The sequence below is a fragment of the Oncorhynchus mykiss genome, chromosome 15, assembly GCF_057628025.1.
Source record: "Oncorhynchus mykiss isolate SJ-2025 chromosome 15, ASM5762802v1, whole genome shotgun sequence".
Taxonomy (NCBI): domain Eukaryota; kingdom Metazoa; phylum Chordata; class Actinopteri; order Salmoniformes; family Salmonidae; genus Oncorhynchus; species Oncorhynchus mykiss.
This window is the reverse complement of record NC_143036.1, coordinates 16508879-16645000: the sequence shown is the minus strand read 5'-3', so window position 1 is coordinate 16645000 and position 136122 is coordinate 16508879. Positions and strand designations below refer to the sequence as shown.

Here is a 136122-nt window from a genome sequence, read left to right as displayed (position 1 = left end):
TGCCTGTCTCTGGTGCTGTCTGTCTCTGGTGCTGTCTGTCTCTGGTGCTGTCTGTCTCTGGTGCTGTCTGTCTCTGCTGCTGTCTGTCTCTGGTGCTGTCTGTCTCTGGTGCTGTCTGTCTCTGGTGCTGTCTGTCTCTGCTGCTGTCTGTCTCTGGTGCTGCCTGTCTCTGGTGCTGTCTGTCTCTGGTGCTGTCTGTCTCTGGTGCTGCCTCTCTGGTGCTGCCTGTCTCTGGTGCTGTCTGTCTCTGGTGCTGCCTGTCTCTGGTGCTGTCTGTCTCTGGTGCTGTCTGTCTCTGCTGCTGTCTGTCTCTGGTGCTGTCTGTCTCTGGTGCTGTCTGTCTCTGGTGCTGTCTGTCTCTGGTGCTGTCTGTCTCTGCTGCTGTCTGTTTCTGGTGCTGTCGGTCTCCGCTGCTGTCTGTCTCTGGTGCTGTCTGTCTCTGGTGCTGCCTGTCTCTGCTGCTGTCTGTCTCTGGTGCTGTCTGTCTCTGGTGCTGTCTGTCTCTGGTGCTGCCTGTCTCTGGTGCTGCCTGTCTCTGCTGCTGTCTGTTTCTGGTGCTGTTGGTCTCCGCTGCTGTCGGTCTCTGGTGCTGCCGGTCTCTGGTGCTGTCTGTCTCTGGTGCTGCCTGTCTGGTGCTGCCCCTCTCTGGTGCTGTCTGTCTCTGGTGCTGCCCCTCTCTGGTGCTGCCTCTCTGCTGCTGTCTGTCTCTGGTGCTGTTTGTTTCTGGTGCTGTTGGTCTCTGGTGCTGCCTGTCTCTGCTGCTGCCTGTTTCTGGTGCTGCCTGTCTCTGCCGCTGTCTGTCTCTGGTGCTGCTTGTCTCTGCTGCTGTAGGTCAATTTATCCCCATTCAAAATCCTATTTCCCCTAAGCCTAACCCAACCCTAATTCTAACCTTAAACTTAACTCCATAATAGCATCCACCTGGGTGATGCACAGCAACCATTTCTATGCCAGAACACTCACCACACGGAGAAGTAAGGAGTGATATATGCCAATTCGGGGGATGATTAGGTGGCCATGTTGGTAATTTAGCCAGGACACCAGGGTTAACAACCCTACTCTTACAATAAGTACCATTTTTAATGACCACAGAGAGACAGGACACCCGTTTAACGTCCCATCCGAAAGAAGGCACCTTACACAGGGCAATGTCCCCTTCACTGCCCTGGGTTCTCCTTACACTAGAGAGAAGAGTGCCCCCTACTGACCCTCCAACACCATCTGGTCTCCCATCCAGGACCCACCCTGCTTATCTTCAGAGGCAAGCCAGCATTTGGATGCAAGGTGGCATGCTGCTGGCACACATACACACATCTCTCTACTTTTGCTCTGGACCCTCTCTCAGTTTGGAACCATTACAACCATTTTGACAGAGAGCAGGGAGAGTAATGCGTCACACACAATTAAGTCCCCGCAAATCAACCCAAACCACCCTGAAATGTCAGAGCTTTACTATAACATTGTTAGATCATAGCAAGCCGTGTACATGTCTAGCAGGGGGGTTTATGCAACTCCAGATGAGTGTGTACTAGGACAGTATTGAGAAACTTCAAGAGTTTGTACAAGAACATACTTTTATAATGGAGCAGATCACTGTGCTGTTTAGGTCAATAATAGTAATGTCTCATTTTGGCCAGTGGGGGGCAGAGCTCCATCTCTCTACAAAGTCAGATTAACCTTGGCCTGAGCCTGATTACTGAGCAGGTATTGCCCCACCAACAATCTGCTTTCTCCAATCCTCCACTGGAACCTGCCTGGGGAAAAGGCATTAACACACTCCTGATCAAAACAAATCCAATTGGATTTGTCACATGCGCCAAAAACAACAGTTGTAGACCTTGCCGTGAAATGCTTACTTACAAGCCCTTAACCAACGAAATAGAGTTAAGAAAATATTTGCTAAATATACTTAAGTAAAAAATGTATAAAGGTAACACAATGCAGCAGCATACCACCCTGCATCCCACTGCTGGCTGGCTTCTGAAGCAGGGTTGGTCCTGGATGGGAGACCAGCAGCATACCACCCTGCATCCCACTGCTGGCTGGCTTCTGAAGCAGGGTTGGTCCTGGATGGGAGACCAGCAGCATACCACCCTGCATCCCACTGCTGGCTGGCTTCTGAAGCAGGGTTGGTCCTGGATGGGAGACCAGCAGCATACCACCCTGCATCCCACTGCTGGCTGGCTTCTGAAGCAGGGTTGGTCCTGGATGGGAGACCAGCAGCATACCACCCTGCATCCCACTGCTGGCTGGCTTCTGGAGCAGGGTTGGTCCTGGATGGGGGACCAGCAGCATACCACCTTGCATCCCACTGCTGGCTGGCTTCTGAAGCAGGGTTGGTCCTGGATGGGAGACCAGCAGCATACCACCCTGCATCCCACTACTGGCTGGCTTCTGAAGCAGGGTTGGTCCTGGATGGGAGACCAGCAGCATACCACCCTGCATCCCACTGCTGGCTGGCTTCTGGAGCAGGGTTGGTCCTGGATGGGAGACCAGCAGCATACCACCCTGCATCCCACTGCTGGCTGGCTTCTGAAGCAGGGTTGGTCCTGGATGGGAGACCAGCAGCATACCACCCTGCATCCCACTGCTGGCTGGCTTCTGAAGCAGGGTTGGTCCTGGATGGGAGACCAGCAGCATACCACCCTGCATCCCACTGCTGGCTGGCTTCTGAAGCAGGGTTGGTCCTGGATGGGAGACCAGCAGCATACCACCTGCATCCCACTGCTGGCTGGCTTCTGAAGCAGGGTTGGTCCTGGGTGGGAGACCAGATGCTGCTGGAAAGGGTGTTGGAGGGCCAGTAGGAGGCACCTTTTCCTCTGGTCTAAAAAAAAATATCCCTATACCCCAGGGCAGTGATTTGGGACATTGCCCTGTGTAGAGTGCTGTCTTTCAGATAGGACGTTAAACAGGTGTCCTGACTCTCTGTGGTCAGTAAAGATCCCATGGCCCTTATCGTAAGAGTAGGTGTGTTAACCCTGGTGTCCTGGCTAAATTCCCAAGCTGTTCCTCAAACCATCATGATCACCTAATCATCCCCAGTTTATAATAGGCTCATTCATCCCCCCTCGTCTCCCCTGTAACTATTCCCCAGGTTGTTGCTGTAAATGAGAATGTGTTCTCAGTCAAATTACCTGGTTAAATTATATATATTTTTTAAACAATAGGATTAAGTAACAATAATGAGGCTATATACAGAGGGTACCGGTTGGTCAAGGTAATTTGCATATATAGGAAGGGGTAATGTGACTATGCAAAGATAACAAACAGCGAGTAGCAGCAGTGTAAAAACAAAGGGAGGAGGGGGTCAATGTAAATAGTCCATTTCATGAATTGGTCAGGAGTCTTATGGCTTGGGGGTAGAAGCTATTAAGGAGTCTTTTGGACCTGGACTTGGTGCTCAGGTACAGCTTGCCGTGCGGTAGCAGAGAGAACAATCAATGAATTGGTTGACTGGAGTCTTTGACAATTTTTTGGGCCTTCCTCTGACACAGCCTAGTACATGTACATAGGTCCTGGATGGCAGGAAGCTTGGCCCCGGTGATGTATTGGGTAGTAACGCGCTACCCTCTGTAGCGCCTTACTGTCGGATGCCGAGCAGTTGCCATACCAGGCGGTGATGCAACTGGTCAGGATGCTCTCGATGGTGCAGCTGTAGAACGATGATGAGGATGATGAGGGTTTTCTAGTAGCCCTCTATAGCAGTTGTACTGCTCAGTCGCAGGTGTGTGATATCACTGGTGGATCCTCTGCCACCCTCAGACTTACAGACTTCTTAGGAGTATTAATCATGATTTATTATTCACCAACTAGAAAGTATTGTAACTGGTGAAATAAAACAGGTGCAAGAAGAGATATAGCCTATGGTTCATTGTGAACTTACCTGTCGTGTTCATATAAGCCTGTTGTTGTTGTAGGCTCTGCATTCCTACCAGCATGACTCTGTGATGAGACGACTGATGAACCAACTCAACTTCTACATCATGCCTGTCTTCAACGTGGATGGATACATCTTCAGCTGGACTACAGTAGCTACAACTCTCTCTGTGTCTCTTTCCCTCTCCCCCTCTCTCTCTCTCTTTCCCTCTCCTCCTCTTTCTCCCTCTCCCCCTCTCTCCCTCTCTCTCTCTCCCTCTCTCTCTTTCCCTCTCCCCCTCTCTCTCTCTCTTTCCCTCTCCTCCTCTCTCTCCCTCTCCCCCTCTCTCACTCTCTCTCTCCCCCCCTCTCTCACTCTCTCTCTCTCTCTCCCCCTCTCTCTCTCTCGCGCCCTCTCTGTCTGGCTTGCTCTCTCTCTTTCTCTCTCACCTAGCTAACATTTGACCCAACATGTGTATTTAAGGTGACATGTTATTAGTATATTCATAGCTACTTTGAGTCAGTGACAGTGTTCATTATTTCCCCACCAGGATCGTTTCTGGAGGAAAACCCGGTCCAAAAACGTCAAGTATCACTGCAGAGGTGTTGACGCCAACAGGAACTGGAAAGTCAAGTGGTGTGGTGAGTTTTTAATGTATCCTTGGAGTGTGTCTGTCTGTGTGTGTGTGTGTGTGTGTTTGTCCTCCCTTCCCCCTGCTTTCCTTCCCCTGCTGTTGGGAGATGTCTCCTGGTGCTCTGTCTGCTTAATTAGTGTAAGCTGTGGATTAAATGTTTGTGTGGTGACGGCACCCCCCCCCCTGTTTGATATGATTTTGGTGGTGCTGAGAGGGGGGGGGGGGGTCTTCTGGTGGGTGTCTGCTATTCATCACTCAGGGAGGGAGGCTGGTTTTATGTGTGATACTTGGAATCTTAAATAAGAAAGAATAGATAATTACAGCAAGAAAAGAGCTGGGGGGAGAGGGGGGAGTGAGAGGGGGAAGAGAGGGGAGTGAGAGGGGGGAAGAGAGGGGGAAGAGAGGGGAGTGAGAGAGGGGAAGAGAGGGGAGTGAGAGAGGGGAAAGAGGGGGGAAAGAAAGGGGGGAAGAGAGAGGGGAAAGAGGGGGGAAGAGAGAGGGGAAAGAGGGGGGAAGAGAGGGGAGTGAGAGGGGGAAGAGAGGGGAGTGAGAGGGGGGAAGAGAGGGGAGTGAGAGAGGGGAAGAGAGGGGAGTGAGAGAGGGGGAAGAGAGGGGGGTGAGAGAGGGGAAGAGAGGGGGAAAAGAGAGGGGAAAGAGGGGGGAAAGAAAGGGGGGAAGAGAGAGGGGAAAGAGGGGGGAAGAGAGGGGAGTGAGAGGGGGAAGAGAGGGGAGTGAGAGGGGGGAAGAGAGGGGGAAGAGAGGGGAAAGAGGGGGGAAAGAAAGGGGGGAAGAGAGAGGGGGGAGTGAGAGGGGGAAGAGAGGGGAGTGAGAGAGGGGAAGAGAGGGGGAAGAGAGGGGAGTGAGGGGGGAAGAGAGGGGAGTGAGAGAGGGGGAAGAGAGGGGAGTGAGAGAGGGGGAAGAGAGGGGAGTGAGAGGGGGGAAGAGAGGGGAGTGAGAGAGGGGAGTGAGGGGGGAAGAGAGGGGAGTGAGAGAGGGGAAGAGAGGGGAGTGAGAGAGGGGGAAGAGAGGGGAGTGAGAGGGGGGAAGAGAGGGGGAAGAGAGGGGAGTGAGAGGGGGGAAGAGAGGGGGAAGAGAGGGGAGTGAGAGAGGGGAAGAGAGGGGGAAGAGAGGGGGGAGTGAGAGGGGGAAGAGAGGGGAGTGAGAGGGGGGAAGAGAGGGGGAAGAGAGGGGGGTGAGAGAGGGGAAGAGAGGGGGAAAAGAGAGGGGAAAGAGGGGGGAAGAGAGGGGGAAAAGAGAGGGGAAAGAGGGGGGAAAGAAAGGGGGGAAGAGAGAGGGGGAAGAGAGGGGAGTGAGAGAGGGGAAGAGAGGGGGAAGAGAGGGGAGTGAGAGAGGGGAAGAGAGGGGGAAAAGAGAGGGGAAAGAGGGGGGAAGAGAGGGGGAAAAGAGAGGGGAAAGAGGGGGGAAAGAAAGGGGGGAAGAGAGAGGGGGAAGAGAGGGGAGTGAGAGAGGGGAAGAGAGGGGGAAAAGAGAGGGGAAAGAGGGGGGAAAGAAAGGGGGGAAGAGAGAGGGGGAAGAGAGAGGGGGGAAAGAGAGGGGAGAGAGAGAGGGGAGAGAGAGAGGGGAAGAGAGGGGGAGACAGGGGGGGGATAGACAGAGCATGTGATACTGATAATCTCCAAGGTCTGTATGAGACACTGCCCACTGGAAAAAAAACTGGTTGCATCAACGTTGTTTCCACGTTATTTCAACAAAAAAATAATCATCTGATAACATTGAAACAACGTGGAAAACTGTTTGGAATTTCTAAAAGTAATCAGAAAGTCCCCAACGTAAGGGAATTTTGTCTTTTTTTCTCAACCAAATGCAAATCAAAAATTGAAGTTGAAGTGACATCTGTACCCAGTGAGTGGTTGGTGTTTAAGATATAGGGGGGGGGACACATTGGACTAGTAACCGGAAGGTTTCAAGTTCAAGCCCTCGAGCTGACAAGGTACAAATCTGTCGTTCTGCCCCTGTTATTGAAAATAAGAATTTGTTCTTAACTGACTTGCCTAGTTAAATAAAGGTAAAATAAAAATATATATATTCTCACACGACAATAAGAACACAAGGTCAGATCCAGACACAGGAGTCTTTGATATGTATTATTCAATCCAAAGGGTAGGCAAGAGAATGATCGTGGACAGGCAAAAGGTCAAAACCAGTTCAGAGTCCAGGAGGTACAGAGTGGCAGGCAGGCTCGAGGTCAGGCGGGTACGGAGTCCAGAAAAACAGGCAAGGGTCAAAACCGGGAAGACTAGCAAAAAAGAATAGCAGGATTATGGGGAAACACGCTGATTGACTTGAAAGACATACAAGATGAACTGGCACAGAGAAACAGGAAACACAGGGATAAATACACTGGCACAGAGAAACAGGAAACACAGGGATAAATACACTGGTACAGAGAGACAGGAAACACAGAGAAAAATACATTGGCACAGAGAGACAGGAAACACAGGGATAAATACACTGGCACAGAGAGACAGGAAACACAGGGATAAATACACTGGTACAGAGAGACAGGAAACACAGGGATAAATACATTGGCACAGAGAGACAGGAAACACAGGGATAAATACACTGGCACAGAGAGACAGGAAACACAGGGATAAATACACTGGGGAAAATAAGCGACACCTGGAGGGGGTGGAGACAATCACTAGGACAGGTGAAACAGATCAGGGTGTGACAGCAGCAGATATGGCTATAGGCCTGAGTTTTTCCTGACCACGAGACAGAAACAGGAAAACTCTAGGCCCTTAAGTCAAACCTGCTACATTAGATTATCCAGCTACTGTAAAGGCAGGCTATAATACAGTACAAGATCCACTGCCTTGTCCTTTACCTTGTGCCACTTTCACATTTTCCTGGGTAACAAACCCTTCTTTGCTCTGTGTATAACTAATTGCCAGGCGTATGTAGATGCGTACTGGCTGGGGACCTGTGGGAACAAGTTGTTAAAACACACGCTGTGTAAAACACCTGCCTTGGTCTACACAGAGTATTCATTATGGGGGCCAAGACCTATGAAAACGACATGATAATGATAGGCCTCAGCTTGGTGTTGAGATGGATCATTATACTGTAGCATAGAATGGGAGGGGAATGACAAATAATCCAAACTACAGTATGTATTGTTGATTTAACCCTCAGAGACATCTGTATTTTAAATAAGGCTCTGAGTTTTGAAAGCTGACCAGAAAAGAACTCTGGCTCCTCGCTAAAGCCAGGAACGAGGCCCTAATTATGAGAATAGGCAATAGGCACAAGAAGTTAAGGCTTACTGAAGCCGCTATGTGTTTTGTGCAGACCAATCATAGACTTTCAAGGTTGGATGATACCAGGGGTAATTTACTGTCTAATTTTAATCAGTTAATTAATTTAGGAAATTGTTCATTTACACTGTTTGTATTATACATAGACATGGCTCATTCCCTGTTGGATTTGCATATGCAAATATGAATTTGGCCCAGAGTTTTGAGGTGCTGCTTTTTGCTCATGGGCAAGTCTCTTAGATCATGCTCTTTCTTGTCTGTCTGCAGGTTATGCCAAGTTGTGCTTCTAACGTTTATTTTTGGAGTACTCATTTACATAATTAATGGGCATGCGTACTGTAGTTGGAGGGTTTAGTTCTGCTTAGAATACATGAATATGCAAAAATAATCTGAGAGAGACAGAGAGATATGTAGCCAGCGTAGTCCATCTGAAGAGATCTCCGTCCACATTGAAAACAGGCATCAATGACACAAAGTAGCTATGAATATACAAATAACATGAAAGAGGGAGAGGTGAAAGAAGACTGTTTTTTGAGAAGAGAAATGTCTAAAACATATTGAATTGAGAACAAAATGTCAACAGGCTGTGTGGACTAAAAATATGTCCCCGGTGTGTTTTATACCCCCCATTTACCATGAACAATTTTGTCATCTAGCAGACTTTTCTGTGCATAAAATGTATTCAAAAATGGTCACAGAAACATACACTAACACCATAGTAAAACCCTGTTATAAAGTACTTGGTATAGTTCCAGTATAAACTAGTATAACCTCTCTGTATGTATATACAGCACTTAATACTGTATGACCATAGTAAGTAACAAACAGTACCTGCCCTGTCGTTGTTTCTCCCTGTCAGAGGAGGGTGCATCCTCTCACCCCTGTGATGACACGTACTGCGGACCCTTCCCTGAGTCCGAGCCGGAGGTCAAGGCAGTGGCCAAGTTCCTGCGGAAGCACAAGAAGCGTGTCAAGGCCTACGTCTCCATCCACGCCTACGCCCAAATGTTGCTCTACCCCTACTCCTATAAATACGCCACCATCCCTAACTTCAACTGTGTGGTGAGAGACAGATCTGTGACCACAATCAATCAATGAATCAATGTTGTTGCAACTCACATTGGAATTGAATAAATGATTGTAATGTAATGTATTCCCCCCTTCAGGAGTCAGCTGCACACAATGCAGTGACTGCCCTGTACTCTGCCTACGGAGTGAGGTACAGATATGGACCCGCCTCCACCACGCTGTGTGAGTTATGCACACTGTCTCCTTCCCGACGTTAACTTACTTCAGCAACAGACTGCAAAACACTCAGAAAACATCTAGCTCATGATATTTCAGTTAAAAGATAAGAATTCCTGCCGCACACACAATTGCCTGTGGAAAACCCTCCCAATGAATCCAAACTGTTGTGTTTGTTCTGACGCCAACAGATGTCAGCTCAGGCAGCTCCATGGACTGGGCCTATAGGAACGGGATCCCTTATGCCTTTGCCTTTGAACTGCGGGACACAGGCTACTTTGGCTTCCTGTTACCTGAAGCTCTGATCAACCCCACCTGTACTGAGACCATGAGAGCAGTGAAGACCATCTCATCAGGCCTACTAAAGAAGTGTGAGACAGGGATGTATCAGCTGGACAGGGAGAGATATCCATATCTCTGAGATATATAGACATTTACAGTATCTCTGCATCTGCTAGAGAATAACTACGGGTGGTGGGTTATTGTGCCAAAAAGGAAAATGCAACATATATCATGCAAGCCTTGATGTTTACCCAAGAGTGGTCACCACTCCATTTTATGTCTGTATGTTAGAGGCTATAGTGCTACTTAAAAATGCCCTCAAACTGGTTTCAAATGTAAAATTATTTAGATGTCATATTACATCAAATCTTCACCTTGTACTATCAACAACTCGACTGTTTACAGTGTACGGTGAACGCAAGCACTTGAATGCCATTTTCAAGAGACTGATATTGCATTTCACAGAGTCTTTTTCTTGAACTTGCAGTTTTGACCCATTAAAGCTTCACTATCTGGAGCACCATCAGCTAACTCAGTAGTGTAGTCGTGCCTGGAGAAGTGGGTATATTCTATCTTTTGCCAAAGATGTCCCAAACGGCCCGCCGGGTGAATTCTATGAGAAACAGTGACATACACTCTGAATGACCTAAAATGATAAATCCCATATTGGTCTTTCATAGTCAGGCCAACCCAAGCTGTACTGTGCAAGTAGGCTAATAGTAGACCTACTACTGAAATGGATACATGAGGCTGGCCAACGGCAGTTTTTTTTAATAGAAAAACAACAAAATGGAATGTTATAACTCCATAACAATGTTTAAACCACATCCGGAGACCACTTTTGATGTCAGGGAACAATCTAAGAAATTTAGAGTTTTTTGTGTAGTTACCCTATAATTTGCAGGCACCAAGCACTGTTGTTTGATTAGCTGTGTTTCTGTAGGACATGAGATTGAGTTTGCAAAACAAATGGCCACTAGATTGACGCAAATAATCCTGATATAATTCTGCCAGGTAGGCATAGGCTACTTTGTAGCTAGTTAATGCTTAATTTAGAAGGTTTTTGGGAAAGCATTTCCATCTACCAGAAGACGATTAGGCCTATCATTAGTATTGCTATATTTTTCCTGCTCCTTCATTGTCTGAAACCAGGATGTTTTATCTCATATTATGAGGCATGTTTCAAAGTAGCTTATTGCCAAAATCCCACCATAGAAATGTGGAGGCAATTATTTTATAAAGACTTATACTGGTTTTCTTTCAAATTTCTTTCATTGTCTAGCAGCCAAAGGCATTGTCCAAGTCATATTAGCAACCCATGATAATAATTATAACAATTTTAAAAAATGATAACAATTATTGTTGCATCTTTAGATCTTCCCTCTTTCAAAATATCTAAAGGATATTTACATCTCTGTCCTTGAAACCGCTTGCATGTGCAGTGCACATTTTAGAACAGTGTTTTCCCGCATAGGCCTACCGCCATGTGCACATTGCTGAGCCTAAAATGTGAAATAATCGTTTTTGAACATTTTAAGCTAAACATTCTAATCTGTTCCATCTGTATTATTAATTGATATGACATATACCTCCACTACACTACTTTGATATGCATCATGGCAATTAAGAAGTGAGTAAACGCAATATGTGGGCATAAGCCGTATGTATACCTGCATGTTCCACCCAATAAACCACTGAGCTAACTGCTCTAGATGTCTTCTAAAGACATTTTACATGAATTGTGGTAGAACAAGGTCCTAAAAATGTGTTTATATGGTACAAACAACAAGGATGCCTAAAGTATCAATGAAGGGATAGTTCACACAAACTACACAATTACGTATGGGTTTCCTTGCCCTGTAAGCAGTCTATGGACAACGTATGACAGCAAATCATGCTTTAGTTTGTTTAGCTGGCCACTGTTCCAATGCAAATTCAATGCAAGTCAACAGTACCTGTATTATAATTTTTGCACTTTATGTATCTAAAACTGTATTGTGTAACTCAATGAAGTTACTTATGGATCATTTGGACATTAACGTAAAATGCTTATATAGGTACAATTGGCTTGCATTGGATTTCTTCTTCAAATGCAGAAAAGTTATCATTTGAAACAGTATCCAGGTAAACAAAACCAAAGCATGGATTGCTGTCATATCTTGCCCATAGGCTGCTTACATGGTAAGTAAACCCATGTGTAATTTTGTCTTTTGGTTGAACTATCCCTTTAACAAAGTGCCTTGAAATGGACTTTAAACGCTTTTTATAATTCTGTAAAGGATAAGTTTATATTTTTTTATCAAGGGAAAATGTTTACTTTTGATAGAAAGTGTAAAGGACATTTACTGAAATGTAATACATGTTATTTCTTTTTTATGAGGTTGTCACGTGGATGTTTTCTTTGACATCACTATCATTACAAACATTACAATAGCATCGTTTTACAGTAACAGCCCACTGGACACAAACATCAGTTCAACGTCTAGTTTTGATTGACATTTGGTTGAGTTGTCAACTAACGTGAATGCAACGTGAAATCAACAAAAATTGTCACCATGTCATTTATTGGATTTATGTTAAACGTTGGGTGAAAAAATACAAAATGCCCTTATGTTGATGACTTTTTGCAAATTCAATAAGTTTTCCACGTGGATTCAATGCATCACATCGATTTATGGGGTTGAAATTATGTGGAAACAACGTTAATTTAGGAATAGGCATCCCGCTAGCGGGACAACTTCTGGTGAAACTGGAGGGCGCGCAATTCAAATAAATAATTGTCAAAATTATGGATATTAAACATTTAGGTACAAATGTGTCTTATATTGGCTGCAACCTTAAATTCTTGTTAATCTAACTGTGTTGTCCGATTTACAGTAGATATTACAGCGAAAACCTGCCATGCGATTGTTTGAGGACGGCGCCCACATCAAAATATTTTTCCACCGGCACAGGTTTCATACATTCACAAATAACGATTAAATATTCACTTACTTTTTGAAAATCTTCCTCTGATTTGTCATCCAAAGGGTCCCAGCTATAACATGTAGTGTTGTTTTGTTAGATAAAATCCTTCTTTATGTCCCAAAAAGTCGATTTAGTTGGCACCATCGATTTGAGTAATCCACTCGTTCAACATGCAGAGAAAGAAATCTGAAAATCTACCCCAAAACTTTGTTTCAACAAGTCAAAATAAATTTCTATTCACTCTTTAGATACCCTAAAATGTAATCAAACTAAAATATTTCTTACGGAAAGAAGTATGTTCAATAGGAAACCGATTTTAGCAGATGTGTCCTGTCTTCATGGCGCGTAAACACGAATTTCCAAGACTGTGTCACTGTACCTAAACTGATATTTCTTATTTGTTTTTGAAGTTACAAGCCTGTAACCTTGAACATAGACTGCTGACACCATGTGGAAGCCATGGGAATTGCATCCAGGGAGCTCATTTTCAATATGACCTCTTTCCTACATTTATTTTCACATTTATACAAACATCAAAGTGTTTTTTTCCCCAATGGTAACAATTATATGCATATCTTGGCTTCAGGACCTGAGCAGCAGGCAGTTTGCGTTGGGCACGTCATTCAGGTGGAAATTGAGAAAAAAGGGGCCTAGTTTTTAATTCAACCAGTTTTTGCCCAGTGGGAGGAGTGTAATATCATGTGTGGTAGGTAGTGTAGCAAATGCAGTGAAGCAGTCTGCTATTTCCTATTTCATTCTAACATGGCGTGCCGTGTTTCTGGGCCCTGCGACAACACACTCATACTGTATATCACCCTGTTTAGTCCAATCATTGCGTATTTATGCAAACAGTTATCATGATTGCTGCCCACTCTCCCAATTGACAAAGATCAATGTGGATCAATTACTGTTACAATTTGATGTGGATGACAATGATGACTTGGTACCAGATGGGTCACAGTTAGGTTTTTTCTAATTTCTTCTCCCCCTGCCACCCAAAACTCCCTTGATCACAACACTAAATAACTAATGAAGAAAGATCCTTGTGCTGTCTGTCTCTTAGACATCAATCAATCCTGTGTGGGTGTAAGCGACTGCGTGTGTTTATTTTACCTTTATTTAACTAGGCAAGTCAGTTAAGAACAAATTCTTATTTTCAATGATGGCCTAAGAACAGTGGGTTAACTGCCTTGTTTATGGGCAGAATGACAGATGTTTACCTTGTCAGCTCGGGAATTCAATCTTGCAACCTTCCGGTTACTAGTCCAACGCTCTAACCACTAGGTTACCTGCCGTGTGAGACAGTGTGGGAGACTGGTAAGAATGTATCAGGATTCTCCCTCCAACTTGGGTGTAAAGTACTAATAATGGTTCTGGATAAGCAACCAAGACACAGAGATAGATATTCATCTTCAAAATTGGCAGGGGATGTTCCTGTATTGAGAAAAATGCTTTGCTACCACCATATGCTGTACATTTCATGTTGTTTGAACTAAGACACAGAATGGTATGGTACGAGGATCTTTCAATACTGGCACTTTAGTGGCTTTTAGCCTCAAGTGTTAATCAAGTACTCTCTTTCATAGATCCTCTTCCTTTGCTGACGCTGCAGTTTGGGTTACCTTTCGTTTTTCTACAAGTGAACAACATCATGGCTCACTTTCAAGAGTGCAGTATCACCCTACCTTGGGTGAAAAACAGATTGATTGCAGGTACCAGACAAAGGAACAAACAGGTCTAGTATTTTGTTCAATATCACATCCATTATGCTAGTTATACACAGTATAATGAGTTGTTTAATATCACATCCATTACGCTAGTTATACACAGTATAATGAGTTATTTAATATCACATCCATTACGCTAGTTATACACAGTATAATGAGTTATTTAATATCACATCAATTACACTAGTTATACTCAGTGTAATTAGTTAGAAACACAGTAGAGTTTGTTAGATTCAATATTTTGTTGATCCTGACTCTGATAATTTAAAGCCTTCTTGTGTGGTTCTTTGACCAAGAAGAAGAGTGATGTAGTGCTACATCAAATGACCTGGCCTCCACAATCACCCGACCTCAACACAATTGAGATGGTTTGGGATGAGTTGGACCCCAACAAGTACTGAGTGACCCCAACAAGTAATCATTATATGTGGGAGCTCCTTCAAGACTGTTGAAAAAGCATTACAGGTGAAGTTGGTTGAGAGAATGCCAAGAGTGTGCAAAGCTGTCATCAAGGCAAAGGGTGGCTACTTTGAAGAATCTCAAATATAAAATAGATTTTGATTTGTTTAACACTCTTTTGGTTACTAAATGATTCCATGTGTGCTATTTTATAGTTTTGATGACTTCACTATTATTCTACAATGTAGAAAATAGTCAAAATAAAGAAAACCCCTTGAATGAGTAGGTGTGTCCAAATTTTTGACTGGTACTGTATTTGACAGATGTTATTGCGGGTGTAGCGAAATGCTTGTGTTCCTAGCTCCAACAGTGCCGTAGTATCTAACAATTCACAAAAATACACACACATCTAAAAGTAAAATAAATGAATTAAGAAATATATAAATATTACGACGAGCAATGTCGGACTGGCATTGACTATGTAAACATTATTAAAGTGACCAGTTTTATGCATCATCTCATTATTTTACATGTGCATTAGTTTGAAAAGGCAGGAAGGGGATTGCTTTGCTCCCACAATATTTTTTAAATTAATGTAATATAATCATGATTAGGTAGATTATTTCTATAGTACACGCACACACACACCCTGCTGCCTCACTGCGGCCGTTTTTTAACGTGCGTGACGTCGCTTCCTTCCAACATGGCGCAGCTAGGCAGGTTGCTAATGGCAATCTGAGGGATTTACCCCACCTTCTGTCTTTATTTATGTCTGTATGTTAGGGCCACTGCCGCTGTCCTCTCGAATAGAACACATCGGTCTGGAACGGCTGCTGCCCTTGGGACAGGTACTACTCCTCGCCCCAATTCCGGCGCGCCATGTATGAAGGCAAAAAGACGAAAAACATGTTTTTAACCAGAGCTTTGGAGAAGATCCTGGCCGACAAAGAGGTTAAAAAGGCTCACCATTCGCAATTGCGAAAAGCCTGCGAGGTGGCACTCGGTAAGTTTTATTTCTGACATGATCACAGTCTTAGTTTGTAATTGATTTAACAACGTCATGCATCTCTGGTTAATACTGTCTACTATGTTTTCGGCTGCTACGTTGTCGCCAGCCCCAAGGTTCGCGAAAGTATATGACTCCTTGGGCTACATTGTCGCAACAAAGTCGTTCTAGAATCTATTGGCAACAATGCAGCTACAGTTGATATGTATTTTCGCTCAATATTTTAGGTTTTATTCAGGTGAAGGACGGTAGATAGTTGTTGAATATACAACTATCGAGGTGGCATTATAGGCTCTCGGATAATCATCGCTTAGTTACTGTGTGGATACGGAAATGGTGCAAATGACAGGGGTGTGTGCCTCCTTTGACAGTTGCAAACTGCTACACTAGTTTATTACGCACGCAACTGACAATACCGTGCTGTATAAATAATTAGCTATTAACTGAAAGCAAACTGTCACTGTTATTATTTCCAATTATAAAACATTATGGAATTGCTGCTGCATTTGTCTGCAGGTCATAGGCTGCAGGCTACATCAATTCGTAGCCTATACAATTATTCCTGCAAGAAGAAGACCCGATTTTAAATTGTTAGACTGATATGTGCAAATCATTTTGCCACATTACTTTAACTTTTTTTTCTGATGGGATCGTCTGTGTGGGTTATACGAAACAGTCTGTCTACTCTGCTCTAGAAACCCAGACTGTCCTGCGTGCCTGGAGAGGGGGGTCACGGCTGACGGGATACAGTTTATGTCAAATTGACGTTTAAAGTTGAAATGTTTTTGCATTTTACCAAATCTTGACTCTTTTCCTAACCTTAACCCAATTATCCTAACCTGCTACGTAAATTTTCCTAACCTGCTACGAAGTCAATTATTGTCAATTCTGACATAAACTGTATCCCTTCTAGTCGAAACCGTAGAGGGAGTGGCGTTGAAAGAAAAACAAGTAGCCGAGCTTGGCAGTGAATGTTGGCTACTGTGATGTCTTTGGAGACCCGGATCGGCGTTTATGTCTTGGGTTGTCCCCAAAAATACATGCGCATCGGGAAAGTGGCCGATGTATCATTCGCACCAGGTGCATTTAGCGGCATTTAGCTGAAACGCGTCTTCACACTATAGCCTATTTCCAGTGGTCCTATGCCTTGTTGAATTTAGAAAGAGGAAGGGCCCATCTGAACTTCACATTAATAATTTTCATCTGTCATGAAAAATGTCAGGACAGGTTTTGTTTTTCCCTGTGTAGTCATTTCGGGTCCATTTATGTGTTTTTGGTCAAGTTGGCAAACGGCTTGGAACAAGTTACTCTCTGTTCTGCTACTCCAGTAATCTGACACTGCTGGTGAAACAATGACCCCACAGCCCACCTTTGTTGTTGAGCAGCCAGTGAGTCTAGCTTATCTTCATTTTACTGTACATGTCTCTCCACTGTTTTGGGGGATAACAAATGCACATTACTACATTACATTGACATTTTAGTCATTCAGCAGATGCTCTTATTAAGGGCTTGTAAAGTAAGCATTTCACTGTAAGGTCTACTACACCTGTTGTATTCAGCATTTCACTGTAAGGTCTACTACACCTGTTGTATTCAGCATTTCACTGTAAGGTCTACTACACCTGTTGTATTCATCATTTCACTGTGAGGTCTACTACACCTGTTGTATTCAGCATTTCACTGTAAGGTCTACTACACCTGTTGTATTCAGCATTTCACTGTAAGGTCTACTACACCTGTTGTATTCAGCATTTCACTGTAAGGTCTACTACACCTGTTGTATTCAGCATTTCACTGTAAGGTCTACTACACCTGTTGTATTCAGCATTTCACTGTAAGGTCTACTACACCTGTTGTATTCATCATTTCACTGTAAGGTCTACTACACCTGTTGTATTCATCATTTCACTGTAAGGTCCACTACACCTGTTGTATTCAGCATTTCACTGTAAGGTCTACTACACCTGTTGTATTCAGCATTTCACTGTAAGGTCTACTACACCTGATGTATTCAGCATTTCACTGTAAGGTCTACTACACCTGTTGTATTCATCATTTCACTGTAAGGTCTACTACACCTGTTGTATTCAGCATTTCACTGTAAGGTCTACTACACCTGTTGTATTCAGCATTTCACTGTAAGGTCTACTACACCTGATGTATTCAGCATTTCACTGTAAGGTCCACTACACCTGTTGTATTCAGCATTTCACTGTAAGGTCTACTACACCTGTTGTATTCAGCATTTCACTGTAAGGTCTACTACACCTGTTGTATTCAGCATTTCACTGTAAGGTCTACTACACCTGTTCTATTCAGCATTTCACTGTAAAGTCTACTACACCTGTTGTATTCAGCATTTCACTGTAAGGTCTACTACACCTGATGTATTCAGCATTTCACTGTAAGGTCTACTACACCTGTTGTATTCAGCATTTCACTGTAAGGTCTACTACACCTGATGTATTCAGCATTTCACTGTAAGGTCTACTACACCTGTTGTATTCAGCATTTCACTGTAAGGTCTACTACACCTGATGTATTCAGCATTTCACTGTAAGGTCTACTACACCTGTTGTATTCAGCATTTCACTGTAAGGTCTACTACACCTGTTGTATTCAGCATTTCACTGTAAGGTCTACTACACCTGATGTATTCAGCATTTCACTGTAAGGTCTACTACACCTGTTGTATTCAGCATTTCACTGTAAGGTCTACTACACCTGTTGTATTCAGCATTTCACTGTAAGGTCTACTACACCTGTTGTATTCGGCACATGCAGCAAATAACAAGCTGGTTCCTCCACTGGGGTGCCAGGACAGAGAAGAGCTTTGACTGGGATGAGTGGGAGCTGCCCTCCCTTAGGAGTGGGAGGGCAAAGAGACCAGAGGTGTACTCGGGTTAGGGTGTAGGGTTTGTACAGAGCCTGAAGGTAGGGAGGGGCAGTTCGTCTTGCTGTTCTGTAGGTAAGCACCATGGTCTTGTAGTGGATGCGAGCTCCAACTGGAAGTCAGTGGAGTCTGTGGAAGAGCAGGGTGACATCTGAGAACTTGGGAAGGTTGAAAACCAGGTGGGCTGCAGCATTCTGGATAGGTTGCAGGGGTTTGATGGCACAAGAGGGAAACCCAGCCAACAGAGAGTTGCAGTAGTCCAGACGAGAGATGACAAGTGCCTGGATTAGGACCTGCACTGCTTCCTGTGTGAGGTAGGGTTGTACTCTACAGATGTTGTAGAGCATGAACCTGCAGGAGCGCGTCACTGCTTTGATGTTTGCAGAGATTGAGAGGGTCTTGCCGTGAGCAAGGTTCTTTGTAATCCGGAAGGGGGACACAGTGGAGTTGTCAACCGTGTGGAGAGGCCTTGGAGCGGACAGGCCTTCCCCGGGAGGAAGACAAGCTCCGTCTTGTTGAGGTGGAGCTTGAAGTGGTGGGCCGACATCCAAGCTGAGATATCTGCCAGGCACGCAGAGATGTGTGTCGCCACCTGGGTGGTGGGAAGGAGATAAGTAGTTGAGTGTCATCCGCATAGCAATGATAGGAGAGACCATGTCAGGATATGACGTAGCCGAGTGACTTGAGAGGAGAGGAGAGGGTCTAGAACCGAGCCCTGGGGAACACCAGTAGTGAGAGCATGTGGTGCAGCTACAGATCCTCTCCATGTCACCTGGTAGGAGGGGCCTCAGACGCCCAGCCCTGAGAGGGTGGAGAGGAGGATCTGATGGTTCACGGTGTCAAAGGCAGATCTAGGAGGATGAGAACAGGGGAGAGAGAGTCAGCTTTGGCAGTACTGAGAGCCTCCGTCACACACAGGAGAGCAGTCTCGGTTGAGTGACCTGTCTTGAAGCCTGACTGGTTAGGGTCAAGAAGATCAATGAGAGAGGTAAGGTAGCGAGAGTGTTGGTCAGAGGCAGCACACTCAGTGGACTCAATAGGCTGAGTGAATGAGGAGTGGATGTCATCAACCTTCTTTTCAAAGGATACAGAGGAAGAGAAAGTAGAGAGGAGTGGAAGAATAATAAATAGGTCCTATGGAAGTTTAGAGTAGTTTTCCTCCATTTTTGCTCAGCTGCCCGCAGACCTTTTCTGTTGGCTTGCAATGAGTCACTCAGTCACTGCGCAGGAGGGGTGGGCCGAGCCAATACGCACTGCTATTATGTTATTACACTGTTAGTAACACAATTGAGTGGCTACATGTTAGCATGTTCAGTAAAACGTACTCTTTTGATGTAGAAATATTTGATTACACATTTCTGTAGTTTTTCCCCATTGTGTTACATAGGCTACTGTGTTTATGTTAGCATTAGGCTATGTACTTCCTGGGTTTGTGTTGTGAGATTATCCTAGATCGGCAGAGAGTCTGTAGTAGGAATGAAGCTCCCTCTGCATTCATAAACTGAATAGCCCAGATTAGTCAGAGCATCACAGTGTGGGTGTTTTAAGAGCAGTGAGTTTAACATAATGCTTCCTCATACCTATTATCAATATGAAAAAACACCCATACTATGTCGTGGCAGAAACTACAGGATGCTATCCTTATTAGGCACGATTCTAAAGGTGATTTTCTTTTTTCTTGTACCTGAATTAGTATTTTTCATGATAACCAGCTGTGATTTTATTCAAAAGCTTGGATCTTGTACTTATTGGAGGTGTGGATGTAGAGTGTGATTGCCACTCATCCAAAGACACTGAGAAACTCAGTAACCACTGCCTGTCTAAACAACTGGGTCACCCAGTATACTCAGAGACTTACGCAATCTTCCCTCTTACCTTGAGGCACTACTCACTGACAGTCCCTCTGATTGGGATACATTTAGTCCTCACCGTCCTCCTCTTTGGGACACCTTGTAATCCTTCCAAGACAACCCCTAAGTCCCCTATCCACTACCAGCTACCCCACATGCCTACCCATTACCTCGAGTCCCCTACCAACTACCCCTCGCTCCCTACCTACTACCCCTAGTCCCCTATCCACTGCCCCTAGTCCCCTACCCCCAAGCCTCTACCCACTACCCCTATACCCTACCCATAGTCCCCTACCCACTACCCCTAGTCCCCTACCCACTACCCCTAGTGACCTACCCACTACCCCTAGTCCCCTACCCACTACCCCTAGTCCCCTACCCACTACCCCTAGTCCGCTACCCACTACCCCTAGTCACCTACCCACTACCCCTAGTCACCTACCCACTACCCCATGTCACCTACCCTCTACCCCATGTCACCTACCCACTACCCCTAGTCACCTACCCACTACCCCTAGTCACCTACCCACTACCCCTAGCACCTACCCACTACCCCTAGCACCTTACCCACTACCCCTAGCACCTACCCACTACCCCTAGCACCTACCCACTACCCCTAGCACCTACCCACTACCCCTAGTCACCTACCCACTACCCCTAGTCCCCTACCCACTACCCCTAGTCCCCTACCCACTACCCCTAGTCCCCTACCCCTAGTCCCCTACCCACTACCCACTACCCCTAGTCACCTACCCACTACCCCTAGTCACCTACCCACTACCCCTAGCACCTACCCACTACCCCTAGCACCTTACCCACTACCCCTAGCACCTACCCACTACCCCTAGCACCTACCCACTACCCCTAGTCACCTACCCACTACCCCTAGTCACCTACCCACTACCCCTAGCACCTTACCCACTACCCCTAGCACCTTACCCACTACCCCTAGCACCTACCCACTACCCCTAGGCCCCTACCCACTACCCCTAGTCACCTACCCACTACCCTTAGTCCACTACCCCTAGTCCCTTACCCACTACCCCTAGTCCCCTACCCACTACCCCTAGTCCCCTACCCCTAGTCCCCTACCCACTACTCCTAGTCCCCTACCCCCAAGCCACTACCCCTAAAAGGATCCCAAAAGGGTTCTACCTGGAACCAAAAAGGGTTCTTCAAAGGGTTCTACTATGAGGGACAGCCAAAGAATCATTTCAGGTTCTAGATGGCACCTTTTTTTCTAAGAGTGGAGACACGTCATCAATCTAATAATACTGTAGTTATTTTTGTCACTTTGACCAAGGATGTTGTATCATCTCTAGTAGAGGTCGACTGATTATGATTTTTCAACGCCGATACCGATTATTGGAGGACCAAAAAAGCCAATACCGATTTAATCGGCTGATTATTTTTACATTTATTTGTAATAATGACAATTACAACAATACTGAATGAACACTTATTTTAACTTAATATAATACATCAATAAAATCAATTTAGACTCAAGTAAAAAATGAAACATGTTCAATTTGTTTTAAATAATGCAAAAACTAAGTGTAAGAGAAGAAAGTAAAAGTGCAATATGTGCCTGTCACACCCTGGTCAAAGTATTTTGTGTTTATCTTTATTTATTTGGTCCGGCCAGGGTGTGGCATGGGTTTTTGTATGTGGTGTGTATGTGTGGGGATTGTAGCTAGTGGGGTGTTCTAGCTAAGTCTATGGCTGTCTGAAGTGGTTCTCAATCAGAGGCAGGTGTTTATCGTTGTCTCTGATTGGGAACCATATTTAGGCAGCCATATTCTTTGAGTTTGTGGTGGGTGATTGTCCTTAGTGTCCTGATGTAATTGTTCTGTGTTAGGTTACACAAGTATAGGCTGTTTCGGTTTTCGTTAAGTTTATTGTTTTGGTAGTGTTTGTGTTTAGTGTGTTCCTTCATTAAACATGGATTGCAATAGACACGCCGCATTTTGGTCCGACTCTCCTTCTCATATAGAAAACCGTTACAGAATCACCCACCACAAAGGGACCAAGCAGCGTGTCAACAGGCAAGAACAGCCCAAAGTGGAGTACAGTATGGACTATACTTCTTGGGAGGAGATAGACAGGTGGGCGGTCGACCCAGGGAGAGTGCCGGAGCCCGCCTGGGATTCGATGGAGCAGTGCGCGGAAGGATATAGGAGAATGGAGTTTGCGAAGCAAGCAAGGCGGCGCGGACGGAGGCCCCATAGTCAGCCCCAAGAATTTCTTGGGGGGGGGCTCAGGGAGAGTGTGGCAGAGTCAGGAGCCAGACCTGAGCCAACTCTCCCTGTTTATCGTGAGGAGCCAAGGAGGAGACCAGAGCCGGTGTTGGAGGTGAGCGAAACAGAGACTGTGAAGGAGTTAATGGGGAAATTGGAGGAGAGAGAAATGAGGGAGTTGCTGTGTTGGTGTTTTAAACATGGAATTCGCCCGACGGAGCGTGTCGGGGATTTGATGGCACCTGGGTCAGCGCTCCATACTCGTCCTGAGGTGCGTGTTAGTCGGCTGGTTAAGATGGTGCCAGTCTCACGTACCAGGCCTCCTGTGCACCTCCCTAGCCTTGCACGTCCTGTGCCAGCACCGCTCTCAAGATCTCCAGTACGCCTTCACGGTCTAACCCATCCTGTGCCACCTCCACACCCCAGCCCTCCGGTAGCAGCTCCCCGCACCAGGCTTCCTGTGCGTGTCCTCGGCCCAGTACCACCAGTGCCAGCACCACGCATCAGGCCTATAGTGCGCCTCGCCTGTCCAGCGCTGTCGGAGCCCTCCTCCTCTCCAGCGCTGTCGGAGTCTCCCGCCTGTTCAGAGTTGCCAGTTAGCATAGAGCTGCCAGTTAGCATAGAGCTGCCAGTTAGCATAGAGCTGCCAGTTAGCATAGAGCTGCCAGTTAGCATAGAGCTGCCAGTCTGCAAGGAGCTGCCAGTCTGCAAGGAGCTGCCAGTCTGCATAGAGCTGCCAGTCTGTAAGGAGCTGCCAGTCTGCAAGGAGCCGCCAGAGCTGCCTGTCTGCAGGATGCCGCCAAAGCTGCCAGTCTGCAAGGAGCCGCCAGAGCTGCCAGTCTGCAAGGAGCCGCCAGAGCTGCCAGTTAGCATGGAGCAGCCAGGGCCGCCAGTCAGCATGGAGCAGCCAGGGCCGCCAGTCAGCATGGAGCAGCCAGGGCCGCCAGTCAGCATGGAGCAGCCAGGGCCGCCAGTCAGCATGGAGCAGCCAGTCAGCATGGAGCAGCCAGTCAGCATGGAGCAGCCAGAGCAGCCAGTCAGCATGGAGCAGCCAGAGCTGCCAGTCAGCATGGAGCAGCCAGTCAGCATGGAGCAGCCAGAACTGCCAGTCAGCATGGAGCAGCCAGTCAGCATGGAGCAGCCAGTCAGCATGGAGCAGCCAGAGCTGCCAGTCAGCATGGAGCAGCCAGTCAGCATGGAGCAGCCAGAGCTGCCAGTCATCATGGAGCAGCCAGTCAGCATGGAGCAGCCAGATCTGCCAGTCGACCAGACTCTTCCAGATCTGCCAGTCGACCAGACTCTTCCAGATCTGCCAGTCGACCAGACTCTCCCAGATCTGCCAGTCGACCAGACTCTCCCAGATCTGCCAGTCGACCAGACTCTTCCAGATCTGCCAGTCGACCAGACTCTTCCAGATCTGCCAGTCGACCAGAATCTTCCAGATCCGCCAGTCGACCAGAATCTTCCAGATCCGCCAGTCGACCAGACTCTTCCAGATCTGCCAGTCGACCAGACTCTTCCAGATCTGCCAGTCGACCAGACTCTTCAAGATCTGCCAGTCGACCAGACTCTTCAAGATCTGCCAGTCGACCAGACTCTTCCAGATCTGCCAGTCAGCCAGGATCTGCCAGTCAGCCAGGATCTGCCGAAACCACCAGCCAGCCAGGTAGATTCATCAACCTGCCTGAGCTTCCTCTCACTCCTGAGCTTCCTCTCACTCCTGAGCTTCCCCTCAGTCCCGAGCTGCCTCAGTCCCGAGCTGCCCCTCAGTCCCGATCTGCTCCTCAGTCCAGTGGGGTTCTGGGTGAGGACTACTAGGCCATGGTCGGCGGCGAGGGTGGACTATCCAGGGACGCGAGGAGAAGGGACTAAGACTTTGATTGAGTGGGGTCCACGTCCCGCGCCGGAGCCGCCACCATGGACAGACGCCCACCCGGACCCTCCCTATTGTTTTGAGGTGCGTTCGGGAGTCCGCACCTTAGGGGGGGGGTTCTGTCACACCCTGGTCAAAGTATTTTGTGTTTATCTTTATTTATTTGGTCCGGCCAGGGTGTGGCATGGGTTTTTGTATGTGGTGTGTATGTGTGGGGATTGTAGCTAGTGGGGTGTTCTAGCTAAGTCTATGGCTGTCTGAAGTGGTTCTCAATCAGAGGCAGGTGTTTATCGTTGTCTCTGATTGGGAACCATATTTAGGCAGCCATATTCTTTGAGTTTGTGGTGGGTGATTGTCCTTAGTGTCCTGATGTAATTGTTCTGTGTTAGGTTACACAAGTATAGGCTGTTTCGGTTTTCGTTAAGTTTATTGTTTTGGTAGTGTTTGTGTTTAGTGTGTTCCTTCATTAAACATGGATTGCAATAGACACGCCGCATTTTGGTCCGACTCTCCTTCTCATATAGAAAACCGTTACAGTGCCATGTAAGAAAGCTAACGTTTCAGTTCCTTGCTCAGAACATGAGAACATATGAAAGCTGGTGGTTCCTTTTAACATGAGTCTTCAATATTCCCAGGTAAGAAGTTTTAAGTTGTAGTTATTATAGGACTATTTCCCTCTGTACCATTTGTATTTCATTAACCTTTGACTATTGGATGTTCTTATATGCACTTTAGTATTGCCAGTGTAACAGTATAGCTTCCGTCCCTCTCCTCGCTCCTCCCTGGGCTCGAACCAGGAACACAACGACTCGAACCAGGAACACAACGACAACTGCCACCCTCGAAGCAGCGTTACCCATGCAGAGCAAGGGGAACAACTACTAGAAGGCTCAGAGCTAGTGACATTTGAAACGCTATTAGTGCGCGCTAACTAGCTAGCCATTTCACTTCGGTTACACCAGCCTCATCTCGGGAGTTGATAGGCTTGAAGTCATAAACGGAGCAATGCTTGACGCACAATGAAGAGCTGCTAGCAAAACGCATTAAAGTACAGTTTGAATGAATGTTTACGCGCCTGCTACTGCCTACCACCGCTAATATCTAGTAATATCATCAACCATGTGTAGTTAACTAGTGATTTATGATTGATTTTTTTTTTATAAGATGAGTTTAATGCTAGCTAGCAACTTACCTTGGCTTACTGCATTTGCGTAACAGGCAGTCTCCTTGTGGAGTGCAACGAGAGAGAGGCAGGTTGTTATTGCGTTGGACTAGTTAACTGTAAGGTTGCAAGATTGGAACCCCCGAGCTGACAAGGTGAAATTCTGTCGTTCTGCCCCTGAACGACGCAGTTAACCCACCGTTCCTAGGCCATCATTGAAAATGTTTGTTTTTTAAATCGGCGCCCAAAAATACAGATTTCCAATTGTTATGAGAACTTGAAATCGTCCCTAATTAATCGGCCATTCCGATTAATCGGTCGACCACTAATCTCTAGTGTTGTTCAAGGATGTTGCATGTGTTGTTGATATTCAGCCCTCTTCTTGTAGGTTTGTGATCTTTCTTGTAACACTATCCAATACATGACATTTGTTCTATTGAAAAACTAAGTTGTCAGATCGAGTATGTTCTCACTTTCACTGTGGACTTTTGCTCTTGTTCAGGAAAACATCCTGTAGCAGCTTGGGTTCTCACATTGTCACAAAGAGGCAGAACAGTGACGGAAGCAGGAATACATTCATCTTGGACCACAGAGTAGGGGGCGGGCGCCTGGCGCTGCCCACCTATTCCGAGAATGAGGTTATGATTCATTTCATTCATGATGATTAAATCGTTTACTAACGCTGGACTGACTTCCAAGTGGGCTCCCGAGTGACGCAGCGGTCTAAGGCACTGCATCTCAGTGCTAGAGGCGTCACTACAGACCCTGGTTCGATTCCAGACTGTTTCACAAATGGCCGTGATTGGAAGTCCCTTAGGGCGGCGCAAAATTGGCCCAGCATTGCCCAGTTCTGGCCAGGGTAGGCCGTCATTGTAAATAAGAATTTGTTCTTAACTGACTTCCCTAGTTAAATAAAGGTTAAATACATTTTTTTTAAAGGTAACCAATGTGTATCACAAGTTATCAGGATAGAGGGAGGGAGTGACCAGCTGCAACGATGTCAGGGCTTTTCCAACGGTCACAGAGTCCAGTAGGGTCGAAACACATTTCTCTTATTCCACAGTCCTCTGCTCTCACAGCAGCCTGTGAATACATTCAGTTCACACACACACACACACACACACACACACACACACACACACACACGGGCCTGCTGTGGGAATGTATCAGTCGGTCCACAGTATATATTATACCACGGGGTCTAGATCTAATGTAATTGGTCATATCTAGGATAAGTCACCGCCAGTCACCTGATGTGTCAGGCACTACAATCAAAACGTTTGTTGTTTGCTAGTTCAATTATTGTAGCTTGGTCAGCTTGGGGGACAGTACTGTTTGGTACTACGTTGTTTGCTAGTTTAATTATTGTAGCTTGGGGGACAGTACTGTTTGGTACTACATTGTTTGCTAGTTCAATTATTGTAGCTTGGTCAGCTTGGGGGACAGTACTGTTTGGTACTACGTTGTTTGCTAGTTTAATTATTGTAGCTTGGTCAGCTTGGGGGACAGTACTGTTTGGTACTACGTTGTTTGCTAGTTTAATTATTGTAGCTTGGTCAGCTTGGGGGACAGTACTGTTTGGTACTACGTTGTTTGCTAGTTTAATTATTGTAGCTTGGTCAGCTTGGGGGACAGTACTGTTTGGTACTACGTTGTTTGCTAGTTTAATTATTGTAGCTTGGTCAGCTTGGGGGACAGTACTGTTTGGTACTACGTTGTTTGCTAGTTTAATTATTGTAGCTTGGTCAGCTTGGGGGACAGTACTGTTTGGTACTACGTTGTTTGCTAGTTTAATTATTGTAGCTTGGTGAGCTTGGGGGACAGTACTGTTTGGTACTACGTTGTTTGCTAGTTTAATTATTGTAGCTTGGTCAGCTTGGGGGACAGTACTGCTTGGTACTACGTTGTTTGCCCTTTGAGAGTATGCCATTTATGCACTAGAGACAGAGCTCCCATTGTTTCCCTCATGTACACTGGCTGGATATTCTGTACTGTACAGGTAAAAGCCTAGAATGCTGTTTTAATGTTACTGAATCAAGACTGTATCTACTGTAACTTGCACAGTAACTACAAATGCCGTTTTAAATTAAACAATGTGGACTGACCCATAGTAGACCTCATTAATTTCAGTTGATGCAGAAAAGAGGCTTGAAATTAAATTGTAATATGCTGTAATATGCTGTTTATTAACCTTCCCCAAAAGTAAGGTTGACACGAACAAAGTCATGGAGCACCTACTATGGTAAACTGTTTTCCTCCTGATTGTGGATGGAGATAACTATGTTTCTTCCTCTTGGAGAAAAAACATTTGCTGGGCAAGTATGAGCAGAATATATTGTGTACTTTTCAGGAACAATGCGTGCTCTGATAACCCTGAGGAAGGCACAGTGATGCCGAAGCGTTGGTAAATACCCATTTAATTGGTGGGAGTTTATACATGGAGTGTGTGACTTTCTTTGTGATAGTTTATAGGTTCTGATAACAGAACAGAACTCCTTATTAAGGGGCCTTTTGAGACGTTTTTTTAAACAGCTGTTATGGCCCATTATTGTCCCACTTACTGTAGTCATTAGTTTTGCCAAACACAACCACACATGGTGGGTACAGCTGTATGTGGTCCTCAGTCAGTCAATGGAATCTCACGGATGATATCTGAATCCTGAGTGAGATTCTAAAGCGTTTTATTTTGAAGATAACATGATGCTTAGACTGTGGCAAACTCATTCCTTTTATCAATTTCAGCTTTCCAGGTGGCTCTGACGCATTCTAACAAAATCATCATTCGTCCAATGACTTGGTATTTTTCGAAATGGCAAAATAACAGTGTGTTTCCTTTACTTTTACTCAAAAGGTTGTTCTAAACAAGTGTGGGGTATTGCGATGCATAATTCATGCACTGAGTCTAAGAGCTTACAACGATCTGTGTGTATCGAATGTGGTGAAGCAGGCTTTCAGGACAGAGCTGTTTTAACTGGACCATCTGCCAATGTGGGGATACGTCTTCATCAAAGTGGGATGTTTTTGCCAGACTGTAAGATTTAAGTTTAAACCAAATATAAAGTGGGCTGATTGTCTCAGGTTGCGTTCAAGAAATAACTGGACATGACTCATTATGACACAAGGCACTTTACCAAGGCCACAAGTCTTAGATAGCAAAGAACACCACTGAAAAGACATCTAACCTATTGTACATTGACAGGAAGTATAGGTCTATGGGCCTACGTTTAAACACTCTGTAGTATAGAAGTCGTACGGTGTTGACATAAATATGGGCACTGTGACGGCCACGTCGTCATTAGGGGTACCATCCACTGGGAGCAGTACACTTCTGCTCATTAGGCTCACTGAACACATGCTCTCCCAATAATGGGTCCAATTTGTTAAGCTTTTTAATGTGACTCCCTATTGACCAGTAAACACTGCAGTCTCGCTCTCGCTCAAAACAAAGGGGTAGAGAGTTGCTCCATAGTGCACAAATGATACATAGGCCTACAACTGGTTATACCAACTATACCAGATCCTCATTGGGATACTTTCTGTTAGCTTCATTATGTCATGAAGGAGTAATTAAGTGGATAAAAGCTATGGGGTTTAGAGTAACAAGTATTTAGCCTAAGTGATCAAATTATTCCTATTAGCTTTCAGCAATCTATTATTGTGAATTCTACTTAGTTAGCACCATCAAATACTGCATGGTGGTTCATAGGCTAAGGCTATGTATTCAATTAGTAACTAGGATATTTTTCATCATATTCCCAACATTAAGGAACAGAAATTCAATAACCAAGTGGTTTACGCCTAGCCAGACAGATTTAGAAAACCTAGCTGTGTGAAGCTGAGACACCAGAGAGCCGGTGCTAGAGCTGCCAGAGCATCACTGTGGATGAAAGAGAGCAAATGAGTGAGGAGACAGCAGCCTTCAGCCATCTCTTATGTTCCCATTACGTTGAGACTTCTGGAAATATTCACAGCAATAGATTTGCTCTCCTCAGGCTGTTTCTCAGGAAATGGACAGATCGGTGTGTCTGTGTGTGCGCCGTTGTTTTTTTTGCTGCAATTTAAAATAAGGATAGAGTAAATTGTTCAAAACTTGGAACACACGGACATAAGTGTGGGCCTGTGTGTGTGTGTGTGTTGGGTAATGGAGTCTGGCCAAGCCTGGCTTGCTGCAGGGTATTATTGTTTAGTGTGAATGTGGTGAGTTTAATTTGGTTTGCTCGCTGGCTCTCCATCAGTGAGGAGCATAAGCTGGGTCCTGGGCTAGAGGAGAATGAGTAGAGGAAAGGGGAGAGGAGAGAAGGGGATGGGGGGGAGGGGAGGGGAGACTGAGGAGAAGATCAGGGGAGGAGAGAGGAGAAAAGAGGGGAGAGGAGAGGAGACTGAGGACAGGAGCTCTCTTTTTCTATTGGTTTCTAACTGTTGATATAGGCAGGAAATAGATGAATATTCCTTGAATTGTGCCACAGGCAGACAGACTAGTAGTTTGAGAGCAGACCCCATGGTGCCCTCCTGTCTCGGCTCCACCAGGCTGTGTGCAAACAGGCAGCTTAGCTCAGCTCAGCTCTAAACCAGCAGGTTCACTGCTACACACACCGTCAGCAGGGAGAAATTCACTCTCATACAGCCCAAACCGGACCTGAAAATTACATGAACTAACACTTTTCTCTAGAAAGAACCAAGTTAAGAGCAAAATAAGCTGTACTAATACTGTACCTCAATGTGGGGGTTTTCTCTATCGCACAAGCCAATATATTTTGTTACACTGATACCCCAAACATCCATAATACATCAGTGATCCATGCTAACGGCTCATTCAATCTAAGGACAGGAGATGAATACATTTTATTTGACCAGCTAACAAACAGCTGAGAGGAACGGAGGTAATATTCTCCTCCTCTTCCTCCTCCTTATAGGGTGTAGGAAGAGTTACGACACACATATTTAGCAGGTCCTGCCAACTGTGTGCATCTGAGGCGGGCTAATACAAAGCTAGCGAGTTACCATACATCACCCTGACTGAAGAGATGGACAGAGAGGAGCATCAGGGAGGGAGGGACTGATTGACTGAGACAGGGAGAGAGGGAGATAGAGAAAACAAGGATTGAGAAAGAGAGAGAGGGATGCCATGCCAGCCTGGGCCCCATGGTCAGCAGGTTGAAGGAGTGCAGGGTTGATGAGGGAGGGCACTTTGGCAGAATGAGTCTTCATGGGAGAGTGTGCTGTGTTGCTGTGTACAGGGAGGAGGGAGGGAGGGCCCCACACACCATTGCCTAGCTATTCATCTCCACAGTCCATGCCTCAGAATGTGGGGAGGGTAGGATATTACCGTGGCTGGTGTTATTGAATGGTGGATTTCTTAATAGCATTGCATCTGCATGATGTCAGGGCTATGCTACAAGAGCTACTCTTTCTCTCAGTCAACATGTTTGTTGTTTCTAGCATCAAACTGTTTCCAGCTGATCTACTACTCTGTGTGTTTGTGTTTGTACAGTGGGGAGAACAAGTATTTGATACACTGCCGATTTTGCAGGTTTTCCTACTTACAAAGCATGTAGAGGTCTGTAATTTTTATCATAGGTACACTTCAACTGTGAGAGACGGAATCCAGAAAAAAAAATCCAGAAAATCACATTTGTATGATTTTTAAGTAATTAATTTGCATTTTATTGCAAGACATAAGTATTTGATACATTAGAAAAGCAGAACTTAATATTTGGTACAGAAACCTTTGTTTGCAATTACAGAGATCATATGTTTCCTGTAGTTCTTGACCAGGTTAGCACACACTGCAGCAGGGATTTTGGCCCACTCCTCCATACAGACCTTCTCCAGATCCTTCAGGTTTCGGGGCTGTCGCTGGGCAATATGGACTTTCAGCTCCCTCCAAAGATGTTCTATTGGGTTCAGGTCTGGAGACTGGCTAGGCCACTCCAGGACCTTGAGATGCTTCTTGCGGAGCTACTCCTTAGTTGCCCTGGCTGTGTGTTTCGGGTCATTGTCATGCTGGAAGACCCAGCCACGACCCATCTTCAATGCTCTTACTGAGGGAAGGAGGTTGTTGGCCAAGATCTCGCGATATATGGCCCCATCCATCCTCCCCTCAATACGGGGAGGATGGATGGAGTCCTATCCCCTTTGCAGAAAAGCATCCCCAAAGAATGATGTTTCCACCTCCATGCTTCACGGTTGGGACGGTGTTCTTGGGGTTGTACTCATCCTTCTTTTTCCTCTAAACACGGCGAGTGTAGTTTAGACCAAAAAGCTCTATTTTTGTCACATCAGACCACATGACCTTGTCCCATTCCTCCTCTGGATCATCCAGATGATCATTGGCAAACTTCAGATGGGCCTGGACATGCGTCGGCTTGAGCAGGGGGACCTTGCGTGCGCTGCAGGATTTTAATCCATGACGGCGTAGTGTGTTAGTAATGGTTTTCTTTGAGACTGTGGTCCCAGCTCTCTTCAGGTCATTGACCAGGTCCTGTCGTGTAGTTCTGGGCTGATCCCTCACCTTCCTCATGATCATTGATGCCCCATGAGGTGAGATCTTGCATGGAGCCCCAGACCGAGGGTGATTGACCGTCATCTTGAACTTCTTCCATTTTCTAATAATTGCGCCAACAGTTGTTGCCTTCTCACCAAGCTGCTTGCCTATTGTCCTGTAGCCCATCCCAGCCTTGTGTAGGTCTACAATTTTATCCCTGATGTGCTTACACAGCTCTCTGGTCTTGGCCATTGTGGAGAGGTTGGAGTCTGTTTGATTGAGTGTGTGGACAGGTGTCTTTTATACAGGTAACGAGTTCAAACAGGTGCAGTTAATACAGGTAATGAGTGGAGAACAGGAGGGCTTCTTAAAGAAAAACTAACAGGTCTGTGAGAGCCGGAATTCTTACTGGTTGGTAGGTGATCAAATACTTATGTCTTGCAATTTAAATGCAAATGAATTACTTAAAAATCATACAAATGTGATTTTCTGGATTTTTGTTTTAGATTCCGCCTCTCACAGTTGAAGTGTACCTATGATAAAAATTACAGACCTCTACATGCTTTGTAAGTGGGAAAACCTGCAAAATCGGCAGTGTATCAAATACTTGTTCTCCCCTCTGTATATATTGTGTGTGTCTGTGTGTGTATATATATATATATATATATATATATATATATATATATATATATATATATATATATATATATATACATATACGTACTTGTATATAATATGTGTAGTGTATATATACTTGAATATCATGTGTAGTGTACAGTTGAAGTCGGAAGTTTACATACACCTTAGCCAAATACATTTAAACTCAGTTTTTCAATTCCTAACATTTAATCCCTTAAAAATTAATTGTCTTAGTTCAGTTAGGATCACCACTTTATTTTAAGAATGTGAAATGTCAGAATAATAGTAGAGTGATTCTTTTGAGCTTTTATTTCTTTCATCACGTTCCCAGTGGGTCAGAAGTTGCAGGTGTAACTGAGTCAGGTTTGTAGGCCTCCTTGCTCGCACAAGCTTTTTCAGTTCTGCCCACAAATGTTCTATAGGATTGAGGTCAGGGCTTTGTGATGGCCACTCCAATACCTTGACTTTGTTGTCCTTAAGCTATTTTGCCACAACTTTGGAAGTATGCTTGGGGTCATTGTCCATTTGGAAGACCCATTTGCGACCAAGCTTTAACTTCCTGACTGATGTCTTGAGATGTTGCTTCAACATATCCACGTAATTTCCCTCCTTCGTGATGCCATCTATTTTGTGAAGTGCACCAGTCCCTCATGCAGGAGAAGCACCACCACAACATGATGCTGCCAGCCCCGTGCTTCACGGTTGGGATGGTATTCTTCGGCTTGCAAGCCTCTCCTTTTTCCTCTAAACATAACGGTGGTCATTATGACCAAACAGTTCTATTTTTGTTTCATCAGACCAGAGACCATTTCTCCAAAAAGTACGATCTTTGTCCCCATGTGCAGTTGCAAACCATAGTCTGGCTTTTTTATGGCAGTTTTGGCACAGTGACGTCTTCCTTGCTGAGCAGCCGTTCAAGTTATCTCGATATAGGACTCGTTTTACTTTTGTACCGGTTTCCTCCAGTATCTTCACAAGGTCCTTTGCTGCTGTTCTGGGATTGATTTGCACTTTTCTAACCAAAGTACGTTCATCTCTAGGAGACAGAACGCGTCTCCTTCCTGAGCTGTTGGACGGCTGCGTGGTCCCATGGTGTTTATACTTGCATACTATTGTTTGTACAGATGAACGTGGTACCTTCAGGCATTTGGAAATTGCTCCCAAGGATGAACCAGACTTGTGGAGGTCTACAATTTTTGTTCTGAGGTCTTGGCTAATTTATTTTCATTTCCCATGATGTCAAGCAAAGAGGCACTGAGGTTGAAGGTAGGCCTTGAAATACATCCACAGGTACACCTCCAATTGACTCAAATGATGTCAATTAGCCTATCAGAAGCTTCTAAAGCCATGACATCATTTTCTGGAATTTTCCAAGCTGTTTAAAGGCACAGTCAACTTAGTGTATGTAAACTTCTGACCCACTGGAATTGTGATACAGTGAATTATAAGTGAAATTATCTGTCTGTAAATAATTGTTGGGAAAATGACTTGTGGCGTGCACAAAGTAGATGTCCTAACCAACTTGCCAAAACTATAGTTTGTTAACAAGAAATTTGTGGAGTGGTTGAAAAACAAGTTTTAATGACTCCAACCGAAGTGTATGTAAACCTCCGACTTCAACTGTAAACGTGTATATCATATGTAGTCCAGTACAATAAATCGACACCACTAGAGTAAATTGCAATGCACTGAATTTGGGGGGAATATTGCAGATTCACCAATCTGTATTTACATTGCATAAATATTTCACATGGATTCTTGTAAAAGAAAGACCCCAATAACTGTGTGATTAATAAGCATTCCCTGGTGGAGCAGAAATCAAGCTTCAGTCAGTGTAGTGATTCCCAGCATGATTAGACAGGGGCTTCAGGTCTGGGTGAGTAGGCAGGCTGGAGTCCGCGGTCCAATGGGCCCACACACACACCAGGTTGTCCAGACAACCTCTGGCAGCCAGTGTTTCCTTCTTCCTCTCCACTCCTCTCCTCTCCAAATGTAATTACTGCAGTGCAACCTTTCCTTCCACCCAGCATAGTGGAAATCCCATATGGGCAGATTTTCCCCTGGCTTGCTATGGCAGCAACAGCTGCCCCCTGTTTACCAATGCTCTGGAGAGAGATTGAATTGGAGGTTGCCACCTACACACATACCCTGGATCAGATTAATCAACCCTGGTCCTAATGTTAATCTTCATGGTGTGAGAGCAACTGAGAGAGACTGGTCTGCATGTTGATAACCTCACCACTGCCTTTCTGATTTTTTTAAGAAAGTAGGCCACATAGAAAGAGATGCACACAGGCAGTCCAGGATAATTGAAGGGACTCTCATCTTGAAAATCGGTGGCATTTGAAATGTAATATCTTCCCTTGATAACAAAGCGTGTGGCTGACTGTGTCTCAGCAGCCCAAGGCTGTTGTGCTACATTGTGGCTGAGATGTCGTGTCTAAAAAGAAAGGAACATTTCAAATCTCACACACTTCCCCCGAGACAGAACCACACACACACACACACACACAGGGGTGCCGTGTCTAAGGCGTTTCAATCGGTATTGGATCCATGCTAGATTCAGATTGGTGGAATGCCTTTGATGTGGAAATGCCACTGACGGCAGGAGACGGGATGCTCACCCACACAGCTCAGGTGACCGAACCTGAGAATGAGATTGACCCACACAGCTCAGGTGACCGAACCTGAGAATGAGATTGACCCACACTGTGTGTGTGTGTGTGACACGTAGAGCATGAGAAAACAGTCTGCAGTCTTTCTGTGTCCTGATCTGTCTATGGTGTCTGACCATTGAACAATTTCCTTCCTTCCCCCTCTCCTCCTGCCGTCTTCCCCCTCTCCTCCTGCCATCTTCCCCCTCTCCTCCTGCCATCTTCCCCCTCTCCTCCTGTCGTCTTCCCCTTCTCCTCCTGCAATCTTCCCTCCTGCCGTCTTCCCCCTCTTCTCCTGCCGTCTTCCCCCTCTCCTCCTGCCGTCTTCCCCTTCTCCTCCTGCCGTCTTCCCCTTCTCCTCTTGCCGTCTTCCCCTTCTCCTCCTGCCGTCTTCCCCCTCTCCTCCTGCCGTCTTCCCCTCTCCTCCTGCCGTCTTCCCCCTCTCCTCCTGCTGTCTTCCCTCCTGCCGTCTTCCCCTTCTCCTCCTGCAATCTTCCCTCCTGCCGTCTTCCCCCTCTCCTCCTGCCGTCTTCCCCCTCTCCTCCTGCCGTCTTCCCCCTCTCCTCCTGCCGTCTTCCCCCTCTCCTCCTGCCGTCTTCCCCTTCTCCTCCTGCCGTCTTCCCCCTCTCCTCCTGCCGTCTTCCCCCTCTCCTCCTGCCGTCTTCCCCCTCTCCTCCTGCCGTCTTCCCCCTCTCCTCCTGCCGTCTTCCCCCTCTCTTCCCTCTGATCTTACACAAGGCCTTTCTGCAGAGCAGCTCCTCACAGAGAAGGTAAAACATGTCGCACTGAAAACTCCCCTCACCTTTCAGTCCCACTCCCCTAGTGACTTCTTATCATGTACGCTCACCGTGAGGAAGCTATGAGCACGGCGGTGGCTGCTGAATGAGGCTAGGTTGTTATTGTTATTGTACTCCTAGTCGCTCACCATGAGGAAGCCATAGCACAGCAGTGGCTGCTGAATGAGATTGTTATTGTACTCTTAGTCTTTCCTCTCTTCCTAATGCGACGCTCTGCAGTGTGTGTGCATCTCTGCCAGAGCAGGGGGTGCTTATTGAATTAGTAGTATTGATCAAACCGCTTGAGTCAGCAGGAGTCTTTGTCCAGGTGAAGTAGTCAGCCTTCCAGCCGTGGCATCACTGTTTACCATCCTGTACGCATCATCAAACTGTGCCGCTCATCTGTACAAAAAGTGTGTGTGTGCGTGTTAGTGATGCACCGATATGACATTTTTGTCCGAGACCGATATCCGATATTTTCCTTGCCAAAAAAAATCAATAGTGATACTGATTTTAGCGACCTTTTAAGCATTCTAGTACAGTGAAATAATTAGACCGCTGCATCCATGTGTGTGTGTGTTAAGGCACTGCATCTCAGTGCAAGAGGTGTCACTACAGTCCCTGGTTCGAATCCAGGTTGTATCACCTCCAGCTGTGATTGCGAGTCGCATACGGCGGCGCACAATTGGCCCAGCGTCGGCCGGGTTAGGCCGTCATTGTAAATAAGAATTGCCTAGTTAAATAAAGGTTACACACACCACACTGACCAAAAAGTTATTTTGTTGGCATTTACTTATGTCCCCATTACCAGTAAAACATAATCAAAACCTATTTCTTTCACTTACTTGCTGTGCTGTTTCGTTGTTCATTTGTTCAGTCGTTTCATTCTCAACCAGGATTTCTATGGAATGGCGTTTGGGACTTTGTGTGTCAAAAAAGATACATGTCAAATAACACTATTTGATGTGTGAAATAAGCTTGTTGACCAATCAGGAGCTGAATATGACTGCACGTCACATATTTGAACGCATTCATCCATTTTTTACCTAGTCATTACACATGGAGTACACTATCACTCGTATTTCATGTCACAATGATTCATTGATACGTATGCTATGATGCTGGTGAAGTTGTCTCGCCAACTAGCTCACGGATCCTATTTAATGTTCTTCCCCAAAAACATAGCAAAACGACATCTGTTTCAGTAGCTATAGTTAGCTAGCTAACTATATAGCTAGGTGTCATCATCTTAAATAACCTTATTTGATTAATGGTGGTCGGACCCATCTATGTGAAGCTAGCCATAATAAGGATTAGCCACGATAGTGGACTTTGCGGTTAGCCTTGAAAATAAAATATGTCATTGACAGTGATGCAAATGAATACAAGTAGTAGAATTATGCCCTAATTGAATAGCTCATGCTAAACGAGGTTGGAATGTTGTTTTATAAAATCAACATTTTTTTATTTTTTTATATAGGTACAGTGGGGCAGAAAAATATTTAGTCAGCCACCAATTGTGGATGTTCTCCCACTTAAAAAGATGAGAGAGGCCTGTAATTTTCATCATAGGTACACTTCAACTATGACAGACAAAATTAGGAAAAAAAATCCAGAAAATAGGATTTTTTATACATTTATTTGCAAAATATGGTGGAAAATAAACTTTTGTTATTGACCAAATACTTATCTCAATACTTTGTTATATACCCTTTGTTGGCAATGACAGAGGTCAACTGTTTTTTGTAAGTCTTCACAAGGTTTTCACACAATGGTGCTGGTATTTTGGCCCATTCCTCCATGCAGATCTCCTCTAGAGCAGTGATGTTTTGGGGCTGTTGCTGGGCAACACTGACTTTCAACTCCCTCCAAAGATTTTCTATGGGGTTGAGATCTGGAGACTGGCTAGGCCACTCCAGGACCTTGAAATGCTTCTTACGAAGCCACTCCTTCGTTGCCCGGGCGGTGTGTTTGGGATCATTGTCATGCTGAAAGACCCAGCCCCGTTTCATCTTCAATGCCCTTGCTGATGGAAGGAGGTTTTCACTCAAAATCTCACGATACATGGCCCCATTCATTTTTTCCTTTACACGGATCAGTCGTCCTGGTCCCTTTGCAGAAAAACAGCCCCAAAGCATGATGTTTCCACCCCCCATGCTTCACAGTAGGTATGGTGTTCTTTGGATGCAACTCAGCATTCTTTGTCCTCCAAACACAACGAGTTGAGTTTTTACCAAAAAGTTATATTTTGGTTTCATCTGACCAAATTATGTTCTCCCAAGCTTCTTCTGGATCATCCAAATGCTCTCTAGCAAACTTCAGACTGGCCTGGACATGTACTGGCTTAAGCAGGGGGACACGTCTGGCACTGCAGGATTTGAGTCCCTGGCGGCGTAGTGTGTTACTGATGGTAGGCTTTGTTACTTTGGTCCCAGCTCTCTGCAGGTCATTCACTAGGTCCCCCCGTGTGGTTCTGGGATTTTTGCTCACCGTTCTTGTGATCATTTTGACCCCACGGGGTGAGATCTTAAGTGGAGCCCCAGATCGAGGGAGATTATCAGTGGTCTTGTATATCTTCCATTTCCTAATAATTGCTCCCACAGTTGATTTCTTCAAACCAAGCTGCTTACCTATTGCAGATTCAGTCTTCCCAGCCTGGTGCAGGTCTACAATTTTGTTTCTGGTGTCCTTTGACAGCTCTTTGGTCTTGGCCATAGTGGAGTTTAGAGTGTGACTGTTTGAGGTTCCATTAATACAGGTAACGAGTGGAGGACAGAGGAGCCTCTTAAAGAATAAGTTACAGGTCTGTGAGAGCCAGAAATCTTGCTTGTTTCTAAGTGACCAAATACTTATTTTCCACCATAATATGCAAATAAATTCATTAAAAATCCTACAATGTGATTTTCTGGATTTCTTTTCTCATTTTGTCTGTCATAGTTGAAGTGTACCTATGATGACATTTACAGGCCTCTCTCATCTTTTTAAGTGGGAGAACTTACACAATTGGTGGTTGACTAAATACTTTTTTGCCCCACTGTATGCATGTTAGCTTTGACATCGGTTTTGCACATCGACGTTAAACAAGACATCGGGCCGATGGCGATGTTGGCATTTTTAGCTAATATCTTCCGATTCCAATATGTTCACCGATTTTATATTGTGCATCCCTAGTGTGTGTGTGCTTGCTCCCAGATAAACCTCCCAATACTAAGGGCATTTAATACCCATTGACGAAAGGAGGATTGATGAGGACTTTGTCTTTGTTTTTGCCTGAGTTTCTTGTGAATCAGCAGTCTTTGGTAATCATTAGAAGGGAGCAGCTTTCAGTTTGGAGCAGGTTTTGTTTCTTAGTCTGTCTCAGTGGCCACTGGCCAGCCCCCTATTGTCGGGCAGTTGTTGTATCAAACATCCAATCCAGTATTATCAAGAAGCCATCCCATAGTTCTGAGTCTCAGTGAAGTGACGAGCCTGTCATCTGAGGAAGGCTTGTTGTGATTCTCTGGGCATACATCTCTCACTCTCTCACTCTCTCACTCTCTCACTCTCTCTCTCACTCTCTCTCTCACTCTCTCTCTCACACTCTCACACTCTCACTCTCTCACTCTCTCACTCTCTCACTCTCTCACTCTCACACTCTCTCACTCACTCACTCACTCACTCACTCACTCTCTCCTCTCTTTCTTTCTCTCTCTCTTCTTAATTCAATTTCAATTCAAGGGCTTTATTGGCATGGGAAACATGTTTACATTGCCAAAGCAAGTGAAATAGATAATAAACCAATGTGAAATAAACAATACAAAATTTACAGTAAACATTTCACTCACAGAAGTTCCAAAAGAATAAAGACATTTCAAATGTCATATTATGTTGTAACGATGTGCAAGTAGTTAAAAGTACAAAATGGAAAATTAATAAACATAAATATGGGTTGTATTAACAAAGGTGTTTGTTCTTCATTAGTTGCCCTTTTCTTGTGGCAACAGGTCACGTATCTTGCTGCTGTGATGGCACAGTGTGGTATTTCACCCAGTACATATGGGAGTTTATCAAAATTGGGTTTGTTTTTGAATTCTTTGTGGATCTGTGTAATCTGAGGGAAATATGTGTCTCTAATATGGTCATACATTTGGCAGGAGGTTAGGAAGTGCAGCTCAGTTTCCACCTCATTTTGTCGGCAGTGTGCACATAGCCTGTCTTCTCTTGAGAGCCAGGTCTGCCTACGGCAACCTTTCTCAATAGCAAGGCTATGCTCATGTAACGGATGTGAAACGGCTAGCTTAGTTAGCGGTGGTGCGCGCTAAATAGCGTTTCAATCGGTGACGTCACTTGCTCTGAGACCTTGAAGTAGTAGTTCCCCTTGCTCTGCAAAAGCCGCGGCTTTTGTGGAGCGATGGGTAACGATGCTTCGTGGGTGACTGTTGTTGATGTGTGCAGAGGGTCCCTGGTTCGCGCCCGGGTATGGGCGAGGGGACGGTCTAAAGTTATACTGTTACACTCACTGAGTCTGTACATAGTCAAAGCTTTCCTTAAGTTTGAGTCAGGTATTCTGCCACTGTATACTCACTGTTTAGGGCCAAATAGCATTCTAGTTTGCTCTGTTTTTTTTGTTAATTCTTTCCAATGTGTCAAGTAATTATCTTTTTGTTTTCTCATGATTTGGTTAGGTCTAATTGTGTTGCTGTCCTGGGGCTCTGTGGAGTCTGTTTGTGTTTGTGAACAGAGCCCCAGGACCAGCGTGCTTAGGGGACTTTTCTCTATGTTCATCTCTCTGTAGGTGTTGGCTTTGTTATGTAAGGTTTGGGAATCTCTTCCTTTTAGGTGGTTGTAGAATTTAATGGCTCTTTTCTGGATTATGATAATTAGCGGGTATCGGCATAATTCTTTCTCTGAATGCGTTATTTGGTGTTTTACGTTGTACACAGAGGATATTTTTGCAGAATTCTGCATGCAGTGTCTCAATTTGGTGTTTGTCCCATTTTGTGAATTCTTGGTTGGTGAGCGGACCCCAGACCTCACAACCATAAAGGGCAGTGGGTTCTATAACTAATTTCAAGTATTTTTCTCGCTCGCTGTCTGTGTGTCTGTCTCTGTCGTACGCACAGTCATGTTAGTCTCACAGCTGTCTGACAGCGTTTCTGTGTTCTTGATGTGTGCTGACTGTACTCCAATTGCTGTGGGTTGCATCATAGTGGTCTGTACTGAGGTGCTTCTGTCATGGGCTCAGATCCAGCGTTTCTTTCAACAGAAGGACAGAAGGTACAGTATGAACATAGCGTCTGGAACAGTTTGTTTATGAAGTGGTTGTACTTTCAGGTCAGGGGAAGTAGGGTTACTTTACTGAGCAGAGCAACCTCTGTCACCTTCTCATCCATGTTTCAGTGTTTGTGTTGTTGTGGTCGATCAGAGAGAGAAATGAAGGGTTTGCTGGTTGGCCTACTCGTAATTCAATGTAAACAAATCCACTATCCTTAGCAGAATGAGGATCTGGCCAGTAGCACAGTAGCTGTTAGCTGGGCTCTGGCCAGGGCATTACCTTTACCTAAAGAATATGATGTGTCAGTGGAGACTGATGGGTTGGATGTTGTTTACGAATTTCAGGAAGTGTTCTGTTTCTCCATTGGTGTTGTGTAGGCGAGTAGTATCAGTTTTCAGATGGGAAGTACATGACTTGTGTGTGAATGCGTTTCTGTTAGCCTTGTATTTGTGTGTCTGTCTGTATCTGTGTCTGATTTTGTCATTGTGGGTGTATGTTCCTGTGTTTTTGGTATGAATAAATCTCCTATTGCCCTCTCTCATGCAATCGCCTTCCTTCTAGTGCAGCTAGGCAGTGAGACTGGAGTCCAGGGGGGTCAGGGAGTTATCAACCCCCTTCACACTGGCATTCTGTATATGCGGATGGCTGTTCTAGGACATGGGGGACAACGCGGCTACACAGCCAAACCTCACACATACTTAGATAGCATGGAAAGAGTAGAGATGACTGCAGGGCTGGGGCCTGGGCTGACATTTTAAAGTTTACTAAAGGGATTGGTTTACACTAGTGCAAAGTTTATAACGTTTATATTTTTATTCCCATCTGGAAATAACAGGATTTAAAAAAATTAAATGTGACCTAGTCTCTTTTGAATTTGTATAGCAGACCCTCATGCCAAATTGAGTCAAACCACTTTTTTTAAATAAACAAAGCATGAGAAGACTTTGTCTTTGTTTTGGTTTGTTTGTTTGTCAATTAGGGTGTGCAGGGTGAGTACGTGGTCTGTCATATGCGGTAATTTGATAAAAAGCCGATTTGAAATTTGCTCAGTACATTGTTTTCACTGAGGAAATGTACGAGTCTGCTGTTAATGATAATGCAGAGGATTGTCCCAAGGTTGCTGTTGACTCATAACGTATGGTAGTTATTGGGGTGATCAGTCCTTGGTTCTAAATATTGGGGAAGATGCCAGAGCTGAGGATGATGTTAAAGAGTTTAAGTATAGCCAATTGGAATTTGTGGTCTGTATATTTTATAATTTCATTTAGGATACCATCAGCACCATAGGCCTTTTTTTCAATTGAATTGGAGAATCCAGTGGGTTCTGGTAGTCTTTAATAGTTGATTCTAAGATTTGTATTTGATCATGTATATGTTTTTGCTGTTTGTTCTTTGTTATAGAACCAAAAAATATTAGAGAAGTGATTTATCCATAATTCTCAGTTTTGGATAGATAACTCTTCGTGTTGTGGTTTGTTTAGTGGGTTCTAATTTTCCCAGAAGTGGTTAGAGTCTAGAGTTATGGATTCTTCAATTACATTAAGCACTCACTCAGATGGGCATCAGCATTGTCATGTGTGATTGAGAGGCTACTGGTGGGGAAGCATGCTAGTCAGTGTTGTTCATGCCCTTTGATTAGACTCAAACCCAGAACACCCAAACACACTTAACACAAGGCCTGTCAAGGCCAGCTCTCAGCAGAACTACTACAGCAGACCAGAACACAGACAGTACAGGATGAATTTGATAATTTTGACTTCTAATGTGTTGTTTATAGTGCTACTTGGTGAATGTTGGGACTCGGTGACTTGTGGAAGAGATGGTAAATTATAGGGCAGAGAGACGGGCAACAAGAGGTGAAGTTAGTCACATAACATTGACTGTATTCCTAACAGCATTGGGAGACAAAAGTGCTATCATGGTTCACTTGGTGAAAATGGGATTTAAATGAATAATAGATGCGTGTGTGTGTGTGTGTGTGTGTGTGTGTGTGTGTGCGTGTCTCAGTTGAATGGTGTTATTTGGGAGGGATAGACACCAAATTGGGGATCCAGTTTCACATCATTAAAATCTTCCTGGGGCATCCAGGATATTACTCTGTCTATCTGTCTCACTAAGGGCACTGGTTAACTCTTAGCGTTGCCATGGTTTCAGCACTCAACACAACTGGTGACAATTATTCATAAACACTACCTACATATTCAACTAATTACCTGATGTAGCTCACAGTGTAAATAACATACCCCAACGTTCCAATCTAACACTTTCTGTGTGCCTTGGTTTTAACAACTCAATATATGCCTAAGAGATTAGCCAATAAAGAGCCGAAGTATGCCTAAGAGATTAGCCAATACAGGGCCGAAGTATGCCTAAGAGATTAGCCAATACAGGGCCGAAGTATGCCTAAGAGATTAGCCAATAAAGAGCCGAAGTATGCCTAAGAGATTAGCCAATACAGGGCCGAAGTATGCCTAAGAGATTAGCCAATACAGGGCCGAAGTATGCCTAAGAGATTAGCCAATAAAGAGCCGAAGTATGCCTAAGAGATTAGCCAATACAGGGCCGAAGTATGCCTAAGAGATTAGCCAATACAGGGCCGAAGTATGCCTAAGAGATTAGCCAATACAGGGCCGAAGTATGCCCAAGAGATTAGCCAATACAGGGCCGAAGTATGCCCAAGAGATTAGCCAATACAGGACCGAAGTATGCCCAAGAGATTAGCCAATACAGGGCTGTAGTATACCTATTGAATTAATATCACTACGTTCTTATGGCTCCTTACACTCTTCTATTTGAATCAGACTTTATGAAACAGTAAAAAGCTATGCAGTGGACATGTTGTCTGAACAGTCACAGTAGCACAGAGCCTCGGTTTCATCTTCACAACTCTCCCAGCCAGGACTGAGTTAACACTGCTATATTACAAAGGTCTTTCAGCAGACACCTGTGTTCTGATGTTGCTATGGGTGGTGACTGTGCAATCCATTCCTGGGGGTGTAAGTGCTGGGCTGGAACCAAAATGTGCACACTTGAATGAGAAAAACTGGTTTGAAATAATACTGCCCTGCTCTCTGTTTGTGTTTGGGATCTAGCCAAGGAAAGAATGCATCTAGGTTTGTGGGATTGGATGGCTGCGGGTAATATGTTTTGAGGCGGAACAAATCTGTAGGCTTGTCCATATGAAATATGTATGTGTCAGGCTCTAGCAGGTTATGGGCTATTCAGTGAGGTGCAGAGGTCAGATATATGGACGTCAGCTTGTCTTGATCCACACAAGAATGTGTTACGAGTTCAGCTGCTCTTGAACAGAACGTTATGGAACTCTTTCTCTCTCTCTCGCTCTCCTTCACCCCTTCTCACACTCTCTCTCTCGCTCTCCTTCACCCCTTCTCCCCCCTAACACTCTCTCTCTCTCGCTCTCCTTCACCCCTTCTCCCCCCTCACACTCTCTCTCTCGCTCTCCTTCACCCCTTCTCCCCCCTAACACTCTCTCTCTGTCGCTCTCCTTCACCCCTTCTCCCCCCTCACACTCTCTCTCTCGCTCTCCTTCACCCCTTCTCCCCCCTAACACTCTCTCTCTCGCTCTCCTTCACCCCTTCTCCTCCCTCACACTCTCTCTCTCGCTCTCCTTCACCCCTTCTCCCTCTCACACTCTCTCTCTCTCTCTCTCCTTCACCCCTTCTCCCTCTCACACTCTCTCTCTCTCGCTCTCCTTCACCCCTTCTCCCTCTCACACTCTCTCTCTCGCTCTCCTTCACCCCTTCTCCCTCTCACACTCTCTCTCGCTCTCCTTCACCCCTTCTCCCCCCTCACACCCTCTCTCGCTCTCCTTCACCCCTTCTCCCCCTCACACTCCCTCTCTCTCTCTGTCTCTCGCTCTCCTTCACCCCTTCTCCCCCTAACACTCTCTCTCTCCTTCACCCCTTCTCCCCCCTCACACTCTCTCTCTCTCTCTCTCTCTCCCTCGCTCTCTCTCTCTCTCTCGCTCTCCTTCACCCCTTCTCCCCCCTCACACTCTCTCTCTCTCTCTCGCTCTCCTTCACTCCTTCTCCCCCCTCACACTCTCTCTCTTTCTCTCTTGCTCTCCTCTCTCCTCTCTCTCTCTCTCTCCGCCTCTCTCTTTCTCTCTCTCTCCGCCTCTCTCTTTCTCTCTCTCTCCTCCCTCTCTGCCTCTCTCTCTCTTTCTCTCTCTCTCTCTCTCTTCTTAATTCAATTCAAGGGCTTCATTAGCATGGGAAACATGTTTACATTGCCAAAGCAAGTGAAATAGATAATAAACCAATGTGAAATAAACAATACAAAATGAACAGTAAACATTTCACTCAAAGAAGTTCCAAAAGAATAAAGACATTTCAAATGTCATGTTATGTCTATATACAGTGTTGTAACATGCAATATAGTTAAAGTACAAAAGGGAAAATTAATAAACATACAGTTGAAGTTGGAAGTTTACAAACACTTAGGTTGGAATCATTAAAACTCATTTTTCAACCACTCCACAAATTTCTTGTTAACAAACTATAGTTTTGGCAAGTTGGTTAGGACATCTACTTTGTGCACAACATAACTAATTTTTCCAACAATTGTTTACAGACAGATTATTTAACTTATAATTCAATGTATCACAATTCCAGTGGGTCAGAAGTTTACATACACTAAGTTGACTGTGCCTTTTAAACAGCTTGGATAATTCCAGAAATTGATGTCATGGCTTTAGAAGCTGAGTCAATTGGAGGTGTACCTGTGGATGTATTTCAAGGCCTACCTTCAAACTCAGTGCCTCTTTGCTTGACATCATGGGAAAATCGAAAGAAATCAGCCAAGACCCCAGAACAAAAATTGTAGACCTCCACAAGTCTGGTTCATACTTGGGAGCAATTTCCAAACGCCTGAAGGTACCACGTTCATCTGTACAAAAAATTGTACGCAAGTATAAACACCATGGGACCACGCAGCCGTCATACCGCTCAGGAAGGAGACGTGTTCTGTCTCCTAGAGATGAACGTACTTCGGTGCAAAAAGTGCAAATCAATCCCAGAACAACAGCAAAGGACCTTGTGAAGATGCTGGAGGAAACAGGTACAAATGATCTATATCCACAGTAAAACAAGTCCTATATCGACATAAAAGACCGCTCAGCACGGAAGAAGCCACTGCTCCAAAACCGCCAATAAAAAGCCAAACTATGGTTTGCAACTGCACATGCGGACAAAGATCGTACTTTTTGGAGAAATGTCCTCTGGTCTGATGAAACAAAAAAATAACTGTTTGGCCATTATGTCCATCATTATATTTGGAGGAAAACGGGGCTTGCAAGCCTGAAGAACACCATCCCAACCGTGAAGCACGGGGCTGGCAGCATCATGTTGTGCGTGTGCTTTGCTGCAAGAGGGACTGGTGCACTTCACAAAACAGATGGCATAATGAGGGAGGAAAATTATGTGGATATATTGAAGCAACATCTCAAGACATCAGTCAGGAAGTTAAAGCTTGGTCACAAATGGGTCTTCCAAATGGACAATGACCCCAAGCATACTTCCAAAGTTGTGGCAAAATGGCTTAAGGACAACAACGTCAAGGTATTGGAGTGGCCATCATAAAGCCCTGACCTCAATCCTATAGAACATTTATGGGCAGAACTGAAAAGGCGTGTGCGAGCAAGGAAGCCTACAAACCGGACTCAGTTACACCAGCTCTGTCAGGAGGAATGGGCCAAAATTCACCCAACTTATTGTGGGAAGCTTGTGGAAGGCTACCAAAAACGTTTGACCCAAGTTAAACAATTTAAAGGCAATGCTACCAAATACTAATTGAGTGTATGTAAACTTCTGACCCACTGGGAATGTGATGAAAGAAATAAAAGCTGAAATAAATCATTCCCTCTACTATTATTTTGACATTTCACATTCTTAAAATAAAGTGGTGACTGACCTACAACAGGGTTCTTTACTAGGATTAAATGTCAGGAATTGTGAAAAACTAAGTTTAAATGTATTTGGCTACGGTGTATGTAAACTTCTGGTGCATGTAAACTTCAACTGTGCATTAATAAAATCAATTTAGTCTCAAATAAATAATGAAACATGTTCGATTTGGTTTAAATAATGCAAAAACACAGTGCTGGAGAAGAAAGTAAAAGTGCAATATGTGCCATGTAAAAAAAGCTAACGTTTAAGTTCCTTTCTCATAAGATGAGAACATATGAAAGCTGGTGGTTCCTTTTAACATGAGTATTTAATATTCCCAGTTAAGAAGTTTTAGGTTGTAGTTATTACAGGAGTTATAGGACTATTTATCTCCATACCATTTGTATCTCATATACCGTTGACTATTGGAAGTTCTTATAGGCACTGTAGTATTGCCAGCCTTATCTCGGGAGTTGATAGGCTTGAAGTCATAAACAGCGCAATGCTTGAAGCACAGCGAAGAGCTGCTGGCAAACACAGGAAAGTGCTGTTTGATTGAATGCTTACGAGCCTGCTGCTGCCTACAACCGCTCAGTCAGACTGCTATCAAATCATAGACTTAATTATAATATAATAAACACACAGAAATACGAGCTTTAGGTCATTAATATGGTCAAATCAGGAAACTACCATTTCGAAAACAAAACGTTTATTCTTTCAGTGAAATACAGAACCGTCTAAATCTAAAAAAGTCTAAATATTGCTGTTACATTGCACAACCTTCAATGTTATGTCATAATTATGTAAAAGTCTGGCAAATTAATTACGGTCTTTGTTAGGAAGAAATTGTAATGTGTCTGTGTGAAGCTGGTGAGATGAGTCAGGCGCAGGACAGCAGATGTAATGAAAGCAATTTTACTCAAATAATATAACAATACACGTCGTAATAATACAAGGCCACAAATACGGACCGCAATACAATAAACAATTACTAACAAACAAACGTGGGGAACAGAGGGTTAAATAATGAACAAGTCATTGGGGAATTGAAAGCAGGTGTGTAAGACAAAACAAATGGAAAATTAAAAGTGGATCGGCGATGGCTAGAACGCCGGTGACGTCGACCGCCGAACACCGCCCGAACAAGGAGAGGGACTGACTTCGGCGGAAGTTGTGACAGAAATGTTCGTAACGAGCCAGGCAGCCCAAACTGCTGCATATACCCTGACTCTGCTTGCACAAAACGCAAGAGAAGTGACACAATTTTTCTAGTTTAAAGAAATTCATGTTAGCAGGCAATATTAACTAAATATGCAGGTTTACAAAAATATACTTGTGTATTGATTTTAAGAAAGGCATTGATGTTTATGGTTAGGTACACATTGCTGCGACAGTGCTTTTTTCGCGAATGCGCTTGTTAAATCATCACCCGTTTGGCGAAGTAGGCTGTGATTCGATGATAAATTAACAGGCACCGCATTGATTATATACCACACAGGACAAGCTAGATAATAGCAATATCATCAACCATGTGTAGTTAACTAGTAATTATGTTAAGATTGATTGTTTTGTTTTTTTATAGCTAGCAACTTACCTTGGCTCCTTGCTGCACTCGCATAACAGGTGGTCAGCCTGCCATGCAGTCTCCTCGTGGAGTGCAAAGTCTTTAATCGGCGTCCAAAAATGCAGATTACAGATTGTTATGAAAACTTGAAATCGGCCCTAATTAATCTGCAATGCCGATTAATCGGTCAACCTCTAATTGTTTTTGTGATTCACCATAGTGAAGACGTAAGCTCAGGTTTTCTGGGTCTCTATATTTTTTTTTTTATAAGTTTCTCAATTTCTTTTAGGTTTTTACATTCTTCATCAAAATATTTGTCATTGTTGTTAATTTTCTTAGGTTGTCTGCTTGAAATGTTTAAATTTGATAGGAAAGCTGAGAGGTCAAATATACTGTTTAGGTTTTCTACTGCCAAGTTTACCCCTTCACTATTACAGTGAAAGATTTTGTACAGGAAGTTGTCTAAAAGGGATTGACTTTGTTGTTGCCTAAGTTTTTTGGTAGGTTCCCACACTACTTTCCTTCCATCTATAGCAGTTCTTAATATTATTCAGTTCCTTTGGCTTTGATGCGTCATGATTGAGTATTGCTCTGTTCAGTTAGACTGGAATTTTGCTGTGATCTAATAGGGGTGTTAGTGGGCTGACTGTGAACGCTCTGAGAGACTCTGGGTTGAGATCAGTGACAAAGTAGTCTACAGTACTACTGCCAAGAGATGAGCAATAGGTGTACCTACCGTAGGAGTCCCCTCAAAGCCTACCATTGACTATATACATTCCCAGCGTGCGACAGAGCTGCAGGAGTTCTCGTCTAGTTCTGGCATTTAGGTCGCCACAGACTAGTACATGTTCGTGGGCCTGGAAGTGTTCGCTTCTCCATCCTGGAAGGGGAAATCGATCTTCATTAAAGTATGGGGATTCTAGTGGGGGGATATAGGTAGCACACATGATAACGTTTGAGTTGTTTTCTGTTGAGATCATTTCCTTTTGAATTTCTAGTCAAATATAAAATGTTCCTGTTTTTGATTAATTTAAAAGATTGCGTTAGGTCTACTCTATACCAATTCTCCCTGAGTCTCTTCCCTGTTTCACACCTGGTAGTTTGGTGGATGGGACTACCAGTTCTCTGTAACCTAGAGAATATCCAGTGGGTCCATCTCCTCTTCTAAACCATGTTTCTTGTAGGATGACAATGTCTGTATTTCTGATTTCTTTGGTGAAGTCACGATTCCTGCTCTTTAGGCCGAAGGCAGATGACCTCAGGACTTGGATATTCCAAGATGAGATAGGGAAGGCTTTGTGTGCAAAGCTGCCATCAAGGCAAAGGGTGGCTACTTTGAAGAATCGCAAATATAAAATATAGTTTGATTTGTTTAACACTTTTTTGGTTACTACATGATTCCATATGTATTATTTCATAGTGTTGATGTCTTCACTATTATTCTACAATGTAGAAAATAGTCAAAATAAAGAAAAACCCTTGAATGAGTAGGTGTGTCCAAACTTTTGACTGGTACTGTATGTCACTGGATGTTCACAGCCCCCGTAGACTAAAACTGCCTCACTGGAGCTTTACAGCCCCTGTAGACTAAAAGTGCCTCACTGGAGCTTTACAGCCCCTGTAGACTAAAACTGCCTCACTGGAGCTTTACAGCCCCGTAGACTAAAACTGCCTCACTGGATATTTACAGCCCCTGTAGACTAAACCTGCCTCACTGGAGCTTTACAGCCCCTGTAGACTAAAACTGCCTCACTGGATATTTACAGCCCCTGTAGACTAAAACTGCCTCACTGGATATTTACAGCCCCTGTAGACTAAAACTGCCTCACTGGAGCTTTACAGCCCCTGTAGACTAAAACTGCCTCACTGGATATTTACAGCCCCTGTAGACTAAAACTGCCTCACTGGATATTTACAGCCCCTGTAGACTAAAACTGCCTCACTGGATATTTACAGCCCCCGTAGACTAAAACTGCCTCACCGGATATTTACAGCCCCCGTAGACTAAAACTGCCTCACTGGATATTTACAGCCCCTGTAGACTAAAACTGCCTCACTGGATATTTACAGCCCCTGTAGACTAAAACTGCCTCACTGGATATTTACAGCCCCTGTAGACTAAAACTGCCTCACTGGATATTTACAGCGCCCGTAGACTAAAACTGCCTCACTGGATATTTACAGCCCACGTAGACTAAAACTGCTTCACTGGATATTTACAGCCCCCGTGGACTAAAACTGCCTCACTGGATATTTACAGCCCCTGTAGACTAAAACTGCCTCACTGGATATTTACAGCCGCCGTAGACTAAAACTGCCTCACTGGATATTTACAGCCCCCGTAGACTAAAACTGCCTCACTGGATATTTACAGCCCCCGTAGACTAAAACTGCCTCACTGGATATTTACAGCCCCCGTAGACTAAAACTGCCTCACTGGAGCTTTACAGCCCCCGTAGACTAAAACTGCCTCACTGGATATTTACAGCCCCTGTAGACTAAAACTGCCTCACTGGATATTTACAGCCCCCGTAGACTAAAACTGCCTCACTGGATATTTACAGCCCCTGTAGACTAAAACTGCCTCACTGGAGCTTTACAGCCTTGTAGACTAAAACTGCCTCACTGGAGCTTTACAGCCCCTGTAGACTAAAACCACACATGTGCACGCAGGCACGTACACACATAGGCACAAACACATAGGCAGACACATGCACATACACATGCGTGAGTACACACACACAGAATAGCCAGTCATAGAGACAGATAGAAGTGGGAGAGAAAGAACAACACAGAGAGCAGACCTATGAAGCAGATCAAGATCCCTCTATACAGACAGACTGGTGTCACCTGACATGTCTTCAGATCAGTGCAGATCAAGGCAGCAGCCCTCTATACAGACAGACTGGTGTCACCTGACATGTCTTCAGATCAGTGCAGATCAAGGCAGCAGCCCTCTATACAGACAGACTGGTGTCACCTGACATGTCTTCAGATCAGTGCAGATCAAGGCAGCAGCCCTCTGTACAGACAGACTGGTGTTTTCAGATCTGTTCTACAGGGACACAAAGAAGATTCATAGAGCCATGCTCTAGCCTATATGCTTGTTCATATACAGTGCCTTTTGGATAGTATTCAGACCCCTTGACTTTTTCTACGTTATGTTACAGCCTAATTCTAAAATTGATTTAAAGAAAATGTTACTCATTAATCTACATACAATATCCCATAATGACAAAACAGGTTTTTAGAAATTTTAGCAAAAATAAATAACAATAAAAAATGAAATATCACATTTACATAAGTGTTCAGACCCTTTACTCAGTCCCTCGTTGAACACTTTTGGCAGTGATTACATCCTTGAGTCTTCTTGGGTATGATGCTACAAGCTTGGCACATCTGTATTTGGGATCCTCTCAAGCTCTGTCAGGTTGGATGGGGAGCATTGCTGCACAGATATTTTCAGGTCTCTCAATAGATGTTCGATCGGGTTCAATACCGGGCTCTGGCTGGGCCAGTCAAGGACATTCAGATACTTGTCCCGAAGCCACTCCTGCCTTGTCTTTGCTGTGGGCTTAGGGTCGTTGTCCTGTTGGAAGGTGAAACATCACACCAGTCTGAGATCCTGAGAACTTTAGAGCAGGTTTCATCAAGGATCTCTCTTTACTTTGCTCCGTTCATCTTTGGCTCGATCCTGACAAGTCTCCCAGTCCCTGCTGCTGATAAACAGCCCCACAGCATGATGCTGCCTCTACCATGCTTCACCGTATGCATGGTGTAAGGTTTCCTCCAGATGTGACACTTGGCATTCAGGCCAAAGAGTTCAATCTTGGTTTCATCAGACCAGAGAATCTTGTTTCCCATGGTCTGTGTCTTTAGGTGCTTTTTGGCATACTCCAATTGGGCTGTCATGTGCCTTTTACTGAGGAGTGGCTTCTGTCTGGCCACTCTACCATAAAGACCTGATTGGTGGAGTGCTGCAGAGATGGTTGTCCTTCTGGAAGGTTCTCCCATCTCCACAGAGGAACTCTGGAGTTCTGTCAGAGTGACCATTGGGTTCTTGGTCACCTCCCTGACCAAGGCCCTTCTCCCCTGATTGCTCAGTTTGGTCAGGTGGCCAGCTCTAGGAAGAGTCTTGAGGGTTCCAAACTTCTTCCATTTAAGAATGGAGGCCACTGTGTTCTTGGGGACCTTCAATGCTGCAGACATTTTTTGGTACCCTTCCTCAGATCTGTGCCTCAACACAATCCTGTCTCTGAGCTCTACGGACAATTCCTTTAACCTCATGGCTTGGTTTTTACTCTGATAGGCACTGTCAACTGTGTGATCTTATATAGACCGGTGTGTGTCTTTCCAAATCATGTCCAATCAATTGAATCACGGGTGGACTCCATTCAAGTTGTAGAGACATCTGAAGGATAATCAATGGAAACAGGATGCACCTGAGCTCAATTTCGAGTCTCATAGCAAAGGGTCTGAATACTTATGTAAATTAAGTATTTTATTATTTTTATTTTTTGGAAACATTTTTAGAAATCTGTTTTCACTTTGCCATGATGGGATATGGTGTGTAGATTGCTGAGGAAACAGTGTTTATTTAATACATTTTACAATATGGCTGTAACGTAACAATAGTTAGAGAAAATCAAGGGGTCTGAATACTTTCCCGAATGTAAATGGGGTAGAAAAGTTGATTTTAAAAGGAAATATAAATAATGATTTAATAACTGTGAATAATGATTTAATGACTCTGCGTGTGATTAAAAAGCCCTTGTAATCGGCTTGTTTTATTCTGCTCGTACTAGACTGTAAAGTGGCCCTGAAACCACACCTGATTAAATGGCATGTACTGTAGCACACTAACTTGACCCTCAAGTAGATTTTGAATCAAAAATTAGCCTCGTAAGCAATATCAATAATTGAGCTGTCACTATTTTAGTGGCCTTTGTTAATAATAAGAGGGTAGTATTCTTTGGAGGGCTCTGGTGAGTGTTGCTATACTGTATGTTTTAAGCACTTCCTAGACTCCCCCTGAGTCAGTGTTGAGAGAGCTAAAATCCACATTCACTCAGTGCATAGCAGAGTGAATTGTGCCACAGCACAGTGGCACAACACCCAGTCTCCTCTCGGTGAGGGCATGTCTAGGACTGTCACAATGACTGGGTGTGTTGGAGTGTGGAATGTCTACCCAACACCAAAACACAAGAGGGTGTATTGTAAAACACACTCACATACTCATTTCAGGCCAACTTCTTAATGAGTTTGTTTGCATGCACACGCAAGTGTGTGTATCCCAACGCTCTTAACCGCTAGGCTACCTGCTGTCTTAAGAGGTTCTTATCCACATCCTGGTGTGTCCCACATACAGAATTAATCAACACTTCACTGTGACTCCCCAGACATTTACAAGGAGCCGTGGACGAGAGAGAAGCTAGATAATCAGCTAAATGCACTATTCATTAATAAGCAGGCTCTCTACCTCACTATTCATTAATAAGCAGGCTCTCTACCTCACTTCATTAATAAGCAGGCTCCCTACCTCACTATTCATTAATAAGGAGGCTCCCTACCTCACTATTCATTAATAAGCAGGCTCCCTACATCACTATTCATTAATACGGAGGCTCCCTACATCACTATTCATTAATAAGCAGGCTCCCTACCTCACTGTTCATTAATACGGAGGCTCCCTACATCACTATTCATTAATAAGCAGGCTCCCTACCTCACTGTTCATTAATAAGCAGGCTCCCTACATCACTATTCATTAATAAGCAGGCTCCCTACATCACTATTCATTAATACGCAGACTCCCTACCTCACTATTCATTAATACGCAGGCTCCCTACCTCACTATTCATTAATACGCAGGCTCCCTACATCACTATTCATTAATAAGCAGGCTCCCTACCTCACTATTCATTAATAAGCAGGCTCCCTACATCACTATTCATTAATAAGCAGGCTCCCTACATCACTATTCATTAATAAGCAGGCTCCCTACCTCACTATTCATTAATAAGCAGGCTCCCTACCTCACTATTCATTAATAAGCAGGCTCCCTACCTCACTATTCATTAATAAGCAGGCTCCCTACCTCACTATTCATTAATAAGCAGGCTCCCTACATCACTATTCATTAATAAGCAGGCTCCCTACATCACTATTCATTAATAAGCAGGCTCCCTACATCACTATTCATTAATAAGCAGGCTCCCTACATCACTATTCATTAATAAGCAGGCTCCCTACATCACTATTCATTAATAAGCAGGCTCCCTACATCACTATTCATTAATAAGCAGGCTCCCTACCTCACTATTCATTAATAAGCAGGCTCCCTACCTCACTATTCATTAATAAGCAGGCTCCCTACATCACTATTCATTAATAAGCAGGCTCCCTACATCACTATTCATTAATAAGCAGGCTCCCTACATCACTATTCATTAATAAGCAGGCTCCCTACATCACTATTCATTAATAAGCAGGCTCCCTACATCACTATTCATTAATAAGCAGGCTCCCTACATCACTATTCATTAATAAGCAGGCTCCCTACATCACTATTCATTAATAAGCAGGCTCCCTACATCACTATTCATTAATAAGCAGGCTCCCTACATCACTATTCATTAATAAGCAGGCTCCCTACATCACTATTCATTAATAAGCAGGCTCCCTACATCACTATTCATTAATAAGCAGGCTCCCTACATCACTATTCATTACTGCTGTCAGTGCCTGCTATCTGCTATTCCCAATGATGTTATTTGTTTAGTAAAATACAGCAGAATTTACCCTCCCCTTTGACTGTTACCTCAATGTTTCTAACGGTTTCTCCCTCCCTCTCTTTCTATCTCTTGTTTCAGAGGAAATAAAGGAAGATTCTGAAAAATTAAGGTACGTTTGTTTTAATTCTGTTCAGGAAAACATCCAGGTTAATTTACGTGATTTACTGAATGTCTCTGCCTGTACAGTTCTTGTACATTTGAACGCTTGTTTTGAAAGCAAACCTCGCCTTAGCGTGCCCTTGAGTATAAAGTGTGTGTGTGTGTGTGTGTGTCCTCCAGTGTGTTTATTTGTCTCTCCAGCTGGTCTACTTCTAAAAGCCCTTCTCCCTGTCATTAATGGCTTTTTTCATGGACCCCTGTCTAGTGCCCGGCTCTAACGTGTGTGTGTGTGTGTGTGTGTGTGTGTGTGTGTGTGTGTGTGTGTGTGTGTGTGTGTGTGTGTGTGTGTTAGAGAGGGAGAGAGAGAAATGGAAAGAAAGAAAAGCTGGCTTTCACCTGGGTGTGTTTGTGGAGCTTTTCTGCCCGGTAACTGGGTCTGAGGAATGAAATGTACCATGAGTACCAGTCCTTTCCTCCTCCTCTTTCTCTCCCTCCATTTCCCTTCCTATCTCTGTATCTCTCCCCCTCGAGAGACCCACAACAGAACTGGATGATCAGGGCTGGATCACAATGTTCCAGCTAGGCTAGCTCTGCCAAAATGAGACCCCTGGGGTCGGCTAGGGGAGCTAGGCTGGGGGTGGGTAAGGAGAGGTGGGCTGAGGGGGTGGGTAGAGGAGCTAAGCTGGGGGGTGGGTAGAGGAGATAGGCTGAGGGGGTGTCTAGAGGAGCTAGGCTGAGGGGGTGTCTAGAGGAGCTAGGCTGAGGGGGTGTCTAGAGGAGCTAGGCTGAGGGGGTGTCTAGAGGAGCTAGGCTGAGGGGGTGTCTAGAGGAGCTAGGCTGAGGGGGTGTCTAGAGGAGCTAGGCTGAGGGGGTGTCTAGAGGAGCTAGGCTGAGGGGGTGTCTAGAGGAGCTAGGCTGAGGGGGTGGGTAGGGAGAGGTGGGCTGAGGGGGTGGCTAGAGGAGCTAAGCTGGGGGGTGGGTAGAGGAGATAGGCTGAGGGGGTGTCTAGAGGAGCTAGGCTGAGGGGGTGTCACAATGTTCCAGCTAGGCTAGCTCTGCCAAAATGAGACCCCTGGGGTCGGCTAGGGGAGCTAGGCTGGGGGTGGGTAAGGAGAGGTGGGCTGAGGGGGTGGGTAGAGGAGCTAAGCTGGGGGGTGGGTAGAGGAGATAGGCTGAGGGGGTGTCTAGAGGAGCTAGGCTGAGGGGGTGTCTAGAGGAGCTAGGCTGAGGGGGTGTCTAGAGGAGCTAGGCTGAGGGGGTGTCTAGAGGAGCTAGGCTGAGGGGGTGTCTAGAGGAGCTAGGCTGAGGGGGTGTCTAGAGGAGCTAGGCTGAGGGGGTGGCTAGAGGAGCTAGGCTGAGGGGGTGGGTAGGGAGAGGTGGGCTGAGGGGGTGGCTAGAGGAGCTAGGCTGAGGGGGTGGGTAGAGGAGCTAAGCTGAGGGTGTGGGTAGAGGAGCTAAGCTGGGGGGTGGGTAGAGGAGCTAAGCTGGGGGGGTGGGTAGAGGAGCTAGGCTGAGGGGGTGGGTAGGGAGAGGTGGGCTGAGGGGGTGGCTAGAGGAGCTAGGCTGAGGGGGTGGGTAGGGAGAGGTGGGCTGAGGGGGTGGCTAGAGGAGCTAGGCTGAGGGGGTGGGTAGAGGAGCTAAGCTGGGGGGTGGGTAGGGAGAGGTGGGCTGAGGGGGTGGCTAGAGGAGCTAGGCTGAGGGGGTGGGTAGAGGAGCTAAGCTGGGGGGTGGGTAGGGAGAGGTGGGCTGAGGGGGTGGCTAGAGGAGCTAGGCTGAAGGGGTGGGTAGAGGAGCTAGGCTGAGGGGGTGGGTAGAGGAGCTAGGCTGAGGGGGTGGGTAGGGAGAGGTGGGCTGAGGGGGTGGCTAGAGGAGCTAGGCTGAGAGGGTGGGTAGGGAGAGGTCGGCTGAGGGGGTGGCTAGAGGAGCGAGGCTGAGGGGGTGGGTAGGGAGAGGTGGGCTGAGGGGGTGGCTAGAGGAGCTAGGCTGAGGGGGTGGGTAGAGGAGCTAAGCTGGGGGGTGGGTAGGGAGAGGTGGGCTGAGGGGGTGGCTAGAGGAGCTAAGCTGGGGGGTGGGTAGGGAGAGGTGGGCTGAGGGGGTGGCTAGAGGAGCGAGGATGAGGGAGAGGGTGGGCTGAGAGAGGTGGGCTGAGGGGGTGGGAAGAGGGAGGTGGGTTAGGTGAGAGGGCCGATTCACTGGATCGTACAGACACTGTATCTAAGCTTTCTCCCACAGATGACTTGCCCAAATGGGCTCATTTTTGGTGGGGGAGGAGGAGGGATGCAGGGAGTCCATATACAGACACCTAACCTTTCACTAAGGTGCCCTGCCCTCCAGGTTTCAGAAAAGTAATAAGAAACACTCCTAACATCACTAATCCCCAAGGATCTTTTGTACGCTAAATATATTGTTAGCTTTCTCTCGTCTGGCTAAACCTACATTTATGTAAATTATGAACATGATCAGGTAAATCCTGTATGTTGCTTATTAGAGGGGAGAACGCATGCTGAACAGGGAGGATCTCAGGGACTCAGACCCATGACTCAGACCCATGCGTAGAATTAGCATAAGTAGAATGGACATTACCATTCAAAACAACGTCTGGAGGCTTTATTGGTTGTTATATTTGAAATGCTCAATCATGCTTATCATATCATCTTTCAGAATTCTGTATGCTTTCTCTTCTCTTCCTTATCCACCTCTTTCTCTCTCTCCCACTCTCTCGCTCTCACTTTCTCGTTCTCTCCCGCACTCTTTCTCTCACTCTTTCTCTCCTGCTCTCTCTCTCTCGTGTACCACTGCACTCTGCGAGGTTATCCCTCTAAAGAACCTGAAGTCATCCCTTTCTCTCTGCCAAGACAAACACAGCCCTTCCCTTCTCTCTCTCCCCCTCTCTCTTCTCTCATGTCCTCCATCCTAGGATCAGAGCTCAGTGCAGTCTGGGTGTGGTTGTTCTGCTGAATAATATTTTAGCCCACAGCCAAGGACACCTGGTTTAGATCTATAATATTTTAGCCCTCAGCCTCCCGAATGACGCAGGGGTCTAAGGCACTGCATCTCAATGCTAGAGGCGTCACAACAGACCCTGGTTCGATCCCGGGCTGTATCACAACTGGCCGTGTTCGGGAGTCCCATAGGGCGGCGCACAATTGGCCCAGCGGCGTCCGGGTTAGGAGAGGGTTTGGTCTTGCCTAGTTTAAAACATAAATAAACAGCCAAGGACCCCTGGTTTAGATGTGTAATATTTTAGCCCACAGCCAAGGACCCCTGGTTAAGATGTATAATATTTTAGCCCACAGCCAAGGACCCCTGGTTTAGATGTGTAATATTTTAGCCCACAGCCAAGGACCCCTGGTTTAGATGTATAATATTTTAGCCCACAGCCAAGGATCCCTGGTTTAGATGTATAATATTTTAGCCCACAGCCATGAACCCCTGGTTTAGATGTATAATATTTTAGCCCACAGCCAAGGACCCCTGGTTTAGATCTGGCATCCATAAAGACAGACAACACTTACAAATATGGCTTTTTCCTTGGTTTTATTCCTTAGCAACAGTCACAAGGATGCAATTTTGTCCACAAAGGCTTTTGACAGCATAAAGACAGTCAACAGAGTCGGAGCTGAGAGCATTATTATCAAGTGTATGACACCATGGATCTCTCATACTTTGCAGTTGTGTTTCTTTGTAAAAGTTAGCTGCTTACAGTGTATTAAATTGAGCTGCATACAGCACATGTATAAATATGTAAACAGTACACTGTTAGTAGTCTGTGCATGCTAGAATAAATGTTGGTTTAAATCTAGGTTATATTTTTATCATGCTTTGAGTAGAGGACAGACTAGGTTGTATGATCTTGGTTTGCTTTTCCCTTGGTCTCTTCTCTCCAGTCCTCCTCCAGACAGCAAATCAGATTCTAGCACTCTTCCGCCAATCAAATCAAAGACCAGCTTCGTCGAGGCCGACAAGTACTTCCTGCCGTTTGAGTTGGCATGTCAGTCCAAATGTCCCCGCATCGTCATCACATCACTAGACTGTTTACAGGTCAGTGGCAGAGGAGGTCAGGACGTGACCCCTGTTTGTCTATGCTACAGGTTCTATTCATTGGCGGTTCTCCTCCATTAATGATATGTCTTTATTGCTTCGTTCATACATAGTACAGTTCATGTGTATATGGGGTGTTTCTGAATAGGATTCAAGAGTTGTGTTTTTCTGACTGTCTTCCTCTGTGTGTTTTGGGTGTGTCTTGTAGAAGCTGATAGCGTACGGCCACCTGACAGGCAGCGGTCCAGACAGCGCAGCCCCGGGCAAGAAGCTCATTGACAGGATCATCGAGACCATCTGCGGCTGCTTCCAGGGACCACAGACAGATGAGGGGGTGCAGCTACAGATCATTAAGGTCGGCTACTGCAGTTCTATGGTCTCTCTGCTGGGAACTGGGTGTGTTTTGGATACTGTGTCCTGCTATTGTTGGTTTCTGTGCTTTCCTGCATGGGGATTATTTAGAATCATGAATAGTGTTATATATCTGTATAGTGAGTCTGTCTGTGTGTTACGTTCACCTGTAGACAGAAGGGTAGTGGTTAAGGGAAGTGCGCTAAGCAGTGGATGAGAGAAGTACACTGAGGTTAATGCACTAAGTAGTGATGGATGACGAGAAGTGCACTTAGCAGTGGTTGAGGGAGGTGTACAGATCTACTATCTTAATTTGATCACTATGTTGTCACAGAGAATTTCCTGCGTAGCAGGAAATGAAAATTGTAGTGTATTCAAGGTTTAACAAGTATTCTAAAGTTTGTAATTTCCAATTTAAAGTTTCAAAATTGATTTGCCTTAGCAAAAAATGTATCAAATGTCCATTCATTTTAGTCTACATAATAATTCACATTTCCTGTTGCTGCAAGATGACTTTCCTGCTGTGAGAAGGGTCATATTAAGACTGCTAAGAAGTGATGACTGACAGTAAGTGCTGTGAGTCAGAGGGCCTGATGTCTTGCAGGAGCAGTGTTCTTTCCTAGTACAGTACTCCTTGCTGTGAAACACCAGCCCAAATCTCAGCCTCTATCCTTAATCTGCTGTCAGCTCAGTTTGGCTCAGCTCAGCGCAGCTTGGCTCAGCTCAGCTCGGCCCAGTATAGCTGTGTTTGTGTTGTTCCTGCTGGGAGGAGGGGGTCAGAGATGTGAGATGCAGAGGACTGTAGCTCTGTTTGTAATCTATTCATCGTGCCTTTCACACAAATCATTTATGCTATGAGTAGCCATGAAAGACCTTGATAAACTATGAATGAATGAATCTTTCTCCCTCTCCCCTTCTTTCCCTCTCACCCGCCCCCCACCCCCCACCAGGCCCTGTTGACGGCGGTGACCTCACAGCACATAGAGATTCACGAGGGCACGGTGCTGCAGGCGGTCAGGACCTGCTACAACATCTACCTAGCCAGCAAGAACCTCATCAACCAGACCACAGCCAAGGCCACACTCACTCAGATGCTCAACGTCATCTTCGCCCGCATGGAGAACCAGGCAGTAAGTCCCGCTCTGAGACGCATGCTAAGGTCCCAGTGTCCACACTAACAAAAGCACTTAGAATGCATTTTGAATGCCACTTAGAATGCATGATGTCAAATAGATGGCTTCATTTGAAGTGGTGTGTTAGTGTGGATATTGAAACAGGGCTACAGACTGATAGAGATACTGTACTGAGGGGAAAGGGAAGAGACAGACACACACAGAGGGAAAGAGAGGGTAACTCTTTATTTGAACACTTCAAATCAAAATATGTTTTGTCACATATGCTTGGTAAACACTAACAGTGAAATGCTTACTTACGGGCCCTTCCCAACAATGCAGAGAGAAAAATATATAAATAATTCCGTCCTAAAGCATGGGTTACGCGGTCATAATCATGACATAGAAGATGAATAAGGTGGCGTAAGGGTTTATGTGTCAGGCTACAGTTAGGCTAAACATGGCTAGCTTGACAGCTACATAACCAATCTAAGTTGATATAACCTGACTGACTTTTTCTAACTTCCATCATGCTGATGACAGTATAACATCCACTTTCTGACCAGAGGTTCAAGTAAGGTGTGAAGCTTTGCTCTAATCATCTTTCTCTAATATCATCTTTTTATTTTCCGATTGACACTTCTCCCCCCTACGGACACATAGCTTACAAATCACAAGATATCTTGGTCTCTGGCTTCCAGAAAACGTGACCGCCAGGTAAAGCCAACAGGACTGCCTTGACTTGCATGATCTGAACTCTGAACTGTGCTCATTCGGCTCCTTCCGTCCATCTATCCATCCATCTATCTATCTATCTCTTTCTCCTCCTCTGTTCCAGCTACGGGGCAGATGTGCATTGTGGTTGCGCTGTGCTTGCTGTGGCTTCAGTTCTGTTGCCTGCAAATCATTATCTTTTCTTCAGCACCGATTTCCATTTTAGATTGTATTCACTCGCCTGTGTAGGTGTGTGTGTGTGTGTGTGTGTGTGTGTGTGTGTGTGCTCATACCAGGCGACAGAGCCTTTCAACTGGTTTTCTGTTTGCATTGTGTGTGTTTGGGCTTAACCCTCTTGATTAAGAAATAGAGACACACACGTCCCATCCTCAGAAGTGATATGGAGCGTATTGTGTGGTGTTTTCATTGCAGGGCTCAGTGGGTTAATATATCTGGCAGAATCTGAGGTGACATTTCTGTAATCAGCTTCATGTGCTCTACCTCTCCCCTGGTTCTGCATCTCACTGCGTTTGTCTAGGGTTTTTACCATCCTAGTAATTCGATGTTGATAGTTTCATTCATCCCTTTTAAATAGAGCATCGTATCATTGAATTTGAGAGTTGATAGAATTGAATGTAAATGTAATGTCATCATTATAGTAGAGAGAGCAGTAGTGTTGACACAATGGCTTTTAGAGCAAGACAGTTTGAGAGCAGCCTTTCAGGTAAACAAATGGAGAGGCACCTCCATTTCTCTGTGTGTGTGTGTGTGTGTGTGTGTGTGTGTCTAGCGTCTAGCTGCCACAGAGATAATGGTGCTACATGACTCTGCCATGTCTGATATGAGGAGTCTCTCTCCCACCTGGAGTCTGTGAGCTGCATACTAAAAACGGCTGGCTGGGTTTGTCAATGCCAGCACAACCTCTACTAATTTTCTTTCTTTATTTAACCTTTCTTTAGCCAGGAAAGTGGTTGAGAGCAAATTCTCTTACGTTAATAACCTAAAAATGCCCCATGTTGGCTGGATAGGAATAGGGGAAATGTCTATAGCCTGGTGTTAGAGAAGGTGTATCATTCACATTCATATGGGTATTTGCTTTCCATTCCTAACCGGTGTCTTTCCTCTGAATCATGTGTTCATCATCAGGTGGCTTAGTTTTTCAGTTATTTTAACATGATTTGTGCATCACACCTACTACACATGCAGTACCCCTACTACACATGCAGTACCCCTACTACACATGCAGTACCCCTACTACACATGCAGTACCCCTACTACACATGCAGTACCCCTACTACACATGCAGTACCCCTACTACACATGCAGTACCCCTACTACACATGCAGTACCCCTACTACACATGCAGTACCCCTACTACACATGCAGTACCCCTACTACGCATGCAGTACCCCTACTACAAATGCTGCACCCCTACTACACATGCAGCACACCTACTACACATGCAGCACACCTAGTACACATGCATTAACCCTACTACACATGCAGCACCCCTACTACACATGCAGTACCCCTACTACACATGCAGCACACCTACTACACACGTACCACACCTACACATGCAGCACCCCTACTACACATGCAGTACCCCTACTACACATGCAGCACGCCTACTACACACGTACCACACCTACACATGCAGCACCCCTACTACACATGCAGTACCCCTACTAAACATGCAGTACCCCTACTACACATGCAGCACCCCTACTACACATGCAGTACCCCTACTACACATGCAGCACCCCTACTACACATGCAGCATTCCCACTGCACATGCAGTACCCCTACTACACATGCAGTACCCCTACTACACATGCAGTACCCCTACTACACATGCAGTACCCCTACTACACATGCAGTACCCCTACTACACATGCAGCACCCCTACTAAACATGCAGCACCCCTACTACACATGCAGCCTGATTGATAGCTTGGTTGAAAGAATTAAGATTTTTCAGTGAAATACATTATTTTCTTAGAATTGTGTATTCTCGTGCCACTGTATACTATAACAGAAATGTTTATGATGTGTATATTTATAGGTTCAAATGAGCGTACACACACATCAACATCAGTGATACATCAACCAGGAGAACATGCAGTATGAATGCATTTTAGACCAAAAATACTTTGCCTCCTTCTCTGCACTGAAATGGCCCAGTTTATATAAGCATGAAGGGATGCTTTGGCTCATACTTGTTTTGACAGCATGTCCTACCGTATGACTGCTCATTCATAAACACATTTTCGACAGTCCTGATGTTAAAATAGCCTTGCAGATTCTCAGTGTCCTGCTGTCTCCGCCTGGAAAACTGTGATTCCGAAGCTGTCATTTGTTGCTTCCTGATCTGACAATGGCTTTGGGGTCGGAACAACCTTAGGGAACATTTGAGCACTTGTTCAGGCTTGTATTTGATTTAATGAGTTTGTGTACATTATGTTAACACATTTCTCTGTGTGTGCGACTGTGTGTGTGTGTGAATTTGGCTTTGTCTGTGTGTGTGTGGTTGTATGTGGCTACGCTGGGTTATACTCTGTCTTGGTCTTTGGATGTGTGTCTGTGTCCCATCCCCTTCCCCTCCCTAGCTCCAGGAGGCCAAGCAGATGGAGAGGGAGAAGCACCGGCAGCACTCCCCAGTCACCCAGCAACAGGAACAGGAACAGGACTCGCCCCAGCTCCAGCAGCACACCTATCCCACAGCCAAGGGCCTTCCTCGGGAGGCCAACGGCCCCACCACCCCCTCTACACCCACGCCCACCTCCACCCCCTCCACTCCCTCCACATCTACACCTGCCCCGGCCCCTAAGGGCAGCACGGCTGGGGCAGGGGACCCCCAAGAGGGCCAGGGGGCCACGGAGGAGAACCAGGGGGCCACAGAGGAGGAGCAGGCATTGCAGGGGGAACCGGGGGCGGTTTATGAGAGCACGAACCCAGAGAATGGCTCTGAGTTCAGCACAGCAGAGAACCACCAGACAGAGGCAGACCAGCCCACAGGGTTGGGTAGGTTACTTTCTAATTGTAATCCATTACAGTTACTAGTTACCTGTCCGAAATTGTAATCGTTTCATTCATTTTTGGATTACCAAAACTCAGTAACGTAATCTGATTATATTAAGTAACATTTTTAAGTAATCTGAAAGTATGTTACCAATTGAACAACATCTATTGCAGGATAAATCAATGTTAAAGTTTACATAGCTGGCCATATATAGATGTTAAATTTTACTTTATGGGTTGGTTGTATAGGCTTCTTCTAACCCATTGCTTTCCACTACATATAATATGCTTAAATTATATCTTTACATTAATATATAGAATTTATCAAATGGATGCAGCAACTACAGATACTTAAAGGGGCAATCAAAAGTGTGTGAGTTTGAGCATGTGTCCATTAGGTCCATGGATGTATATTTTTATCAGCATGAATTAGATTGAGTAATAAAACCCCTACTTTTATTCCATAGGCTGGGATCCGCACTATGCAGTTGTTGCTAGAGCACATTTTTCACTGGCTGTCCACTGGTTTCAAAAACAATGATTGATAGGCAGCTTAAACTTCTTGAATTCAACCATTATTGGGTTTAAATACACATTTAGATTTGTGAACTGTCATCCACAACAACCACAATCCGTATAGCACAAATAGCTACATTTATTTATTTATTATTTAACCTTTATTTAACTAGGCAAGTCAGTTAAGAACAAATTATTATTTACAATGACGGCCTACATAAAGGCAAAATGTAAAAAAAAAAAATATATATATAATATATCAATAACATATAAATACAGGACAAAACACACATCACGACACTGTCCAGTTTGAGTGTTTGTTGCAGCTCGTTCCAGTCGCTAGCTGCAGCGAGCTGAAAAGACGAGTGATCCAGGGATGTGTGTGCTTTGGGGACCTTTAACAGAATGTGACTGGCAGAACGGGTGTTGTATGTGGATGATGAGGGCTGCAGTAGATATCTCAGATAGGGGGAAGTGAGGCCTAAGATGGTTTTATAAATAAGCATCAACCCGTGGGTCTTGAGACGGGTATACAGAGATGACCAGTTTACAGAGGAGTATAGAGTGCAGTGATGTGTCCTGTAAGGAGCATTGTTGGCAAATCTGATGACCGAATGGTAAAGAACATCTAGCCGCTCGAGAGCACCCTTGCCTGCTGATCTATAAATTATGTCTCCATAATATAGCATGGGTAGGATGGTCATCTGAATCAGGGTTAGTTTGGCAGCTGGGGTGAAAGAGGGGGCGATTTATGATAGAGGAATCCAAGTCTAGATTTAACTTTAGCCTGCAGCTTTGATATGTGCTAAGCGATGGACAGTGTACAATCTAGCCATACTCCCAAGTACTTGTAAGAGGTGACTTCTAAACCCTCAGAAGTAGTCATTACACCTGTGGGAAGAGGGGCGTTCTTCTTACCAAACCACATGGCCTTTGTTTTGGAGGTGTTCAGAACAAGATTAAGGGTAGAGAAAGCTTGTTGGACACTAAGAAAGCTTTGTTGTAGAGCATTTAACACAAATTCCGGGGAGGGGCAAGCTGAATATAAGACAGTATCATCTGCATATAAATGGATGAGAGAGCTTCCTACTGCTATGTTGTTGATGTATGTTGTTCATGTAAATTAAGAAGAGCGTGGGGCCTATGATTGAGCCTTGGGGTGCTCCCTTGGTGACAGGCAGTGGCTGAGACAGCAGATTTTCTGACTTTACACACTGCACTCTTTGAGAGAGGTAGTTAGCAAACCAGGCCAAAGACCCCTCAGAGACACCAATACTTGGTCCACAAGCATGGAATGGTCTACCATATCAAAAGCTTTGGCCAAGTCAATAAAAATAGCAGCACAACATTGCTTAGAATGAAGGGCAATGGTGACATCATTGAGGACCTTTAAGGTTGCAGTGACATATCCATAACCTGAGTGGAAACCAGATTGCATACCAGAGAGAGTACTATAGACATCAAGAAATTCTTGCTCTTTTCCCTCGATCCAACAAACACATTTGGTGTATCATCATAGTGGTCTCTGACTTGTGTTCAGACTCGCTCAGGTGGAACAAACTTAAACTTCTGCCTTTTTTCAATGCTGATTTGAATGTCATTCAGTAAATAGAGAAGTGCCAAACATTTATTTTTGCAAACATCCTTTTTAAAAGTAATCCTCGAAGTAATCATCTAGTTTTTCAAAAGTATCTGTAATCTAAATACAGTATTTTAGCTTGTTATGTAACGATTACAATTGCCAGTTTTTGTAATCCCTTACTTGTAAATGATTACATGTAATCCGTTACTCCCCTCAACCTGCCAGGCCAGAGCAGCATCACAGAGTGAGCTTCATCTTAGAGCAGACATTTTTTATTTATTTATTTTATTTCACCTTTATTAAACCAGGTAGGCCAGTTGAGAACAAGTTCTCATTTACAACTGCGACCTGGCCAAGATAAAGCAAAGCAGTGCGACACAAACAACAACACAGAGTTACACATGGAATAAACAAATGTACAGTCAATAACACAATAGAAGGAAAAAAAATCTATATATAGTGTGTGCAAATGGCGTGAGGTAAGGAAATAAATAGACCATAGTAGTGAGTAAGTACAATTTAGCAAATTAACACTGGAGTGATAGATGTGCAGATGATGATGTGCAAGTAGAAATAATGGTGTGCAAAAGAACAAAGTAAATAAAGACAATATGGGGATGAGTTAGGTAGATTGGGTGGGCTATTTACAGGTGGGCTGTGTACAGCTGCAGTGATTGGTAAGCTGCTCAGATAGCTGATGCTTAAAGTTAGTGAGGGAGATATAAGTCTCCAACTTCAGTGATTTTTGCAATTCGTTCCAGTCATTGGCAGAAGAAAGGCGGCTAAATGAGTTGTTAGCTTTGGGGATGACCAGTGAAATATGCCTGCTGGAGCGCGTGCTACCGGTGGGTGTTGTTATCGTGACCAGTGAGCTGAGATAAGACAGAGCTTTACCTAGCAAAGACTAGCCAGTGGGTCTGGCGACTAATATGTAGCGGGGGCCAGCCAACGAGAGCATACAGGTCGCAGTGGTGGGTGGTATATGGTGACAAAACGGATAGCACTGTGATAGACTGCATCCAGTTTGCTGAGTAGAGTGTTGAAGGCTATTTTTTAAATGACATCGCCGAAGTCGAGGATTGGTAGGATAGTCAGGTTTACGAGGGTATGTTTGGCAGCATGAGTCAAGGAGGCTTTGTTGCGAAATAGGAAGCTGATTCTAGATTTAATTTTGGATTGGAGATGTTTAATATGAGTCTGGAAGGAGAGTTTACAGTCTAACCAGACACCTAGGTATTTGTAGTTGTCCACATATTCTAAGTCAAAACCATCCAGAGTAGTGATGCTGGATGGGCGGGCAGGTGCGGGCAGTGATCAGTCGAAAAGCATGCATTTAGTTTTACTAGCGTTTAAGAGCAGTTGGAGGCCACGGAAGGAGTGCTGTATGGCATTAAAGCTCGTTTCGAGGTTTGTTAACACAGTGTCCAAAGAAGGGCCAGATGTATACAGAATGGTGTTGTCTGCGTAGAGGTGGATCAGGGAATCACCCGCAGCAAGAGCGACATTGTTGATATATACAGAGATAAGTCGGCCCGAGAATTGAACCCAGTGGTACCCCCATAGAGACTGCCAGAGGTCAGGACAACAGGCCCTCCGATTTGACACACCCAACTCTATCTGAGAAGTACTTGGTGAACCACATACAGATAGACAAGGACACAGTGTGTCACACACAATCATATCATATCATACTCATATCGGCAGTCAGGTTGAAGTTCACACGGACTCTCATTCTCACGCAGTACTTTGTACCATAGTGGATGGAAGTGTATTGATCATAGACACATCCAGGGTATTGTTCTAGACTGGTATCTTGGCTGCTTTAGACAGTAACAAAGCCTCAAACTTGAGATTTTCATGTACTCAATATTGGTAGAATATTTAGTGTGTGTTAAATAAGCATTTGATGAGACATCTTTCTCTTTAGACATTAATGAAGTAGTTTAAAGAAAATAACCTGCATAAAACCTTTCATTAGTGATTGAATGGGAGAGAGGATAGAAGAGTTTGGCACCCAGTGAGTGGAGATGCAGCCAAAGATTCAGTAATCATTTTGTTAGCAAATTACACACACACACACACACACCCATGCTCAATTCATTCAGTGAAGATGTGATAGCTGATGCCAGTGACGACTGTTTATCTTGTCAACTTTGAAGTCAAAGGGTAATGCCTCTCTGAGAAAACGCGTTCGTTACTCATTCTGCCAGTTTAAAGTTTATTGAGGTGCTTTTTGAATGTACTTTGACTAAAGTTGTACTTGTCCTGTGTTCAAGGTGCCGCTCAGCATGATCAGGAAGCAGTAGAGGAGGGGGAGGAGCCTAACTATGAGGAGAAACCCCAGGAGATCGTCCAGAGCATCCTACAAGAGGTCGTCAACACTGTTGTTGGAGGTAAGAGCCACTCTCTGGATCTGAAATAAGATTTCTGTCTGCGGTCAGTTAACTCAGGGTTTTCCCCAACTCAGTCCTGAGCCCAGCAGTACACAGATGATTAAAATCATCAAAACCTGATGATAAGTTTGTTATTTGAATCAGCTGTGTATTTCTAGGGCAAGAAACAAAACATGCACCCAGGGGTGGAGGAGTTTTTCTGATACTAATCATTTTCGAATGAAAATTTGTTGAAGTCTAGAGTTTAGACGTTACTATGTGTTAGCTTTTTTGTCCTACCTAGAGAGAGCGAGAGTTGTGTGTCTCAGTGCTATTTTGACCCCTGCATACTAAACCACTCCAAAGGGCAGTGCCTGAAACCTGGTCATATGTGTTCAGATGCCATGGAGTCCGCTGGTGAGACCGAGCTGCCCACAGAGGTCACGGAACCTGCTAAGGTCATCAATGAGGTCATCACCAAGGCAACAGCGATCACAGAGATGGTAGAAGACGAGGGGGACAGCGAGAACGTCCACGCCAATGGAATCCCCGGCACGCCCATCTCTGCCAGCTTCCCTCCGTCGCTGCCCGATGACAGGCTGTCTGTCTCCTCTAATGATACACAGGTGAGCGGGACTGACCTGACTGTCACCTTGGTTACACACTCCGCTCAACAAAGTAGTTTTGTGCTAGCCTGGGTGTCTGTCAGTCTGTCTGTTTTAGCAGAAGAATAAAACTGTTATTGCGTTTTTTTTATTGCGTTTAAAGTGTTTATCAATTTGTAAAAAGGAAATTGGAAAGTCATTGGTAACATGAGGAATTAAAGTGAGTCCATGAGGGGAGGGGCTATTCAATCTCTGTGCTACTGCAGATCAAAGTGTCTGTCTGCCAGTCGGGGTTGATTCCAACATGATTAATAGATACTCTAACATCTCCTCTCTTTTCAGCTTCTCAGGTTATTATAAGTAAGTCTGAGCACTGGATGTAATTATCTATGATTACAGTCTTACATGATCAAGGTTGAACAGATCTGCTAATAAGAACTATTTTATTTCAAAGTCTTTGTGTCAAGTGGAAAATACATTTTTGATCACAAGTAATGATAATTTACTCTTGAGCCTTGATTAAAAGTTTTTGATGTTGATCATCTGTTTGTGTTTCTGCATTAGGAGTTGGGAGCGACCACAGGCCCAGTACCAGGTGCTAAGTTCTCCCACATTCTCCAGAAGGATGCCTTCCTAGTGTTTAGATCGCTCTGCAAGCTGTCCATGAAGCCTCTGTCAGATGGTCCCCCAGACCCAAAGTAAGATGAGTTCTTGTATCCGAACGCCTATGATGGTTTTGTTTAAGATAATTGAATAGAGGAACAGTAGCTATAGTGCCTTAGTAGCATATTACAGGTTTATTTCTGGAGTGTGTTCCTTAGTTGAGTCATGCCTCGTGGAGTGTAGCCTAGTTATTATTAGTGGGGAGTGTTGTGACGGTTTGTGTGTGTGTTTGTATGAAGCATCACTCAGCTGATTTATTGGTTCTGGATCACTTCTTGTGCTCCTGCAGTTAAACAGCCTTCCTCTTCCTGTTTCTTCTCCCTCTTCTAAACATAATATATCTACATCTATATATCTATATCTATATATATATATACAGTTGAAGTTGGAGGTTTACATACACTTAGGTTGGAGTCATTAAAAGTTGTTTTTAAACCACTCCACAAATTTCTTGTTAACAAACTATAGTTTTGGCAAGTCGGTTAGGACATCTACTTTGGCAATGACACAAGTCATTTTTCCAACAATGTTTTACAGACAGATTATTTCACTTATAATTCACTGCGTCACAATTCCATTGGGTCAAAAGTTTACATACACTAAGTTGACAGTGCTTTTAAACAGCTTGGAAAATTTCAGAAAATGATGTCATGGCTTTAGAAGCTTCTGATAGGCTAATTGACATAATTTGAGTCAATTGGAGGTACCTGTGGATGTATTTCAAGGCTTTCCTTCAACCTCAAATCAAATCAAAATCAATCAAATCAACAACAAAAATTGTCACATACACATGTTTAAGGAGATGTTAATGCGAGTGTAGCGAAATGGTTGTGCTTTTAGTTCCGACATTGTAGTAATAACCAACGTGTAATCTAACTAACAATTCCAAAACTACTACCTTATACACACAAGTGTAAAGGGATAAAGAATATGTACATAGATATATGAATGAGTGATGGTACAGAACGGCATAGGCAAGATGCAGTAGATGGTATCGAGTACAGTATATACATATGAGATGAGTAATGTAGGGTATGTAAACATATAAAAGTGGCATTGTTTAAAGTGGCTAGTGACACATGTATTACATAAAGGTGGCAAGATGCAGTAGATGGTATCGAGTACAGTATATACATATGAGATGAGTAATGAAGGGTATGTAAACATTATATTGGCATTGTTTAAAGGGGCTAGTGATACATTTTCTACATCAATCTTTCCAATATTAAAGTTGCTGGAGTTGAGTCAGTATGTTGGCAGCAGCCACTCAATGTTAGTGATGGCTGTTTAACAGTCTGATGGCCTTGAGAAAGAAGCTGTTTTTCAGTCTCTCGGTCCCCGCTTTGATGCACCTGTACTGACCTCGCATTCTGGATGATAGCGGGTGAACAGGCAGTGGCTCGGGTGGTTGTTGTCCTTGATGATCTTTATGGCCTTCCTGTGACATTGGGTGGTGTAGGTGTCCTGGAGGGCAGGTAGTTTACCCCCGGTGATGCGTTGTGCAGATCTCACTACCCTCTCGAGAACCTTATGGTTGTGGGCGGTGCAGTTGCCGTACCAGGCGGTGATACAGCCCGACAGGATGCTCTCGATTGTGACAAGCCGAATTTCTTCAGCCTCCTGAGGAGGTGTGCAGTGTGGTTGTGATTGCGTCGTCTGTGGACCTATTGGGGCGGAAAGCAAATTGGAGTGGGTCTAGGGTGTCAGGTAGGGTGGAGGTGATATGGTCCTTGACTAGTCTCTCAAAGCACTTCATGATGACAGAAGTGAGTGCTACGGGGCGGTAGTCGTTTAGCTCCGTTACCTTAGCTTTCTTGGGAACAGGAACAATGGTGGCCCTCTTGAAGCATGTGGGAACAGCAGACTGGGATAAGGATTGATTGAATATGTCCGTAAACACACCAGCCAGCTGGTCTGCGCATGCTCTGAGGACGCGGTTGGGGATGCCGTCTGGGCCTGCAGCCTTGCGAGGGTTAACACGTTTAAATGTTTTACTCATGTCGGCTGCAGTGAAGGAGAGTCCGCATGTTTTGGTAGCGGGCCGTGTCCGTGGCACTGTATTGTCCTCAAAGAGAGCAAAGAAGTTGTTTAGTCTGTCTGGAAGCAAGACATCCTGGTCCGCGATGGGGCTGGTTTTCTTTTTGTAATCCGTGGTTGACTGTAGACCCTGCCACATACCTCTTGTGTCTGAGCCGTTGAATTGCGACTCTACTTTGTCTCTATACTGCCGCTTAGCTTGTTTGATTGCCTTGCGGCGGGAATAGCTACACTGCTTGTATGTGGGTACGACATCGCCGATGCACTTGCTAATAAACTCGCTCACCGAATCAGCGTATTCATCAATGTTGTTGTTTGACGCAATGTGGAACATATCCCAGTCCACGTGATCGAAGCAATCTTGAAGCTTGGAATCAGATTGGTCGTACCAGCGTTGAACAGACCTGAGCGCGGGAGCTTCCTGTTTTAGTCTCTGTCTATAAGCAGGGAGCAACAAAATGGAGTCGTGGTCAGCTTTTCCGAAAGGAGGGCGGGGGAGGGCCTTATATGCTTCACGGTAGTTAGAGTAACAATGATCCAGGGTTTTACCAGCCCTGGTAGCACAATCGATATGATGATAGAATTTAGGGAGTCTTGTTTTCAGATTAGCCTTGTATAAAATCCCCAGCTACAATGAATGCAGCCTCAGGATATGTGGTTTCCAGTTTACATAGAGTCAAATAAAGTTTGTTCAGGGCCATCGATGTGTCTGCTTGGGGGGGAATATATGCGGCTGTGATTATAATCGAAGAGAATTCTCTTGGTAGATAATGCCTCTTTGCTTGACATCATGGGAAAATCAAAAGAAATCAGCCAAGCCCTCAGAAAAAAAATTGTGACCTCCACAAGTCTGGTTCATACTTGGGAGCAATTTCCAAATGCCTGAAGGTACCACGTTCATCTGTACAAACAATAGTACGCAAGTATAAACACCATGGGACCACGCAGCCGGCATACTGCTCAGGAAGGAGACTTGTTCTGTCTCCTAGAGATGAACGTACTTCGGTTACATATACTCCAACCAAGTGTATGTAAACTTCCAACTTCAACTGTATGTATATGTGTGTGTGTAATCTGATTTTGCCTCCCTACAAGTGAGATCACATTGGGGTTTTCTACAGTATGTTTTGCTGAGCTTGTTGCATTCGAAGAGGCATTTGATTTGCTGAATCTGATAGCTGTGTTTACATAACAGGATTTCCTGAATCTGGTTTCTATATGGTAACTCAATTCTGACTGTTTCAGTCTCCCATCTCTATCATTCTTCCCATGAGCTTTGTGGACTAACACTCTGCTCTGTTCTGATGGTGTTGTCGGGATTCTGTCTCAGAGCACAAGAGAGACGTTCCATCCAGACAATGGTGGAATGGAACCCTGTTGATCACGGGCTGTTGTCAGACGGGACTGAGAGGAAGGCGGTGTCATCACAGGCAGGGCTGTGCTAAGTGTCTGTCAGACAGAAGGCCTTTTCATCCACAGAGATTTACTCCATGACTGGCCCAGGTGATAACCCTGATAAAGACAGCTTGCTGTCTAAACGTTGGTAAATTCATTATTGCATCGGAGCTACTAGGGTGCAGATTTAGCCTTTCTTTGAAAGATATCCGGGATGACACACAGGAGGATGACACACAGGAGACCTGCTTTATCTGGAGATCAGCTGTACATATCACAACAGATGCTTTGAACTCAGTCTTATTATTGATTAGAAAGACTAAATCAGTATTGAATCCTGCTGTTGTAATTAGTTAATAAAGGATTCAAGTTTTGTGTATTTGCCTTGCTATTTTTGTTACCTTAAATTCACTTTAAGGAAGCAGACCAAAGGCGATGTCACACTGCACCTTAGCCCCCTCTTTAGCTCTGGGCTAAGCGATTGTTCATGTATTCTAAAGTGGGCAAGCACCAACCTTATCCCAGGGCTAGCTGGTCTTGCTAGCAGGGTTAGCGCTGACTTTTCAGGGCTAGCCTCAGAAACATGGTGCCAAAATAGCAATTGTGAAATGGGGTCCAGAACAATGCATAGAATTTCTCTGTCCAATCACAAAAGCTGCACTTTCACAAAATTTGCATTTGCTTTTGATGCCTGTGATGAGTTCTGTATGGTATTTTAATAAGTACATTTATACTATTTCATCCTCCTATCTGAGGGCCAAAACCTGACAAAAAAACAAAGTACTTTCATCTGTGCAAGAACATTGGTTGCTATGGAGGATGTGTTCCATAGATGGATGCTCTAGTGGAGTAGAACTCCTCTAGCGGGTCGTAGAACACACCTTCCACATCGTTCATTATTTTCCATAGGACGCATAGCCCCTCATTGATTATCCCTTAAATATACCACGGCTAAGGGCTGTTCTTATGCTAGACGCAACGCGGAGTGCCTGGATACAGCCCTCAGCCATGGTATATTGGCCATATACCACACACCCCAGAGGCCTTGTTGCTATTATAAACTGGTTACCAACATAATTAGACTAGTAAAAAAAAATTGGGGTCATATCCATGGTATACGGTCTGATATACAACGGCTTTCAGCCAGTCAGCTTTCAGGGCTCGAACCACCCAGTTTATAATTGTATATAGCTATCCATGATAATAATATTGTTGCATGACTTTGCTTTGGATCAGAAAGGTTGATGTCTCTTCAGTGCACAGCATTTGCTGTACAGGGGCGATATCACATGTCAAAAGTTTCTGTACTTTACTATTTATATTTTCTATTAAGGTATCTTTACTTTTACTCAAGTATGACAGTTGAGTACTTTTTGCACCACTGGTAGCATGTGTGTTTGTCCGTAAGCCCAAGGCTTTGGAATACAAGTGTGAAACCTCAGCCCAGGGCTAAAGCTTAGCCCAGGGTTAACACATGCTTGCGTGAATGCAGGATAATCTAGCCCGGGGCCAGTCTTAGCCTGGGGCCAGTCTTAGCCCGGGGCCAGTCTTAGCCCGAGGCCAGTCTTAGCCCGGGGCCAGTCTTAGCCCGGGGCCAGTCTTAGCCCGGGGCCAGTCTTAGCCCGGGGCCAGTCTTAGCCCGGGGCCAGTCTTAGCCCGGGGCCAGTCTTTGTCCGGGGCCAGTCTTTGTCCGGGGCCAGTCTTTGTCCGGGGCCAGTCTTTGTCCGGGGCCAGTCTTTGCCCAGGGCTAAGAACAATGCAGTGGGATATGGCCTAAAGTGAGTCAACAGTGAAATGGTTTCATACCCCAAGGCTGCATGGCATGCTCAGTTCAATCACTGACTATGAACAACACACACACACACCTGATTTATGGTTAGCACATAAAGACACCTCAAACATTCAAAACCCTAGGTCATCGGTCTTGTTGTTCATGGCTCAGTTATTAGATTGTTTTGTTCAAATTGTTGATTTGTTATTGTACTGAAAATTTGCATTTTGGTTGCACACGCTTCCCCTTTCCAGGCCAAGCTGAAATGATAAAGTTGTGTCAGGTTTCCTCTGCGCTCCATGCGCCTGGGGAGAATCAGGCCATATTTCTGTGAGTCAGAGAAGCAGTTCCATATTTCTGTATGCTACATTTAATATCAGTCTGTCTGTGGAGGAGGGCTAGGGAACATTACAGAGAGGAAGCCAGTCAGAGCAAATAAGATGACAAAAAAATATGTTGGGTTCCTACTTCTCCATCATATAGCTGTTCAGAAATATGGGTCGGACTAGATTGAGACCGTATGGACAAAATGCTATAATGTTCTATTATGATCATTGATCTAACTACAGTGTAACAGATAGTTTCTGTATGAATTGTGTTGATCTATTTTTGGAAGTATTATTGGCTGATGGCAGCCCATTCTTGCATAATCCATGCTTGGAGTTTGTCAGAATTTGTTGGTTTTTGTTTGTCCACCCGCCTCTAGAAGATTGAACACAAGTTCTCAATGGGATTAAGGTCTGGGGAGTTTCCTGGCCATGGACCCAAAATATCGATGTTTTGTTCCCTGAGCCACTTAGTTATCACTTTTGCCTTATGGCAAGATGCTCCATCATGCTGTAAAAGGCATTGTTTGTCACCAAACTGTTCCCGGATGGTTGGGAGAAGTTACTCTCGGAGGATGTGTTGGGACTATTCTTTATTCATGGCTGTGTTCTTAGGCAGAATTGTGAGTGAGCCCACTCCCTTGGCTGAGAAGCAACCCCACACATGAATGGTCTCAGGATGCTCTACTGTTGTCATGACACAGGACTGATGGTAGCCCTCACCTTGTCTTCTCCGGACAAGCTTTTTTCCGGATGCCCCAAACAATCGGAAAGGGGATTCATCAGAGAAAACAACTTTTCCCCAGGCCTCAGCAGTCCAACCCCTGTACCTTTAGCAGAATATCAGTCTGTCCCTGATGTTTTTCCTGGAGAGAAGTGGCTTCTTTGCTGCCCTTCTTGACACCAGGCCATCCTCCAAAAGTCTTCGCCTCACTGTGCGTGCAGATGCACTCACACCTGCCTACTGCCATTCCTGAGCAAGAACTGTACTGGTGGTGCCCCGATCCCGCAGCTGAATCAACTTTAGGAGACGGTCCTGGCACTTGCTGGACTTTCTTGGGTGCCCTGAAGCCTTCTTCACAACAATTGAACCGCTCTCCTTGAAGTTCTTGATGATCTGATAAATGGTTGATTTAGGTGACATTTTACTGGCGGCAGGGTAGCCTAGTGGTTAGAGCGTTGGACTAGTAACCGAAAGGTTGCAAGTTCGAATCCCCGAGCTGACAAGGTACAGACAGATCTGTCGTTCTGCCCCTGAACAGGCAGTTCCTAGGCCGTCATTGAAAATAAGAATTTGTTCTTAACTGACTTGCCTATTAAAATAAAGGTACAATTAAATAAAAAATATCCTTGCCTGTGAAGCCCTTTTTGTTCAAAGCAATGATGACGGCACGTGTTTCCTTGCAGGTAACCATGGTTGACAGAGGAAGAACAATGATTCCAAGCACCACCCTCCTTTTTGAAGCTTTCAGTCTGTTATTCAAACTCAATCAGCATGACAGAGTGATCTCCAGCCTTGTCCTCATCAACACTCACACCTGTGTTAACGAGAGAATCACTGACATGATGTCAGCTGGTCCTTTTGTGGCAGGGCTGAAATGCAGTGGAATTTTTTTGGGGGGGATTCACTTCATTTGCATGGCAAAGACGGACTTTGCAATTTAATTGCAATTCATCTGATCACTCTTCATAACATTCTGGAATATATGCAAATTGTCATCATACAAACTGAGGCAGCAGACTTTGTGAAAATTAATATTTGTGTCATTCTCAAAACGTTTGGCCACGACTGTACTCAGACATAAAAATGGTATCCATGAGTTATTCTGGCTAAGTAGAAAAAAGTGCTTAATTGCCAAAATCTCACACTATCCCTTTAAAAGTGTGTCTCTCCAAAAAATAATTAAAAAGGCCAGCAAAGATTTATGAATATAGGGGAAACACTGAAATCCAACTCCTGTTGCACTTGAATGTTATAAGTTTGACTCAACGCCCCTGTCTCTTTCCTCCCAGGTCCCACGAGCTGCGCTCCAAGGTGCTGTCCCTCCAGCTGCTCCTGTCCATACTGCAGAATGCTGGGCCCATCTTCAAGACCAACGAGATGTTCATCAACGCCATCAAGCAGTACCTGTGTGTGGCACTGTCTAAGAACGGTGTCTCCTCTGTCCCTGAAGTCTTTGAGCTCTCGCTCTCCATCTTCCTCACTCTCCTCTCCCACTTCAAGACCCACCTCAAGATGCAGATCGAGGTACCTGACTTTTGGTTGTTCCTCTGTCGCAAATGGGTTAGCTGCTGATTTAGTTTTTTGTTCCAGAAAGTGTCTGTGCAAACCAAGCTACCTGACAAGCTATTATCTTCAAATAGGATTTCCCTTCCTGTCTCAGTCACATAAACCCTTTATTCCTTCATATTCCTCCACACTTTCTCTCCATCTAGTCCCCCTCACCTTCTGTTGTCCTACTTGAAAACCTATAAATATGCAGGTCAAGACACTGTTCTGTTCCTGAATAGCTGGCTCATGCCCCTATTTGCCAATCTCTCCTGTTCCCGCTTCCAATGTTGTAAATCTGTCATACCTCTCAAATATTGACCTACTGACATTTCTCAATACAGCAGGCTCTTGACAAAGGTAATTCATGGGAGATGAAGTTTATTACATGGCACAGTAATGTAGTTCTGCCTCAGTGTGTTTCAGTATTACCTGTTAGCTGTTGCCTCTGATTAATAGTCCACTTCCACAGTGGTCTGGCTGTAATATTTCCTCATCCTGAAGTTGATGACTTAATCTGCTTGCCACTGTTTGTGGCCAACAGTCTTTTCTGAAGACGGATGTTGTTCGTTGAGATGTTATGATTTCATAGTTGAGCTTTCAGTTTGCAGTGAGATGTATGTGTTTATGGATTTGTTACAGTGGATAGTTCTGTTAATGAAGATACAAAATTATTTTTTCATCTTGACCTCTTCTTGCTACCCTTATTTGTTTCCCTCAGCTTTAACTGTCATGGTTTGTTTCACTGTGCAGGTGTTCTTCAAGGAGATTTTCCTGTATATTCTGGAGACGTCAACAAGCTCCTACGACCATAAATGGATGGTTATACAGACCCTAACCAGAATATGTGCAGGTGAGTGTGTGGTGTGAATTTGAAATGCTATCTGTGGCACAGCGCATCAATCCCTATTACAAGTCAAGTACCAACTGTCCCTCATCTCTCTCCTCCCCCAGATGCCCAGGGTGTGGTGGATATATATGTGAATTATGATTGTGACTTGAATGCTGCTAATATCTTTGAGAGGCTGGTGAATGACCTGTCGAAGATCGCACAGGGCCGGGCAGGCCACGAGCTCGGCACAACACCACTCCAGGTAAGACTGACCAATGGCCACTGTCTTTCTCTGTATTGGGTAAATGTACAGTATATTGCTTTACAGTTGTCATAACGTTGCGGTAACATTTCTCTATTCCCGCCAGGAGTTGACCCTGAGGAAGAAAGGCCTGGAGTGTCTGGTGTCCATTTTGAAGTGTATGGTGGAGTGGAGTAAGGACCAGTATGTCAACCCCAACTCCCAGACCAGCCTTGGTAAGATACTGACCAAACTACAGTGACTTTAGTCACATAGTTACACTGAGGCTGATGGGGACTGATGTGCCACTGGGTGTTTGATTTAGGTCCTGAGGAAAACTGTTTAGCAATTCTTCAAGTGCACCGTTGTGCCTGCTCCTTTGTGGTCACCAGAAAGAGGAAAGGGTTTGGATGTGTAGAGTCCAGTACCCCAGTACCTGGAGTATAGTTGAGATATCTACATCGCTCTGGCATCGTATGCTCCACATCAGAAATGGTGACGCGCTTGTCTGTTTGTTTAACATATGTATAGTGGAATCTTTCAGGCTACGGGCAAAAGGGCCAAGCTATGCCAGGGCTTTATTCTCAGTCAAACCAGCCTCAGGTTAACTGGGGTTAGAGGGAAGAGTGGTATTCATCAGTACAGCTGTAGCATAGTCCCTGAGATTAGCGATTAGCATTCATCAGTAGCCTACAGCTTATACAGACCCTGAAAGGAAAGGCTAATTCAATAATGTACCCAGGCTAATAGACCAGAGCAGGGGAGGCTAACTCGATACCCTGAGCCTGCTGATGAGGAAAAGCCCTGGTGCGACAGACGGAGCCCCTGTCAGGGCTCCTGGACTAGACCCCTTTCTTCAGAGTGAGGTGAGGGGAATCATTCCTGTTAAAGGAGAATAGAGGGCGCTAACCAAGGGGGAAAGGAGGGCTTTAATGGAAGCAAGGAAAGAGGGATTTAACGAAGGCAGGAAAGTTGAGGCTCTGAGAGCATTGCCAGATATCTCCACATATCCCCTCAGAGAGGATACACAGCGCTAGCCTCAGGCTACCTTCTGGCACTCAGAGAGCTAACTCTACCAAGGCACGGAAGGCAGCTGAATTCACAAACAACCACTGCTAGAGGGGACGTCACTATGCCAAAGTACAGCTAGTGCCAACTCATTTAGTGACGATGCTGAAGACAAGTAGACAAATTTGAGTCTAAAAATGATGACGTATTGGCTGCTAAAAACGTATTGTTACGCTTTTAGGTTACTTCAAACAAAATGTGTTTTTCTGAGTCCGTGAAAGTGTATCCTCATTATGCTATTTTCCATGTAGATAGCTCAGCTAATGCATATCATTTGTTGTTCTAAAAATATGTTTTACATCCTTACATAGATAATACTGCTCTACTCTCTACTTTCTCTTAATTCTGGTCTATCTCTTTGTTCTCTGGTTGTACTGATCTGACATCACAGGAAGAGCAGGTAACGGTACAAAGTTGTGGAGTGTTTGATAGACTGGTTGCTGTAGCAACAGTAGGAGTCATTGGGCCTAGACTAGAGGGTGGAGGGGGCTACGCTGACTGTGTGTAGTACTGTGGGTGTTAGACACCTTGTCTTCCTTTCATTTGCAGTCTTCTGTTATTTGCCTTAGAACACTGTAGATTCTGGATAGATTTGGAGCACAGCTCTATGTACATTTGAAATAGCTACATCTGACTCGAATAAGTTGTTATTCTAACAATTTTTTCCCACACATGTTTCTATGAGAGCTTTGCTACCTACCCTGGCTGTGCCACCCTCCTCCCCCTACCCTGGCTGTGCCACCCTCCTCCCCCTATCCTGGCTGTGCCACCCTCCTCCCCCTACCCTGGCTGTGCCACCCTCCTCCCCCCACCCTGGCTGTGCCACCCTCCTCCCCCTACCCTGGCTGTGCCACCCTCCTCCCCCTATCCTGGCTGTGCCACCCTCCTCCCCCTACCCTGGCTGTGCCACCCTCCTCCCCCCACCCTGACTGTGCCACCCTCCTCCCCCTACCCTGGCTGTGGCACCCTCCTCCCCCTACCCTGGCTGTGCCACCCTCCTCCCCCACCCTGTGTCTGCTCTCTGAAGCTGTTGATTAAATGAAGCACACTGCCAGCTCACATTACCCTGATGGTGTCCTGAATGTTTTACAGAGTTTCCGATGGGTAATAAGATCCCTTACAATGTCTGTTACAGCCAGGTATGCAACCACCATGGACCTGATTCACCCACACAACAGTGGCATCAGACCTGTTAGGCTGCTCTGCTCTGTCCTGTCCCCTCAGACCGTACACAATACCCTGCGCTACCTCCATGTTGCTTCAACTGCTGCCTGGTTTATTAAATCACAAACCTTTTTAATGTGTGTGTATGATACGGTCAGGCTCTCCACAGCAGACAATATACCACCAGACAAGGCCTCAGGTTCATCACGTTGTCTTTCTCTCAGCAGTGCAGAGTCCCTCCCACTATTAGCGAAGTCCCCAGAGACCCAGATCTATAAACTATAGGCTGAACACCCATAATGACTAAAAAAGGAAATTGAATATACAGTATGTTGTAAAACTTTTAGTGTCAATATATATATAAAAAAATATTTAAAAAAATAAAAAGAGTTCTTAACAGGGCGTGTTTTTTTTTTACCCTCGCAGGTGTCGTCTCCTTCAGACATTGCTGATTGCGTTGGGATCCTAACACCAACTACAGTGTTTGCTAATCTCTCTCAGACCATTGATTGTTCAATGTTCTTCTCCCTCCGTCCCCAGGTCAGGAGAAGCCCTCGGAGCAGGAGACCAATGAGACGAAGGCCCCGGAGACCATCAACCAATACGGAAGCATCAACTCGCTGGACTCCACAGCCTCGTCTGGCATCGGGAGCTATAGTACACAGATGTCAGGGACAGACAACCCCGAGCAGTTTGAGGTTCTCAAACAACAGAAGGAGATCATCGAGCAGGGCATTGACCTGTAAGCCAGACTAGTGCTGCTTATACTGTATACCTGAATATATATTCACCTTGTGCTGTATAGACAGCTGAATATATTCACCTTGTACTGTATAGACAGCTGAAAATATTAATCTTGTACTGTATAGACAGCTGAATATATTCACCATGTACTGTATACCTGAATATATTCACCTTGTACTGTATACCTGAATATATTCACCATGTACTGTATACCTGAATATATATTCACCTTATCCTGTATAGACAGCTGAATATATTCATCTTGCACTGTATATACAGCTGAATATATTCATATTGTACTGTATAGACAGCTGAATATATTCACCATGTACTGTATACCTGAATATATTCACCTTGTACTGAATACCTGAATATATTCACCTTGTACTGTATACCTGAATATATTCACCTTGTACTGAATACCTGAATATATATTAATCTTGCACTGTATAGACAGCTGAATATATTCACCATGTACTGCATACCTGAATATATATTCACCTTATCCTGTATAGACAGCTGAATATATTCATCTTGCACTGTATATACAGCTGAATATATTCATATTGTACTGTATAGACAGCTGAATATATTCACCATGTACTGTATACCTGAATATATTCACCTTGTACTGAATACCTGAATATATTCACCTTGTACTGTATACCTGAATATATTCACCTTGTACTGAATACCTGAATATATATTAATCTTGCACTGTATAGACAGCTGAATATATTCACCATGTACTGCATACCTGAATATATTCACCTGGTACTGTATACCTGAATATATTCACCTTGTACTGAATACCTGAATATATATTCATCTTGCACTGTATAGACAGCTGAATATATGCACCTTGTACTGTATACCTGAATATATTCACCTTGTACTGTATACCTGAATATATATTCATCTTGCACTGTATAGACAGCTGAATATATGCACCTTGTACTGTATACCTGAATATATTCACCTTATCCTGTATAGACAGCTGAATATATTCACCTGGTACTGTATACCTGAATATATTCACCTTGTACTGTATACCTGAATATATTAACTTTGTACTGTATACCTGAATATATTCACCTTGTACTGTATACCTGAATATATTCACCTTGTACTGTATACCTGAATATATTCACTTTGTACTGTATACCTGAATATATTCACCTTGTACTGTATACCTGAATATATTCACCTTGTACTGTATACCTGAATGTATTCACCTTGTACTGTATACCTGAATATATTCACCTTGTACTGTATACCTGAATATATATTAATATTAAACTGTATAGACAGCTGATTATATTCACCATGTACTGAATACCTGATTATATATTAATCTTGTACTGTATAGACAGCTGAATATATTCACCATGTACTGTATACCTGAATATATTCACCTTGTACTGAATACCTGAATATATTCACCTTGTACTGTATAGACAGCTGAATATATTCACCTTGTACTGTATACCTGAATATATTAACCTGGTACTGTATACCTGAATATATTCACCTTGTACTGTATACCTGAATATATTCACCTTGTACTGTATACCTGAATATATTCACTTTGTACTGTATACCTGAATATATTCACCTTGTACTGTATAGACAGCTGAATATATTAATCTTGTACTGTATAGACAGCTGAATATATTCACCTTGTACTGTATAGACAGCTGAATATATTAATCTTGTACTGTATAGACAGCTGAATATATTCACCTTGTACTGAATACCTGAATATATTCACCTTGTACTGAATACCTGAATATATTCACCTTGTACTGTATAGACAGCTGAATATATTAATCTTGTACTGAATACCTGAATATATTCACCTTGTACTGAATACCTGCATATATTCACCTTGTACTGTAAAGACAGCTGAATATATTCACCTTGTACTGTATACCTGAATATATTCACCTTGTACTGAATACCTGAATATATTCACCTTGTACTGTATAGACAGCTGGATATATTCACCTTGTACTGTATAGACAGCTGAATATATTCACCTTGTACTGAATACCTGAATATATATTCACCTTGTACTGTATAGACAGCTGGATATATTCACCTTGTACTGTATAGACAGCTGAATATATTCACCTTGTACTGTATAGACAGCTGAATATATTCACCTTGTACTGAATACCTGAATATATTCACCTTGTACTGAATACCTGAATATATTCACCTTGTACTGAATACCTGAATATATTCACCTTGTACTGTATAGACAGCTGGATATATTCACCTTGTACTGTATAGACAGCTGAATATATTCACCTTGTACTGTATAGACAGCTGAATATATTCACCTTGTACTGTATAGACAGCTGAATATATTCACCTTGTACTGAATACCTGAATATATATTCACCTTGTACTGTATAGACAGCTGGATATATTCACCTTGTACTGTATAGACAGCTGAATATATTCACCTTGTACTGTATAGACAGCTGAATATATTCACCTTGTACTGTATAGACAGCTGAATATATTCACCTTGTACTGTATAGACAGCTGAATATATTCACCTTGTACTGAATACCTGAATATATTCACCTTGTACTGAATACCTGAATATATTCACCTTGTACTGTATACCTGAATATATTCACCTTGTACTGTATAGACAGCTGAATATATTCACCTTGTACTGTATAGACAGCTGAATATATTCACCTTGTACTGTATACCTGAATATATTCACCTTGTACTGTATAGACAGCTGAATATATTAATCTTGTACTGTATAGACAGCTGAATATATTAATCTTGTACTGTATAGACAGCTGAATATATTCACCTTGTACTGTATAGACAGCTGAATATATTAATCTTGTACTGTATAGACAGCTGAATATATTAATCTTGTACTGTATAGACAGCTGGATATATTCACCTTGTACTGTATAGACAGCTGAATATATTAATCTTGTACTGTATAGACAGCTGAATATATTAATCTTGTACTGTATAGACAGCTGAATATATTCACCTTGAACTGTATAGACAGCTGAATATATTCACCTTGTACTGAATACCTGAATATATTCACCTTGTACTGAATACCTGAATATATTCACCATGTACTGTATACCTGAATATATTCACCTTGTACTGTATACCTGAATATATTCACCTTGTACTGTATAGACAGCTGAATATATATTCACCTTGTACTGTATAGACAGCTGAATATATTAATCTTGTACTGTATAGACAGCTGAATATATTCACCTTGTACTGTATAGACAGCTGGATATATTCACCTTGTACTGTATAGACAGCTGAATATATTCACCTTGTACTGAATACCTGAATATATTCACCTTGTACTGTATAGACAGCTGAATATATTCACCTTGTACTGTATAGACAGCTGAATATATTCACCTTGTACTGTATAGACAGCTGAATATATTCACCTTGTACTGAATACCTGAATATATTCACCTTGTACTGTATAGACAGCTGGATATATTCACCTTGTACTGTATAGACAGCTGAATATATTCACCTTGTACTGAATACCTGAATATATATTCACCTTGTACTGTATAGACAGCTGGATATATTCACCTTGTACTGTATAGACAGCTGAATATATTCACCTTGTACTGTATAGACAGCTGAATATATTCACCTTGTACTGAATACCTGAATATATTCACCTTGTACTGAATACCTGAATATATTCACCTTGTACTGAATACCTGAATATATTCACCTTGTACTGTATAGACAGCTGGATATATTCACCTTGTACTGTATAGACAGCTGAATATATTCACCTTGTACTGAATACCTGAATATATATTCACCTTGTACTGTATAGACAGCTGGATATATTCACCTTGTACTGTATAGACAGCTGAATATATTCACCTTGTACTGTATAGACAGCTGAATATATTCACCTTGTACTGTATAGACAGCTGAATATATTCACCTTGTACTGTATAGACAGCTGAATATATTCACCTTGTACTGAATACCTGAATATATTCACCTTGTACTGAATACCTGAATATATTCACCTTGTACTGTATACCTGAATATATTCACCTTGTACTGTATAGACAGCTGAATATATTCACCTTGTACTGTATAGACAGCTGAATATATTCACCTTGTACTGTATACCTGAATATATTCACCTTGTACTGTATAGACAGCTGAATATATTAATCTTGTACTGTATAGACAGCTGAATATATTAATCTTGTACTGTATAGACAGCTGAATATATTCACCTTGTACTGTATAGACAGCTGAATATATTAATCTTGTACTGTATAGACAGCTGAATATATTAATCTTGTACTGTATAGACAGCTGGATATATTCACCTTGTACTGTATAGACAGCTGAATATATTAATCTTGTACTGTATAGACAGCTGAATATATTAATCTTGTACTGTATAGACAGCTGAATATATTCACCTTGAACTGTATAGACAGCTGAATATATTAATCTTGTACTGTATAGACAGCTGGATATATTCACCTTGTACTGAATACCTGAATATATATTCACCTTGTACTGAATACCTGAATATATTCACCTTGTACTGTATAGACAGCTGAATATATTCACCTTGTACTGTATAGACAGCTGAATATATTCACCTTGTAACTGTATAGACAGCTGAATATATTCACCTTGAACTGTATAGACAGCTGAATATATTAATCTTGTACTGTATAGACAGCTGAATATATTCACCTTGAACTGTATAGACAGCTGAATATATTAATCTTGTACTGTATAGACAGCTGAATATATTCACCTTGAACTGTATAGACAGCTGAATATATTAATCTTGTACTGTATAGACAGCTGAATATATTCACCTTGAACTGTATAGACAGCTGAATATATTAATCTTGTACTGTATAGACAGCTGAATATATTCACCTTGAACTGTATAGACAGCTGAATATATTCACCTTGTACTGTATAGACAGCTGAATATATTAATCTTGTACTGTATAGACAGCTGAATATATTCACCTTGAACTGTATAGACAGCTGAATATATTAATCTTGTACTGTATAGACAGCTGAATATATTAATCTTGTACTGTATAGACAGCTGAATATATTCACCTTGAAATGTATAGACAGCTGAATATATTAATCTTGTACTGTATAGACAGCTGGATATATTCACCTTGTACTGAATACCTGAATATATATTCACCTTGTACTGAATACCTGAATATATTCACCTTGTACTGTATACCTGAATATATTCACCTTGTACTGAATACCTGAATATATTCACCTTGTACTGTATAGACAGCTGAATATATATTCACCTTATCCTGTATAGACAGCTGAATATATTAATCTTGTACTGTATAGACAGCTGAATATATTAATCTTGTACTGTATAGACAGCTGGATATATTCACCTTGTACTGTATAGACAGCTGAATATATTAATCTTGTACTGTATAGACAGCTGAATATATTAATCTTGTACTGTATAGACAGCTGAATATATTCACCTTGAACTGTATAGACAGCTGAATATATTAATCTTGTACTGTATAGACAGCTGGATATATTCACCTTGTACTGAATACCTGAATATATATTCACCTTGTACTGAATACCTGAATATATTCACCTTGTACTGTATAGACAGCTGAATATATTCACCTTGTACTGTATAGACAGCTGAATATATTCACCTTGTAACTGTATACCTGAATATATTCACCTTGTACTGTATAGACAGCTGAATATATTCACCTTGAACTGTATAGACAGCTGAATATATTAATCTTGTACTGTATAGACAGCTGGATATATTCACCTTGTACTGAATACCTGAATATATATTCACCTTGTACTGAATACCTGAATATATTCACCTTGTACTGTATACCTGAATATATTCACCTTGTACTGAATACCTGAATATATTAATCTTGTACTGTATAGACAGCTGAATATATTAATCTTGTACTGTATAGACAGCTGAATATATTAATCTTGTACTGTATAGACAGCTGAATATATTCACCTTGTACTGTATAGACAGCTGAATATATTCACCTTGTACTGAATACCTGAATATATTAATCTTGTACTGTATAGACAGCTGAATATATTCACCTTGTACTGTATAGACAGCTGAATATATTAATCTTGTACTGTATAGACAGCTGAATATATTCACCTTGTACTGAATACCTGAATATATTAATCTTGTACTGTATAGACAGCTGAATATATTCACCTTGTACTGTATAGACAGCTGAATATATTAATATTGTACTGTATAGACAGCTGAATATATTAATATTGTACTGTATAGACAGCTGAATATATTAATATTGTACTGTATAGACAGCTGAATATATTCACCTTGTACTGTATAGACAGCTGAATATATTCACCTTGTACTGAATACCTGAATATATATTCACCTTGTACTGAATACCTGAATATATTCACCTTGTACTGTATAGACAGCTGAATATATTCACCTTGTACTGTATAGACAGCTGAATATATTCACCTTGTACTGAATACCTGAATATATTAATCTTGTACTGTATAGACAGCTGAATATATTCACCTTGTACTGTATAGACAGCTGAATATATTCACCTTGTACTGAATACCTGAATATATTAATCTTGTACTGTATAGACAGCTGAATATATTCACCTTGTACTGTATAGACAGCTGAATATATTCACCTTGTACTGTATAGACAGCTGAATATATTCACCTTGTACTGAATACCTGAATATATTCACCTTGTACTGTATAGACAGCTGAATATATTCACCTTGTACTGTATAGACAGCTGAATATATTCACCATGTACTGTATACCTGAATATATTCACCTTGTACTGAATACCTGAATATATTCACCTTGTACTGTATAGACAGCTGAATATATTCACCATGTACTGTATAGACAGCTGAATATATTCACCATGTACTGTATACCTGAATATATTCACCTTGTACTGTATAGACAGCTGAATATATTCACCATGTACTGTATACCTGAATATATTCACCTTGTACTGTATAGACAGCTGAATATATTCACCTTGTACTGAATACCTGAATATATTCACCATGTACTGTATACCTGAATATATTCACACCCAGGGTTGCACAATGCCAGTCCTTTTAATGAGGGATGTTGTCCTGCTAGTTTTCATTCCTCCCTGGCACTTAATTTATCAATTAATGCCATTGATTAATTAGCCAATTACTAATGAATTCATTACTGTAATTAGGACAAAATATACATTATACACTGGCTCTGGAGGGACACCTCCTCCTCCACCTTACTAAACATATTTAGGAGACCTTACATAGCAGGTTAGGAGAATTAGGTTAAGGTTATGAAAAGGGTTCAGGTTTGGGTTAGCGAAAATCAAAGAAAATGTAACTTTTGATGTCAATTTGACAAAATCTGTATCCCTAGACATGACCCTGTTCTCTGTTCTGTGGTCAGGTTCAACAAGAAACCAAAGAGGGGCATCCAGTACCTCCAGGAGCAAGGTATGCTGGGAACCACCCCGGAGGACCTCGCTCAGTTCCTGCACCAGGAGGAGAGGCTGGACTCGGTACAGAACCCTCTTAAATCTGTTTACCCAATCTACTTCAGTGAACTGCATTTCATTGAACTTATGCAGGTCCAAATAAACAAATACCCACTCTACCTCATTCAGCTCTTCCCTCTGTCAACCTTGTACCTGCTGACCTGTCGATTGTAGAGTAGAGTGGTTGATCGGAGCAGCTAATAGAGATCCGAATAGCAAATACACAAATACCCACTCTAGCTCATTAAACTCTCGGTTCACGGATTTGGCTCTCTCACCCGGCCTCCACACAGCTGCAGGCCCAAAGGAGAACATATCCATCCCATAGAAACATTAAGGCACTTATCTCCTAATGTTGAACCTCCAACATTACCCTCCCACTCCAATACAATTCCCACATCCCGAGCGCACTTCAATGTTTATTTTAACGAGTGAAGCACTCTCCCGGTTGATTGGCTGGCCTCGAGGGGGGCTCGGTGTGGTGGTAATCTGCATTAAAGAGTGTTCATAACATCTGCTTTGGAACAAGAGGCCCTCAAACAGACAGCCAGAGAGTCTGACAGAGCGGGGAGAATAGAGCACAGAGGAGTGACTGACTGAAACATGTATTTAACACATCAATACTCCTGTTTACTGAAAACAAAGTCCTTTCCTCTCCGTGTGCTGTGTCTCTGAAGTTAATAGTCAGGACAATATGTGTTAATTGACTTCCAATGAGAAGCACATGCATTAGGAAAAAATCATTATCTATTGATTGAATTCAACATCATTGCCTCTCTCGGCCCATCTCTATCCCCTTCTGTCCCTCTCTTTTCATCCCTCTCTCTCACTCTCCCTCTCTTCCTCTCTCTCTCTCTCTTCCTTCCTCTCAGACTCAGGTGGGTGAGTTCCTGGGGGACAATGATCGCTTCAATAAAGAGGTCATGTATGCCTATGTGGACCAGATGGACTTCCAGGGCAAAGACTTTGTCTACGCTCTCAGAACATTCCTCGAGGGCTTCCGTCTCCCGGGAGAGGCTCAGAAGATCGACAGGCTCATGGAGAAATTCGCTGCGAGATATCTAGAATGCAACCAGGGGTGAGTGTGGAGTGGTGTGGCCTGCCCTGGGCATTGTGGAATCTTAGACTTAGAAGAAGACTTCATTTGTGATGTCAAGTACATTGAATGGCAACAATCAGATTGCTCTCTGTTTTGAATCTTTTATTAAATCTTAATCAAATCAAAGTTTATTGGTTGGATAGAGTTGCAGGTGTCTCGCAAATAAAATAGAAATAGGCAAATAAACTAAACAAGAAATCAAGAAATGACAGGATGGGATAAATGAACAATTCAGAGTAGAAATACTAGTCTAATTCTACTTGTCTAGCACAACCGGTCATACACTTGTTTAATCTCTGTTATGTTTATCTTCTCTCTCCGCTCCTCTCTATCTCTTTCTTCAGGCAAACTGAGTTTGCAAGTGCAGACACTGCGTACGTCCTTGCCTACTCAATCATTATGTTGACAACAGACCTTCATAGTCCGCAGGTAAGACAACAGCCTGTTTTTGAAAAGATGAACTGAGAGAAACAATCACCTGAGCTGCACTTAGCTTCAACAGAAGACCTTCAGCAGTGGCACATGGGGAAAGTCAATGCTAGCTATTTCAGACAGACAACAGTGGACAGACAGAGTAGGCAGGCAGACAGACAGGGTAACAAATCTAATATTTTACTTTTCAAAGGTTAAGAACAAGATGACTAAAGAACAATACATCAAGATGAACAGAGGGATCAACGACAGCAAGGATCTACCGGAGGAGTATCTGTCGGCCATCTACGACGAGATCGCAGGGAAGAAGATCGCTATGAAGGGGACCAAGGAAATGACTCTGAAATCCAACAAGCACAGTGAGTATCTCAGTTCCTCTGTGTTTGCTAGCACAACAATGTCATTACAGACTGAAATTGAGCGTGTCAGAGATGACTTTGTTTAAGACATGAAACGCCTATTTTGAGGCGTAATGAATCTTTGCAAATGATCAGCTTTATATTTAACTGACGAGTCATTTCATCTGATATCTTTGTGGGGATCATAGAATTCTCATCACAATCAAAGAGATATAAATGGGATTGAGATGTAGTTTGATTAGATTGAGTTACTGATCAGTGGAAAAGTTTGAGAATAGTGTCTGTTGTTCAACGGGGAAAGTTTCCTCTTCAGTTGGAGGTAGTGTCTGTTGTTCAGTGGGGAAAGTTTCCTCTTCAGTTGGAGATAGTGTCTGTTGTTCAGTGGGGAATGGTTCTTCTTCAGTTGGAGATAGTGTCTGTTGTTCAGTGGGGAATGGTTCTTCTTCAGCTGGAGATAGTGTCTGTTGTTCAGTGGGGAATGGTTATTCTTCAGTTGGAGATAGTGTCTGTTGTTCAGTGGGGAATGGTTCTTCTTCAGTTGGAGATAGTGTCTGTTCAGTGGGGAATGGTTATTCTTCAGTTGGAGATAGTGTCTGTTCAGTGGGGAATGTTTCTTCTTCAGTTGGAGGTAGTGTCTGTTGTTCAGTGGGGAAAGTTTCCTCTTCAGTTGGAGATAGTGTCTGTTGTTCAGTGGGGAATGGTTCTTCTTCAGTTGGAGATAGTGTCTGTTGTTCAGTGGGGAATGGTTCTTCTTCAGCTGGAGATAGTGTCTGTTGTTCAGTGGGGAATGGTTCTTCTTCAGTTGGAGATAGTGTCTGTTGTTCAGTGGGGAATGGTTCTTCTTCAGTTGGAGATAGTGTCTGTTGTTCAGTGGGGAATGGTTCTTCTTCAGCTGGAGATAGTGTCTGTTGTTCAGTGGGGAATGGTTCTTCTTCAGCTGGAGATAGTGTCTGTTCAGTGGGGAATGGTTCTTCTTCAGTTGGAGATAGTGTCTGTTGTTCAGTGGGGAATGGTTCTTCTTCAGTTGGAGATAGTGTCTGTTCAGTGGGGAATGGTTCTTCTTCAGTTGGAGATAGTGTCTGTTGTTCAGTGGGGAATGGTTCTTCTTCAGTTGGAGATAGTGTCTGTTGTTCAGTGGGGAATGGTTCTTCTTCAGTTGGAGATAGTGTCTGTTCAGTGGGGAATGGTTCTTCTTCAGTTGGAGATAGTGTCTGTTGTTCAGTGGGGAATGGTTCTTCTTCAGCTGGATATAGTGTCTGTTGTTCAGTGGGGAATGGTTCTTCTTCAGCTGGATATAGTGTCTGTTGTTCAGTGGGGAATGGTTCTTCTTCAGTTGGAGATGTATATTTGTCGTGTTTGTGCAGGTGGCTTCCTCTCGTATACTACTTTATAATCTGCACTCGTCTGAAAACACAACATGTAGGAAGCATTGTATCGGATCCTGGATCAGGTGTGGCCAGTGAGAAGCAGAGTGTGTTTGTTCATGCTATGACTTTACTTCTGTTTCTGGATCAGGTGTGGCCAGTGAGAAGCAGAGTGTGTTTGTTCATGCTATGACTTTACTTCTGTTTCTGGATCAGGTGTGGCCAGTGAGAAGCAGAGTGTGTTTGTTCATGCTATGACTTTACTTCTGTTTCTGGATCAGGTGTGGCCAGTGAGAAGCAGAGTGGGTTTGTTCATGCTATGACTTTACTTCTGTTTCTGGACCAGGTGTGGCCAGTGAGAAGCAGAGTGGGTTTGTTCATGCTATGACTTTACTTCTGTTTCTGGATCAGGTGTGGCCAGTGAGAAGCAGAGTGGGTTTGTTCATGCTATGACTTTACTTCTGTTTCTGGATCAGGTGTGGCCAGTGAGAAGCAGAGTGGGTTTGTTCATGCTATGACTTTACTTCTGTTTCTGGATCAGGTGTGGCCAGTGAGAAGCAGAGTGGGTTTGTTCATGCTATGACTTTACTTCTGTTTCTGGATCAGGTGTGGCCAGTGAGAAGCAGAGTGGGTTTGTTCATGCTATGACTTTACTTCTGTTTCTGGATCAGGTGTGGCCAGTGAGAAGCAGCGGCGGCTACTGTATAACGTAGAGATGGAGCAGATGGCTAAGACAGCCAAGGCCCTGATGGAGGCTGTCAGTCACGTCCAGGCTCCCTTCACCAGCGCCACACACCTGGAGCACGTCAGACCCATGTTCAAGCTGGCCTGGACCCCGTTCCTAGCAGCCTTCAGTGTGGGCCTCCAGGACTGTGACGACACTGAGGTGGCTTTTCTCTGTCTGGAGGGAATACGCTTTGCCATCCGGATAGCCTGCATCTTCACCATACAGGTAGTTTATCTAGCACGCTAACACTGCATGTGTTCACTGAGGATTAATATGAGTTAAATGAAAGGGATGAGGGGCTATGAATCAAAAGGTGAAATGGTGTATTTTCCAAAGATAGCATGCTCCAAAACTTAATGGAGATAGTACTGCAGTACTGAATATGGTCTCTCTCTCTCACACACACACACACACACACACACACACACAGCTTGAGCGGGATGCGTACATCCAGGCCCTGGCACGGTTCACCCTGCTCACAGCCAGCTCTGGCATCACTGAGATGAAGCAGAAGAATATCGACACCATCAAGACTCTCATCACCGTCGCCCACACAGACGGAAACTACCTGGGCAACTCCTGGCACGAGGTCTGGACATACTGCCAACGTCTAGTAATCAGTGTTAGCCACTATAGTATCAGTATTGCTGTCATAAGCTATATTGCTTCCTTTTGTCTCCATTTTTTGATGCAATCAATGTGAAAAATATGTTTCTATCTCAACTAATTAAGACTAATGAATAGATATGTGCAAAAACAATCCTAACTAAGGCTGGCTTTACACAATCAGTCTTTTGACCAATCACATCAGCTCTTTTGACGCCTGTGTAAATGCAGCCTTATTGAATGTATGGATGACTGTATGCTCCCACCTCCCTCCCCCGTCCTACAGATAATGAAGTGTATCAGTCAGTTGGAGCTGGCCCAGCTGATTGGGACGGGGGTGAAGGCCAGGTACATCTCAGGGACGGTTCGGGGGAAAGAGGGCTTCATCAGCAGCACCAAGGAGCAGAGCAACGATGAATACCTGGGCCTGGGTCAGTGCTTATCCCTTTAAAACATGTTCTGGTTATAAACTGGTTAAATAAACTGTCGTTAACAAGCCGGTGATGGGCTTGACTATACAACATGTTTGACTCTGGAGATGCTTGGTATGATGCTTGATGCTGGAGATGTGACTGACTGTGCTGTGGTCCACAGCAGGTGGGACAGTAGACCGGAAGCAGATCCTCAGTATCCAGGAGTCCATAGGAGAGACCAGCTCCCAGAGTGTGGTGGTGGCTGTGGACAGGTATTTACTGCAGCAGTCTCTTATAGATCCTGCTCTATTACCACTGACTGGTTTGGGGTCTTAGCTCTGCCACTGTTCTATCATGTGAATGAATGTACTGTATATGTCATGTAGATGTGACCATGGTCTTGTTCTTGCAGAATATTCACAGGTTCTACCAGACTGGATGGTAATGCAATTGGTGAGTGTTCTAAATCCAAACTGAATTCAATTACAGTATTTGATCACATGCTTATCTGATGTGGATGTATTGGCGTTGTACCATGGCTCTCCTGATGGTTGACTAACACTGGTTTCTCTGTGTTCTCAGTGGACTTTGTGCGCTGGTTGTGTGCTGTGTCTATGGATGAGCTGGCCTCGCCCACACACCCCCGCATGTTCAGCCTGCAGAAGATAGTGGAGATCTCCTACTACAACATGGGACGTATCAGACTGCAGTGGTCCAGGATCTGGGAGGTCATTGGAGACCACTTCAACAAGGTGGACATCTTGGGATTTATTTCACTTTAACAGGGGTTGTGGAAACTCTGGTTGTCAGGGACGTCTGTTTTTATTTTGTATTTATTTGCATTAATTGATTGATTCATGTTGTTGTTGGCTAGAGAGTCCACACACCTGATTACCTAGGTGTTAATTAGTCTTTGTAACACTGCCCTCAGGAACACCTGGCTTAAAGGTCCAATGCAACCATTTTTATCTCAATATTAAATCATTTCTGGGTGATAATTAAGTACCTTACTCTGATTGTTTTCCATTACACAGCTCTTACACTAAAAATACATTATCAGAATGTTCACAATTTCACAGTATTATTCTAACCTCTGTGTGAAAAGATATATAAAACAGGAATATCACATTTTTGACAGCACGGGGCCTAAGAATCATATCTAAGGGCTTTATTTAGCCTTAGTCTTCCTGAGTGCTGCAGGGGAGGGGGGTGTAAGTGTTAAAATGCTACAGAGGTAGAGATTGGCTACTAAATATTACAGATGGACAGAGATTATACATGTTACAGGGGATGGTAAATGTTAGAGAGTGGGGTAGAGATGTTAAAACACTGTGTCTGCCTCCCTGTTCAGGTTGGATGTAACCCCAATGAGGATGTAGCTATCTTTGCAGTGGATTCTCTCCGGCAGCTGTCCATGAAGTTTCTGGAGAAGGGAGAGCTGGCAAACTTCAGATTCCAGAAGGACTTTCTGAGGCCTTTCGAGCACATCATGAAAAAGAACAGGTAAATAGGATGTTGCGGTAAACGTTATTCCTGATTGTAAACGTTATTCCTGATTGTATCGTGTGACTGTTTGTTTGTGTGTGCTGCCTACTTGCGTTGAATGAGCTTGCGGTTGTGTTTGCTTGCTTAGGCGTGTGTCTGCTGGTATATGTACACACTCCCTAGTTGTGTAGGCACTTGGCTATAGTAGTCTGGCCTTACAAGGTCTGTGTTGAGTTGCACCTCTGTGGTTCCCATTCCAGTGCCTGTCTCTCTTAGCGCTGCAGCCAGCCAGTCTCCCTGTACTGAGTCACTGCACTGTGTCAAACTCCCACAGTCACCCAAGCTCTCTGAGGAGGATAAAACTGGCACACTCAGAACTAACCCAGAGAGCAAGATAAGGATTTTATAGAATATTTCTCGGTTTTGGCTTGTGCACCAGAAAAGCACTCTGGCAACTGACTCTAAGACAACTGAGTAGAAGCTGTGAATCTTTTCTCAGATTCTGTAGTGACACAGATACAGTTGCTTAAATTTGGAGGGCTCCGAGTCTCACAGTTGAAAGCTGTTTTCATTGATGTGAAGGAGAACTACCAGGCCCAAATCCACCCACTGTTACAGCTCAGAGGAAATGGCAGGGAGCCACGTAAAGCCATGGACGCCCCCACGGTGCTGTATGTTCATTAGACTCAGCCTGTGTGTGTGTAATATGTGTGTGAGAGTACTTTTGTGCAGAGGCTGGTCCTTTCTCCTTAATCAAAGCACAGAAAAAATGATTTGCTATGACAACAGTCGCCGTTGGAACCCATCATGTCACAACAATCGAAAGGGAATAATCAGACTGCCTAAATAAAGGCTGTAGCAAGGGTACTTGTACTTTCATTTCTACTGCACTATTGATCATCCTCCTCATAGTCCAATAAGCAACTTTCACATACAGTAGGTGAATAACCCATACGTCCTCCTCCTGCTCCTCCAGATCTCCAACAATCAGGGACATGGTGGTGCGCTGTATAGCCCAGATGGTCAACTCACAGGCGGGGAACATCCGGTCGGGCTGGAAGAACATCTTCTCAGTGTTCCACCTGGCTGCCTCGGACCAGGATGAGAGCATCGTAGAGCTAGCCTTCCAGACGACGGGCCACATCAGCAGTGAGTTACTGAGACACACGCTTCAGAGACAACCATCTTTCGGGCTAAGAACTGACCTTCATTATCTGATCCCTATTATTGTCTATCTTTTAAGATTTTATTTTTATACCTATATTTAATATACAGTGAATTCGAAAAGTATTCAGACCTCTATACTTTTTCCACATTTTGTTACGTTACAGCAATACTCCATAATGACAAAGCACATTTTTATTTTATTTTTAATTTTGGTAATTTATTACAAATAAAGAAACTGAAATATTACATTTACATAAGTATTCAGACCCTTTACTCAGAACTTTGTTGAAGCATCTTTGGCAGCGATTACAGCCTCGAGTCTTCTTGGGTATGATGCTAAAAGCTTGGCTCACCTGTATTTGTGGAGTTTCTCCCATTCATTGCTGTATATCCTCTCAAGCTCTGTCAGATTGGATGGAGAGCGTCGCTGCACAGCTATTTTCAGGTCTCTCCAGAGATGTTAGATCGGGTTCAAGTCCGGGCTATGGCTGGGCCACTCAAGGACATTCAGAGACTTGTCCCTAAGCCACTCCTGTGCTGTCTTGGCTGTGTGCTTAGGGTCGTTGTCCCATTGGAAAGTGAACCTTCGCTGCAGTCTGAGGTCCTGAGCGTTCTGGAGCAGGTTTTAATCAAGGATATCTCTGTACTTTGCTCTGTTAATCTTTGCCTCGATCCTGACTGGTCTCCCAGCCTCTGCCAATGAAAAACATCCCCTCAGCATGATGCTGCCACCACCATTCTTCACCGTAGGGATGGTGCGAGGTTTCCTCCAGATGTGACGCTTGGCATTCAGGCCAAAGAGTTCAACCTTGGTTTCGTCAGACCAGAGAATCTTGTATCTCATGATCTGAGACTCTTTAGGTGCCTTTTGGCAAACTCCAAGCGGGCTGTCTTATGCTTTTTCCCCCGATTGCTCAGTTAGGCTGGGCGGCCAGCTCTAGGAAGAGTCTTGGTGGTTCCAAACTTTTTCCATTTAAGAATGATGGAGGCCACTGTGTTCTTGGGGACCGTCAATGCTGCAGACATTTCTTGGTACCCTTCCCCATATCTGTGCCTTCGACACAATCATGTCTTGGAGCTCTACGGACAATTCCTTCGACCTCATGGCTTGGTTTTTACTCTGATAGGCACTGTCAACTGTGGGACCTTATATAGACAGGTGTGTGCCTTTCCATATCATGTTCCAATCAATTGAATTTACCACTGGTGGACTCCAATCAAGTTGTAGAAACATCTCAAGGATGATCATTGGAAACAGGATGCACCTGAGATCAATTTCGATTCTCATAGCAAAGGGTCTGAATACTTAAGTAAATAAGGTATTTCAGTTTTTAATTTCTAATACATGTAAAAAAAAATGTAGATTGTGTAGATTTCTGAGGGAAAAAAAACATTTTAATCAGTTTTAGAATAAATGTGTAACTTAACAAAATGTGAAAAAGTCAAGGGTTCTGAATATTTTCCGAAGGCACTGTATATTACTGCTTAGATTTCAATATGATTGTTTCAGTAATCCTCAATTTGAGGTTTACAGTGCCTTGCGAAAGTATTCGGCCCCCTTGAACTTTTAGACCTTTTGCCACATTTCAGGCTTCCAACATAAAGATATAAAACTGTATTTTTTTGTGAAGAATCAACAACAAGTGGGACACAATCATGAAGTGGAACGACATTTATTGGATATTTCAAACTTTTTTAACAAATCAAAAACTGAAAAATTGGGCGTGCAAAATTATTCAGCCCCCTTAAGTTAATACTTTGTAGCGCCACCTTTTGCTGCGATTACAGCTGTAAGTCGCTTGGGGTATGTCTCTATCAGTTTTGCACATCGAGAGACTGAATTTTTTTCCCATTCCTCCTTGCAAAACAGCTCGAGCTCAGTGAGGTTGGATGGAGAGCATTTGTGAACAGCAGTTTTCAGTTCTTTCCACAGATTCTCGATTTGATTCAGGTCTGGACTTTGACTTGGCCATTCTAACACCTGGATATGTTTATTTTTGAACCATTCCATTGTAGATTTTGCTTTATGTTTTGGATCATTGTCTTGTTGGAAGACAAATCTCCGTCCCAGTCTCAGGTCTTTTGCAGACTCCATCAGGTTTTCTTCCAGAATGGTCCTGTATTTGGCTCCATCCATCTTCCCATCAATTTTAACCATCTTCCCTGTCCCTGCTGAAGAAAAGCAGGCCCAAACCATGATGCTGCCACCACCATGTTTGACAGTGGGGATGGTGTGTTCAGCTGTGTTGCTTTTACGCCAAACATAACGTTTTGCATTGTTGCCAAAAAGTTCCATTTTGGTTTCATCTGACCAGAGCACCTTCTTCCACATGTTTGGTGTGTCTCCCAGGTGGCTTGTGGCAAACTTTAAACAACACTTTTTATGGATATCTTTAAGAAATGGCTTTCTTCTTGCCACTCTTCCATAAAGGCCAGATTTGTGCAATATATGACTGATTGTTGTCCTATGGACAGAGTCTCCCACATCAACTGTAGATCTCTGCAGTTCATCCAGAGTGATCATGGGCCTCTTGGCTGCATCTCTGATCAGTCTTCTCCTTGTATGAGCTGAAAGTTTAGAGGGACGGCCAGGTCTTGGTAGATTTGCAGTGGTCTGATACTCCTTCCATTTCAATATTATCGCTTGCATAGTGCTCCTTGGGATGTTTAAAGCTTGGGAAATCTTTTTGTATCCAAATCCGGCTTTAAACTTCTTCACAACAGTATCTCGGACCTGCCTGGTGTGTTCCTTGTTCTTCATGATGCTCTCTGCGCTTTTAACGGACCTCTGAGACTATCACAGTGCAGGTGCATTTATACGGAGACTTGATTACACACAGGTGGATTGTATTTATCATCATTAGTCATTTAGGTCAGCATTGGATCATTCAGAGATCCTCACTGAACTTCTGGAGAGAGTTTGCTGCACTGAAAGTAAAGGGGCTGAATAATTTTGCACGTCCAATTTTTCAGTTTTTGATTTGTTAAAAAAGTTTGAAATATCCAATAAATGTCGTTCCACTTCATGATTGTGTCCCACTTGTTGTTGATTCTTCACAAAAAAAATACAGTTTTATATCTTTATGTTTGAAGCCTGAAATGTGGCAAAAGGTCGCAAAGTTCAAGGGGGCCGAATACTTTCGCAAGGCACTGTATGTTAGTGTTTTTGATGACAGGGCCATGTAATATTATTCTGATAAACAGATAAGTTAACTCCTGTCATCGTTTTTCACTGTTCTCCTTCTCTTCTTCTCTCCTTCTCTTCTTTTCTTCTTCGCTTCTTTGCTCCTTATCCACTTCTCTTCTCTTTTCTCCTCTTCTTCTTCTTCTCTTCTATTCACTCCTTCTCTTCTCCTCCTCTTCTTTTTTTCTTCTCTTCTCTCCTTATCCACTTCTCTTTTTCTCTCCTCTTCTTCTTCTTCTATTCTTCTCTCAGTGAATGTATTTGAGAAGCACTTCCCAGCCACCATAGACTCCTTCCAGGATGCAGTCAAGTGTCTGTCTGAGTTCGCCTGCAACGCCTCCTTCCCCGACACCAGCATGGAGGCCATCCGTCTCATTCGCCACTGCGCCAAATACGTCTCTGACAGGCCCCAGGTCAGTTACAAACAATTCCTGGACTTAGTTTATTATCAGGTCTCATAGATAAGAGCTGAACCCATATCAGTCATTTCTGAACATCAAATGGTATTGCCCATAGTTGTTCGTGGTAGACCATGACTGGTCTCCAAAACATTTTGTACTGTGACCCACCTAAAGGTTTCATCATTTTCTTGTTAATCATCAGATAAACAATGTGAGTCGCTCTGGATAACAGCATATCCCAAATGATTTATTTATATATAATGAAAATGTCCCATGTTAGCACCAGTGATGTTTTCTATCTGCCAGTGCTTTTCTCCAAGGTCTCTTCTCTATGCAGACACTCTCCAGCCACACTGCCTGCTTTCTGTTTGTTTGTGTGGGGGTGGACAAGAGGAGAGGAGGGGATTAGTTGTGTGTGTGTGTGTGTGTGTGTGCGCGTGTGTGCCTGCAGTGAACAGTAAATACGGCTTAGAGACCTTTATAGAGTTAGTGTGTGTGTGTGTGTGTGTGTGTGTGTGTGTGTGTGTGTGTGTGTGTGTGTGTGTGTGTGTGTGTGTGTGTGTGTGTGTGTGTGTGTGTCTGTGTGTGTGTGTGTCCACATGTGCGTGTCTGTGTGTGTGTGTGTGTATGTCTGCGTGTGCGTGTCCGTGTGTGTGTATCAACTCTCAGGAAATGGTGTAAACTATGCTGTTTTCTCTCTGGCAGGCATTCAAAGACTACACCAGCGATGACATGAATGTAGTCCCAGAGGACCGGGTGTGGGTGAGGGGGTGGTTCCCCATCCTCTTTGAGCTGTCCTGCATCATCAACAGGTGCAAACTGGACGTCAGGACCAGGTGAGAAGAGTTTCAGTCCTGTGTCATCATAGATGGGAATATTTTAGAGGTGGAAGTCAACTGATGGTAAGGGTGTATTATAAGAAGTATGTGTGTGTCAGGGGTCTGACGGTGATGTTTGAGGTGATGAAGACCTATGGACACACCTTTGAGAAGCACTGGTGGCAGGATCTGTTCAGGATCGTCTTCAGGATATTTGACAACATGAAGCTGCCTGAGCAGCAAACTGAGGCAAGTCTCCACATCCCAAATACCCATTCACCAAAGACCCAGCTTTATCTCCAGTGTAACCAACACCTATTTCCATAGTTACAGTACATCATTGGTTCCACAACTAGTATCCAGTACCAACTGGACGATTGTCCTCTTGGCTGCTACAATGACTTGAACTGGTGTAACCCTGGTAACCCTTCTGTGTTGTTTGTGTCTTCCAGAAAGCAGAGTGGATGACGACGACCTGTAACCACGCACTTTACGCCATCTCTGACGTGTTCACGCAGTACTTTGAGACTCTCAGTGACGTTCTGCTGGATGACATCCTGTCCCAACTGTACTGGTGTGTTCAGCAAGGTGAGGACCGAGGGCAGCGCTACAAACACCTACAGTCGTAGACTTATACTGAGTACACCGTCCTCAATCACGCTCATCCCCTCTTTCTTATGCATAGTTCCTCTTCTTTTCAATCCACATGCCACTCTTTCTTCTCTCTCTTCTCCCGGTCTCCTGCTCTCCACATGAATTGTCTTTCTCTTTCCCTCACTTCTTTTCTCCTCTCTCTCTCTCGGCCTAGATAATGAGCAGTTGGCTCGGTCAGGCACCAACTGTCTGGAGAACGTGGTCATCCTGAATGGAGAGAAGTTTACTCCGGAGATCTGGGACAAGACCTGTAACTGCATGCTGGACATCTTCAAGACCACCATCCCACACGCGTAAGCTGCTGATGCAGACTTTATTCATATCGCTGAGATTCAGCTGGGAATATTGTCTGTGATGATTTGTTATTGCTGAACTTAGTGATGTAAACATGGAGCACACTGAGACAGTCGTATAAAGTCCTCTAGGAATGGAGGGGAGGTATTAAATGGACATGATCTTTTACTGGCTTTTGTCGTTGTTTACTTGATAGAGTGGGATACCTGACTGTCTGTGTGTATGGTACTGCAATATGACACTGTATAAGTAGAGTAACACTGTCCTGTCCCGTATTGTTCCTCTCTGCCCTCTCAGACTGTTGACATGGAGACTAGCAGGAGCAGAGGGAGATCCCATGACACCACAGGATGTATCAGACAAACAGCTGGTATGTTTCAAGCTGAGCTGTAGGTTTCATTAAGTCTGTAGCTGGTCTATCTCTTATGCCAGATTAGACTGTACAACAACATGACCCAGTACAATCCAGACAAAATAACTTCTCCCCATGTGCCCTCAGGATTCAATTTCCCAGAAGTCAGTGGACATCCAGTCCCGTTCCGAGGACCAGCATTCCATCAACAGTGCGGAGAGGATTGCCATGGTGACCCGGCGGCAGAGTCAGTACAGCGCAGGCATGTGTGAGGACAGCCCCAGAACCCGGACTCCAACAAGTTAGTGTCTCTTTTTCACCTACCACTGGAGTGTTTTTCAACCCTATGCTCATCGTGTGTGTGTGTGTGTGTGTGTGTGTGTGTGTGTGTGTGTGTGTGTGTGTGTGTGTGTTCCACAGAGATCCAGGAGCAGAGGTTATTCTCAGGCTTGCTCATTAAGTGTGTAGTGCAGTTGGAGCTGATCCAGACCATAGACAACATGGTCTTCTTCCCTGCAACCAGCAGGAAGGAGGATGCTGAGAACCTGGCTGCTGCGCAGGTAACGTCTCACTCCCACCCCTACGTGGAGGATGAGAGGTATCACTGTTTCGGGACTTGGTGGAAGGACACATTCCTTGCAAAAAAATGTGTGTTCAAAAGCTTGGCTGTATGGACTGTCCTGATCCTTGAACATGTGAAATGTCTATACTGTATGTTCTTCTAGTGAATGTCAGGGAAGGAGGGAAGTATTTGTCATACATAGCAGTGATATGGGAAGGCTCTGTTTGTGTTTGGTTGTGTGAATGTTCTGGGAAAGTTCTCTGAAGCTTGTGTTTGTCCTGTCCAGAGAGATGCTCTGGACGCGGCAGACGTCCGTGTCGAGACTCAGGACCAAGGAATGTACCGCTACCTGACCTCAGAACAGCTGTTTAAGTTGCTGGACTGCCTGTTGGAGTCCCACCGCTTCGCCAAGGCCTTCAACTCTAGCAACGAGCAGAGGACCACTCTATGGAAGGCAGGTGGGTCACTGCCCTGCACCAGAGCACATGCAGTGCACATGCAGTACACAGGCAGTACACATGCAGAGTACAGGCAGTACACATGCAGAGCACAGGCAGTGCACATGCAGTGAACATGCAGTGAACATGCAGTGCATTCAGAAAGTATTCAGACCCCTTTACTTTTCCACATTTTGTTATGTTTCAGCCTTATTCTAAAATTGATTAAATACTTTTTTTCTTCATCAATATACACACAATACCACATAATGACAAAGCAAAAACAGGTTATTAGACATGTTTGCAAATGTATAAAAAATAAAATAAACTGAAATATCACATTTACATAAGTATTCAGACTCTTTACTCAGCACTTTGTTGAAGCATCTTTGGCAGCGATTACAGCCTTGAGTCTTCTTGGGTATGATTCTATAAGCTTGGCTCACCTGTATTTCTGGAGTTTCTCCCATTCATTGCTGTATATCCTCTCAAACACTGTCAGATTGGATGGAGAGCATCGCTGCACAGCTATTTTCAGGTCTCTCCAGAGATCTTCGATCGGGTTCAAGTCCGGGCTCTAGCTAGCCCACTCAAGGACATTCAGATACTTGTCCTGAAGCAACTCATTTGTTTTCTTGGCTTTGTGCTTGGGGTCGTTGTCTCACCCTAGTCTGAGGTCCTGAACGCTCTGGAGCAGGTTTTCATCAATAATCTTTCTGTACTTCGCTCCATTCATCTTTCCCTAGATCCTGACTAATCACCCAGTTCCTGCCGCTGAAAAACATCCCCACAGCATGATGCTGCCACCACCATTCTTCACCGTAGGGATGGTGCGAGGTTTCCTCCAGACGTGACGCTTGGCATTCAGGCCAAAAAATTCAATCTTGGTTTCATCAAACCAGAGAATCTTGTTTCTCATGATCTGAGTTCTTTACCCTGTCTAGGACTTGGGTTCCGCTAGCAGAACCCCGTTCCGCTTGTGGAACCCCTCGCCAACAGCCAATGAAATTGCAGGGCGCCAAATACAAATCAACAGAAATCTCATAAATCTAATTTCTCAAACATACAAGTATTAGGCACCATTTTAAAGATACAATTCTCGTTAATCCAGCCACAGTGTCTGATTTAAAAAAATGCTTTACAGCAAAAGCTCCACAACGATTATGTTAGGTCACCACCAAGTCACAGACAAACCCAGCCATTTTTCGAGCCAAAGAGAGGAGTCACAAAAAGCACAAATAGAGATAAAAATTAATCACTAACCTTTGATGATCTTCATCAGATGACACTCATAGGACTTCGTGTTACACAATACATGTATGTTTTGTTCGATAAAGTGCATATTTATATCCCAAAATCTCATTTTACATTGGTGTGTTATAAGTAGTTCAAAAACATGCTGTGATTTTGCAGAGAGCCACATCAATTCACAGAAATACTCATTATAAATGTTGATGAATATTATGCAAGTGTTATGCATGAAACTTTAGATACACTTCTCCTTAATGCAACCAATGTGTCAGATTTCAAAAAAACTTTACGGAAGAAGCATATTCTGAGTACGGCGCTCAGAGCCCAAACCAGCCAAAGGAAATATCGGCCATGTTGCGCAGTCAACATTAGTCAGAAATATCATTCTAAATATTCACTTACCTTTGATGATCTTCATTAGAATGCACTCCCAGGAATCCCAGTTCCACAAATGTTTGATTTGCTCGATAATGTCCATAATTTATGTCCAAATAACTTCTTTTGTTAGGGCGTTTGGTAAACAAATCCAAACGCGAGTTCAGGTCCAGCCGAACTTCGAACGAAAAGTTTAAAAAGTTATATTACAGGTCGTAGAAACTTGTCAAACTAAGTATAGAATCAATCTTTAGGATGTTTTTATCATAAATGTTCAATAATGTTCCAACCGGAGAATTCCATTGTCTGTAGAAAATCAAAGGAACCGGAGATACCTCTCATGTGAACGCGCATGACCGAGATTGAGGCTGCTGCCATACCTCTGACTCAATCAGCTCTCATTCGGCCCCCCTTCACAGTAGAAGCCTGAAACAATGTTCTAAAGACTGTTGACATGTAGTGGAAGCCTTAGGAAGTGAAAGATGACCCATATCTCACTGTATTTGATAGGGGCTGAGTTCAAAAACTACAAACCTCAGATTTCCCACTTTCTGTTTGGATTTTTTCTCCGGTTTTTGCATGCCATATGAGTTCTGTTATACTCACATACATCATTCAAACAGTTTTAGAAACTTCAGAGTGTTTTCTATCCAATACTAATAATACTATGCATATATTAGCATCTGGGACTGAGTAGGAGGCAGTTTACTCTGGGCGCGTTATTCATCCAAAAGTGAAAATGCTGCCCCCTATCCCAAAGAAGTTAAGGGCCTTTTGGCCCAGGATGCACCTGAGATCAATTTTGAGTCTCATAGAAAAGGGTCTGAATATTTATGTGAATACGGTACTTCTGTTTTTTATTTGTAATAAATGTGCCAAGATTTCTAAAAACCTGTTTTCACTTTGTTATTATGGGGTATTGTTTGTAGATTGATGAAGGAATAAAAAAAAACATCACCATGTGGAAAAAGTAAAGGGGTTTGAATTCTTTCTGAATGCACTGTACAGTGTACCTGAGAATAGTCTTTACGTGGCCCTGCAGTGCACCACTCGAGGAAACTCCCAAGAATTACATGAAGTAGGAGAGTGATTTTCGGAATCTTAAGATTCCTCAGGAAGCACGGTATATCTGTCCTGGAGCCAAATGCAACTCTCTGAACAATTGGAACAATGCCCTGTTTATCGTCCCTAGTGTTGACGCGCCTCAATGGCTGTAACAGACAGCAACCGTTCTCTCTCGGTCTGTCTGTTCCAGGTTTTAAAGGGAAGTCAAAGCCCAATCTGCTGAAGCAGGAGACCAGCAGTCTGGCGTGTGGCCTAAGGATCCTGTTCCGGATGTACTCTGATGACAGCCGTCAGACTGCCTGGGAGGAAGTCCAGAGACAGCTGCTTAAGTAAGGAAGGACCGCCACGCCCCCACTACTATATCACTGTATGGAGGCTGTCAAACAATACACTTGGTCATATACCAGATTTACTGAAGGTAACTCAGGAATTGCTTCACTGCTGCTTTGAATAGCTAGTTTGACTACTGCCAGTGTAAACCTCAATAACTCCTAACTCACACCAAACACTGATATCTCCAGCTAATCTCCACCTGGCTTTGTGTCCCTTTGTCTCAACCTGGGAATAGAAAGTCATTAGAGTTTCAGATTACACTTAATTTCACTGAAAACAACATTCTTTAAGTGAGCAGAGTAACATGATCTCCTTAATGATCATGTGCAGCTCTGTTATTTACATTTTTTAAACTTTTACCCCTTTTTCTCCCCAATTTTGTGGTATCCAATTGGTAGTTAGAGTCTTGTCTCATCGCTGCACATGATCAGAGGTCGAGAGCCGTGCGTCCTCCGAAAGACAACCCAGCCAAGCCGCATTGCTTCTTGACACAATGCCCGCTTAACCCAGCCGCACCAATGTGTCGGAGAAAACGCCGTACACCTGGCAACCGTGTCAGCGTGCATACGTCTGGCCCGCCACAGGAGTCGCTAGAGCGTGATGGGACAAGAACATCCCTGCAGGCCAAACCCTCCCCTAACCCGGACGACGTTGGCCAATTGTGTGCCGCCCCCTTGGGTCTCCCGGTCGTGGCCGGCTCTGACAGAGCCTGGACTCGAACCAGGATCTCTAGTGGCACTGCTAGCACTGCGATGCAGTGCCTTAGATCACTGCACCACTCGGGAGGCTGTGCAGCTCTGTTCTACTGCTTCCCGTTGTTGTTCTGCTCCTTTTCCCCCTACTAACGAGCCTTTCACCGTTCCTCGACCATCCCTAATCATCCTCTCACTAACGAGCCTTTCTCCGTTCCTCGACCATCCCTAATCATCCTCTCACTAACGAGCCTTTCCCCATTCCTCGACCATCCCTAATCATCCTCTCACTAACGAGCCTTTCACCGTTCCTCCACCATCCCTAATCATCCTCTCACTAACGAGCCTTTCACCGTTCCTCCACCATCCCTAATCATCCTCTCACTAACGAGCCTTTCACCGTTCCTCCACCATCCCTAATCATCCTCTCACTAATGAGCCTTTCACCGTTCCTCGACCATCCCTAATCATCCTCTCACTAATGAGCCTTTAACCGTTCCTCCACCATCCCTAATCATCCTCTCACTAACGAGCCTTTCACCATTCCTCCACCATCCCTAATCATCCTCTCACTAACGAGCCTTTCACCATTCCTCCACCATCCCTAATCATCCTCTCACTAACGAGCCTTTCACCATTCCTCCACCATCCATAATCATCCTCTCACTAACGAGCCTTTCACCATTCATCCACCATCCCTAATCATCCTCTCACTAACGAGCCTTTCACAGTTCCTATACCATCCCTAATCATCCTCTCACTAACGAGCCTTTCACCGTTCCTCGACCATCCCTAATCATCCTCTCACTAACGAGCCTTTCACTGTTCCTCCACCATCCCTAATCATCCTCTCACTAACGAGCCTTTCACCATTCCTCCACCATCCCTAATCATCCTCTCACTAACGAGCCTTTCACCATTCATCCAGCATCCCTAATCATCCTCTCACTAACGAGCCTTTCACCGTTCCTCCACCATCCCTAATCATCCTCTCACTAACGAGCCTTTCACCGTTCCTCGACCATCCCTAATCATCCTCTCACTAACGAGCCTTTCACCGTTCCTCCACCATCCCTAATCATCCTCTCATTAATGAGCCTTTCACTGTTCCTCCACCATCCCTAATCATCCTCTCATTAATGAGCCTTTCACCGTTCCTCCACCATCTCTAATCATCCTCTCACCGCATTCGTAAACCTCCTTCATTAGGCTGTGTGTAATGGCAGTCATATGGGGGGCATTATTTTCACATGTCTGAAGTATGCCCAGAATGTGCTTTAATTTACATAAATATTTAATAACTAATTTGCTGCTTTATCGTGGGTAGAACTCCGGCAAACATGATGACTTTTATTTAAATCTTACAAATTGGATGTCTGGAGTATTACTAAGAACCAGGCAGGCAGCTATCTACACCATCTAACAGCATTAACAACTTTCATTATTTTTCATGAAGAGGGGGAATCAAGGCCATGTCAGACGCCTGCTATTTATGAAGGGCTGCTGGGAGAGGGAGGGCATTGATCAGTCCATGTAATCACAGGGGAAACAGGATTGACTGGGGGGAGGGGGAGACATCTCGACAGCTGTGCTCTGTCCTGACCCTGACCGCAGCTGTCTGAGGGACTGAGACATTCACACTTCTGTTTACATCATCTAGGGAATAGAGAAGTCACAGTAGCCGAGGCAAAACATCAATATCCGCCACAGCAGGAGGGGAATCAAAAGAAATTGGTCCTGAGAGAGAATGATTGATTCAGATTGTGTTGATGTCGTTGTATCTTCCGTCGATGACTCTCACTCTCTCCAGTCATTCAGAGCACTCGTCTAAATGTGACATATCTGAAACAACTACACTGGATACTGGGTATAGTAGGTCTGTACATCCACAGACTCTGTGTTGCTGTTATTACTCAGTCAGTTGTCATCGCTTTGTCTTTCTATTGCAGTATCACATAGTAGCTATCGTCTCGTCTTTGTATTGAAGCCAGTATCTGTATTAGCAGGAAACTCTTAGGTTGTCAGTCTGATATGTCCGTTCATGTGTAAGAGAGAGAGAGTGAGAGCTCACGGACTGGACTATCACAAACATGCGTGCGCACACACCACACTAGTATAGCATGGCATGGTAGAGGAGAGAGGACAGCACACACACACCACACTAGTATAGCATGATAGAGGAGAGAGGACAGCACACACACCACACTAGTATAGCATGGCATGGTAGAGGAGAGAGGACAGCACACACACCACACTAGTATAGCATGGCACGGTAGAGGAGAGAGGACAGCACACACACCACACTAGTATAGCATGGCATGGTAGAGGAGAGAGGACAGCACACACCACACTAGTATAGCATGGCACGGTAGAGGAGAGAGGACAGCACACACACACCACACTAGTATAGCATGGCACGGTAGAGGAGAGAGGACAGCACACACACCACATTAGTATAGCATGGCACGGTAGAGGAGAGAGGACAGCACACACACCACACTAGTATAGCATGGCATGGTAGAGGAGAGAGGACAGCACACACACCACACTAGTATAGCATGACATGGTAGAGGAGAGAGGACAGCACACACACCACACTAGTATAGCATGGCATTGTAGAGGAGAGAGGACAGCACACACACACCACACTAGTATAGCATGGCATGGTTGAGGAGAGAGGACAGCACACACACCACACTAGTATAGCATGGCATGGTAGAGGAGGGAGGCCAGCACACACACCACACTAGTATAGCATGGCATTGTAGAGGAGAGAGGACAGCACACACACCACACTAGTATAGCATGGCATGGTAGAGGAGAGAGGACAGCACACACACCACACTAGTATAGCATGGCATTGTAGAGGAGAGAGGACAGCACACACACACCACACTAGTATAGCATGGCATGGTTGAGGAGAGAGGACAGCACACACACCACACTAGTATAGCATGGCATGGTAGAGGAGGGAGGCCAGCACACACACCACACTAGTATAGCATGGCATTGTAGAGGAGAGAGGACAGCCGACATGCAGAGTTGATTCCCAGCAAGGTGCTTACGAGGGCTAAGCAGATTTCGGAGGTGATTAGCTCATGGATTGTAAGGGGGCTGTGAAGAAGGGAGGAGATGATGGGACGGGAGGGAGAGATGGAGGTTCTGTTTGAGGAAAGGGTGAGGGTTAGAGGTCAGAGGTCACAGCTGCTCCTCTCCTTGTAGCTGGTGTGGAGTCAAATAATTTCATGTTGGCTGTGAATTTAGTCTTGCTGCTAAATAATTTGTGAATCACATCTTAATTCTGTGTCGCTGAACAGTTTTCATAAGCTCAATGAGTCTATCAAGATCTTTCCCTCTAGTGTGTGCAGTGAGGCAGTAGCCTACTTCCTGACTCTAACATCAGAGAGCCACAGAGAAGCCTGGACCAACCTGCTGCTCCTCTTCCTCACCAAGGTCCTGAAGATCAGTGACGACAGGGTAAGGATGTCAACCATTAACAACATTCAGACAGGCCACTGATTTGGTCAAGTCATTGTCAGCGATATGTTCAAGAAGACCTAACCCTGTCTTTGAATGGGGATTCATCTGTAGGGAGATGTTTTATGTCTCTCTCTCTTTCCACAGTTCAAGGCCCATGCGTCCAGGTACTACCCTCTGCTGTGTGAGATCATGCAGGTTGATCTAATCCCAGAACTGCGGACCGTGCTACGGAAGTTCTACCTACGCATCGGCATCGTGTTCCAGATCGCCCAGCTGCCTGGACCACCTGCAGAACCAGAACCAGAGCTGGAAGTTGAGGTGGAGAGGGGGGAGGTGGCTGGAGAGGAAGCCCAGTGATGGTGCACGTGTAGCGGGCTGGCTGCGAGACCTCTGACTAGGGAAGCCTGGAGTTCTGGAAGTCCTCCTCCCCTCTTGCCTTGGGTTTGTCTACCAACCCTTTAGGACTATGGTCTCCCATCCCCCAGGGTACTATGAAGGGTGCATCTGACCAGACTTCACCCTTCTGGATTTGGCAGTTACCCAGAATCCACAACTAATGGTACAGGAAACTCCAAGGTGTCTCTACTGTGAACCTGACTGTCATGTGACAGAAAATGCCAACTCCCATACACACTACATGGCTAAAAGTATGTGGACAAGTGCTCGTCTAACATGTCATTCCAAAATCATGGGCATTTATATGGAGTTGGTCCCCCCTTTGCTGCTATAACAGCCTCCACTCTTCTGGGAATACTTTCCACTAGATTTTGGAACATTGTTGTGGAGACTTGCTTCCATTCAGCCACAAGAGCATTGGTGAGGTTGGGCACTGATATTGGGTGACTAGGCCTGACTCGCAGTCAGCATTCCAATTCATCCTTAAGGTGTTTGATGGGGTTGAGGTCAGGCCAGTCAAGTTCTTCCACAACGATCTCGACAAACCATTTCTGTATGGACCTCACTTTGTGCACAGGGGCATTGTCATGCTTTAACAGGAAAGGGCCTTCCCCAAACTGTTGCAACAGAATCATCTAGAATGTCATTGTACGCTGTAACGTTAAGATTTTCCCTTCACTGGAACTAAGGGGCCCAAACCATGAAAAAGCCCCAGACCCTGCTCTGGGACAGGTAGCGTTCTCCTGGCATCCACCAAACCCAGATTCCTCCTTCGGACTGCAAGATGATGAAGGGTAATTCGTCACTCCAGAGAACACGTTTCCACTGCTCCAGAGTCCAATGGAGGTGAGCTTTACACCATTCCAGCTGATACTTGGCATTGCTCATGGTGATCTTAGGTATTTCATGAAGCTCCCGATGAACAGTTCTTGTGCTGACGTTGTTTCCAAAGGCAGTTTGGAACTCGGTAGTGTTGCAACAGAGGCCACACGATTTAATGCTCTGCGCGCTTCAGCACTCGGCGGTCCTGTTCTGTGAGCTTGTGTGGCCTACCACTTCGCGGCTGATCCATTGTTGCTTCTAGAGGTTTCCACTTTACAATAACAGCACTTACAGTTGACCGGGGCAGCTCTAGCAGGGCAGAAATTTGACGAACTGACTTGTTGGAAAGGTGTCATCCTATGATGGTGCCACGTTGAAAGTCACTGAGCTCTTCAGTAAGGCCATTCTACTACCAATGTTTGTTTGTGGAGATTGCATGGCTGCGTGCTCGATTTTATACACCTGTCAGCAACAGCTGTGGCTGAAATAGTCAAATGCACATACTTTTGGCCATGTAGTGTATCAGAGGAGGTTGAAGTTGCCCCTAGATACTGCTCTAAGGCCAGTTTTTGCATTCCCCCTTATGGATAAGGTTATAATATTGGGAGGTCAAACTGATCCTAGATCCTATGGGCTACTTATACCCGAAGCCCCTCATATCATGGATGAATGGCTTGGCCTTGTACATGAAGATCTGATTCTCTAACGACTGCAGAATAACTATCACTCAGAGTCAAAATATATTTAAAACGGGTTTGCTTCTTGACATTACTGTATCCTTAAAAGCGATTCTAGAGAATGAAATGGCTACACGTACATCATGCAATGCAACTGACGAATATTCAGTGATATGAAATGTGACATTTGTTACTCAACGATAATTCTGATCTTTTCCTGGCTGCACCACTGATGGCTGAGCGGCAATCACCTCGTGGATGAAAAAAACAAGTACAGAAAAGCCGCTTTGTAATATAATCTGATAACACTAGATTTTATTTCTGTGTTTTGTTTATTTTTTTTTCACAGGATTTTGCTGCACTTGGGGCTCGATTCAATCAGATCCGTTTTAGCTGACATCCGCATAGCGGTTGTATTGACGGTGTCGGAGGTGGAACTGCATAAGTGACTCCTGGCATTATATCTAATGCGGACATTGCCGATGGCTGCACGGAGTCGCGTTAACACAAATCCCAAATGCCATGCAGCCTTGTTTACAAGTTGGAACGTGAGATGTGATCTACACCTCCATTAGGCTGATAGAAATCCTCATGATTTAGTTTGATGATTTCTATCTAGCGTACACTTTCTCGTTGTTAACTAACGCGAGTGGGGCGGGTGTGGCAATGATCGTAAGAGCAGCTGCTCACCGATTTGAGGTCTCCAACGCAGTTCCACCTCAGACACCACCAAACATCTGCTATGCGGGTGTCTGCTATTGCCGGGTTAATGCTGATCTGATTGAATCTAGGCCCTGATCTCATTATTGAATACACTGGAGATTTTGACTTTTGTGATAATTTATTTACTGGACAACCTCCTGCAGATTGTCCTATATGAGATTTGTAATTGAATGGCGACACGACAGAACGCGAAGGGTTAAAATATTCAATTGATATGTTCTGAGGCTTTTTAACTGATAGTCGATAACTGGGCTCTTCCTAAAACTGGGAGGAAAAAGAGCAACTATGGGCCTGTTCAGGAGTTTGCAACTTTACACAACGCTCAGCTAGAAATGTATTGTGTAGATATGATTTTCTTCCATGTAGTGAAAGAAACTATCTGCTCTATCTGCAATGCTTCTGAATAGGCCCCTGATGTGAGCTGCTTCTGAGTCACAGGTATGTTTATGTTTCAAGTTAGTTTTCAGTGTGTACAAATTAGAATCAATTCATAATATATTTAATTTTCTTTGGTTTGGGGACATGCTGTATGTGAAGGGTAAATGAAGAATGTTAGCTGTGCTTTAAAAGAAGACTTCTGGATGGTGTGTGGATTGGATGTATTCCTTGCTCACGGATGTAGAAAACAAAATGTATATGGTACAGAAATGTAAAGTTTTCTATGTTGAAAAAAGACTTCTGTACAACTTCCTGTACAAAACTGGTCATCATCCGACATTCTAATCAGGTTATAGGTCAATAAAGTTTTTGAACTTGATTTGTTTGACCATTTGATTGGACAATATGAGTCTGTCTTAAGAGGAAAGGATTGAGTACCAAGGACCAGTCTGGACAAAGACAAGTTTATAAAAACATTATTAATTTTTTACCCCAAATCTTTCTATACTGTATATTAACACACATGTTCTTGCTACATACAAACATTTCAACACCAGATACATGTTTTAAATACATATTAATTCTGCAAAAGTACATTCAAAAGGTTACCATAGTTGCTTACACCAGCAGACCAAACCAGTCAAAAGGTTACCATAGTTACTTCCATCAGCAGACCAGAGCCTATATTTCTTCCATACCGTAGTCCTGCAGCTGTAGCCATATCACACAGCAGTGAGAGTGATGCAGCTCAGGGACAGTAATTATTCACTGTGTACTAGCTGCACACTTATCCAATCATACTTGGACCATCTCAATTGCACACTCCTCACATCCTATCTCCTTCTCAAAACCCATTGGATGAGAAAGCCAGAGGTCCCGCCCCTCGAACCTTCTCTTTTGAAGGAGGCAAACAGAGAGGACGCAAGAAGTCTACAATCTAGATTTTCCCCGCTCTCTGACGCTGCCCTGCTCCTACATGGAGCTGTTGTACACAGAGACTGAAATATCTCTGCTACTACCTCATCTCCATTTGACATCTGCCCTGGTGGCTGATTAAACAATTCACACATGCATAAGCAACATTCAGATGTTTTTCTGCATAAAAACACAAATATGGATGTTTTTTGCTCTCCTGATGCAGACACAGAAATAGACCATGTTAATTTTGTCATTTGTATTGGGGATCGACTGCATATAAAACATAGACCTCAAACTCTAGTCAAAAGTAGTAAGCTGTGAAGGGAATGGGATCCTATGTGTAGATGAAAGGGGTCCTCCATGTTAGGTGGAGGGCCCATCCCACTCCCCATCCAGGATGTGGGTAACCGGTTTCTGTCCGGTTAACAATTTCAGCGTGTCTGACGTGCCGGGCCGTAGCCAGCGCTCTGTGGCAACAGTCTCCATGGACACACGCCTGACCGGGTAGTACGGGGTGGACCGCAGTGAGAGGTCATCCCCTTCATCGGCTGACAGCCCCCCTGGAGACCAGAGAGACGTCATTCAAACAGACAGACACCTCATGGCCCAATCCTAACTTAGATACCTACATTTGCATTTCTCATGACATTCTATCAAAATGCCTATATTGAGTTGCAGCATTGAATAAGTTGCAGTTTGTGGTGCTTTGAGACCTTACATCCAACCTCGTCATTCTATCACAAGCCTGTACGTGCGGTCCCCTCCACGTACAGGCTTGTCACAGAGAACAAAGACTGGGCATCCGGTTGGCCCTTGTCATCCCTCTGACAACCAGCAGTCACCATGTTCTGGGCCACAGCATGGAAACATCTGTCAGTACAGCAGAACGAGTTAGTACAGACTACAGAGAAAATGTGTACTGGCCATTGTTTTTCAGAAATCCTGTAAGACATTGTAATGCCTAAAAAAAGAGGGACTGTTGTGTATTATCAGACAGGTTTCCCCAAGGCCCTTCTCAGATTGAGGACATTAATGGACTGTTGAAGTGGCACTGTAAAATTATGTGATGATGACTCAACTGAAGCAACAGGCCCTTCTCATCCTCAAAGTCTCTCCTTCTGGCAGGCCTTCTCCTCTCCCGGGCTGAGGGCTGTCTGGACCTCAGGTCAACCTGGGCTGCCCTGGCCCTTGGGACGGGGACCCTGCTTACGTCTGGGGACGTAACACTGTAACACATTTACATTACATCACCTAACAGGCAACCTTAACTAATAAAAATGCTACGCCGTACTAAAATACTAAGGCATAGCAATATTGGAGGTATATTATGTTTATATTTTATCCAATCTTCTCATGTTATTCTTCAGTAATATCATTAAAAAGTGTTTTCTGCATTGTGCAGTAGACTCTCAGATACACATTCCCTGCCTGCTATCCTCCCTCCCCCTTCAGCCGGACCAAGGCCATGCTACTACCACCCTGCAGCTGGCACAGACTTTCTGCTCTGTCAGGACTGCTACCAGCTGTGTGGGCGCCATGGCTTGGCCTATGTCATGTTGGCACTGGCAGGCACCCAGAGGGTGCCCAATGACCCTCCCTCCCCTCAGTTGGCTGCAGTCTAGTGTGTGTGTGTGTGTGTGTGTCCCATATTCACCTCAGTGTAATAATGTATTACTATTCATTCCTTCCAGTAAGCATATCCTCAGGGGGACAGTTTTTCTGTCACTGACTCAAGTCGTGTTGAGGCTGTTTGACCAGCAGGCTGTTTGACCAGCAGGCTCACCAATAACAGCACTCTCTGACTCCAATAAAGAGACTATTTGGTGGTCTCAGATTGTTTTCTCACTCTGAGAGGATCAACACAGACCGTCAGACACCTATAAAAACCAAGTTAGATGAGTTAGACAGTGTGTGTCTGACCTGACTCCTCATGATCCTGATCTTGCGTTGTTGCTCCCTGAGCAGAGCCTGCTGGATGTCCAGACTGTGTTTGCCACAGGGGGGGGAGATGAGATGTGCTGTCTGTAACACACAACTCAGTCCCTGCATCCAGGATTACCACATCCTCACCATGACACAGATGTCAGGCAGTGAGTGCTGCGGTAGTCATGTGTACTGATACAGCTCTAATGTTGCCATTAGAGGTACAGATGGGCCCAGATTAGCCTATCATAGTGGATTTCCTCCCACACCAGCCAATCAGAGGGACTCTCTGGACAGTGCTCATTATGATGAGAGGCTAAGCCAGGGGGGAGTGATGTGCACTTACAGGACTAGTTCAGCTGTGGCCAAGATGAAATTGATAATCGACACTGACCTTATATGGGGGTGAAGAGCATCTAGACCTAATCCTATTGTCAACCCCTCCCCTCCATACTGACTGAGCATGGTGCCATGGTGACTCAGCTACTCTGCAGTCTAAACACTGAGCTACAGATGGACTAGGAGGAACATAGACAAGCAGAGAGGACAAGACTTCTCATGCCTTGTCCCATCCTCCGCAAGGGAGAGGAAGAGGTAGGCCTCTGGTGAGCTATAATAATGGAAGCAAGAGACGATCTGCTCACAGGCAAAAGCAATGTGTGTCCGCTCACTGTAGTGTACTCAACACACAGGCATACAGTGTTGTCTTCACCCTACAGTGTACACACACCCAACTGTTGTTGTACATATGGCTTCTATATCTCCCACTTTTCTAACCCCGTTTTTGTATGTTTGCGTGTCGGAAGTGTTCTCTGGACCCCAACATAAACTCAGTACTGGGAATCCATTCAAAGTCAATTTCCTTAGTTTCAGCCCTGTGTTTACGTTGCCAAACTGTCCGTTACTGATGGATGGCTTTAATGATGAGTCGCCCCATGACCTCATCAGAGTAATGCCATGGCAAAGAGGAGAGGAGACAGAGGGGCTTGATGAGGGCTGCACATCTGGCCAAACTGAACAGGAATGGATCATAGTTATTCTTCTAGAAAAATATGAAAAGAGGGACTCATAAATTGGGTATAGGCCTTTAAATGCATGGGATGGTGGTGTCAATTCATCTCTATATTTGATCTGGGCGAGGGCATTAATAAGAGAATGAGAAGAATGGAGGGAGAAGATTAATGTCCAGTTATTAATGTCCGGGGTCTGGACCTCAAAGCTGTGTGCTGTAAAACCTTGGTCGAGCATCGGTGTAATAGGCATTATGATGCTCATGTGAATTTCCTTCAGGCTGATGCCTACTTCTCACTTAAAACAGTTTCTTGTTTTTAATAGCATAAAGACTGTCATTGTCATACCTCTATATTTGAGTTGGTTGAACTCCCTGGTGTTCTGCATGTTGACGTGAACAGCTGCAGCAGCTACTCCGGTGTTGGGTGGCGTGCCATCTCAAACATGTCCCCATAGGGGTGCCCTCTACGCCTGGGCACAGCACAACAGTATGGAACATGATCCAACACCTCAAAACACGCCACAGTCGCCACTATAAAATATGCATGTTAAGTTCACAACCGTACACCGACAGTGAGTGTATAGTTCCAGGGATGAAAGCGGAGTCAGAATAAAGCTATAGCGCCTGGGCCTGTGGATGTTCGACACAGTCAAGTGCCTGGGCCTAGAGGAGAGCTGGCTGACAGCAGAGAGAGGTCTGGGAGTGAGGAGCTGCTTGCCCAGTCTCTTCTGCAAGTCTGGGTTAGGAGGGGAAGGATCCTTCTGGCTCTGCATAAAGGAGAGAGTCCAACTTACATTCAGATGGCTCAATACAACACCAAGTCATATTTTACAGTATCCCGTGTATAGTGAACATGTTACACCTCTGCCTGAACGTGTCCTGCTCCTGGAGCTGCTGTGGAGTGTCCTGATCACTGAACACGTTGCCTCGGGCAAACTGGGAGAGCTGGGCCAAGGAAAAACCAACAGGGACGGATGAGAGGGGTGACTTATCAATGCACACACACACAAAGTAAAGTGAAAACTCAGACCTTTACTGAGTGGTTGTGAGAGTTGGGCTACCTATTACTCTCTGGGTAGGCGGTACCCAGTCCTCCTGCCTGGGGTTAGGTCCTCCACTCCTGCCTACAGAGCCCTGTGGCTGCCACCTGTCCCTGGACTCTGGGTTCACGTACTCCTCCTCGTTGGTCCTGTGCATTCTGTTCAGATCACCTGGAGGCATCGTCATCAGCTACAGAGACACTTTCAACGCAGTGGTGACTCACAGATTCAGCTACAATGCCTCTTCATACCAGAGCCAGAGATGTTGACAGAGAAATAACCTGGAGGTTTAGACTTAACAAAGTGACTGAAACCAAAGGTGTCATAGTCAAATTCAGAGAAGTTATCATTTTGGTTTTACAGTCACTATAAAGTGAACAGAGAGAGTAACTAAAGAGGACTAATGACTATGGAGTAAATCAACAATGGTGTACTGATGAGGTTTCCCCTGTCATCTCCGAGAAGGGCCCCTCCTCCCCCTTCCCCAAGGGTCATAGGCCTTCATTTCTGCCTCGATCTTGGCATCGTAGCAATCCCTCTTCCTCCTCTCCTGTCTTTATCACTCCTTTCTGTCCTGGATCTGCACCCAGGGATGGAAAGGTGCCATTAGCTACTGACCATTAAAGCTCATTTTATTTGAAAGAACGTTCACTTTTCCAAAGCTCCTGTAGCTTAACTTTAGAAATATCCTCTGACCTGAAAGTTACGCCTACCTCTCTATTTCACATCTCGAACAACGGATGGTTGAAAACTTGAATCTATTGCAAAATATTCAAGCTGAGCTCTACAGTATGTATGACATGAAAGGCCTTTTTATGTTGCCCTTGTGGTATTCCTGCAGTTATTCCTTTTACCTTGGAAAAGTGCTGACTTCGCTCTCGCCTGATCTCTTCCCGTCAAAATATTGCAGTCTGTCACTAATCTGAGTCATTGGTTTCCTGTTCCTCTGGAATCAGCAGAGAGAAACACAGCTAGATAGCAATGTTAGCATCTCAATGTGTCTCCTTACACTTAACTTATCCTTCTTCAGATAACAGCCTGGGAGCCAGGGGCGTGTTCAGTAGTGCACAACAAAGCAAAGTAGTTTGAAACAGGGGAAGAAAACTGATGCATTCTTTCCCAAATATGCAGTTATTGGTACACATAATACTGTGATGACTAACAAACTGGAGATGGAATTCAATCAATATTTCATGGTTTATCCTTCACTCTCTTAAGAGAGAGGAGGGGGAGAGATAGCGAGAAAGTCAGTGAGCTGAGGTAAGGACGAGAGAAGGGCAGACTTTTATCACGCTAATGAGAGTACGGCTATCACATCTCTCTATCACACTTACCCCACCTCCATTCCACAGCTGGGGACAAAATGAGTCCCTCTCCCTGCCAACAGGTGTGAGTGATTTATGGTGTATAAAAGGTGTGGTTGGCTGGAGACCAGCTGAGTATTTCACACATACACGTCTCATTGTATTATAATGTCCTGAAAGCATTTACAGTCCTGTGAGATTGTTTATGTCAATGGGGTTTTCCTAGTTTAAACAAAAATGTAATACATGTTTCAATGTCTAGCCTACCTGTTGTCTCAGGGCTTCCTGGTAGTTCAACACGCTCTCCTTGGACTGCGTTGGCCTCTGTCCTATCGCTCCAACACCCAGCCCAGCCCAGCCCCAGGGAGAGCTACAACATGCTGATTGGCTCCTCTGAAGAAAGACATGAAACATTATGGGTAACCCTATCATCACAATATCAATAGTTGTGAGAGACATACACAGAGTACAAAACATTAAGAACACCTGCTCTTTCCATGACATAGACTGACCAGGTGAATCCAGGTGACAGCTACAGTGCCTTGCGAAAGTATTCGGCCCCCTTGAACTTTGCGACTTTTTGCCACATTTCAGGCTTCAAACATAAAGATATAAAACTGTATTTTTTTGTGAAGAATCAACAACAAGTGGGACACAATCATGAAGTGGAACGACATTTATTGGATATTTCAATCTTTTTTAACAAATCAAAAACTGAAAAATTGGGCGTGCAAAATTATTCAGCCCCCTTAAGTTAATACTTTGTAGCGCCACCTTTTGCTGCGATTACAGCTGTAAGTCGCTTGGGGTATGTCTCTATCAGTTTTGCACATCGAGAGACTGAAATGTTTTCCCATTCCTCCTTGCAAAACAGCTCGAGCTCAGTGAGGTTGGATGGAGAGCATTTGTGAACAGCAGTTTTCAGTTCTTTCCACAGATTCTCGATTGGATTCAGGTCTGGACTTTGACTTGGCCATTCTAACACCTGGATATGTTTATTTTTGAACCATTCCATTGTAGATTTTGCTTTATGTTTTGGATCATTAGCTTGTTGGAAGACAAATCTCCGTCCCAGTCTCAGGTCTTTTGCAGACTCCATCAGGTTTTCTTCCAGAATGGTCCTGTATTTGGCTCCATCATCTTCCCATCAATTTTAACCATCTTCCCTGTCCCTGCTGAAGAAAAGCAGGCCCAAACCATGATGCTGCCACCACCATGTTTGACAGTGGGGATGGTGTGTTCAGCTGTGTTGCTTTTACGCCAAACATAACGTTTTGCATTGTTGCCAAAAAGTTCCATTTTGGTTTCATCTGACCAGAGCACCTTCTTCCACATGTTTGGTGTGTCTCCCAGGTGGCTTGTGGCAAACTTTAAACAACACTTTTTATGGATATCTTTAAGAAATGGCTTTCTTCTTGCCACTCTTCCATAAAGGCCATATTTGTGCAATATACGACTGATTGTTGTCCTATGGACAGAGTCTCCCACCTCAGCTGTAGATCTCTGCAGTTCATCCAGAGTGATCATGGGCCTCTTGGCTGCATCTCTGATCAGTCTTCTCCTTGTATGAGCTGAAAGTTTAGAGGGACGGCCAAGTCTTGGTAGATTTGCAGTGGTCTGATACTCCTTCCATTTCAATATTATCACTTGCACAGTGCTCCTTGGGATGTTTAAAGCTTGGGAATCTTTTTGTATCGAAATCCGGCTTTAAACTTCTTCACAACAGTATCTCGGACCTGCCTGGTGTGTTCCTTGTTCTTCATGATGCTCTCTGCGCTTTTAACGGACCTCTGAGACTATCACAGTGCAGGTGCATTTATACGGAGACTTGATTACACACAGGTGGATTGTATTTATCATCATTAGTCATTTAGGTCAACATTGGATCATTCAGAGATCCTCACTGAACTTCTGGAGAGAGTTTGCTGCACTGAAAGTAAAGGGGCTGAATAATTTTGCACGCCCAATTTTTCAGTTTTTCATTTGTTAAAAAAGTTTGAAATATCCAATAAATGTCGTTCCACTTCATGATTGTGTCCCACTTGTTGTTGATTCTTCACAAAAAAATACAGTTTTATATCTTTATGTTTGAAGCCTGAAATGTGGCAAAAGGTCGCAAAGTTCAAGGGGGCCGAATACTTTCGCAAGGCACTGTATGATCCCTTATTGATGTCACTTGTTAAATCCAAAGAAGGATTTTTAAGCCTTGAGACAATTGAGACCTGGATTGTGTGTGTGCCATTCAGAGGGAGAATGGGCAAGACGACAGTGCCTTTGAGATGCAGGCTGTTCTGAGGGCAAAGGGGGGTTGCAACTCAATATTAGGAGGGTGTTCTTAATGTTTGGTATACTCGGTGTATAGCCTACACACAGCTTTCAATGCTTGCTTAGGGTGCCCTCTTCTGGTTCTTTAAACAACTCAAAACTAAAAAATCTGTGCTACTTAGCAATGAGTTGTGTGATTAATTGGTGTGAATGGATAACTTGTGTGCAGGTCTCTAGACAAAGTGGAAAGATATGCAAGTCCTGTGCTAAGGACACCCACCGGGCCACTTGATGCCCATTGTTGATGATGAGTCCGGGTACAAACTCGGCCTTGTCCTTCCTTGTTGGCTGAATCAGACCTGGATCTCCCGGCGGTCTTCATGGCCACAGGCATCACAAGACTGGAGAACAGTTACACTGTTACACAGACAGACAGTACCTAGGTAAACATCTGCAGTTCAGTTCACCTAATCAATGAATCACCTCATAAAACACACAGCTTCACCAATATTCCTTGTAGCTACATCCAAGTTAGCCTGCACCATCACCATCACCAGCACCTCACATCACACACTACCATAACAGATCCCAGTGTCTGACTGCAGTCTTCTCTCTACCCAGTGACCCAGAAACTAAAGAATAAAGATCCATCACATTGCCTGTCAGATAAATGCAGCTCCAATGATGGAATGGAAGTGAGTGTCTGTCTTTAAGATTCTTCAAAGTAGCCACCCTTTGCCTTGATGACAGCTTTGCACACTCTTGGAATTCTCTCAACCAGCTTCATGAGATAGTCACATGGAATGCATTTCAGTTAACAGGTGTGCCTTGTAAAAGTTAATTTGTGGAATTTCTTTCTTTCTTAATGCGTTTGAGCCAATCAGTTATGTTATTTAACCTGTATTTAACTAGGCAAGTCAGTTAAGAACAAATTCTTATTTACAATGACGGCCTAACCCGGCCAAACCTGGACAATGCCCGGGCCAATTTTGCACCTCCCTATGGGATTCTTAATCACGGCCGGATGTGATACAGCCTGGATTAGAACGAGGGACTGTAGTGGCGCCTCATGCATTGAGATGCAGTGCCTTAGACCACTGCGCCACTCGGTAGGGGTGGTATACAGACAAGTTAGGGGGGTATACAGAAATCCATATTATGGCAAGAACAGCTCAAATAAGCAAAGACGATAAGCAAACGACAGTCCATTATTACTTTAAGACATGAAGGACAGTCAATGCGGAAAATTTGAAGAACTTTGAACGTTTCTTCAAGTGCAGTCGCAAAAACCATCAAGCGCTATGAAACTGGCTCTCAGGAGGACCACCACAAGAAAGGAAGACCCAGCGTTACCTCTGCTGCAGATGGTAAATTCATTAGAGTTGCCAGCCTCAGAAATTGCAGCCAAAGTAACAGACACATCTCAACATCAACTGTTCAGAGGAGACTGCGTGAATCAGGCCTTCATGGTCGAATTTCTGCAAAGAAACCACTACCAAAGGACACCAAATAAAATAAGAGACTTACTTAGGCCAAGAAATACGAGCAATGGACATTAAATTGGTGGAAATCTGTCCTTTGGTCTGATGAGTCCAAATTTGATATTTGTGGTTCCAACCACTGTGTCTTTGTGAGACGCAGAGTAGGTTAATGGATGATCTCCGCATGTGTGGATCTCACCGTGAAGCATGGAGGAGGTGTGATGGTGCTTTGCTGGTGAAACTGTCTGTGATTTATTTAGAATTCAAGGCACACTTAACCAGCATGGCTAGCACAGCATTCTGCAGCAATACGCCATCCCATCTGGTTTGCGCTTATTGGGACTATCATTTGTTTTTCAACAGAACAATGACCCACCACACCTCCACACCTTGATCAAGGAGAGTGATGGAGTGCTGCATCAGATGACCTGGCCTCCACAATCACCAACCTCAACCAAATTGAGATGGTTTGGGATGAGTTGGACTGCAGAGTGAAGGAAAAACAGCCAACAAGTGCTCAGCATTTGGGAACTCCTTCAAGACTGTTAGAAAAGCATTCCAGGTGAAGCTGGTTGAGAGAATGGCAAGAGTGTGGAAAGCTGTCATCAAGGCAAAGGGTGGCTGCTTTGAAGAAACTAAAATAGATTTTAATTTGTTTAACACTTTTTTGGTTACTACATTATTCCATATGTGTTATTTCATAGTTTTGATTGCTTCACTATACTTCTACAATGTAGAATAGTAAAAAAATAAAAAACCTTGAATGAGTAGGTGTGTCAACTTTTGACTGGTACTGTACATGGTATGAAAATAAAATGCAACAATGTAATGCAATAAATAAACAAGCCGGCGAGACAGGGACTGAACACAAATATTGTGCATTACAGTTTTCCATTGTGGTCTCCCTCCACAATCAATGCAGAGAGGTTTTCTACATGTGGTGGCCAACTGTGCTAATGTGGCCATTTAATTGCAGTGGCTCAGTTTTGGGTTTTGGTGTTGCCGACTTGGACTTTCTGATCTGATGTGCTCTTCATGGACAACATGGGGTTCCACCTCCCTCCTCTCCTGCACAGCTCTGCCATAGAAATTCATTACAATGTTAAACAGGAAGATTACAATGAGCATAATCCATCCCTTTTTTTTAAATGCATTTTTCACAGCAGCAGGTAATTTGCTGATAGAAAATCTCTCATGAGAAGTACCTGTCAGGGCTATGATAGATTAACATCCTCTGTGTTCTCCCAGTGAACTCTGGCTCTCGGCGTCTTCTGGGTCTCCTCCTCTCCAAGAACTCAAATTCCTCTTCCTCATCCTCCTCCTCTGTGGAAAGGTCCTCCTCAGAGTTGTACTGCTCTTTACACCTGCTTCTCCTTCTGGGCCTCCTCTTCCAGCCCTGCAAAGACTCCTCTAGTCTGTGGAGCTCCCAGCGCCTCCACCCTCGTGGGGCCTGACCCTCTGTCCCTGTCCCCCTGTTGGTTAGGGTGGCAGCATCCCTCCAGGATGGGAGTTAAACTGGATGTTATGCTGGGCCTTTGGGATGGCTGGGGGAATAAAGTGCACCAGGACTTACAGTCTCTGGGGCCTGCACCTGTAGTTTAGGAAAGAGAGGTGTTAAATTATCAAAATGTGGCAAAATGCTGTAGGATCTTAGTCAAATATAGCCAATGAACAGGACAATCATCTTCAACTCATTAAACACACATTGAATAGGTCAAGAGATATTTTCACAAAAATATCTACATAATTTCCAAGGTATGCATAATCTATTGTTACATGAGAAGCATTTGAAGATGGTTTCCTTAGTTGTCCTGACTGTTCTTTAAGAAAGAGGTTGTATTCTTTGTTTCCCTCATCTCTTCATTTGTCCTGGAGGAAGACAACAGAAACGTGGCTGCTTTAAATCACAAGCCATTTAGCAGTTTTCAAAAAATGGAATAGTATTTTATTTACCATTATTTTACCAGGTAACAGAGCGCTAAGTTAGCTGACTTCGTTTCAAAATAAGAAATAAGTGAAAAGCATTCACATATTCCCCCAGAAGATGTCAGTATTACCATTTCTATCACATCGTCTGTGTTATTTGGACTAAACCATCACGTTAATTGGTGTTTCGTGGCTGTTGATGAATACAAGCATAAGTGTATTTGTTTGGGACATGCATATCTGAATTAATTCGATGATTTTATGCGTATACTCATTAACTGAACAAAAACCACTTTTTATTTTAGATTTTTTTAAAACGTGTATGTCCCCCTTCCTCATAGCATGGTACAGTCCAGTGTCATGGCTCCCTGAACGAATGGATGAGCAAGGGCTACTGCTTTGAGATTATGTTATTATTACAGGTTTTTGAAATATTCCACGTTTGATAGCGCACTAGTTTTCTTTCTAGTATTACGTTATATTTTAGAGAGGTAGTGAGACTAGGTTGTCAACATGGCAGGGAGTAGCATGGCACAGAAAACATGGGAGCTACAAAACAGTATGCAGGAAGTTCAGAGCATAGATGAAATATATAAATATGACAAAAAACAACAACAGGAAATCCTTGCTGCGAAGCCATGGACAAAGGAGTAAGTATATATTTGATAAATTATAGATTGTCATTTGTTTTATTTGCAACTGCTTGCTAGTTCCTTGTTTGGCTGTGTTGGCTTGGCCAGCTAGCTAACGTTACTATCTGAAGTTAGCATGTCAACAATGGGAATTCTCCCTGCATTGCAAGCTAGTTAGTGAATGCCATATTAATTCCCTGAACATAATTCACACCAATATTATTTTTGTCCTATAGTCATCATTACTTCAAATACTGCCAGATATCTGCTCTGGCGCTGCTGAAGATGGTGATGCACGCCAGGTCCGGGGGCAACCTCGAGGTGATGGGTCTGATGCTTGGGAAAGTGGACGGGGAGACCATGAACATCATGGACAGCTTTGCCTTACCCGTGGAGGGCACAGAGACGCGGGTCAACGCCCAGGCTGCGGCTTATGAATACATGGCTGCCTACATTGAGAATGCCAAACAGGTAAAATGACTGACTCTTGGAATGAGATTTTGGTCCTTAATGTTGCATAAAAGGATGGATCAAAACACATGACATTTTAGTGAGAACTGTGCTTGTCATGGTTTATCACAATGGTTACATATTGGACACTATCTCTTTATTGTATTGATACTGATTCTTTGCCGTTTGTGAACTGTCAGGTTGGTCGGCTGGAGAACGCTATTGGCTGGTACCACAGTCACCCAGGTTACGGCTGCTGGTTGTCAGGTATAGATGTCAGCACTCAGATGCTCAACCAGCAGTTTCAGGAGCCCTTTGTGGCGGTGGTGGTGAGTACAGTGAAAGATCTGCCCCAACTTCAGCTCATAACGCAATACCCCCAAAATACACATGTTAAAATGTCCATTTGTCTTTTATTAGACTGCTTCCTAAATACACTACTTTGGTTTTCCTTTTGAATTTGTGGGTGCAAGGTTATACATGTGTAACTGAGAGGGGTGCAATCAGGTTTAGGCATCCCTTTAGTGGTTGATGATGTATGGTAGTAGTCCACCATGAGCACGGCACATATTTGGCTTTTGTAACTGTAGATGCTATTTACACTTGATTGGTTTTGCAGGGCTGAAGTGCCAAGGGCATAGGATAATTAAGTGTGTTCTTTGACTACACTGGCAGCAGTAGTTGAGAAGAAAACATCACTCCTGGTGGCCGGCTTGGAGTGGTCTCTAGAGACTGTCTGACCTCTGAAAACATTTTCCTGTTCTACTGTATATCTCTCCCTCCCAGATCGACCCCACTCGCACCATATCTGCAGGGAAAGTCAATCTTGGCGCCTTCAGAACATACCCCAAGGTAAGGAGTAAAATGCGTTTCTTGCATTATTCCAGTGTTTATCCGTGTTACATGTGGTATTAGATAAGTTAGGAACACAATTACTGCAAATTCAGCATTTTGGTCTCATTTATCGCTCATAAATATATTTGCTATATTTAGCATGCCAATTGGAATATTTATTTTAAAGATTTTGTTGTATCTATAAGTAATACTATTATGATTCATTGTCAACATTTAGTTAATTATTCATTTTGTAAAATGTGTTTATTAGTAGTTAATTAGTAGTTGGCTGTCTCTCACTATCGAACTGTGCAAATATTTTAAGACTACATTTCCTCTCATTAAATATACATTTTCAGATATCATGAGTCTAATAATTGTGTGTTTGTGTTGTTTTTCAGGGTTACAAACCTCCTGATGAGGGACCCTCTGAATATCAGACCATTCCCCTGAACAAGATCGAAGACTTCGGCGTGCACTGCAAACAGTGAGTTTTCATCTTGGACGTTTATACTTGAGGCAAACATATAATATTTAGTATCATCTTGCAAATTGTCTAAGTAAACTTGACAAGATACTTCATATATATATATTTTATTTATTTATTTTAGGGTTGATGTAGCCTATAACACAAATTCAAGTCATTATGATGTAATAATCCCTTAATAATGCTGTGGTAAATAATTGTATTTATTCTTGTTTTTTATTTATCCGATATTTTACCAAGTAAGTTGACTGAGAACACATTCTCATTTGCAGCAACGACCCGGGGAATAGTTACAGGGGAGACGAGGGGGATGAATGACGCAATTGTAAACTGGGGATTATTATCATTATTAAATAAAAATGTAGTATTTTCTTAATTTAATTTACATTGTTTATTTATTCACTAAGTGCCATGGGGTTTTGTTTGTTTAGGTATTATGCCTTGGAGGTGACTTATTTCAAGTCTTCCCTGGATCGAAAATTACTGGAGCTCCTCTGGAATAAATACTGGGTCAACACTCTGAGCTCTTCAAGTCTTCTGACGGTAAGGGTTTTGAATTTAACTCTAAATCAAGCAATGCTACATTTGTGAAACCCTTTTGTTTACAAATAGATATGTAACCATACTATGCCGAGTCAAGTAGCAGCCAAAATATATGATGTGTGATTCTTACATATTAATGACAATCCCTTTCTTTATTTATACCATTATTATAATCATTTTATATGGCCCGGGGGGATCTTCTATTTTCCAAAAGGTCACTTGTACAGATTTACAAGCATAGGTTAATTAATATGACTGAGGCCACCATGTTAATCTTTAAACAAAATATCTATGTGTTGGAGATGTGGTGATATAGATGCTGCTGTGGTTCACCGTGGATCATCTCCCTTGTTGCCAATACTTTCTAGAGATTGAAAGCCCCCAGTGAATTCCCATTGTGGATGCTAAACAGTCTCTAAAGGCAGCAGACTATCCAAACAGTGGACTCTGGTCATTCTGGATGAAGATGGATTGACTAGTTGTCAGGAGTTGACTGGTCCATTGGCGAAGGGCTTTGTCAGTCACTACACTGTCACCACAGTCTGGCTCCCTATCATTGTCTCCTAATTACCTGCTCCATGGAACACAAGGCCTCACCTTAGGCAAACCTTTTCACCGAACCCCTTTCACCGCGACTTGACAAGCCATTTAATCCATTAACAAGTTCAACATATTGTAACTGTTTAATAGAATGTCTCAGTAGTGGTGAAGAAAATAGGGTGGTGGTGAAATTGTGCATGAACATTGTGTGTGTGTGTGTAAAGAAAGAATGAATGAAAGAAAGAAAGCCCACACATGGGTATATAGGCTACTGCTTCCACATACTTTGATTAACTTAATCACAATACGTGGATATGCTTTCGTCTGATCATGGTACATGACAATATAACATATTGGTACATAATCCATGCGTGTGTCCTCCCCAGAATTCAGAGTACACCACGGGCCAGGTGTTTGACCTGTCTGAGAAACTGGAGCAGTCGGAGGCTCAGCTTGGAAGAGGAAGCTTCATGCTGGGCCTGGACACACACGACAGGAAGTCCGAGGACAAACTGGCCAAAGCAACACGAGACAGGTACAGCAACGCTCCTCCACTCCTGTTATCTATCTAATTTAGATCTTGTTTATTCTGCATTTATTTGGCTTCCAGGCCTAGAGCTTATTTAGTGAATGATTTAATGCATTGATCTCTAAAATTGGCATGGCACCATACCACTGTATGTTTGTTCATGTTTTGCAGCATTGACAGACTGGATTGGATTGTTGATAATGCCCTATGTACTGTTACAATAAAGATTTTTACTGATATTATTGACAACTGTAAACCAATTTGAGTCGCTGTTAAACACACCATTTAAATATTCAACTGACACAGAGAAACAAATTATTCCTACCCCATAATAGAATCATTGGTCCGTATTCACAAAGCTTCTCAGAGTAGGAATAGTGATCTGGGAACATTTTTGCCTTTCTGATGAACACGATCAATGGAAAATGGAAATCTCTGGTCTGCTTAGGCCTACGCTATGTACTACTCTAAGTTATAGAATATCTGTATTGTTACTATGTTTTGTAACCATTTTGATCACACATTATTTGTGTATAGATGCAATGGGAATACTTAGTTACTTGTTTTAGCAGGTAGAGTTGTCCTACCTACCTATTCAAGGTCTGCTTATTATTTATACAATGGTTGTGGTTTATTGAGTTTTTCTCCCGTGAATGCAACACCTATCTGTTTGTTTATCTGACCTGTCTGTTGATGGATAGGACGTCCGTATCACCTCTTCATGTCCAGAGCGAAACTGAACTTTCCTCATTTTTTTCTGGCTATTCTAGCTGCAAGACGACAATTGAGGCGATCCATGGTCTGATGTCTCAAGTCATCAAGCATAAGCTCTTCAATCAAATCAACACGTCTGCCATCTAAGCCCGAAACAGTCCAAGTGGAGTCACCCCTCGTGTGTGTATTACTATTTAGATTCTGGTTAGCAGGATGATCTTTCAATTATTATCTGAGGAAAGTTTATTGGTTTTATCTTCAGCTATTCTTTAGTGTGAGTGATTGATCTCAACTTATGTCCACATAAGTGTATGAATAAATAGTGTTGTTAAAATGTATCTACGTTAGTTTTCCTTCTTTGACTTGAAGTATCACCATTTTCATTGAACAATTCCTGAGGTTGGTGAACCATATTGTTTTGACTGAATTGCTTCCAACTTTAGTTCATGTATTTTCTTATTTTTGAATGCTTGCAGACTTTTGAAAGGTATTCTCCTTTGGGTTCAACATGACATAGCACTGTGACATTTCCATGTCCCATGGCTGTTAGGTATTGGCTAGAGTAGACTACACACACACACCCTCACAGCATGACTTAACACTTTAACAAAGACCATGGTATATTACTCCATAACAAAACCTACAACCAGTCAGCCAGTCATTTCAACTCTGGCCAGTCATATCATTACATTATGGAACAACAAACTCAAGCCGCTGCATTGGCTCAAACGTAAACACTGGCTGGCATGGTCGAGAAGTCTCTGCGGAGTGGCTTTCGGTGCAGGTTGTCTCTCTGTAGTACACAATCCTTCAGGATTGTCAAGTCGTCAAGTCGAGCCGCGGCAATGATGCAGCACAGAAACAGGAGCCGTGCACACTGCAGTCTATTCACCCAACCCGTCTACATCGAAGCAGACACAGAGTCTGCTTTTCCTTACACACTGCAGCCCTGGCACCGTTTAATGTCAGAATTCTTTTTCTTGTAGTATTATAATGGTGGAATGTATATTTTTGATGCAACTTTGCAGAGGCGTGGAACCATATTTGATGCACTTTGAATGGGTCTGCATTTCCTCATGTACATGAGCTTTGGCATCATTTCTTGTAATGATTTTCTTTTTATGTTATTATAATGGGTGAAGTGTGTATCCTAAAGTGTTTTAGAAAGAGGAAACTTATTGAATTATGTTAAATGTAATTTGAGTTTTTGGAATTAACAACAGGAAACAATTTGGCTTTACCCTCACATGGAATGCTCTGTAGTTTTAAGTGCAGTACTGTAACTGTATACTGTAACTGTTATAGCTCTATACTGTTATGGCTAGATGCTCAACAAGTATATGGAACGTGCTGTCATAGTAGTTTTACCTAATGCAAGATTTGTAAATTATCCTTTAAATATAAGACCAGTGTTCCGTACATGTCATTCTTATGGTCGTCACCAGATGAACATTCAGATGCTTCGTTTACAGTGGAAACAAGTAAATGTGAATTCCAATGAAGGCCGACCGACAACCAAGCATTCAATGCATTTGCTAATATGTTATTGAATTAACATTTATTTTAATTAGCGTACACTTAATATGTTTTGTATTATCTATGAAACAGTGGAATTGCACCTCATTTGGTGAGTTCATCGAAAATACATTACAATAATAAACAGGGGTGATTTAAAAAAAAATTGGCCTAACTGAAGTTCTGAGAACAGAGGATTGATAAGGCGTATGATGAATAGCTATTTACTACTGGGCACCTATAGGCCCTGCGGAACAAATTACCCTGCAGAAGTCCAAGGATATTGTTTACTTTGGATCTCAGTATATGCTCAACAAGCATGGTGTAGGCTATAATGAAGGGGGTTGGAACTCACTCATTGCCCTAGAGTGGAGCTATGTGGGGGAAAGAAGGGCCTATAGCGCTACATTTCCTCCCTGCCAAGTGCTCTGCATGCATAAGTGGAGGCAAGTCACTCAGTTGCAGGAAGCCCGGGCCTTGACATTATATAACAATGCATGGGTCACTGCTGAGACTCGCTGAGCCAATCGCACTGCGACCCCAGCCTGCCTGGCGCGTTATACGCATTATTACTGGAAGCAATGTGATCTTGGCTGGAGAGAAGAGGAGAAACTAATAAACATGGTGTCGTGTTACGTCATGTACATGTCTGCAGGCACTATAGTCTACAGGCCTCGGGGATAGCTGCAGGATCTGTTTACTGTTTGCGTGTGTGTGTGCCTGTCTGAGATGTTCCACACTATTTGATCTTTATTTAACCTTTGACCTCATTGAAAATAATCATGGACATAAAATATTTTACATTCCACCAACGGAAAGGAAAAACGGTTTTTATTTCAGAGGTCTACAATACCACACAAGTAGCTGATCATTAGAAAGGTACATAAAAGACCACATGATTCATGGTGTTGGAATGGAAGTTTTAGACTATTTCTGAAGAAAGGAAAAGTGCTGAAAGGAATTTAGCTTGTTTCATTCTGGCTTTCTTTATATTTATCCAATATTTTTCAATTTACTCAGCCAGGAAAGTCTGGCCCAAAATATGTTTTTCATGAGGATGTGACAAGGCAATAAAGTGTGAAAAGCGATCCAATTCACAAATATTTTGGATGCAAATATACACATTTATTCAAATCTAGATACCAATGGCAAAAACAGCGATATACTCAAACTGTGATTAATTCTGAGAGGATTTTACCTAAATTAACAAAAAAACATTTGATTGTGATCATTTAAATAATTGATTCAACCTATTGATGCAGTCATTACATTCAATTATGTTTCACAGAAAATGTAACAATGTTAAGGAAATGTTTTGTTTTACCTGCATGCTGCACAGCCAATTATTTTCTACCACTTCCTTTGTGAATTCCTACGTATGTTCTAGATCATTTTACTTTTGGGTCCACATTGAACTGAAATGTACTATATTTTTTACATTGCCTGTACACAGTCCGACTATGACATCAACTGTCATAGTCGGAAATATATATATATTTCACCTTTATTTAACTAGGCAAGTCAGTTAAGAACAAATTCTTATTTTCAATGACGGCCTAGGAACTGAACTGCCTGTTCAGGGGCAGAACGACAGATTTGTACCTTGTCAGCTCAGGGATTTGAACTTGCAACCTTCCGGTTACTAGTCCAACGCTCTAACCACTACCACTACAACCTGCCGCCCGTAGTTAAATAAAACAGAGCGTTGGCAAGAATGAAATGCATGAATACAGGCAACCATTGTAATTAGTAATGAGCAGAATATCAATTTATCTTTCCGACTTCAACTGCACGCGGTACACAATTTGATTGACACTTGTGTAAACCATAGACATAAAGTGTAAACAGCTCGTGCCCGAAAAACACAACTAAATCTATGGTTGTTAATTAGCCTACTCAAGATAATAGAAGGAAAGTAACATTTCCGTTTCATATTTTTCTTGCATAGGAAAGGATATATTTGATCACTGGTCGGCAAATTAGTTGTGGTATGCCATAAAAACATAAAGAAGAAGTACTTTACGCAGCTTTGGCGCGTTGTCCCCATGGCAATCATTCCAACAAGGCTATCCACAGACCACACGAGTGTGAATTAATTCATCTCACCCCGCGTCTTTAGGCTCTTTATCGTCATTTTACGAGGAGGACACGTACATATACTATAGAGATAGCTAGATTTGTATTTACTTTGCAAGTTTCTTTTTTGATGGCTAGCGCTGACAGCTTTGTTGACATCCTAACGTTTAGCTAGCTTGCATTGCTAGCTAACGTTAGTAGTTGCTACAGAAAATATGTGAATGAATGTGGCCTTGAATTTATCCTGTAAGTTAACTGCTGCTAGTGTCAGTTTTGCACATGATTAACTGCTGTCTGTCGAGTCCCGAGGGCTACACTGATCTTGTTGCTGCCCACGGGAGATCTCAATCGATCGAAGGCCCTCCATTCATGTCAACTCTGCCTCGGCTCGTGCCCTGAGATCAAGTTTAGAAAATACTTGTTGTTACACTGATCTGTGTGTGTGCGTGCGTGTGTTTTTCTCTCAACAGAAGTGTGTGCATACTGAAACTGAGGCAGAAGTGCAAAAGGAATAAAGCCTTGCTCATGAGGGATAGTGACTGGTGAGCAGAGAAGGACATCTATACTTCTCGATGTCTTCATTGAGAGAGAGAAAATCACATGCATATTTAGATCTGGTGTCAGGGTCTAGCTAATAAACAAACCTCTGGGGTGTCAGCAGGGAATAGATGGCCTGATTGGGGCACAGACGGCCTGATTGGTGCATAGATGGCCTGCTCGGGGAATAGATGGCCTGCTCGGGCATAGATGACCTGCTCGGGGTATAGATGGCCTGCTTGGGGAATAGATGGCCTGCTTGGGGAATAGATGGCCTGCTCGGGGAATAGATGGCTTACTTGGGGAATATATTGCCTGCGTGGGGAATAGACGCCATGCTTAAGGGATATATGGCCTGCTTGGGGGATATGTGGCCTTTTTGGGGAATATATGGCTTGATTGGAAATATATGGCCTGCCTGTGGAGTAGGCGGCCTGCTTTAATAATAGATGGCCTGCTTGGGAAACATATGGCCTGCTTGGGAAACAGATGGCATGCTTGGGAAACAGATGGCATGTTTGGGGAATAGATGGCATGCTTGGGGAATAGATGGCATGCTTGGGGAATAGATGGCATGCTTGGGAAACAGATGGCATGCTTGGGGAATAGATGGCATGCTTGGGAAACAGATGATGGCATGCTTGGGGAATAGATGGCATGCTTGTGAAACAGATGGCATGCTTGTGAAACAGGTGGCATGCTTGGGGAATAGATGGCATGCTTGGGAAACAGATGACATGCTTGTGAAACAGATGGCATGCTTGGGGAATAGATGGCCTGCTTGGGGAATAGATGGCATGCTTGGGGAATAGATGGCATGCTTGGGA

The 136122-nt window shown here is 43.8% G+C and overlaps 3 protein-coding genes across 7 annotated transcripts in view; all 3 read left to right on the top strand.

Annotated features, from left to right (window-relative positions):
- LOC110490931 (carboxypeptidase A6-like) overlaps positions 1–11671 on the top strand; it is a 44313-nt gene extending 32642 nt beyond the window's left edge. The window contains exons 7-11 of the mRNA XM_036943874.2: positions 3918–4028; positions 4407–4497; positions 8628–8830; positions 8935–9019; positions 9205–11671. Coding sequence (XP_036799769.1) covers positions 3918–4028; positions 4407–4497; positions 8628–8830; positions 8935–9019; positions 9205–9434 — 720 coding nt within the window. The 3' untranslated portion in view covers positions 9435–11671. The remainder of the gene's footprint in view (positions 1–3917; positions 4029–4406; positions 4498–8627; positions 8831–8934; positions 9020–9204) is intronic.
- Positions 11672–15047: 3376 nt separating this feature from the next.
- On the top strand, positions 15048–114948 carry LOC110490929 (brefeldin A-inhibited guanine nucleotide-exchange protein 1). 5 transcript variants are annotated; one of them, XM_036943871.2, is made up of 39 exons: positions 15048–15391; positions 55559–55589; positions 59467–59620; positions 59829–59975; positions 60922–61101; positions 61747–61800; positions 64406–64820; positions 69192–69308; positions 69687–69913; positions 70457–70590; positions 78098–78332; positions 79107–79206; positions 79308–79447; positions 79554–79662; positions 82199–82400; positions 89936–90047; positions 90896–91101; positions 91467–91551; positions 91748–91913; positions 93949–94229; positions 94435–94593; positions 94897–95041; positions 95208–95295; positions 95436–95476; positions 95606–95775; positions 96375–96526; positions 97485–97657; positions 101112–101272; positions 101966–102096; positions 102198–102327; positions 102531–102666; positions 102887–103025; positions 103324–103396; positions 103526–103679; positions 103799–103938; positions 104227–104398; positions 107259–107397; positions 111453–111570; positions 111718–114948. In XM_036943871.2, the coding sequence occupies exons 1-39, from the start codon at positions 15268–15270 to the stop codon at positions 111928–111930; spliced, it is 5853 nt and encodes a 1950-aa protein (XP_036799766.1). In that variant the 5' UTR covers positions 15048–15267; the 3' UTR covers positions 111931–114948. The 5 variants fall into 5 exon arrangements, with proteins under 5 accessions (XP_036799766.1, XP_036799765.1, XP_036799768.1 ...); XM_036943870.2 differs by having other exon boundaries at positions 95205–95295; XM_036943873.2 differs by lacking the exon at positions 61747–61800.
- Positions 114949–126623: 11675 nt separating this feature from the next.
- Positions 126624–131505, top strand: LOC110489696 (COP9 signalosome complex subunit 5). The gene is made up of 8 exons (XM_021562464.3): positions 126624–127088; positions 127307–127541; positions 127721–127849; positions 128307–128372; positions 128756–128841; positions 129273–129384; positions 130311–130459; positions 131224–131505. Exons 1-8 carry the CDS (start codon positions 126952–126954, stop codon positions 131312–131314), a joined length of 1005 nt encoding a protein of 334 aa, XP_021418139.1. The 5' UTR covers positions 126624–126951; the 3' UTR covers positions 131315–131505.
- The last annotated feature ends 4617 nt before the right edge of the window (positions 131506–136122 follow it).

What these genes read in the sequence shown, in the direction of transcription:
- LOC110489696 (XM_021562464.3), top strand. Translation starts at nt 126,952, where the DNA reads ATGGCAGGGAGTAGCATGGCACAGAAAACATGGGAGCTACAAAACAGT. An exon ending in TTCGGCGTGCACTGCAAACA is followed by an intron (nt 128,842 to 129,272) that starts GTGAGTTTTCAT and finishes TTGTTTGTTTAG; the next exon opens with GTATTATGCCTTGGAGGTGA. An exon ending in GCCAAAGCAACACGAGACAG is followed by an intron (nt 130,460 to 131,223) that starts GTACAGCAACGC and finishes TGGCTATTCTAG; the next exon opens with CTGCAAGACGACAATTGAGG.
- LOC110490929 (XM_036943870.2), top strand. Translation starts at nt 15,268, where the DNA reads ATGTATGAAGGCAAAAAGACGAAAAACATGTTTTTAACCAGAGCTTTG. An exon ending in AGACCAGCCCACAGGGTTGG is followed by an intron (nt 64,821 to 69,191) that starts GTAGGTTACTTT and finishes CCTGTGTTCAAG; the next exon opens with GTGCCGCTCAGCATGATCAG. An exon ending in CCTGCATCTTCACCATACAG is followed by an intron (nt 94,230 to 94,434) that starts GTAGTTTATCTA and finishes ACACACACACAG; the next exon opens with CTTGAGCGGGATGCGTACAT.